The sequence below is a fragment of the Trachypithecus francoisi genome, unplaced genomic scaffold (genome assembly GCF_009764315.1).
Source record: "Trachypithecus francoisi isolate TF-2019V2 unplaced genomic scaffold, Tfra_2.0 Lachesis_group19, whole genome shotgun sequence".
NCBI lineage: Eukaryota > Metazoa > Chordata > Mammalia > Primates > Cercopithecidae > Trachypithecus > Trachypithecus francoisi.
In genome coordinates, this window is record NW_022681464.1 from 746588 (window position 1) to 890766 (window position 144179).

The 144179-nt window shown below is 37.3% G+C and overlaps 3 protein-coding genes and 1 pseudogene across 14 annotated transcripts; 1 reads left to right on the forward strand and 3 right to left on the reverse strand.

The window, feature by feature from the left end:
* Positions 1-13872, reverse strand: part of LOC117064228 — a 17338-nt pseudogene extending 3466 nt beyond the window's left edge.
* An 18798-nt stretch (positions 13873-32670) lies between these two features.
* On the reverse strand, positions 32671-57742 carry CUNH18orf54 (chromosome unknown C18orf54 homolog). 3 transcript variants are annotated; one of them, XM_033177681.1, is made up of 9 exons: positions 56784-56889; positions 55802-55928; positions 54795-55123; positions 53211-53999; positions 52724-52874; positions 49176-49278; positions 42307-42438; positions 40565-40635; positions 32671-36520 (listed from the first exon to the last, which is right to left on the reverse strand). In XM_033177681.1, exons 3-9 carry the CDS (start codon positions 55075-55077, stop codon positions 36448-36450), a joined length of 1602 nt encoding a protein of 533 aa, XP_033033572.1. In that variant the 5' UTR covers positions 55078-55123; positions 55802-55928; positions 56784-56889; the 3' UTR covers positions 32671-36447. The 3 variants fall into 3 exon arrangements, with proteins under 3 accessions (XP_033033572.1, XP_033033573.1, XP_033033571.1); XM_033177682.1 differs by lacking the exon at positions 55802-55928 and having other exon boundaries at positions 53694-53999; positions 56784-57742; XM_033177680.1 differs by lacking the exon at positions 55802-55928 and having other exon boundaries at positions 56784-57742.
* Positions 56899-101832, forward strand: STARD6 (StAR related lipid transfer domain containing 6). 6 transcript variants are annotated; one of them, XM_033177684.1, is made up of 8 exons: positions 57735-57859; positions 59508-59591; positions 61362-61455; positions 61805-61887; positions 89063-89189; positions 94364-94481; positions 96794-96887; positions 101338-101832. In XM_033177684.1, exons 3-8 carry the CDS (start codon positions 61366-61368, stop codon positions 101519-101521), a joined length of 696 nt encoding a protein of 231 aa, XP_033033575.1. In that variant the 5' UTR covers positions 57735-57859; positions 59508-59591; positions 61362-61365; the 3' UTR covers positions 101522-101832. The 6 variants fall into 6 exon arrangements, 3 of the variants coding, with proteins under 3 accessions (XP_033033574.1, XP_033033575.1, XP_033033576.1); XM_033177685.1 differs by having other exon boundaries at positions 61838-61887; XR_004429142.1 differs by lacking the exons at positions 61362-61455; positions 96794-96887 and adding an exon at positions 58573-58595 and having other exon boundaries at positions 56899-57859.
* A 9054-nt stretch (positions 101833-110886) lies between these two features.
* POLI (DNA polymerase iota) lies at positions 110887-139992 on the reverse strand. 5 transcript variants are annotated; one of them, XM_033177688.1, is made up of 10 exons: positions 138729-138979; positions 136576-136701; positions 133598-133762; positions 129099-129251; positions 126077-126313; positions 123972-124150; positions 122933-123024; positions 119430-119560; positions 114498-114703; positions 110887-112592 (listed from the first exon to the last, which is right to left on the reverse strand). In XM_033177688.1, exons 1-10 carry the CDS (start codon positions 138835-138837, stop codon positions 111774-111776), a joined length of 2217 nt encoding a protein of 738 aa, XP_033033579.1. In that variant the 5' UTR covers positions 138838-138979; the 3' UTR covers positions 110887-111773. The 5 variants fall into 5 exon arrangements, with proteins under 5 accessions (XP_033033579.1, XP_033033582.1, XP_033033580.1 ...); XM_033177691.1 differs by having other exon boundaries at positions 111517-112592; positions 138366-139992; XM_033177689.1 differs by having other exon boundaries at positions 111517-112592; positions 138464-138812.
* Positions 139993-144179: the final 4187 nt, after the last annotated feature.

Sequence of the window (144179 nt, forward strand, 5' to 3'; positions counted from 1 at the left end):
AGAATCCTCCTTCCCTGCCATCTCCTGCCAATAACACCTACAGCCAACTTTCTGCTTTTTCTCATATAGCTCTCCATAAACCTCTCGCCAGGTAGGCCTAGGAAGGTTTTGAGACCAAGGTGCTAGAATTTGCCAGTCTCCCTCAAAGAATGGAGGGAGTCATCCTGGGAAATGAGTTTCACCAGGATCAGGTCCGCCTTTGGACTTAGGCCCTGTAGAGACTGTAGAATTCACCTGTGCTTCTCCCTGGAGGCCTTGTTGGGTCTCCTTGTAGAAAGAACCACAGCGAAGAGAAATGCATGTCTGTTCCCAGACTCACCCCAGGGGTGCCCAATCAGACTGTTTTATTTTCCACCCAGTCTCAAAAAGCAACCTAGTCCTAAGGATTTTTAAAATCTAAATTCCACAATGTATCCCTCTCTCAAACCCATCATTTCATCTAATTAAGGAGCCCAGGAGTGAATTTTTTAAAGCAAATAATTATTTAATGCAGTGAACAATTTATCTTAGTCTGTTTTGTATACACAGGTCATCATAGATTTCCCAAAATAAAGAATGAAAGGGAAGAAATTCTACCTTGGTACTCCTGAAGTTTCTCTTCGTATAGAAGAAACTCTCTCTCCCTCCCCCTCTCCCCACCCTTTCCCCCTCAAGTATACTTGAAAAGTAAGTTGGGCATGCTCACTTCATCTCCTCCCTCTTTTTGCTTGGGAGCTGGCAAACCTTCCAAGAACATGCACTTTTACTTTATGCCATAAGGTATACAAAGACCTGCCTCAACATGGGGAGGCCTATCCAATTCTGGGGACCACTATTAGGAAACCCACCTGCCCACAATATTAGTACATTCTCTAATACATGATTTATTACTAATAAAAGTGATTTGGATCTCTATATGTTGACTTTTTGATCTTTATTTCTGGGTTCAAAATTTCAAGCATTAAGAGAGAATGTGATATATTGGATCCCTTTTTAAAAAGATGAGAAGACTATTTGATTCTCCTGTTCACATGTTAATTCATCCAGTTTATTTATTCATTCATTTAATACACATCTACTCAGGGGTCCCTTTGGTCCAGACACATTGCTTACCAGAATATTGTGCAGAACACTGACACTTGGCAATCTCTCTCAAGCTGGCTTATTCTCACCTGGTCTTCAGGGTTATAGGCAAGAATGAAAAGCAAATTCTAATCACATGTGCTCTTAATGTAATGCTGGGTTCCAATAGTGAAAAATACCACATCTTCAATGTGAATGTTGAATTCTATGGTACCCTGAGTGCCAATAATCCCCACCTAAGGAGGAAAATGCTGTCTATTTAACTTTAAGCAAATAAAATGTACACTTGTTGTCTTGGTGAAATTATTGATCACACCCCTTTGACTCTCCAGAGAGCCTAATTAAGATGATCAATTTTATGGATACCATCAGAAAATCTAATTCATTATTCAATCAAATATTCATTAAGAATAAGTATTAATAGTGAAGAACAGATGAATAAAAGCACGTGGTTATACGGGAACTCCTTAGTAAGGGTAAGAGTGGAAGGTAGAGGCCATCCCTAACTCCTTCACATAAAATCTCCTAGCCCCACAAAAATCAAAATATAATAAAGTAAATGTTCCTTAAAATGTATTAGTGAGTACAATACACAGAGCATTATGAAAAAGGGTATCAATCACCATGTTCTAATTAAGGGTTACAAATGATGCTCCCTAACACAACAGGCAGAAGATTTACATTTCAGTGTTTTACCGCCCCCGTGCCTTCCTTTGCACTTGCTTAGCAAAAATCATCCTTCTAGGATAGCAACATCCTAACAATCTTCCTTAAAAGGGGTTAAAAAGTAAATTTGTATACAAATGTTCACACACAAACACAACAAAATGAAGTCTAATCCTTGAAATATAATTTGTGAAAAATCACAATGCCCTTTTCCAATTTATTAAAGCCTTCACTTCTAAAAACATAAAACAAGACTTTTGCTATGATGACATAATGAGTAAATTCCAGTCTGGTTTTAGTTCTTTCTTTCAAGATGGAGAAAGGTACAGACTTTCTTAGAGAAGACCGTTCCATCTGTGTATACTATTGTTGGTTTCCCCAGGGAAATCCATGAAACTCTGGAAGAACCACAGCCAAATCATTATAGAAACACGCTACACAGCTTGGCTTTTCTTATGGTACCCATGTAATTGATCATCCAAATCAGGTTTTCTGGAGAGTTAAAAATGGTGATCAATAATTTCACCAAGACAAGTATACATCAGGGATACCCTGGACAAACTGGAATATGGCCACCCTACTGATGCTCCATGTCTCCCCAGCTACCCACACTCACATTTCACCGAGAGGCAATCTGTTATTTCACACTCTCCCAAGGGCAGCATCTTCCACTATGCATTACCTGAGGATGCAAAACTGAAAAACCTCAGCAAGCGTTCCAGACCTTTCATCATTGTGATAACATCTTTACCACTTCTGAAATATTCTTAGCCTCTTTTCATGCACGTCTTGAATCCTTCTGTCTCATTAAACTCAGAAACTACCTTGCAGGATCTTCATGGTTTCCTCTGTAGCAACTGTGCCCACAAAGCCATTAGGACTGAGTCATTCTATGTTATTAACAACTGAAGCAAAATGAAAAATACCTCCCATTTGCTTCTTTCTGCATTAAAAAGCAAATTCCCCCCCAAAAAATGTTTAGAGATAAATTACCTTTCCACATCCACTTAACACATAGTGCATTTTGTTTGCATTAAAATGAAAATGTGGCTGTCATAATCCATTGTAATTCTGTTACAAATTCTGAGTGTACTCAAAGTGAGGACATTTTGATGCTTACAAAAGAAAAAGGAAAAAGAAACCCCATTAGCCAACATCCTATTTAGCAACTTAGCAATTCATACAATCATAATAATAATTAATATTTATGCAGCCCTCACCAAGAACATGCAATTTTCTATGTCTTTTACATTTATTATGTCACTTCTTCCTCACAACCACCTTATAAGTTCAGTGGCATTATTCTCCCCATCTTACAGATGACGGAATTAAAATCTAACTTGGTTGAGGAATTTACATAGGTCCTCACAGCTAAGAAATGGCAGAACTAGGATTTGAACCCAGGGAATCTGACACCACAATGATACAATATAACCAGTTGAGCATTTAAAAACAAATGAAAAGAGAACTCTCACAGGCATCTAGTCTTTTCATTAATATAATTATCTATAAGCAGAGAAGTTTAGTTCCTAAATCCACATTGAAGCCTCAGTCAACCACTGAAAACATGATTGCATTATCTGCAGCAAATTTCTTCCCATAGAAAGAATGGGTGAGTTTATGACTCTTCAGAGATACAAATTATAGCAAATTTTCTGTTAATTATATCATAATCTTTCTGCCAATACATTATAATTTCCTGTGGAAGACCTTCATTAAGGAAAATAGAAAACAACTCAACTTCAACAAGATTTTGTCATTAGGAAGAATATAAGATGTACTTTTGAGTCCATTATCCAACTTCTATTATATATACCTACTAGTCAATTTTCCCTGGACTTAGCTGACTGCTGCCCTAGAAACACAAATACTCATGCTCTCTTTGTGTCATACCTTCAGGGTGATATGTCTTTTGAGATATGGTACATAATACATAACTTCAGGGTGATATGTGTTTTCAGATATGGTACCTACCTTAACTTGCCTGGAAGCAATGTCTCAGTTGCAGGAAAAAATACATCATCAACATTCAAAGTCTGAAGTTCATCATGTGTGGAAAAGAAGAGTAAGGAAAAACAGTCTTCATTCACCACATTCTTTATCCAGTATAGTATATTTTTAGGGAAGAAGATTACTTGGCCAGCTATAACATTGTATGTGTAACTATTTTACCATCATCGTCAACTACCCCAATCTATGCTGTTCCCTAAAATATAAGCAGAAAAACATAACCAACATCACTTTGGAGCAATGTTTCTCAACATCTTTCCATTACTTTCCCTCTAAGTTATGCTTTTAGACTTTTTTTCTATTACCACCCTTTGCAATTTTAATACCGTACATATACTGTAGATCAGTATACTGTATAAATCTATTGTTTATATACTCTATGCATATCTATTCATTATACATAAAAAGGGTAAGACTTTTGTCTCCCTCAAAAGTTGTTACCCCGTTGGGGGCAATATCAGCTCCTATTAAGACTCCATGTTTTACACTTTGAGAAGCCGAGGCAGGTGGATCACCTAAGGTCAGGAGTTCAAGATCAGCCTGGCTAAAATGGTGAAACCCTGTCTCTACTACAAATACAAAATTAGCCAGGAGTGGTGGCGCGTGCCTGTAATCCCAGCTACTTTGGAGGCCGAGGCAGGAGAATCACTTGAACCCGGGAGGCAGAAGTTGCAGTGAGTGGAGACTGTGCCATTCCACTCCAAACTGGGCAAGAAGAGCGAAACTCCATCTCAGAAAGCAAAACAAAAACAAAGACTGCATATTTTAAAGTTTAAAAAGACTGAAGTCACTTGGATAGGATGTGTGCATGTTCTTAGTTGGTTGTACAAGTAGGAATGTATGTGTTTGTGTGTATGTATACATACAGATATGTGTGTGCTTTCCAGATAAGAAAAAGTCCACATACAATTTTAACAATGACAGCTAACATATAGTGCCTTTAATATATGTCAGGTATTCATGTGATCACTTTACTTGATTCAGCCTGATTATTCCTTACTTCAGTCCTATGAAGCATGGTAATATTATTATCCCTGTTTTACAAAAGAGAAAACTTTGGAGAGAACTTATTTTCCAAGATTACTCAGCTAGTCAATGGAAAAGCTGAGATTTGGACCCAAGCAGTCTGGCTCCAAAGTCTATACTTTTTATTCATACTAAACCATATTTTGATTCTGCTTCTATAAAATTATATACTTTCTCATTCTCTAATCTGTTCCTCAGTATTACCCTGTGAGGTAGGCAGAGAAGATACCATTATTTCTGTTTTACCAGAGACTCATGGTCACAAAATGGAGCAGCCACAGGGGCAGACAAAAAAGAAGTCTTCGTTCTGTCTACACGGACATGTATAACTCAAATTCAGATTGGTATTAAAGATACAGAGGAAAGGTGGCCCTCTAAAGAGCTCTCTCTTCATCCATAAGCAAGGAGCAGCAGCAATGTGTACCTATTCATATCAGGGCACCAATTACTCCAGATACAGAGCAGAGATTGCACAGGAGTCAGTAGGATCTTCGTGGTGAAGCCAGGCACACCAGCAAGCTTGCCCACCCTACTCTCAGGGTCCCTTCCAAAGCTTCCATGAAGACACCCAGAAGCAGAAGCAATCTCCCTGGACGATAGGAGTAGAGGGACTTCTTCACATACTGTTGCTTGGTTTCTTACCCTGATTGTGAGAAACAGTAATCTCACAATTTTCTGGGCATCCAGAGAATATTCAACTCCATATAGCTCACATTATGAACTCTCAGGACTGCCTGAACAACCTCCTCAGGCTGAGCTGGGTCCCGGGGTCTATTTTCTACTAGAGAAGGCTCCAGACCCATTTCCCTAGCTTGGAGTTTCTTTTCAGGGGTCCCCCCTCCCCCAAGGAAAGTCCACTGAGCTGCCTTTTCTTCTACTGTTCTGCTACTGCTCAGTCAAGGCCATGAAAATGAATCTTTTAGAGATTATCCTCTTTTACATATTTTGTCTAGGTGGAAAAAGACAAGAAGTCAGAAAACATGAGCTTTGTCCCTGTGAATCCAATGACTACAGTTTATCTTTAGAAAACCCAACTAATCTCTCTGGTCTCCTGTTCTCTTATAAGAACAAAAGAATAGTTTGGTCTCATGTAAAGGAAACTCTAATCTCTCTCTCTCTCTCTGTTGTAAATTCTAAAATTGAATGCATTGTCCAAGAATAAGAAAGAGGGCTTTCTTAACCACAACAAAAACATCACATAAAATCGGCTACGTGTCTTTAACTAGATCACCGGGGAAAGACCAAACTCTGAAAGTTCTGTGAGGGCTTAGTCACTACTGCTTCCCCAGTGTCTGGAATGCAAAAGGAAATCAATAAATACTTTTGGGAATTAATGAATTATTTGAAATTCAAGTAAGGACACTCATTTTACCTCCAGCTATCTCTATTTCACTAGACTTCAAGAACATTCTGAAAAGTCTGAACCACAAAAGGGCATCCAATTGGCCTGATCTTAGACTCCAGACTGAACACAGCAAACTACTTTGTTATTCCGATTGCTGTTATTTTCCTTAGAGAAAAGCTGCTGTTTCTTTGATCATTAAATCAGAGCTACTGGTTTTAGCTTTGGCTCAGAGGACCAAACAGTGATCTTATTTTAACAATAGTGTGTGAAAAATGATTTCATACTGAAGAAAAGAGTTCAAAGTGATGCCGAATATAATTTAAACAAACAGACTAATGCTTAAAGGCACTTGTAACTAATCTAGTTGAATATATAGCCAAAGCATAAATGTTTGTCTATCTCTTAGTTAAGCAGATTTTGTAACAACTAAATTAATACTCTCAGGACAAACAACTTAGATGCTTAAGAGGAGAGTGTGGGCAAACTAGTTATACCTGAGCAAGACAGTCATGTTCATCGGTGTTGAAGTGCCAGTGAAGGGCCTGGAGGCCATTGCTTTTTATCCTAAGGGTCCCCAGAGTCATTTGTGATCTCTGACTGTTCAAGTTGGTGCCAAAGGCGTATTCTTCATTGCTGAGATAGTCTTTGACATTGTTCCTGTACTGGGCCCACTGAATTGTACCACCAAGGAACTGAAACACCTGGAAAACCATAAACAATCCACCATAAGCATGGAGGCCACCTCCTGAGAGCATGGGGCCATCATGGCCTATAGAATAAGAAGGAAGCAAAAGGGAAAAGGCAATGGTAGTGAGGTGACTTTTGGAGTCCCAGAAAGGAAGAGGAGGAATGGGTCTGTAAGAGTCCAGGAATGGCAATAGTAGCACATGCAGTGCTCTCAGTCTAGACCCTGTTAGACATTTAAAAAGACACCTAGGGTGGCAAGAGAATAGGGGAATTTCCATTTGTCCACGTGCAATTCTCTACACTAGTCAGACATGGAGCTATCTACTGAAGAACATTTCTGTCTTATCCTTTTAATGCACATGAAGGTAATTCTATGGTGTAGTACAGAGGACTCTCGAATCCCACCAATAAAGGGGACACCAGTTTTTCACATAAACCTCAGAAATGCAGTGAGTTCTTTAGACCACTCATAAATGCTTGGCAGGCTGGGAAGAAAATAGGCAGAACTATAAACTGAACCAGATTCTACAATAGGAGCCAAATCACCAATCAAGTGCCAGATGTATAGAAAGAATAGAAAACTGGTGACCCTACTTAGACTTCCTTCTAACATATTCAATCACTCACCTAATAATTACCTTTAAACAAGAGCCATACTACTTATATGTTGTGGCCATGGACAAATGTGGACTAATGCCTCAAAACTGGGAAGAACAATTAACAAATACGTGTCCAATACTCCAGCTTTCACTTCAATATTTCTATTGTGCTTCCAATCATAAACACCAAAAATATTTCCTGAGGTTCACTTATACTTTCAAATGGAATACATGCTCAATTCAAACAAAACTAGGACATACAAATATTTTTACTTAACAGTGCCCAGGCTTATGCCCAAAATATTTAACAACCTAGTTAACAACCTTGTTAAATATAAATTTTTAACAAAATATTTACTTAAATATTTAAGAACCTAAATACTTAAGAACAGAAGCAGTTAGCTGGTATGGCCACACTAGCATGTACTAGATGAATATCCATTCTGCAACCAGGACACAAGTGCATAGTGAAGTGGTGAAGAGTCCAAACTCTGGAGCTGAGCCACCACGGTTCAATTCCTAACCCCACCATTTATTCACTGTGTGGCCTGGGGCAAGTTATTTAGCCTCTCTGGGCCTCAAGTTATTCATCTATATGATGGGGCTAATAACATTGCTCTCATAAAACTCTGAGAGGATTAAACTGGTTAATGGATTCAAAGCTTGGTCCTGCATATAGTAAATGTACAATAAATGTTAGCCTTGTTCCTTTTAAATAAGCACAAGTAGGCTTGCTCCACTTTGATAATACCTGTATTTTAATTGGCATAATAAGGATGCTCCAAATTCATAAAACAGATATTACCCTTCCTAGTAATTCAAAGTAGTACATCCTTACACATTACTTTGGACAATGTATAGAATTACTCTTATTTTACAAATTAGAAAATTAGAGTAAAAACAGCTCCTTACATTTAGCTAATAGAAGAATTGTAACCGAAACTCTGGTTTTCTTACTACCATTCCAGGAAGCTTGCCATTTGGACCACATCTAAGCACTACAGAGCTGTGGCAGTGTCCCTTATCCTTTAACCCTTTTGTCATCTTTAAATGATGACTTGACATCGTTTAAACCATAGTCACTTTAATCTCCAAAATGCGGGGCATGGAGAGGAGGGCAAGGATCCTTAATATCTATGTAACCATCAGATATCCACCAAAACTTTATTTTTTAGTGAAGGAAACAGAAAATTATCATTAGAATATCACAGTAAAAATTGCTGCAGCAAGATCCCTTGACAGGTGCTAAAATTACTGATTGAAAGGTAAACCGTAAACAATATTTGCATATTCTTGAAGTATCTCTCCCAAATATTTGATAATTGCCAAGGGAAAATAGTAATTTTATTCTATTTTTAAAAGTTTTTTGTAGAAACAAGATCTTGCCATATTGCCTGGGCTGGTCTTGAACTCCTGGGCTCAAGTGATCTTCTCACCTTGGCCTCCCAAAGTGCTGGGATTCCAGGCACTTTAGTGTCACCACACTTGGCACTTCTGGTGAGCCAATGCGCCTGTCTGGAAAATAGTGATTTTATAGTGGAGGATTCTGGTAGACACCACCTTAGCCAAATGATCAAGGTTAACCACCTATAATACACATCGACATCACATACCCACGATTTGATGCACTGAGAAGGGCAGATCGCCTCCAGTCTATGGTAGCCTTCCCTGGAAGGCTTAATTCCAATTTAATCATGAGAAAACATCAAACAAACCTAAATTGAGTGACATTTTACCAAACTACTGAACAGTAACTACTGACTCTTCAAAAGTGACAGGATTATATAAAACAGAAAGATAAGAACTATTACAGATTGGAGGAGACTAAGGAAATGTGACAATTACATGAACTGGATCCTGGAACATAAAAATGACATTACAGGAAAAACTAGTGAAATCTGAGTAAGGTTTATAGTTTATAGTATTGTGCCAGGTTTTGAAAATTCTTTTATCGTTATGTGGATGTTAACATAAGGATAAGCTGAAAGAAAGTTATTCAGGGAATATCTTTGCAACTCTAAAGTCTAAAGTCTAAAAGTATTTCAAAACAAAAATTAAAAAGAAAGAAAAGAGGAAGAAGGAAGGAAAAATCATGAAAAATATCCATGACATATTTTCCCTGGGCACATGACTACTCTATGTTTCCCACCATCCCTTACAGTCAGGTTTTGCCATGTGGCTGAGTTTTAATCAACAGACTATGAGCAGAAATGCTGTGTGTCATTTCCAGGCTCAGACTTTAAAAAAAAAAAAAAAAAGGTAATTCCTCCACTGTTTTCCCTCACACTTTCAGCAGGTGAGTGTAATGATGCCCTGGTGGGAAGGGCAGATCCATTAGATGGAAGGAGCCTGGGTCCCCAGGTCACTGTAAAGAAAACCCACCAGACAAGGGAAAAACACCCATCTCAAACTCTTGCATATACAAGCAATAAAGCTCTGTTGTATTCTACCATTATACATTTGGTAGGTCTATTTTTTACCACAAACTAAAATGAAAACATATTTATAACTTTTTGAGCTCTTATTTCTCACTAGGGTATGCTACAAGTTTTATTATTTGAAATGTTTATCTCCATCACAAGGGCTAGACATAACTAATAATAAATTTGGCAAGTACAAAGAGCTGCTGATTGCAGTATCTGTCAAAGGGAGAAAGTGAATATATAAGATATAACTCTTCATTATTTGACTTGAGTTTATTTTCCTGGAATATATCCAATCACAAAAGAATATTGTTTTCCTCAGAAAAACTGAGCCAAGTAGATTCTTCTTTATATCATACTGGTAAAGGAGAAAAAGCAATACTACTAAGTTCCAGTAAGAAATTTTCCCCATCTCTATGTTAATCTACCTTTATAATCATTCAGGTGGAAAAGGCTGATAAGACAATGTTGGGCAATTCTTTCTAATTACTCACTTTGAAATGTCTACTATTAACAGGACTGATCAATATTCTCATTATGCAAATGTTTCTTATCTATTGTTCAACTTTCATATGACCACTGGATTATCAGAGATGTATGAGAATGTACTATATAACAGACACTGTGAAGAGTTAGTAAATTTAGAAGACACAGATCCTTGCCTCAAAGATTTTACAATGTATGATTCATTCCAGCTAACAAATATACAAGGAAAATTAAACAGGAAAAAAATGTGTTTTATGGTACCCTGAGAACAAGATGGGAAAATCACCTTCCTGGTCCCATAGATAAAACTTAAATAAGTACTTTAAATATTTTATCACCTCAAAATCAATGCCATACATTTAAATTCCTTTGTGGGAGAGGCTCAATACAAATCCCCACTGCTCCCACCCCCACCATTACCCATTCCAGAAACACCCTTGTTCTCAGGAGAACCTTAACCCTGCAGGCATTTGGTGGGTATTGGCTTCTAATACAGGCATCAGAGAATGCTGGGAAGGACCCCTAACCTTGTGAAGTTAAAAAAAAATGAAAATGTTGTATTCATTCAGCTCTACTCTACATAGCAATATGACTTTAGTCTAGTTCCTTAACCGTGCTAGGTCAGTTTCCTCATCTGTATACAATTATGACTGGATTAAATGACTGTCTAGCTCTGCCACTTGAGTTGGTGATATAATTATTTTGAGAAATAACATCAAACTGCTAGCTTCCCAACACTCTCACTTTTTAAGATTCCATTGGACATAATAATAAAGATATTCAGGCTTGGCACCATGGCTCATGCCTGTAATCCCAGCACTTTGGGAGGCCGAGGTGGTCAGATCACTTGAGCACAGGAGTTCAAGACCAGCCTGAGCAACAGGGCAAAACCCCGTCTCCACCTAAAGTACAAAAATTAGCCAGGCATGGTGGCGCATGCCTGTAATTCCAGCTACTCAGGAGGCTGAGGCATGAAAATCACTTGAACCTGGGAGGAGGAGGCTGCAGTGAGCCAAGATTGTGCCACTGCCCTCCAACCTAGGTGAAGGAGTGAGACTGTCTCAAATAAAAAAGATATTCAACATTCGAGCAATTCATTTCCCCAAATAAGTACTCCATATATAATTTATAATGCCAATCTAATGGCATAATAGAAGAAAACTCAAACTTCAGGATGGCTACTGAGTGATCATATGGACAAGACCAGACGAGTCCAGCTCCAAAAAACTTCTGTTATAGCTCATGTGCATTCACTCAACAAATATTGACTGAGGACTCACTATGTTCAGGACACTGTTCTAGATGCTTCAGTTTTACTGGTAGACAAAACAGACAAAAATTCCCTGCCCTCACGGTGCTTACATTCTAGTAGGAGAGTCAGAATTAATTAATTAATAAAAAATTAATTAATTAAAAAGTGATAAGTACTATGAGAAAAAAATTAAACAGGGGAAGACCAGAGGGTGGAATGTCAGAAGGAGTCATTTTAATTAATAAGATGATCATATAAGCCTTGTCTGGAGTTTAGCATAGAGTTCTATGCTAGTCTCAGTTATATTGGTGATACACTATGTGCCCTTAGGCAAAGAATATAAAGTCATGTGCCTTATTCACTCTTCAGATAAATGGATAAAGTCATAAGCCCCACTCCTTGCCAACAACCCACTTCAGGAGTAAGAACTCTTGTTTCCTTGGAAGAAGATTGTGTCTACATCTAGGATAGGAAAAAAAAAATCAATAGAATCCAGAACATTCTGTTGTTGACAGAGAGCAATGATACTTTCAAGAATGTCAACACAATACAGGCTTTCAAGAACTCACACAAAGCCAGACTGTGACAATCTGAGCTTCAAATATGTAATAGTTATACTGTGGTTAATTGGAATATATTAAACCTATGAAAGATCCTATGTTCATAGTGATACTCTAAGGTTGAAAGGTAATATAGGGTGTTGAGAAAGGTAGTCATAATATAAAAGGATAAAGTAATAGAATATATGCTATATTTTATTTTATTTACATATTTATTTATCTTATTTTATTTTTATTTATTCATTTATTTATTTTGAGATGGACTCTTGCTCTGTCGCCCAGGTTGGAGTGCAGTGGCGCAATCTCAGCTCACTGCAACCTCCGCCTCCCAGATTGAAGCAATTCTCCTGCCTCAGCCTCCCAAGTAGCTGGGATTACAGGCTCAGGCCACCATGTCCGGCTAATTTTTGTATTTTTAGTAGAGATGAGGGGGGTTCACCGTGTTGGACAGGCTGGTCTCAAACTCCTGACCTCAGGTGATCTGCCTGCCTCAGCCTCCCCAAGTACTGGGATTACAGGTGTGAGCCACTGCACCCAGCCTATGTGCTACATTTTAATAAGTAAAAGAGTATTACTATAAGAACTTTGTTTCTTCTATTAATAATATATATCTTTATAAATTATGAATATATACTTTTTCTGTTTAGGCACAGCAGTAAACATAGAGGAGGGAACCACTTCAGAAGGTTATGATAAAAATCCAAAGAGAGATAGGAGACAGTATTTTAGAAAAATTTTAATTCACCATAAAATGGAAAGGATTAGCAGTTGTCTCTTCTCCCATTCAGGGGAAAATAAATATACATTGAGATTTCTCACACTCCTGGCAATGCTTCCACATCACTCTTCCTTCAACTCTTCACCTGCCATATTTGCTACGGACCCACTGCAGAGAGATGGGATAAGATCTATCCATTAATGAACTCCTTCTAGTTAAAACTTAGAGATTTTGGGTAATTCTTCTAACAGATGATCAATCCACTGGAACCCGGGTTATTTTTCATACTTTATTGACACTTCACTGGGCTTCACAAACCTGGAACAGTCTCTTCCTTTGACATCATCTCCTGAACTTGCATACCACAGAAGAATTTTTAAATATACAATGGGAAAACCTGAGTTTTAAGAATGGAAAAATCAAAGAAACAACAAATATGGTCCTAAGAATGAAGCAACCAATTAAAGGGCACCCTTTGTCAAAGCCATCACAGCACTAACAGATCATTGACATGCATCAAGGGTTTGTTCTGTAGAGACAGCATACTGAGGAGCTGAGAATGCCAAAAAACATAAACTGCAATCTCTACCCTCAAAAAGTAAGCTGCAATTTTCCTTTTCATAGAAGCTACCCTCCAGAAAAAATAAACACACTGCAGAGAAACCTCTGTATCATTCCAGTGCCCAATGGTCATACCAATGACCCAAGTATACAATGTGAGATTGTGGGTAATGACTGCAGGATCACTGAGGCAATCATACAAGTTCAGAGGAACTCATTTTGAATAATGTCCTGTGTGTATTTGCTGACAAACACTGACGTTATGGCTACCACTCGGGGTGGCACAGATTCTCACTTCTTTTGCGTTCCTAGTATGAATGAACACTGTCTGTAAACATGGACCTCTTTTGTAAATTCACAAAGCTTTGGAAGCAAAAGAAATTATTTCTTAAAAAATAACAAACCTTCAATGGTTACAATTTCATTTCTGCGTGGGCCACTTAATGCCTCCAAATACAGCAATTTCCTTCTGACCATGGTTCACTGTTTTTACCACCAACGAGCTAAATGCCATTTCCATTCCTTGCACACATCTATCAAAACTCTCTAATATCCTCGGAACTAGGTTAAGTGCTCCTGTAATACGTTCTCAACACACCCTGAATGTTTCATTCAAAGTGTTCCTTTCAGTTAATAATTGTAGAATTATTAGCTACATGAATGCCTCCACTGCCAGATTATAGATTGTGTATAGCAGAAATACCATCATTAAAGCTTAGCATAAAGCCTGGCACTTAGTAAGCTTAAATGAATAAATAATTGACTCTTAACGTGATACTTATAATTCAGTACAACCACATTTCTTACCCTAAACCACTAACAAGAAGTGATCAATGCATCCAGCCTTCAACATTCTCTCCTCTTTCCCTTCTAAGAGTGCTGTTAGCATAGGAGAAAATTTAAGTGGTCAATGAAACCATATACAGTATGGTTTTAAAACACATAGAAATGGTATAGCAGTACAAGATGCTAAATAAGAAATATGAATATGAATTCACGTTATTTTTTAGCTCTATTACTACCAAAAACAGTCCAACAACAGCTGCAGAAGCTGTACTTTTGCCCTATGTTCACTCTCATATGTTTTGGTAGTATCCAGCCTATGGTACTTTATACTATTCTTTACCATGAGGAGCAAGAACTCTTGTTTCCTTGGAAGGAGGTTGTGTCTATACCTAAGGCAGGAAAAATCAGCAGAGTCTGGAACATTCTGTTGTTGCCAGACAGTAATGATGCTTTCCAGAATGTCAACACAATAGGAAGCTTTCAAGGGCTCACACAAAGCCAGACTGTGACAATCTGAGCTTCAAATATGTAATAGTTATATTGTGGTTAATTGGAATATATTAAACCTGTGAAAGGTTCTATGTTCATAGTGATACTCTAAGCATAAAGGGTAACAGAGGGTATTGATAAAGGTAGTTGTAATATAAAAGGATAAAATAATAGAATATATGCTATATTTTAATGAGTAGAAGGGTATTAATATATAATACCCTTTGTTTCTTCTATTAATGATATATTTCTTTATAAATTATGAATATATTTTCTTCATGTAGGCACAACAGTAAACATAGGGAAGGGGACAGTGAGTGAACTGAGTCATACTGGGAAAAGCAGATACAGTACCCAAAATAGGGAGGACTGAGATCACCAATGACCACATACAGTTGCTGGGAAGAAAGGGTGTTCAACATTTTATCAGCACCTGTGGTCGTGCGCAATTACCAAGTAAAAGAAAGATTTGACTGTGTATCAAAACTGATGGATTTGCTAAATTTCTAAATAGAGAGGATAATTACAGAGCCAATCCTCATCTCCTGGGAGAAAAAAATCTTCTGGATGATCTTACTAATTATAGTAAAATTCTTTAAAGAATGAACATGTTTTCATAATGCCAACATACCCAGGCATTAAAATACAATAACAGGACAATGGTTCAGGTACTGCTGGCTATGGGAAATCTAAAGACTAAATTGTTTTTTTGATAAACACCATTTAAAAGTTAAAATCAGTACGAACAAGAAGTACTTAAGAGTCTCATGATACGGCCGGGCGCGGTGGCTCAAGCCTGTAATCCCAGCACTTTGGGAGGCCGAGACGGGCGGATCACGAGGTCAGGAGATCGAGACCATCCTGGCTAACACAAAAAAAACTACAAAAAACTAGCCGGGCGAGGTGGCGGCGCCTGTAGTCCCAGCTACTCGGGAGGCTGAGGCAGGAGAATGGCGTAAACCCGGAGGCGGAGCTTGCAGTGAGCTGAGATCCGGCCACAGCACTCCAGCCTGGGTGACAGAGCGAGACTCTGTCTCAAAAAAAAAAAAAAAAAAGAGTCTCATGATACAATACATAAAACTTCACTATTAGAAGAAAAGGAACTCCATCTAATGTTCCTATGAGCAGGTCCAATATCTCAACCAATAATTAACTTGATATTCAGTTCCTATAACATCACATGAAATTACAAAATCCCTGGAGAAAAAAAATTAAAATAATAAAACCCTAGGAAGCTATCAAAGTAAGTATAACACTTGGAAAATATAAAATCTAATACACGAGTATGAATTAAAATCATGGTGCTGATGTTTTAGGTTTAAGCATAACTTTAGAAATAGTTTTGAAATGCTTGTGTTTGTGTATAGTTTATCCCCCGTTAAAAGAATCAGAAATACTAGTTTGAGTATAATCTAAACTGCTTCAGGGAATTAATCAACTTGCAATTGTTGTTTAAATGCTTGGAAAGGTTGGATTTTTAAATTTTATGTATTTAATAATTCATCATCAAACCACATAGTGGTTGGTGTTGCTTTCCATGTTCAAAGATCTCTGGGACAAAAGACCTATCAATAAGAATTTAAAATATATAGAAAACTTCAGGCCTTAGGCTGCAATTGAGTCCCCACAAGAATATAAGTATTCATATACATTTCTGCCATGACTTAAAAGGTTACTTCAACCCTATATTCTAAGAACATTCTGCCAGAGGGGGGGTTTAGGCTTTGTAGTCCAAGAACTAAAATCAAAGATACTATGTAGGTACTTACATGCCAAGAGAGAGCATTAATTTCAAAACAACTTTATAGATAAAATTTAAAATATAATAATAATTGAGTATAATTTTTTGTAATAAAAGTCTACTAATGAGAAAAATTGAACTCTTCTTTCTCTTCTTTAGGAGATAACATTTTGCTTAATTCGGATTCAAAGTTAGTGCTCCTTGTCATAAATGTTCATCCGTTAATGATGAACAGTTGCAATTTCATCTTTGAAAATGTTTTTGTACACAGATAGGTACTGCCCAATACTAATGTCAGTCTATAAACATATTATTTTAGTTGAACATATTCATGATTAGAAAGTATTTATGAATTCTATTAGATTCTTCTCTTGATATTTGCTTTTCGGCATGTCATTACATTAATAACCTCTGATTGAAGGTAAGGTGAAAGTTCCTCAATTGCACAATTAAATGAATGCTTAAATATAGAAAGTCCCTTTACATTTGAATTGAGGTCCAAAAGCACTGCTGAAACTATAATTTGATCTTGGAAATTACATCCACTTCAAGTCTATGTAGGAGTGGAGATTTCACTTCTTGTTTTACCATTTGGAAACATGAGAACTGATGACATTACTTGTGATTCAAATGTTAACTGTCATCAAAACAACTTTACCACAGTATAATATTTGCATGTATGTGATGTTTTACTTTGTAATTTTAAGTTGAATTCATTAAGAAACATTATGAAGTCTACCTCTAGTGTTAATTTCAAAGCCATATAGTGTTCCTTAAGAGTTGAAGCTAATTTTTCTCATTCTGAAAAATTTTAATTTTCCCCTAAACACTAAAGTATCACACAAAACTTGACAATTACTAAGTTATCAAACTGCTGTGTAGTAGGGCAAGAGAGAAGATTAAACTCCTATTTCTGACCCCCAAAAAATGCAGAACTGATGATGGTTAAATCTACAAGAGTAAATGAAGTTCACTGTTGATACTATTGGTTCAGTAACATATGGTAGATCTAAATATTTTCTCCAAAGAATGCTAATGAATAATGCCATGAATAGGACTTCAACATCCTACATTTTGATAAGATTTGTAAATTTGTCCAACTAAGCTTTTTGTCTGCTTCACACATATTTTTACCACAGTGAGTTGTGATAAATCTTAGCAAATTCCATTTCAAGTTTCCTGGTTAGTTTTTCTCAACTTCTTTGAATATACTCCCCCTGTACTTGCAACGTGCAGACTATTCATAGAAACTAATTCTTCAGACACTTCAAACTTGGGATTGACTCCTTAAATAAAAAACAACTAAGCAGTATCAGTAACATCACTGACTCATCAAGAAACAAGCAAAACCATTAAAATGAATTTTTCTCTGCTTTTTATTTGACTATTGATGTCGCTTTCAATGTCCTCAACTCTTTGAACAACTATTCTCCCCAAACGGCTAATAGTCTTAAACACGAGTATTTTCTCTGCACACATTCCTTCAGTTGCTGCAGTCAAACTCAGTTTAAATAACCTAGCATTGATAAACAGATTTCCTTACTTGACCCACAAATCAGCCACTCAAAACTTAGTGGCCTCATTTCAATTTTTTATTTTTGTAAAGAAATTCAACAGTGATTCTATTAAATGTTCTAGTTTATCTCACTGTTGCTTTCCCATGAGTTGAAAATACCATGACAGATCGGGCCAGGTGGGGTGGCTCACTCCTGTAATGCCAGCACTTTGGGAGGTTGAGGTAGGCAGATCACGAGGTCAGGAGATCGAGACCATCCTGGTTAACACAGTGAAACCCCATCTCTACTAAAATTACAAAAACTTAGCCAGGCATAGTGGCAGGCGTCTGTAGTCCCAGCTACTCAGGAGGCTGCAGCAGGAGAATGGCACGAACTCGGGAGGCAGAGCTTGCAGTGAGCCGAGATTGTACCACTGCACTCCAGCCTGGGCAATAGAGCGAGACTTCATCTCAAAAAAAAAAAAAAAAAAAAAAATACTGTGATAGATCTTCAGCCTAGTAATGTTAATGTATATTTGTATTCTTTTAGTACAGCTGCAGTGTCAATGCATAACAAACACAATGATTTCCCATCTAATTTAATAACAAAATAATCTATATGCCACCATGCCTAAAAGTATGACATTTGAAGTTCACTTTTCCCATCTTGTTTTGACATGATGGGTATGCACTGGCAATAACACATAAATAAAATGTTATTATGGCAGGCCAATTCTCCCCGACAATCACACAGACAGGTCTGCACAGCACTTCAGTTACACAGACAGATTCCCACTGCACTGCCTTAACATTGAGCAAATAGTTAAATCTAGGGAAACCGGTGCCCAGACATCAAAGCTAGAAATGAAACATATGGTCAGTAGCAGCTTTGCAGGGGCTTCTCCCTAACCTGGAGCAAGTCAAAATAATAGAGGCAATCTTAAATTCTTAGTGCCAGGATCTGTCTGAGAGTCAAGGAAACAGAGGCAGTTGTTTGAATAGATTCATTGGAGAGTGCAAGGCAGCTCTCCAGACCAAGCTATAAAGGAGATAAGATAGAAATAATCACTCCAGTACCGTAGACAGGCCTGAAAGTACTGGGGTCCTTTTAAACAGACTTAGCAAGCATTTTTTGCCTCTGAGCTTGTAGCTGAAACAAAATTAGTTACTAATCGACTTAGGTGAATGCTATACTGCATATAGGCACATAACCTCAACCTATATAAGCACTGAGAAAATTGTAACACTTTGAGTGAGTTGGTCTGATGGAATTATCTCTGACCTTCTCCCTGTATCCAGTTACAACAATAAATTCCCTTCTTTCCTAGTTTGTCTGCTTCTCATTATTGGGCCTCAAGAAAATGCTGCCAGAGCTGGCTTGGTTCTGGGAACACTATGGTACAGTTATATGGGCAGAATTCAAAACACTGTCAAGTGATAACTATGTCACTTTAATTCGTAGTGCATGGAGAAGCAGTGCAGTGATGAAAATACCATATATGGTCTCTGTTGCAACTAGTCTGTACTACTGGTAGTACAAAAGGTGGCCTGTAATCCCAGCACTTTGGGAGGCCGAGGCAGGTGAATCACTTGAGGTCAGGAGTTCAAGACCAGCCTGGCCAACATGGTAAAACTCTGTCTCTACTAAAAATACACAAATTAGCCAGGTGTGATGGTGCACACCTGTACTCTGAACTGTTCGGGAGGCTGAGGGAAGAAAACCGCTTGAACCTGGGAGGCAGAGATTGCAGTGAGCAGACATCGCACCACTGCAGTTCAGCCTGGGTGACAGAGTGAAACTGTGTCAGAAAGAAAGAAAGGAAGGGAGGGAGGAAGGGGTGAAAGAGAGGGAGGGAGGGAGGGAGGGAAGGAGGGAGGAAGGAAGGAAGGAAGGAAGGAAGGAAGGAAGGAAGGAAAGGGAGAGGGGGAGGGAGGGAGGGAGGAAGGAGAAAGGAAAGGAAGGAAGGAAGAAAAAAAGAAAGAAAGAAAGAGAAAGAAAGAAAGAAAGAGAGAGAGAGAGAAAGAAGGAAGGAAGGAAGGAAGGAAAGAAAGAAAAGAAAGAAAGAAAGAAAGAAAGAAAGAAAGAAAGAAAGAAAGAAAGAAAGAAAGAAAGAAAGAAAGGGAAAGACAGAGAAAGAGAAAGAAAAAGGGAAGGAAGGGAAGGAAAGAAAGGAATTGGCCAGACACTCACACCTGTAATCTCATCACTGGGAGCCAAGGAGGGATGATAGCTTGAGCCCAGGAATTCGAGATCATCCTGGCAATACGGAAAAAATCCCATCTCTACAAAAAATAAAAAATTAGCCAAGCATGGTGGCATGTGCCTGCCATCCCTTCTACTCTGGAGGTTAATATGGGAGGATCCTGTGAGCCTCGAGTTCAAGGCTGCGGTGAGCTATGATCGCACCATCACACTCCAGCCTGGGCACAGAGCAAGACCTTGTCTGAAATAAGAGAAAATACATAAATGATTAACTGTGATTATGTTCCAATAAAACTTTATGAACACTAAAGTTGAAATTTATTTTGTCGTAAAATATGACACATCTTTTAATTTTTATCCAACTATTTCAAAATGTAGAAACCATTCTTAGCTGGCAGGCCATACAAAAACTGGTAGAGGCTAGAGTCAGACTGTAGTTTACCTACCCCTGATTTGATCTTACTTCTCCCCACTTCCTGGTTCAGAATCTATGATGATCTAGAAAGGTGCATGATCAGAACCAGTTAATCAGCATTGTTAGGCTCCTCTTCCAGGCAGGGTAGATCCTGCTTTATTAAAATGATGATTATTTCTACTAGATTGCTAATAATCTAGTTCCAGCAGAACCAGTGATTGACCATTTTTAATTACCTTTTGGAAAACCTCTAGTCATGTCTCAATTTTGACCTTTATTACAAATCTGTCAACATCAAAATCATTCCTAACTTGCCCTCTTTTTATTCAAGGTGAGATATGTGGTCCTGAGAAGATGCTGTTCAAATTATTGAACCAGATCCTTGATTTACTTGTGTCTCTCAGATAAGCAGGCCTGTGGAAGGATTTGGCTCATTCTTAACAAGCGAGGACTTCCAATAGCCAAGGAACCCCTAGTACACAGTTGGTGCTATGTTTGCACTTTTTCATTTGAACCTAAGATCACGGGTCATAGAGAATGTGGCTTTCCAGAAACTAGAGCAGGGACTCCATCTCCCAGGTACAATTCAAGATCTGTGATTTATAAATAGTGATGTTCTCAAAGTTTGTATCTCATCCTTTTTCTCCCTGTCTCTGCCTGCCTCTTTCCCCATCCCACATTTTCTGTTTTTTTTCCTGACTTAAAATAGGAGAGATGTTGGGGAGGCTACACCACTGGTTCAGTCCACTAGGTAGACTTGGTTTAATCATGCATATGGGAGGGAGAATGCTCAGGGTAAGAAGTAATAAGGATGTTTCCTTTGAATTCCTACTCCTAGCTCACTATATCAAACCTATGTCTTGCTGAACACCCAAAGCCAATTATTATTACATGTTTTACATGTAATAAAGGACCGCCCTTCAGACTGGCAAAAGCATGTGCCAAGGCTAAAACATCCTTCCATTACGTGAGTGTGGGGAGGATAACCAGGGAGAGACCTGGCACAATGTGAGGTTATTAGTGGTCTAACAGAAATCATGGGGCTGAGGATGCTAAAGGGAAGGGGAGTGAGTTGAGGCCAGAGTCATAATGCTTTATGGCTGCATCAGGTTTACAGAAGGAGAAGGGTGCCCTCTAGTGGAATAAAAAAGCATAACAGCTCTTAGTATTAACACTTCAGTTTCTACAGAGAGTCATTACTGGCTGAAATTCTGACCCCGTGTATTGGCATAATTCTTTTTACCAGTAACAACTAACACAGATCACTTATTATATTCTGGGAACTGTGCTACGTAAGTAAGCACTTTACAAGCATTACCTCACTTAATCTTCACAACTGTATGAGATAGATACCATAGTTCCACTTAAGAAATTGAAGATCAGAGGTTTAATTTGCCTAAGGTACTCTAGCTAATAAGAGAAGGAAAATATTACATTTAAATTTTAAACCCTCCTAAGAAATCTGCCTCGTAAAACTATGCACATGCACACACAGAGAGAGACAAAGAGAGAGAGAGCGAGAGAGACAAAGAGAGAGAGAGAGAGAGAGAGAGAACAAGAACTAAAGTTTTGAAATATCTGCTACTCTGCAAATTTTTTCTTCTCCTATCTTTTAAAAAATCATTTTATTAAGGTATGATTGATGTTGCTTTGCTCACTTTTAATAGAATATCTATTCTGCTTTGGTTTGGAATGAGCAAATCTGTTTCTGAATAAATTCTATGTTTCTCCAGGTTTCTCTTTAAAAAATTATTGAATACTTGTGATTTAAAGCGGCACTGACTTTTTAATTGTTAGGGGCACCATCTTGAGCCAGGTCATGCACGATATTATTCCTCACTGTCACCAGTGCTTCTGGATCACCTGCCAAAAGAAACTTCTTTGTGTTCATTTCTGTTTTCTTTTACTTGTGTCCCCCACCCCCCAAAAAGTAAATTGTTCAATAAATTAAATATTATCTACTACTGCAACCTAAAATAAATCAATAGCCCTCTTAACATCGTTATTAAAATACTATATTCTGGGAACTTATTTTACACTAAAACATCACAGAAACCTCACGAAGAGTAGCTCTATCTCTGAACAAAAACAATAAGCCTTCATTCTACCTTTCATTACTATCTAAAGAAATTAATATAGCATGTTATTGCCATGGCATCAGGTTTTAAGGACTGGCTACTGGAAAGAAAAAAAAATGGTTTTAGTATCTGAAAAAAGTTCCACTTACTGCAAGCACAAATCAATATAGGGACTAACAAAAAATTAATATTCATTTTAGGTTGCATCAAAAATGCTAATCCCCTTCCTTTTGCCCACAGAATAAATCCAAAATTCTTGGCTGAGTATATCAAGTGCCTCAGATGGGCCCCCAAGTCACCTTCTCAGCCTCATTCATTCAGAGAACAAGTATTTTTGGAGCTTTTTATATAACTGCTAAGCGCTCTTCTAATTGTTAGGGATACAGCAGTGAATGAAACAAAGGCCCTAACCTCAATATTAATTAAAGAAAAATAAAGGAGGAAAGGGGCAAAGAGTAATGGTGTGAGCAATGGTGGTGGTCAGGGTCGGCCTCTGGTAAATGACATTTGAGCATACACCTGAAGTGAGGAAGTGAATCACAGAATATTTGAGGAAAGACTATCCAGGTGGAGGAAACAGTGCAAAGGTCTGAAAGCAGACACTCGTGTTCATAGTAATTGAGAACAGCAAGACCAATGTGGCTGAATTATACAGCAAATGGAATGGTAGAAAATGCACTGGTTTTGTTAGGTGAGGGGACTGAGAGATATTGGCAAACCATAGAGCTTTCTAGACTATGGCAGGAATTTCCGTTTTACTCTGAAAGGAAGGCACTGGAAATTTTAAGAAGAGATACAACATCACATGACATGTTTGTAAAAGATTCTTCTTGCTGTAATGTGGAGAACAGAATGGGGAGGGCATTTTATTGCCTTAGAGGCAAAAGCAGCTTTATGTCTTATTCGTAGTGTCTCCCTCAACTAAATGTATTACCCCCTTGGCAATTAGTATTTTCTGAGCTCATATGTGCCAGGCATACATTTTCTCATTTAATGCTCAAAACAAAACTGCAAAGTAGATATGAAAAAAGAGAGGGAAAACAAAAAAGACCCTAGGCAAGGTCAGGACACTAGTCCACAGTAAAGAGCTAATAAAATGGTGGAATCATAAATCTGCTGTTTCTGAAGCCAGATTTCTTTTACAGCACACACTATTCTGATTCAACAAATTCTGTAGCAGGCTTTTCACTACTCAATCTTTGCACACATATTATCTCCTGGCTAGAAAAAACACCCTTCAGGCTGGGTGCGGTGGCTCACGTTTGTAATCTCAGCACTTTGGGAGGCTGAGGCGGGTGGATCACCCGAGATCAGGAGTTCAAGACCAGCCTGGCCAACATGGTGAAACCCTGTCTCTACTGAAAATAGAAAAATTAGCCGGGCATGGTGGCAAGCGCCTGTAATCCCAACTACTCGGGAGGATGAGGCAGGAGAATCTCTTGAACCCGGGAGGTGGAGGTTGCAGTGAGCCGAAATCGCACCATTGCACTCCAGCCTGGGCAACAAGAGTGAAACTGTGTCTCAAAAAACAACAACAAACAAACAAACAAACAAATAAACCACCTTCTACCTAATTTCCTTGATGGCAAACTTCTGTTCATTTTTCTGTATCAACTCAAGTATGCTCTCCTGAGTGAAATCTTTCCCGATTTTCCCCAGGCCAGTTAGCTGATCCATGTTCTGTGCCTTTTTTTTTTTTTTTTTTTTTTTTTGAGACGGAGTCTCGCTCTGTCGCCCAGGCTGGAGTGCAGTGGCCAGATCTCAGCTCACTGCAAGCTCCGCCTCCCGGGTTCACGCCATTCTCCTGCTTCAGCCTCCCGAGTAGCTGGGACTACAGGCGCCTGCCACCTAGCCCGGATAGTTTTTTGTATTTTTTTAGTAGAGACGGGGTTTCACCGTGTTAGCCAGGATGGTCTCGATCTCCTGACCTAGTGATCCGCCCGTCTCGGCCTCCCAAAGTGCTGGGATTACAGGCTTGAGCCACCGCGCCCGGCCACAATTCTTTATCAGTTGTTCTAGCTTCATTTCTCTGAAGCAATACTTACCTGGTTGTAGTATACATTTCTCCATTTATATATTTCCTCCACTGAGTTCCTCATGATAGAGTGATGCCTTATTTGTGATCAACCTCCCCCCACCCCACACACACACCCTAGAACAATGCCAGGAGCCAAATAAATACTAGTCAAATAAAGTACTGTAATAAACTGTTTAACATAGAGTCCCCATATTCTACTCTATGAATTCTAGACATCTGGTGCCACATTAAAAAAAAAAATTAAAAGCTGAAAAGCATCTAGAAAGGTGAAACAATAATAAATAAATAAAACTTTTACCACAGAAATAATTTAGAAACATTGAGCCTAAAGGATGGAACATTACTTCTGTTGATTTCAACAGAAATTGGGAAGACTGAAATATGTATATGAAATTGTCTTAAGAGGCAAAATTAAGAGTAAAATGTGAAGACAGAAACGTAAATCATGACTTAACTGAAGCAAGTATATGCTAAAAAACAAAGCATTCCGACTGCAGAGAATGTTCCAGTTCCAGAATTGCTCATATAAAACTATATGACCATCTTGATGAAAAGTAATGAAAGGAATATTCTACGCTTCTGCTATATTGAGGGTGCCATTCATGTAACTCCAGAATATATATAGTAGTCCCGATTTCTAGTTCATATTATGAAGTTATGAAATTCATTAGATTTTGAAAATATTGGCTCAAGGTTTTTCACGGTTCCTCATTTTTCTAAATGACCTGATATTTTCACTACCTTACCCGTATGCCCACATTTCTTGGACAGGCTATGTAATATGTTGCAAAACAAGGAGGGCAAAGGAGGATGAGTGAGACATTTTATATTTACCTTGTGATGATCTCTCTCATCAAAACCTTCCTACAACCTGATCAACTTCTGCGCTAGTTATCAATGTATGGTCTCCCAGCTCCAAATTCACCCCGAAGGGACTCTCCTGCTGCTTTCTGGCAACTACACCATCAGTAAGAATTGTGGGTGTGAAGACATCTGGGGCAGCTCTGCCCTAACCATGCTTCGGGAATGTATTATTCTTAGTGACTTTACAGACCTCATCCGGGCTGGTGATCACCTTCTGCCACCCTCCCAAAACAGATGCTTCACGCTCCAGATATCCTGCCAGCACCAGTGCCCCTCCCCCAACTCCTTCTGCATTCGCACACACTGAGTCACCAGTGTGGCTTCCTGCTGGCCTGGTAACTAAACGCCAGCACTAGTCTGAGCAAACCATAACTTTCATTGCAATCCAGTGGGCCACAGTTATCCTTTTTTCAACAAGGTCTGAATCCATACTTTGGGTCTGGAATCCCTCTTCCAAGTCTGCCCTTTCTTGAGTACTCTCCCTCAACTAGTTTAAAACTTTTACATTAAACTTCCCTTGTTTAAAATCACGGTTTGGTTTGCTTCTAGATTACACCCAAACTGATAGTGACCAACGAGCCAGGCTTGAAAAAGCAACACAATGCAAAACCAGTGCTGTGGTCTGCATGTGTTCCATAAATTTATGTGTTGGAAACTTAATCCCCAATGCAACAGTATTGGAAGCTGGAGACTTTTGGAAGGTATTTAAGTCATGAGCAGAATCAATGTCATTATAAAAGATCTTGGTGAAGGAAGCTGGTGAGTCCTTTTGCTTTCTGTCCCTTCCACCCAACACAGAGTTCCTCCTCTCCAGAGAATGCAGCATTAAGATACCATTTTAGAAACAGACAGCAGCCATCACCAGACAACCAAACATCTGCCAGCACCTTGGACTTCCCTGCCTCCAGAACTGTGAGAAATATATTTATGTTCTCTATAAATTACCCAGTCTCAGGCATTTTGCTGTAGCAACATAAGTGGACTTGACTCTTTATAACAGACTGAATTTTCCTAGATTTAGTCCTAAAGCTGTAAAATTGAATATATAACTGATGAAATGGAAAACACTTAAAAACTCAAAAATCTCAGTTTTGAGGACTCCAGAGGTCAGAAGGCTACAGCTATGTCATCCAAAATACACAACTGTTGCTCCTATTTAATGAATAGGAGCAGCAACATCAAAAAAAGAAACAGCTCCTCCAAAATAGGTTTAATTTACCTCATTTTAGGTGGATTTTCAGGCAGTTGGAGTTGGGACCAATAGGTGGAGCACAGAGGATTTTCAGGGCAATGAAAATAGTCTATATTGAGACAGCCAAGTGGGAATGGGTCCCCAGAGAAACTCCAACAGGCCTGTGCATGGGGATGAGTGTGCATTGGGGTGGAGCCACAGAAGTTCATGCCATTTGCAGCAGGGAAAAGCCTGGCCCCTCCTCTTCCTGGGTGAAACCTGGAATTCTATCTGCAAAGCAGGAAGCACACTAGTAGGGACTCTGGTTTTTCAGAGAGTCCCTGTTTCTCTTTCTTCCTTTTTGCCCGATAAATCCCATTATTCTCACCCTTCAAAGTGTCTGCGAGCCTAATATTTCATGGCTGTGTCACAAGGACCCAGCTCTTAGCTGAACTAAGGAGTAAGTCCTACAACAGCTTTGGTGCCCACTGTGAGGCTTAAGAAGTGAATGAAATAGGGACTCAAAGCCTCTCACCGTCCTAAGCCTTTTCATCATCGGACTTCTAAGGGTAGGGGAAACTGTACTCCTACCCCTGTCACTCCCAGTGGTCGCGGGCATTTCCATGGCCTTTTCCTTTCTGTTTTGGGATAGACAAGCAAGCAGGGCTTCTCACTCCTCCCACCTCCTGGTATTACCAGGGGGTCCTTGCTCCCAGAGCTCCCAAGATGGTGGTGGGCCGCTTCCAAGATGGTGGCAAGCCTCCTGTTCTCTGACCTGGGGTTCTTGGCCTCAGGGATTCCAAGGAATGGAATCTTGGGCCATGCGGTGAGTGAAATAGCTCTATTAGAAGTTGTGGGTCATGGAAGAGAACATGGAACCCAGTGACTAGTGTTCAGCTTGATTAGGACAAACCTGGGCACTTAGCCGTGCGGGAACAATGGCAAACCTTTAGTCCGATTAGGAGCAGCAATGGGCACCTTGCTAGATCAGGAGCACAGTGGACACCCTGCTGGATCCGGAGGGATGGAAGTCAGCGAGGGGTCTGCGACTGCGGCAAACAGCAGTGGTGGACTGCAAGCAAAAGTTCAGCTGGACCCGTAACAAACACGGACCAGAAGAGAGCGCAGTTGCAAGATTTAATAGGGTGAAAACAGAGCTCCCATACAAAGGGAGGGGACCCAAAGAGGGTAGCCGTTGCCTGGGTTTATATCCCGATCACTGTCCCTCCTGCTGTGCTCTCAGGTGATAGATGCTTGGCTATTTCCTTATCTCCTGTTTTTGCCTAATTAGAATTCTAGTGAGCTCTCTTTATTACCTGATTGGTCAGGTGTGGGCTAAGTTGCAAGCCCTGTGTTTAAAGGTGGTTGAGGTCACCTTCCCAGCTAGGCTTAGGGATTCTTAGTCAGCCTAGGAAATCCAGCTAGTCCTGTCTCTCACTGGCTGGGGCTGGGGAATGCCATGAGATCTTCCCCTTCCCCTGCCAAGGGGTTCAACTCCAACAGATAGTAACTAAGCTTTTCTCCCTGGTGGAGGAACCAGTTGTATAAGAATAAGATGCTCTTCCTCAGGCATTTTTAAACTGTTTCTTTTCTTCCCCTTCTCCACCCCACCAGCAGTTAACTTTTAAGCAAGGTTTTTCCTTTTAGAAGATGTTTTACTAGGCTAGGAATGATAAGGATCACTGTTTATATTGTCTGTAAAGTTTTGTGGAAAAGGATTTGTGAGGCTGGTCTTAAGCTGTAGCCAATCTGGTGTGCTTTGCACGTGTGTATGGTTAGTAGCAAACTTCGCTGGAGGCCTCCATCTTGTTTTACATCCTGGGGGTGTGGCAAGTCTTTGTTTAGCAATCCTGCCTTAGAGAAGAAGTCCTTTCTGGTTTGATATCTGTATGTTTTCCTAGCCCGGTCTCTTACAGGGTTCCACCAGGGGATTCAGTTTTCTCCTGCCTGTCTATGTAGCTATATGTATTGTGTGGATGATGTCTGTAAAAAGAGCTCTAATTTGACGTAAAGAAATACAGCGCTTAGATCAAATATTTTTTAAAGGGAAGATAAAAGCTGTGGTACCTCTCAGTTCACATGACTTTAATCTTTGAGGAAACAATAAAATAGCCTTAAAGATTATTGGTTAAAAGCACATGCCATCAAAACGTAAATAGGTGGACTAAATTATGCAAGTTAGATGTAAGGTGTTTTGAGATTATAAGCTGCTTTTTGGATTTTGAGAACTATCTGACTTGCCTGGTCCACAACTGTTAAGGCCTGGGGACATATGGAACTAACCACACCTTCTATTATGCTGGAAGGAGTCAAATCTTGGTTATACCTGGCATAAAATTAAAACAATTTACCAGATTTTACATTAAAGTTAAAATTGCTAGGAGTTACCATTATAACATGTAACTGAAACTACTAGAAATATATTTACATGCAAGGTGTATAAGAACAGTAAAATGTGTTTTTTAGTAAAAGGTTATAAGAAGGCATGGAAACGTTAAGTTTTTGCCTATGGATAAAGGATTGTTTTAAATTAGATAAGATAAAGCTGAAGGGTCAAAAAGTGGTGAAAGGATTTTAAGAATTAATATTGCAGAAGAGGTTCTCTGAACATATTGACTAAATTTTAAAAAGGTATTATATGTTTTTTCTGTAAATTGAGCATTAAAATAAAAGCACAAGGTATTCTTAAGGTGCTAATCTGCTCTTTAGCAAAATTTGTAAAGGGTTATAAAAGGTTTTTGTTTCTTTAAAATTTTGGAGTCATCATTTTGGCAAAATAAATAACTTATAGTAATCTGAAATTCTATTTCATAATACCAAGTGCTTTGAACTTCTAACATATTTAATAGGCTTCCCAAAAATCAAACTTCAGTTTCAAAATTGTCTTTCCTGATGCCTGGCTTTTTGGATGGATCAGAGGGCTCCTGAAACATGCACAGAATAAGTAAACATGGTTATTTGACATATTTAGTTACATGGGATTGCCAAGATGATGTTTGATCTTCTTTAGGTTATATTTTGGTGAATAATACTATTACATGTTCCAAAATTTTATGGGACTTCTAAAATTCTAATGTCTAAGTATATGTTATCAAACATAATTAAGGTTGTAAACCACAGAGATAAGCTTCTTTGTCAATTGTATTTCTAACCATCCTGGACATTTTGCTATTGACAATTATTATCTTGTTTTAATCCTTTTCAAAAGATGGTTTATTATAAGCCATAGGACTCTGACAGGTGCTCTCAAATACAGGTTTCTGATAGCTTTGGAGATCGTGACATTGGAATTAAGGAAAAATGTACAGGACTCAAAGAGCTGAAGTGTTAATGAATATCAGGCAAAACAAGAGTTCACTAAATGGACTGAACTCAGGAAACTGAAGCAAATCTTTTTGACTTTTGCTTCGAACATTGCTGATCCATGTTTTGTTTTTCAAAGTCAAGGAAATTTATTTTGCACTATTATGGCCTTTAATTAAATTACACTCCTGTGAACAAAAATTTGGAGTATGTTTCTCTCTGCCTGGTTCCTCTAGAATTTGGAAACTGTGAGTATTCTTAACTTATGGCAATATAGTTATTTGGATCAGTGCAATAAGGATCCACTTTTCTTTTGCAACAGGATGCAATTGGAGAAACTGGTTATTTTACTAAGGCATTGACTGGAAGGGTATGCTTCCCTTTAAGGAGTCAATCTTGACTTGCAGAGCTCCTAAAAGCCCCGTAGGAAGAACTAGCCTCATACCCTTGCCTACACAGTCCCTGTACAGGGTTCCTGACCTGTGATCAGTAAACAATGTCACTTTGTAACAGGCCTAGGAGCTCCAAGTTTATCTTAGGACCTTAAAAGGAGAGAATCACCCAACTCACATGTATTTGAGGACACAAACCCATGGCTGGGCTTACCTTTAAAAGGTCTCAACTGAGATTCCTTGTGGAACAGAGTTCCATCAAAGCCTATTCAAAAGGACTATGTAGAAATAATTACTCTTGCTGCACCTTATGCAAATAATCAGGCCAATTATAAGACTAAAGTTCATTTTAGAAGCCACTTAGTCCTATGATGATGTGTTTTTTACAGAAAAATGAGGACTGGTGACAGAGAAATTAGGTTTCAAAAATTATCATACATTTGTTATTAAATTCTCAACTCATTAGTTGTTTTTAAGTTTTCACCTACATTTTAGAATAACCCTACTTGTTCCTGTGAACCAACCAGCAACCTCCAGCTGCAGCTCAGAAAGAACAGAGGAATGGGTAACGTAAAAATCTGGATCAATATTCTAGTTCTGAGCAGTTATCCTGCAAATCCTGCCAGGTGATGGGAATAAATAGGATGCCCATCACTTGGAGGTTTCCTTTATGGGAAAGTAAGACCAAGGGAGCTAACCAAAGCCAAGCACAATGCACTCAAATCTTAGCAGCATAACTATAGCCACCAGTTATCTGGATGTATCACAAGACATCCTTTTCTCTCCCTTGTTGGAGGAGGACTCAACTCCACAGCTTCACCTTAGCATTTGGCTTTTAAGAAGTCCACGCACATCCCCGAGACATATTTCTGTCCCAAACTCAATTCCAAGCTTCAGGTCAAAGCCCTAGGAAGGAAAACTGGATCTGAGGGATCCAGAGGCAAATGATAACAGAAAAGGAACAACACAGGTGAACGTGGCTGATTGCTGTCAATTAAGCCACGCTTCCCATTTCATAGATAAAGGCCATGCTAGTATCCATGGCATGAGGTCTCAGGAATTCAAGGCTATGGACAGCAGGGGAAACAGAACATACGTGGGAAGAGTGGATAATTCCCACCTCCTAGGTACCCTGTTAACATGAGTGAAAGCCGCTTTAACATCCATGGCGGTACCTTCCAAGGTTGCCGGGACTCAGGGATACAAGGACGAAAGAAGAGAATGCTCTTCCTTCTCTCTCACGTACCCTGGGTATCTGCTAAAAAGAGAAGTAGGGATGCCTGCTCCCCTCTTTGTAGATGGATGGTCTTTCTTCTTCAGTTTGTACCCCTTTCAAATGCATCCTGAACTCCTAGGACTCCTTTGAAAAGAGCCTTTTTCTTTTTCCCTCCTTTGTCCTCTCTTCACAGATGGGTAATTGTGTCTCCAAACTACAAGACACTCCCCTCAGATGCACCCTTCACAGTGGGAAAAGTTAATTTCCCAAACCTTAAACTGTTTGGCTTAGGACTGGGCTCAGGGGAAGGGAATCCAGAAGCCCAACATGCTGGTAAAAACCTAAAAGTGTTTATTATGTCAGGCTTTTGACCTCTCTATCCCTGTGCAAACTGGTAAAAGGCCTTGGGATCTTTGAGCTGTCCTTAACTCTCCCTTTGTTTCGTTTTGACACATATTTTTTAATAACCCGGCTTGTCTGTTCTTGCCTTTAGACCATCAAACTCCAAATGGCCATGCAACCAGAGCCTCCGATGATGGCCTCTTCTGCTGGGAACCCTAAGACAGGCCTATGAGGAATCTCTGACTGCCATTTTCCCAAAACAGCACCCCCTGTCAGCAGGAAGCAGTTAAGATGGGTCTTCGTCCTTATCCTTATCCTTCTAACGGCAGTTAGATGTACTTTAGAGGGGAATGAGACAGCCAGGTGGGAAGGGGTCCCCAGAATCCAACTGGCCTGTACACTGAGAGGATTGCACACTGGGGTGGAGACACAGTTTATTATACATCTGTCCAAACTCACAGAATGTACAACATCAAGAGTGAACCCTGACGTGAACTATGGACTCTCGGTGATTATGATGATTCAGTGTGGGTTTACCAATTGTTCAACACTCTGGTTGCAGACAATGAAAAGGGGAGGTCGTGCATATGCAGGAGCAGGAGGTATATGGGAAATCTCTGTGCAGATTATTTTCCTCTTCATTTTGCTGTGAGCCTGAAATTGCTCTTAAAAAGGTTTAAATTTTTAAAAAAGTTATCAAAATGTTTTAAAAAAAGAAATAAAGGATTTCCAGAACCTCAAATAAGTAAAGAATGTAGTCTCTTTATCTTGAACTTATAACTTTATACAGGAAACCAGGTTTAAAATATCAGTCAATACTTAAAACCACTATGTAAAATATACTTTACTTTTTCTTGATTCTGTAAAGCAGTATAAAAGGTTCTATCATCGAGGAGATAAAACAATCAATCATCTAACATATTTTGATATACATTTCCTTGTCTAGGAATACAACACAGTATAAGAGGCGCCATCCAAAATATTAAAATGAAATATAACAGCTAAATAAATGACAGGGGAAGGAAAAAGAAAAGCCAACTTACCACAGTTTGGTGGATAGTTAGAATGTTTAGGGACAAAATAAAATACTTGGCCAGAGCTTTAAAGAAATGTAGAGTAAGCTTTAGATAAAAGAATAAAAACTGAGTATTTCATGCATGAGAAATAATATACACAAAGGCGAGAACACACATATAAAGTTTGGGGGAATCTGAGTAAAGCAATTGAACTACAGCAAATTTGCTGAAACAAATCAGTAAGGTTACAGTGGTGATACACAACAGAGTCTTGCCAAGACCAGTCACTCTGGCTTCTGTGTAAAAGACAAAGGAGAGGTTAAAGGTTGAAATAGCTATTTGAAAATGAATGAACTAGTCCCAGTGAAGGTACTGAAGGGTGGATAAAAGTTGCTACATTGTGAGAAAAACTGTTACACAGAAGGGGCTGATCTAGGGTAAGGACAATGCAGAATACACTGGGAGGATAAAAAGCTAAGTTTTTGTGGTTTTTTTTTTTTTTGGTCCAAAAAAGGAAAACAATCTTAGGGACATATGATTACAAAGAAAAAAAGAAAAAGAAAATGGGAAAATAATAACTTAAAATATCACAGGAAAATATCTAACAATATGCTCTACAATGTGTTCAGGATTAGGCTTCAATTTACTCTAATCGCTGTATGATAGGCACTGCAATCCAACAGAACATTTAATTAGGGATGAAATATCCAATTTATACATCTAATAGGAAGACACACAGTCTTGTACATTTGAAGAAACTTCAAGTGCTCCGAAATTATGCACTGTATTGGCCTTTTGCTTCTTCTGTCTCCTTTCATGCTACTTGCCTTTTGACAAGTTCACTTCTAGATAGCACTTCTACCAAAAATGTTCTGAGATATAGAGAGCGAAGGGTGGAACAGAAAAAAATGAAACAAAAATTCAAATCTACAAGATCAATTCCATGTATCTATAACATAGAAATAAACATGGGACCTTTTCATGACTTATCTTCAGGCAACATTTTGATATAACTACATACAATTTAATAATACATTATACACCATTAAATACTAAAACAATTTAAAAAAACCCACAATTATAAATTTCAACAAGAAATAACATAACTATAATGACATATACCCAAAACAAACCTAAGAAAACAGTGTTTTTTAATTTGGTCAGAAAACTCTATGAAGCTGAAATTAACTGTCTGAGAAAAAACTGAAAGTAGAGTTCTTGATAGTAAAGACAATACATTTCAGTCTTGACCCTTCATATTGGTCGCACCATTGTCCCTTGATCTCAAATAGTCTTTTGAAATTACGCTTTTTTGTTATATTTTTCATACTCAAAGATCTGAAACATCTTATTAAAATTTCTTACTTTTTTCTATTTAACATTTTCTCAATACGTCTAAAAGAGTGAGAGCAAAAGATAAAAATTTTACATTCACAATGCAATTTTAAAAATTTTATGTTCTCATTTCTTTTAAATTCTCAACTTAGCAGTCTCCACACTGTTATCCTGCTCTTTTCTCCTGGAAACCTAAAAAGAACCCCGAGATATTAAAATTGTAATTAAATCTCTTACTTAGAGTATTTCTTGAATGTTTATCACTTAGATTCATTATTTTTCTTAGTTGACTCCTAGATATTTCTTATAAGAAGGTTGGAATGAATCATTTTGCTAAAATTAATTCCTTTGTTAGGTAAAGGATTAAACCTCTCCATATTTAAAACAAAAGAAAACAATGTTCCTTTGGTTAAGTATAATCAAGTTTCTTAAAATACTGGCTATAAGATTTTAGAACAGGCTTATCTCATTTAGTATTGGAGATATATTCTCATGAATAGGAGCACTAACCAAATAGGTGCTTTTCAGTCATTACAATTTCCAGGCATAATATATATTATGTATGATCAACATATAATATTCAATTAGAAGTTACCACCTGATGCCTTTATCTCCTTGCCTTCTCTAGAACTTGTCCAATAGTGGATTTTTCTAGGCCTAGAACATGACCCACCCAGACCTACCTGATGTTTACTCACCTAAACTCTGCATTTTTAATAGTCAGGCATACTTTAATTTTAAAGTAATTCCTTGTTTATGCAGGCTATTTTCTATGAAGCAGACTATAATCAGAAAACAGTGTCAGTGGCAAAAACATCTCCACAGAATAAAGAAAACAAATCTATTGGTGATTGCCTCTCAAACTGGTCAGAGCAGCATGGTAAAAAACTCACTGGCCAAAAAAAAACCAAAAAACAAAAAACAAAAACCCACAGAGCTCACTGTAGTGTTTGACGTGTCACCTCTAACAAAGATGTTAAATGATGCTTTATTAACGTGGAAAAAATGCTTTGACTCAATGTGCTTAGAAATTCCTATTTGACAATAAATCTACTGAGGAAAAACGCTATCATTTGGGTGAAGTGTTAATCTGTGGTAGTTACATATACACATTCTTTAATTTCATCAGGCTGTAATGTGCTGTATTAGTTACGTTTTATGACTTAATTCTCAGTTATGTAATAAAGATGCTTACTACTTATAAGAAGTATCAATAATAAGTGCTTGGTAAAAATTACAGAGCTTTGTTCGGTTCCAGCTAGAGACAAACTTAAGACTAGAGATTGTGTTAAAGAAAATACAACTCTAACAAAATTGCTCTAAAATACACAGTTGCTTTCTGATTTTCCATATTCATTTTAAGTTTTAGTTATCAAATTTCATAAAGCAATTGGCCATTGAGTCATAGTTTTCACCAGTTTGAGCTAAACCCAAAATTAAAATCTGGGAAACAACCTAATATTGAAATATTAAATTCTTAAATATCCCTCCAAAAAAAGGTTTGGAAACTGTCAAGTATTATCAAGATTATCTTACACAGAATCAAAGTACTAATTAAATGAGGTTCTCTTGAATGTCACAATACAACATTCCTTTTAACACTGTATCACTCCACTATTAATGCAATTTTCAAATACAATGTATCTTAAATATTAAATTTATGAAAATTTCAAAGTAACAGACTTCTGCATAGATGAGATACACAATAACAATTTTGATATTCCTTTAAGCTGTTTAAGTGATGCTAACTATATCTAAAAAAAAGTCTATTTCACATAAAAGATTTTGGATAAAAACCAGTAAGTTTCTTAATGATCCTGAACCAGATAATAAAATGTTGAGGATGCTGAAGAAGGTTAAATCCAGGTAGGCTTCAAGAACAGAAGTCATCCATCTTTAAATATTCGACATTTGCTGGTGAGAAGATGAAAGTAAGACTTTAGGATATATTGTGGGTCCTTGCAGTTCACATTCTAGTATGTTGGCACAAAATGAAGACAGGTCCTAAAACCTATGGGTATTTTCAAGTTTAGTGTTTTAGAAATACATAATCCTTGAACCAATCAAAAAATAATATATGGCTTATATTTACTTTGTCAGTTTAAGTAACAGAAAAAATGACTATTTGTTCTGTGGTGATTATTGTGGTGACAGTTTCATTTTCCTCTTCACATTTTCGGTGACTGTTCTCCATTGGTATCATCAACCAGGTCTCTCAGGCGAGATAAATGGTGCAAAGCCCTTCATTAAAAAGTATAAAACACATTACAAACCAATTATTAGGAACTGAATAGCCAATGCAGACAGCAAAAAAATAAAATAAAATAAAATAAAGTTGATTATTAACTTCAAAATTGGTATGAGAAGTAAATTTATATAAACGTTGAGACTTATTCCTTATAAAACCTTGAGATGTGAATAACTGAAGGTTAAAATAATTTAAAGTTCTATAAACATTCACTTTAACAATTATATTTTTTGACATTAACTTTTTTTAAGATAGTCTGCCAAGTGCCCTAACAAGAAACAATAGATATCAGTTGTACCACACTTAACAAATACACTTTTTTCAAGTAATTTTCACTACAGCTCTGTGAAATGACACCTTTGCTTTTGGTATCCTGTGTATTAGTTAAGAAGTAAAATACAGAAATTATTTTTAACATTTATGTTCAAGATAGCTATTTTTTAAATAGCATTTAAGGATTAGTTACAGATCTAAACAAAACTCACTTTTATTGAGTGTAGGAGAAGCTGCTAACTACTCCAGCAAGTCTATATAATATGGTGTTTTACCAACAACCTAGATTTTTCTCTAAAATAATGCCAATACTGTATTGCAGGTCTCAGTGGAGAAAACTCAATCATTCCTCAAACCAAGAAAAGAGGCCCTTAACTTTCCAAGCCTTCTCTAATTATATTTTTTCAGTTTTTCTCTCCCCTATCTTTCAGTTCCTGGAGGACCACTCAGAAAACGTCAGTTAATTAGTCATATTTCAGATCTTTCATAAATACGAAAGATATTAAGGAAAAACAGAGTGACAATATAGTAATTAAGATGTGCAGGAAGGGCCAGAAGCAGTGGCTCACATCTGTAATCCATGCACTTTGGGAGACTGGGATTGACAGATCACCTGAGGTCAGGAGTTCAAGACCAACCTGGCCAACATGGTGAAACCCCATCTCTATTAAAAATACAAAAGACAATTAGCCAGGCGTGGTGGCAGGCATCTGTAATCCCAGCTACTCAGGAGGCTGACGCAGGAGAATCGCTTGAACTCAGGAGGTAGAGACTGCAGTGAGCCAAGATCGTGCCACTGCACTCCAGCTCCAGCCTGGGCAACAAAAGCGAAACTCCATCTAAAAAAAAAAAAACCACAATTAAATGTAAACAAGAAAAAAAACATAAGCTGTGTAATAACCTCCAATGTCAGGAATTTCCACTTATGGTGAGCAGAAAGGTAATGACTACAATACTCTATTCTATAGTCTCTAACACATAGAAGTTATTCAATAAATGTATAATAAACTGCATCTTCCACTTTATCCAGGACAAGGAGATGGAAGGAAACTAGTAGCATTAATTACTGCATGTATATCTATTTCCCTGTACTCTATACTTCTTAGACACTTTTACTCAAATGTAATAAGAAGACTCTTAATTCTCCCACCTTTTTTGGCAACTTCAGTTAATTTCTGAGATTCCCACCTTCATTGACTAAGTGACAATAATTCACCCAAAGCTACTAACCAATCAGAGGCAAAATAACTAAAATTTTAAAACATTCAGCTGGAGGTGGTGGCCAGCACTGTAATCTCAGCACTTTGGGAGGCCGAGGTGGGTGGATCACCCTAGGTCAGGAGTTCAAGACCAGCCTGGCCAACATGGCGAAACCCCGCCTCTACTAAAAATACAAAAATTAGCCGGGCGTGGTGGCATGCACCTGTAATCCCAGCTCCAATGAGTCTTCCTAGAGAGCACATATTTCCACTTGAAGAATATAAGAAAACTGAGTACTTAAGGGACTAAACAAAGGCCAGACTACTAGCTTACAGTTCCCTATGGGTAATGAAAGATATCTTAAAACTGGTTAGCCACCCAAATTATTATTATTATTTTATTATTATTATACTTTAAGTTCTAGGGTACATGTGCACAACGTGCAGGTTTGTTACATATGTATACATGTGCCATGTTGGTGTGCTGCACCCATTAACTCGTCATTTACATTAGGTATATCTCCTAATGCTGTCCCTCCCCCCTCCCCCCTCCCCCCTCCCCACAACAGGCCCCAGTGTGTGATGTTCCCCTTCCTGTGTCCAAGTGATCTCATTGTTCAATTCCCACCTATGAAGCCACCCAAATTATTAAAAACAAAAACAGTTATTCAAGGAATGTAAAGAGCCATAATAGGACTTTTACCTTAGGAAAGGCCAATAAAGCCTACAAAGTATAATCAGTAACTTTTGAAAGATTTTGGAAATATTTTAGAAATTCTGAAATACATTTGAAATATATGAAGTATGAAAAGATGACCATATACCTAACCAGAATATTCTGCAGCCAGAAAAAGGAATTCTGAGAAGGAATTAAATTTAAATTGTCCTTAAAACAGTTAATCTACAGACTGAAAATAACTTTTGTAAATGTAAGCTTACTTCATTACAGTACAAACATCTTACTGACAATACTTCTGAATGTAAAGACAAATTAAGACTGTTCCAATTAATACAACAGAATTAATAACTAAAGGCCATGTAACAAAACATAAAACTTACTCTCTCTAAAAATGAAACTCCATATACAGGTAAGACTTGATTGCTTATAATAGAAAAAAAGTTACTATTAAAAAAATTCTAGCAAATGGTAAAAGCACTTATAGATCAGTATTGATTTTTGTGGTGATTTAATGACTTGCAATCTAGTGTTTGTTTTCACCAGAAAAAACATCTAGGATATGGACATTACCTCAGAAAACACATTTAGGTCTGTGATAAGTTCAGTATCAATGCTTTAAAGAGCAATGGAAAACTTACGGTCATTCACCTCAAATTTTAAAGCAGAATGAAGTCTTCATATTACATGATCAACTGAGGCCCTGTACTTAGTCTCTCAATTAATAATCATCACTATCATTAATAAGAGGAGTGTTAAAAATACAGACTTTCAAATCAGACTACCTGGTCTGAATCACCCTTCTTCCTCTTACTAGCTATGCAACACTGGACAAGTTACTTTACTGCTCCATGCCTATTCTCTGATCTGTATTATGAAAATAATAATAGTACTTATCGCATAAGGTTGTGAAGATCACATGAATTATATTCAATAGCACTTAGAATACTGACGTTTGGTCAACATTCAATGTTAGCTACCACTATCATTATTCACTGAATTCTATTAGGTATGGAACATTATACCCCAGTACTATGGCAAGCTACAAACAAAGGTGCATTATTTATACCCTAAAGATAATAAATTAAGTAGAGATAAAAAATTATCTTACATGATATATTTTAACTATGAAAACTATATACACATTTGTGACAATTAGATTCATAAGTTTACATGTCTAGTGTTTTTATTTTTCCACCATTTCCTTAGATCACAGAAGCCTAAGCAAATTCTCAAAGTATAAAAGGTAGCCACGTGAAATGGTGTGATTAGAGTAGAAACTTTTAATCTCAGTATTTCCTAAGCTCAGTATTCCATCTTCTGAGGACACTTTATAGTCACACACAAACTCCAAAATAAATACCCTTCTCTTCTGTCAATATTATGACTATAAAAACAACTTGTATTTTTCTCCATTTTATTATTTAAGACAATGTAACTAAGAAAATTAGACCTATCTTTATATCCAGGTCATTATATCTACTTTAGATTTCTGTAGTGACGTTCCAAATAATGATCCATTTACTATTAAATTTATTCTAGAGAGAATATATGAAAACACATTTCATACAAGTTCCTGTTATAGGATACTCACAAAAATACTATCATAAATTGTTGCTATTACTACTCAAAAATGAGTCATTCATATCCATTATATTTTAGAGGTCTAAAGCTATCCTCATTAGGTCCTTAGGATATTTTGAATAGGAAAAAGCACAAGTTTAAAAGAAAACAATGTTTTTTAGTGTAATTAAACAGTGTGCTCCAAGAAGCTTAAATATGCCTAGTAGTGCTACTCTTAAAACTACTTATTTCTACCCTGTAACTTTGATTTGAGTCAGAGGAATGGCTAAGATGGATTCGCATCCATATTAGTAAAGAATACTTACTTCTGAAGCGACCTGGTAATAGGAATCATACTTTCCTTCAACTGTAATTTAGAGAAATCATCTTCTGAAACCTAATATTAAAAACACCAAATATTAAAAAATATTAAAAATATTATATAACTATAAAATTAAATGGTATTTACAATGTGATTAAAACATTAAAAAATATTTTCTACATTTCCAAAGAATTCTAATAATTTTCAAAAGAACATTAAATATTTTTATTTTCCATTTATTGTAAAAACACTCCAACTAACAGCCATTTTTCAACTGTCCTAAAGTATACTTCTACACATATGTCCATTAAAAATCAAGTCTTGGCTTAAAATTATGACTTTACTGAACAGGCTTGTATCTCAATGTTTAAAACTAGAGGGGAAAGAAGGATAGATTACATATTAACGTTATGATTATTAGAATGTAAGGACAGAAATTAAGAAATACAACTCAAATGAGCAGACTATGAAGGTTCTCAAAAGCTGATCCACTCATTTGTAATGAAAACTGAATTTCATATATCTACTGAATAACAATAAAACAATGACAATAAAAACAGCCATCATTTATTGAGTATTTACCATGTACCAAGCACTATACTAAGTACTTTATATAGTTTGTCTCAACAAGCTATATATATATATATATATATATATATATCTTCTTAACATCCTCACTGCACAGAAAAGGAAATTGATCAATAAAATAAGGCCAGCACAGAAAGACAGACACTAAATAATAATCTCACTTCTAGGTAGAATCTGGGTGTGGGGACAGGGGAGTTGCAGAGATGTTTGTCAAAGGATACAACATGTCAGTTAGGTGAGAAGAATAAGGTCAAGAGATCTATTCTACAACATGGTGACTAAAATTATAAACAACATATCGTATACTTGAAAATTACTAATGGAGCAGATTTTACCTGTTCTCCACAAAAAGTACGTGAGGTAATTAGCTCCCCTAGCCATTCCATGATGTTTCAAAACATCATGTTGTACACCCAAAATATATATATAGTCAATTAAAAATCAATAATTTTTTAAATAGGAAACTGAAACTAAAGAGGTTAAATGATTTGCACAAATATTGCACTTGCTAGTAAGTGACAGAATTAGAATTCACTATCATATCTGGGAAAACAGAAACTCTATGTTCTTAAACACTATACTTTTGTGGGAAAAAATTCATCATGTAGAATGGCAGTCCAAAACAGAAACAGATTTTCAAATTCCCGGGAAATACACAAATTGAAAAAATAAAATGGCTTTAAAATAAAACTTGATATGACTGTATTCATAACAGCCAATAAACACACAGTAACAAAATTAAATTCCAAATGACAAAGGTGTGTGGAGGAATCTAATGTTGAAAAAGTTTTCTAGGCCTCCCCGAATATAACTACCAGAAGACGGGCCATATAGATTAATTTTGTAGAGTATTACAAAACAACTCTTAAAACCCTTTGATACTATAGTTGTAACATCATCATAACTAAATAAGATGTTGGATTTATAACCATAAGTTAAATAGAACAATCTGTTTAGAGATAAATACCTACAGAAATCAAACAGAATTAAATGTTGAGTACATTACTTCCCAACAAAAAAGACTACTACTGCCACTTACAACATGTGTATGTGGCATGCTTACTACCATGAAACTATAAGTAGGTCTATTAAAAAATGTAGAAAAAAATCTTTATACAAATTCACAAATCTCAATTCATAAATCATGTTTGTGCTTACTTGTTTAATCTCTTCTTTTGGCTCTGTGGTCTTATTTTGATTAAAACGTTCTTGTACTGCTTGAAGGTTAAATAACATTTGTTTCAGGGCTTCAACAGGACCATGATGTTTGCCTCCAGAAAGAGTACAGCTCTAAGGTTAAAACAGATGATAGTATAAGGTTAACCATCCAAACTCAGGGAAAGAAGAGTTTTATTTTGTATTAATTTCCCCTAATAGAAAACTAATGTAAAAATCCAAACAATATACATCGATATTTTAAAAAATCAAAATTGTAACTCACCACTTCCCTATTCCGAGGCCCCAGGTGAAGTTACTTAGAGACAATCATGATTAACAGTTTGGGATATCCTTTCTAGTCACTGCTCTTTTAAAACAAATAGTGCACGTTTATATTTATGACAAATTAATTTAGCACATTCAAAATCACAAATTTTAAATGAAATGAAAGGTCCTCAGAGGACAGGTAAACCAGTATGTTCTTTTCAGCTGATCAAGGATCAAAATTTCAAATACAGTATTTCTGCACACTTTAAAACATGTTTTTATAACAGAATGCTAGCTTTTCACCTCTTCATGGGCCACACATTCCTTCTACCTAAATAACACTCACAGCTCGATTACCACTGACCTTATTTGTGTTCAAAGAATGCAGCAGTGTTTCAGATACATAAGATTGTCAAGATTCTTTTAAGATAATCAGTGAGGGATATTTTAAAATTTCTTTTTAAAAGTCTTATCAGTCTATTAGTTTACATCTTTCAAATGAGTTTCTGTGTCGTAATAGCCATCTACCAAGTAGCAAATAGGACTCTACAGATGTCTGTAATTTAATATATTTTAGCATAGACTGTGCACCGTAAGTACTACTTAAACTTCAATTCTATAGAAAGTTGTTGATTAGCATAAGATACTCAAGGTAAGCAGTATGGCTAAAAAGATTTTAAAGACACTTCCACAGTTATAGAACAGGATATAAGAAACAGGCAGTGAAAAGGTAAAATGCCATAGCCATTGTGGAAAACAGTACAGGAATTCCACAAGAAATTAAACATAGAATTACTGAATGATCTTGCAATTTCCCTCCCAGGTATATATCCAAAAGAAGTGAAAGCAGGGACTTGGGTAGATATTTGTATACCCATCTTCACAGCAAAATTATTCACAATAGCCAAAAGATGGAGGCAACCCAAGAGTCTAACGACGGGTAAATGAATAAACAAAATGTGGCACATACATACAATGGAAAATTGTTCAATCTAAAAAAGAATGGAAATTTTGACAAATGCTACAACATACATGATCCTTAAAGACATTATGCTAATCAAAATAAGCCCGTCACAACAAGATACATATATAATGATTATTCTTATACAAGGTTCCTACAGTAACAAGTCCATAGGGACAGAAAGTAGAAAGCTACTTACCAGGGGTTGGGGAGAGGGGGAAATAGGGAGTTAGAGTTTAATGAGTACAAAGTTTCAGTTTGAGAAGATAAAGTTCTGGTGATGGACAATGGTGATAGCTACACACAATGTGAAGGTACTTAATGCCACAGAACTGTACACTTAAAAATGATTAAAATGGTAAATTCTATGTTATGTATATTTTACCACAACAATATAAAAACATTAAAAAAAAAAAAAAAAAACAGGGTAAAAGTATCCAGTTAGGATATACTCCTACACCTTGGGAGACAGCATCTGAGGCATAATCTCCAAATGATCTGCATCTAGCCACTATCTTATTTTAGAACTTCGGCTGCCTTATGCCAACCATAACAGTTACAAAAGGCTGCCTCTGGAATTTATGCCTGAGCTGAGTGATTTTCATGCAAAGTAGTGGTCACAGTATCAAAAGAAGACAGAAAACTAGAAAACATATGAACTGTTTGTGGCACTGTTAATGAATGTTTTAAAAATATTGTATGGATAATACAATTTGTTCTGAGACTTGTCATTGACACCTGCTAGTAAATGTCTCTGGGTACATCTCTGTATATCTCTGACTCTTAGAACCATAGTGACATTTCATACATTCAAAAAACAAAGTATTTAAACCAAACAGAACAAGAGGAAAACCCAATATACAGTCATTGCTGGTTTTTTGGGAGACTGTTTCCAGGACTCTGTGTGAATATAAAAGTTCAAGGAAGGCCGGGTGTGGTGGCTCACGCCTGTAATCCCAGCACTTTGGGAGGCCAAGGTGGGCAGATCACAAGGTCAGGAGATTGAGACCATCCTGGCTAACATGGTGAAACCCCATCTCTACTGCAAATACAAAAAAAATTAGCCAAGTGTGGTGGTGGATGCCCGTAGTCCCAGCTACTCAGGGGGCTGAGGCAGGAGAATGGCCAGAATCCGGGAGGCAGAGCTTGCAGTGAGCCGAAATCGTGCCACTGCACTCCAGCCTGGGCAGCAGAGTGAGACTCCATCTCAAAAAAAAAAAAAAAAAAAAAGTTCAAGGAAGTTCAAGTCCCTGATTATAAAATGGCACAGTATTTGTATATAACTTACGCATATATTCCTGTAAACTTTAAATCATCTCTAGATTACCTTTAATAAATAATACACAACGTCAACAGTACATAAATACTTGCACATTGTGTTTTAAATTATGTTTTACTGTTGTATTGTTATGTTTATTATTATTCTCCAAATTTTCAATTTGCAGTTGGTTGAATCTACGGATGTGGAACCCACACATACAGAGAACCAACCGTATACAAAGACAAATGAACCAACTAACAGTATTATAAATAAACAGCACAACCACACCAAAGGGAGTTGGGAGGAAAATAATTAACCTAAGTAACTCTGGAAAACAGTATTTTGATATGATGTTATAAGGCTAAAGATGAAAAGAGGAATATTTAGCTGGGCGTGGTGGCTCACGCATGTAATCCCAACACTTTGGGAGGTTGAGGCAGGTGGATCACTTGAGGTCAGGAGTTCAAGACCAGCCTGGCCAATATGGTGAAACCCTGCCTCTACTAAAAATATAAAAATTAGGCGGGTATGGTGGGTGCCTGTAATTCCAGCTACTCGGGAGGCTAAGGCAGGAGAACTGCTCGAACCTGGGAGCAAAGGCTGGAGTGAGCAGAGATTGTGCCACTGTGCTCCAGCCTGGGAGACAGAGTGAGACTCTGTCTCAAAAAAAAGCAATAGACAAATAATGTAATCTAGTTAGTTGGTTAATTACAGGAATATGGGTTAGCAATTCTAAAACTACTTTGCATGTATAATAAGACTGAACAAACAAACTTACTGCAGATAATGAAAGGATTCTCATAGGAGGAGAAAGTTACAAATAGGGAATGGGAAAAGCTAAAACAAACTGTGGTATTAGACTGGAATCAGAGGTATCAATACGAACTCATGATTTTATACATATATGTGTTTATATGTACACACACATATACACATATATGTACACAGATCAACAGATAAAGAAATGTACATATGTGAGTATGTGTGGGTTGGTAAACTTGTTTCCTAGGTCTTCCTGCTGACATAGTTTAGAATGAACAACACCCTAGTAGCACTCAGCACAACTAATGCCTAGATCCTAGTTTCTAAATGCCATTTTCCAATACAAAGAACCATGGCTCCTCAAAGAACTGCTCAAAAAAGAATGGAGACATGTAAAAAGGACACAGGAGCCAACATGAAGGAACTCCTAATGGCCTAACCTGAAACAATTTCAACAGCAGCATAACTAATTATGCTGTACTCTAAACCAAGAATAAAATAAATTAGTGAATCTGTATAATATAATTTACTAAACAAATATAAAGGAAGAGATAGTTTTTCATTATACAAGGTTTTCAGTTAATACAGAAACAAGATAGGATTCACAAATGGATACTAAAATTAGTAGACGGAAGTTTGAGGAGAAACAGGATATCTGCAAAGTCTCAAAGTTCTTTCTAAGATATTTAATAATTACTAGTAGAATCAGTATCTTTACTAAGGATAAAGATCACCTTAACCAAGTGTTCAAAGTTAATACAACCAGTTTTTACATATTATATCTTTATTAAATATTACTATTATTACATTATCAATATATTAATGATATAAATATATAAGGAGCCCTCTGAGATGATGCAGTGAGAACAGCATATCACTTCTTTAGCATTCTTGCCAAAAATGCATAACCTCATTCTAATCATGAGAAAACCTCAGACAAATCCAAACAGAAAACCTTTACAAAATAAGTGACTGATCCTAAAGACCTGCAGATGATCTGGCAAACTAAGAATTCAAAATAGCTATTCTAAGAAAACACAGCAAACATCAACAAAACACACAGAAAATAATTCAGAAAGATGCACAGATACCAACAAACAAATACAAGAAAAACCAAGAAAATATGACACCACCAAAGGAATATAATAACTCTAGTAATAGACTCCAATGAAAAGGAAATCAGCAGATTGGTGGGAAAAGAATTCAAAATCTTTAAAAAAAAAAAAAAAATCAATGATACACAAAAACACAGAGAGATAATTTGACCAAATTAGGAAAATGATTCACAATATGAGCAACAAAGTCAACAAACAGAAATCATAAAAAAGAACCAAACAGAAAATATGCAGTGAAGAATTCAATGAATGAAATTTTAAAATACGATAGCTTAATAGACTTGATCAAATAGATAAAGAATCTCTGAACTTGAGGATAAGTCACTTGAAATTACCCCATCAGAGAAGGAAAAAGAGTAAAGAAAGCCTACAAGACTTGAAGGGTACTATAAAATGAACAAATGTCTTATCATGGGAATTCCACAAGGAGAAGAGAAGTCAAAAGGCACAGAAAACCTAGTTAATGAAATCATAGCTGAAAATTTCCCACATCTAGGAAGAGATATGGACATCCAAATCCAGTAAGCTCAATGGCCCCAGGAGATTTAAGCTAAAAACAGCCTCCCAGAGGCACATTATGGTTACACCGCAAAGGCAATTCTAAAAACAGCAAGAGAAAACCATCAAGTCACATGTAAGGGAGTTCCCATTAGACTGACAGTGGATATCTCTGCAGAAACCTTAAAGGCCAGGAGAGGATGGGATGATATATTAAAAGGGTTGAAAGAAATATCTCAAGCCAAGATACTATGTCCAGCCAAGCTTTCCTTCAGAAATGAAAGAGAAATAAACTCTTTCTTACGTAACCAAAACCAACAGAATTCACCACTACTAGACCTGCCTTACAAGAAATGCTCAGGGGAATCCTACATCTGGAAGCAAAAAGATAATCACCTTCATGAAAACACATGGAAATATAAAACTTACTAGCAGAGGGAAAAGAATAAAACACTACTACAGAAAACTACCAAATCGTAATGATAATATGAGGGGAAAAAAGGAAGAAAGAACATATAAAATGACCAGAGTACAGTAAACAAAATGACAGGAATATGTCCTCACTTATCAATATTAACCTTGAATATGAACAAATTGAATTCCCCAGTTAAAATTTGAAATGGACTTCCTGAATGGATAAAAATAACATTGTTCAACTATATGTTGCCTACAAGAAACTCCACATAGACTTAAATTGAAAGAATGGAAAAAGATATTCCACACAAGTGGTAACCAAAAGCAAGTAGGAGTAGCTTTACTTATATAAGACAAATCGGACTAAGTCAACAATTGTAGAAAGAGACAAAGAAGGTAATTATTATGGTTTAAGATTTCCCATTACAACTTACCTTTAAGAAATAATCACTTGTGGAATATAAATTAGTATTATCCATTACTGCAGCATTATTCACAAGAGTCAAGATATAGACTCAACTTAAGTATCCATCAACAGATAGAAGGGTAAAGAAAATGCGACATATATATACAACAGAATATTGTTCAGCCAGGCCAGGCGCAGCGGCTCAAGCCTGTAAACCCGGCACTTTGGGAGGCCAACGCAGGCGGATCACAAGGTCAGGAGATCAAGACCATCCTGGCTAACACGGTGAAACCCCGTCTCTACTAAAAATACAAAATAAATAAATAAATAAATCAATCAATCAGCCAGGTGTGGTGGTGGGCACCTGTAGTCCCAACTACTCAGGAGGCTGAGGCAGGAGAAAGGCATTAACCCGGGAGGCGGAGCTTGCAGTGAGCCGAGATCGCGCCACTCTTCTCCACCCTGGGTGACAGAGCAAGACTCTGTCTCAAAAAAAAAAAAAAAAAAAAAAAATATATATAATATATATACAGTTCAGTCTTCAAAAAGAAAGCAATCCTGTCATTCGTGACAAAATGTATCACTCTGGAGGACATTACGTTAGGTAAAATGAGCTAGGAGCAGAAAGATAAATATCATAGTTCCCATTTATATGGGAAAGCTTACTAGTGGATCTCATAGAAGTAAAGAGTAGAATAGTGGTTACTGGAGACTGGGAAAGGTAGGAGGGAGGTAAGGAATAGAGAGAGATTGCTTAAAGGATAAAAAAAATTATAGCTAGATAGAAAAAATAAGTCCTAGTGTTCTAAAGCAGTATCAGCTAACTATAATAACAAATTATTACATATTTCCAAATACCTTAAAGAGAGGATTTTTAAATGTTCCCAACACAAAGAAATGATAAATATTTGAGATGATGGTATGCAAATTACCCTGATTTGATCACTATATATTCATGGTGTATCACATCACCATGTATCCCAGATATGTATGATTATTGTGTTAATTTAAAAATTTTAAATATTATAAAAAATAATATAATCAATAATTCTGGAAGGAATTATGTGTATTTGAGAGGAGATTTGAGTCTTTTTTACTTTAAATTATCTAAGTAACTTAAAAATTAGTATCTACATATTATTCATAAATTTTTTAATAAGTTTTAAAACTTTTAATTTCACCTACCTGATTATCATTATTTAGAAAGTCTTCAAGAACCCCTGTAACACTCTTTGCCCTTGAAATTTGTTGAGGACTATCATCAGAGTTAACAGGAATAGGAGATTTGCTAAATAGGATTTAAAGGATGCAAGATAGTAATTACGTTCCCAATTTCTAAAAAGTAAACAGTACATAATTTAAGAATTCTCATTTAAATACAAATAATCACCAAGAAATAATCATCATGGATATGATCCATATTAATGTTGTATGGTAATTCCCTTATCTTCTCCCTAAACTGATAATAGAATCCAACCCCTTCTTATCTCCCTGCTTCTCTTTTCAAGTTTTAAGAAAACACTATGAAGAAACTGAAGATATTAGCATTCAGCTAAACAAGGCCTAAACTACAGACTATGCTCCACAAGTTCACCTTGTTTGAAATAAACGGTACATTTTTCCAATTAAACATTATTACCAGATAATAATCAACAACCCCATGAACTATTAAAAGTTTTTACTAGAATGGCAGTTAAATGTTCTCCTACTTGAAGGCAACAGAACAGACTTCCCCTTTATAACTGGTATTAACATAAAGGACAGATTATTCTGGAAAAAGAATTCTGAAATTAACATTCCTGCATGCAATCTCAGTCCCACTCACTGTATGACTTTAGGTAATTTATATGAATTTCAGTTTCAACATTTGTAGTCCCATCTATCTCACAGATATATTGCATAAACTGAATTAATTTTCTATGTACCTAGTACCTTTAATAAATACCCATTTTTTTCCTGATATTCACGGGGTAGTAGAGGAAAGGGTATCCCCAGCAAAAATAAGAATGTTCCAAGAATCCAATTCTATTAATCACAAAAATGAATTCAACTTATTTCTATCTTATTTTTACATCACTATAAGGTATGTTTGTAACTCAAGAACTCAGATATCTAAGAATCTTTTTTTAACATTTACACAATGCTGATGTTTTTCTTTTTTTTTTTTTTTTTTTTTTTTTTTTGAGGCGGAGTCTCGCTCTGTCTCCCGGACTGGAGTGCAGTGGCCGGATCTCAGCTCACTGCAAGCTCCGCCTCCCGGGTTCCCGCCATTCTCCTGCCTCAGCCTCCCGAGTAGCTGGGACTACAGGCGCCCGCCACCTCGCCCAGCTAGTTTTTGTATTTTTAGTAGAGACGGGGTTTCACCGTGTTAGCCAGGATGGTCTCGATCTCCTGACCTCTTGATCCGCCCGTCTCGGCCTCCCAAAGTGCTGGGATTACAGGCTTGAGCCACCGCGCCCGGCCTGATGTTTTTCTTAATAAGCATGCTTCTTTATTTGATTTCTAATTCACAAGCTCTTTCATCCTATCAGGTAGTCCTTTCCCTGATTCTTTACTAACACTTTGTAGATCTGCCCATCTGTTTTTTTTTTTTTTTTTTTTTTTTTGAGACGGAGTCTCGCTCTGTTGCCCAGGCTGGAGTGCAGTGGCCGGATCTCAGCTCACTGCAAGCTCCGCCTCCCGGGTTCCCGCCATTCTCCTGCCTCAGCCTCCCGAGTAGCTGGGACTACAGGCGCCCGCCACCACGCCCGGCTAGTTTTTTGTATTTTTTTAGTAGAGACGGGGTTTCACTGTATTAGCCAGGATGGTCTCGATCTCCTGACCTCGTGATCCGCCCGTCTCGGCCTCCCAAAGTGCTGGGATTACAGGCTTGAGCCACCGCGCCCGGCCCCATCTGTTATTAAAAAACATTTACCACATTGTTGAAGATGGGTGAAGAGTACATAGAGGTTCATTATGCTATTCTACTTTCATAATTTATTTGAGCTTTTCCATAATAGCTGTTTTAAAAAAGCAATGATCTGATTGTGGTTTTGCTTTACCACTTAAAATACTACCTTGAGTACTCCTATTCCATTTTGTTTTTGATGACAGGTTGATAATAATTTGTCAATCTCAAATTGAGATCTATTCCTTCTCAGCAATTCATCACTAGTTTTATCTACAAACATTCCCATCACAATATAAATTCAGTCTTCCAAATTGAATTGTTACATGCGAGGTACTCAGCCAAACTATTGATAGTATTAACTATACAAGTTAGAAGTTACATTATCAAATTATAAAATACATTAAGTACATTCAAAAATTTTAAGCACCTCTGATACTACTTGCTTGCCCATTTTGGTTCCAATTAAAATCAAAGTATTGCAGCTATACTTTATTAATACACAGAACAAGTGATAAAATAAGCAACTAGGAAACAAGAAGGATAAGAGAAGTTAAGCATTACATGAACTCATTATCAACCCAATATATATATCTATATACATATCAACATATATATGAAATATGATATATGATATATGTGATATATATGAAATATATAAGGAGAAATGAAGCTAAAAGGAGAAAATAAAATATTCTAGATAACCATCATCACTACTAAAATTTATAAGAGAGCTCATCCTAGGTCAGAAACTTTATATTCATTTTCTAGTCAAATTAATCCTCACAATAACCCTGAAGCAGACATTATTTCTCCATCTTTAGAGTTTAGAGAAGTCAAGTAAATTGTACAAGGCCATACAGCAAGAAAATGGCATAGGTAGGCTTCTAAATTGGAATTATAGTCAATGCCTACATTCTAAAAACAGACAATCAACTGAGAATAAAAAAAAGAATCCAGGAACTAACAGACTCTGTCTATAACAGAATGAAAGTTTAGACAACTAAAGACTAATAAATTATCAAAGCCTAAGGCATGATATGGGGTTAGCAATAAGGCATTTCTGCTTATTCTGATAATAAAAAATGTACCATCATTTAAGGAAAACAACAACTAAAAGGGAAAGTAAAATGTAAACGATAAGAAATCTGTAACTCTAAGCCGGGCACAGTGGCTCAAGCCTGTAATCCCAGTACTTCGGGAGGCCGAGGCAGGCGGATCACGAGGTCAGGAGTTTGAGACCAGCCTGGCCAACATGGTGAAACCCTGTCTCTACTAAAAATACAAAAATTAGCTGTGCATGGTGGTGCAGGCCTGTAATCCCAGCTACTGGGGACGCTGAGGCAGAAGGGCAGGAGAATGGCTTGAACCCAGGAAGCGGAGGTTGCACTGAGCCGAGATGGTGCCACTGCATTCCAGCCTGGGTGACAGAGCAAGACTCCATCTCAAAAAAAAAAAAAGAAATTTATAACTCCATTATATGGAAAGAATATAGAGGAACAGAGGAAAAGCTTTAAGTCAGAAGAAAATAACAAGAATTTCATAACCCTACTCTGCAAAATAATTGTTTCTAGTTCTAATCCCTCATATTAAGATGCTTATCAATATTTTATAATGAAACAAAATGAACACGTAACAAAGACAGATGTTATATAAAGTACCTAAGGTTATGAAACATTATACCATCTTGTGGTAATAAAGGGAAAATGAAATTTAAAGCAAGTAACACAAAGCTTTGTTCTATGGAATTACAGTATTACTAATCACCATTTAAATATAAATCAGATATTCACATGACATTTTTCATTTGGAAAACTAAACAGTTTTTCCATTGTCACTCACTTACAAAGTAACAGGAATATTTTCCCATGATCTTTCTGCTTCAAGTTTATCTAATGAGCAAGGACTGTCATCCTTTTTCATGGACTTTGGTAATTCTTCAGTACACTGTTCTAGATTTCTCTTGGCCTTCAAGATAAGCAATTCAATTTTGTCACCTAATTGTAAAAGACGGCTATTAATCCTTAAAGAAAAAAATTAATGTAAAGTATAGCAAGATCTCACAAAGTCAACAAGAGTTCTGATCATTTGGAATGTACATTCATCTATAACAGCAAATTATGTTACAATGTGACATCTCAAGCAAAGAAAAAAATGGGAGAAAAGACATTTTCTAGGTACAAAATGCTGTATGTGAAGATTATAAGCATTTTAAAAAGATGTATTACATGAAAATAAAACATAAAAGCTCCCAGGTATCACATCAACTTTACAGCATTTCTTTTGGTTTAAAAAAAAAGAAAAAGAACTATAAGCTATAAACAAAGTATTACCACTGAATGGCTTTGTGGATTGTCCTGGGAGAAGTGGATTCTCACATTGACATTGACTATGTTCAAAATCACATTTGTATTCATTAACTAATTCTTTATCATCACTCAAGGAATTTGAAAAGTTTGAGGGTTCAAAAGCATATTCAAAACAATCTAATTTATTCATAAGCTGAGAAGTTCCTTGTGCCTGATGACTGTGTCTATGGGAACACTGATCATCTTTAAATATTTGACAAACCCTTTGACTATTTGCATCAGGTAGCAAGTCTTGCTTGTGGAGCCAGACTGGGTATTTGAAATCAGGTATACTAGTTATCCCTGAAACATTAAGGTCAGATTTCTGGCTAGTGAGCCATCTTGGATAATTCTTTTCAAGACTGTGTTCTGAACTGTCCTTGAAAGACGATTTCTTGGGAAAAGACAAAGATGATTCAGAAATGCAATTATTAGTCCTATTCATAAGTTTTGGATTTTTTAGCCTACCACATTGCTTTCCATTTATATTTGTGCATACAACAGGAGTAACAAAGTTATCCTTGCCCACGGGAGTGGAGGGTCCTTGAAAATTTGGATTCTTCTCAACGTCCAATGAACCCAGTCTTCCATGGCATTTCTTGTTTTTCTTGTTCGTTCGGTGACTCAGTCCAACATAAGTATAAGAAAATGATCCATCTGCTGGGAGTCTTAATAGATCATCAGTTGTTAGGCTCATGGAGTCTATGTCATTGATAGCCTGTCTTCTACAGGATATGAAGTTTGAGTGCTTTTTGTGATCAAGGTTTTCAAAAGCTGAAAAACAAAGAACAGTTCTGTTTATTACATACAAATATTTTATAATATCCAACAGTAAATGAGAATTAAGAATTTAAGAGTCATTTTGCTGCTTTCCCCTTATCCTCACTAAAGCTTCGATTAAAAGTATAAAAAGGTATAGGTTGATAAAATACGATGTGCTTTTTTTCTCACATGATTCTTCATTCTGTGTTAATTTCTGCATGTTTCTCTCCAAGCTCCTGAATTTTCCTGTGTTCTCAAATTTACTGTTTCTTCAACATTTTTCATCTAGACATATTTGATACACTAATACAATCACAGTAACATTGGTCACTCAATATTGGCCGCAGCTTAGAAAAAAATATGCTATTAAACTAGGTGGAAAAATAACTTGTTTTCTCACCTACAAACCCTGCAATGGCATGGATTACACATAGAGAACAGCTCTTCTCATTCTTTTCTTCTGGAATATATTGACCACATACCCCTAAGAACTGAACACAAACTTTTTCTATTCTAGGGTCATTCTGTAAGTGTTCAGTAAAGTAGTAAATGACTTATCAACAACTGCATTTTCCAAACTTATCTTCAAGGGAGCTTTATTATGGACAAACTCTTAACATTTTGTGAATATTACTGTTACATAGAGAATTATATAATCATTCTACAAAAATACCCAGATCTCAATATTGTAAGTTATTTTTACTCAAAAAGAACAAAAATAATGTCAAACTTTACAATACTACAGTACATCTCTCAAATGCTTCAAAACATATGAACATAAAGAAAACATAAAAAATAAAAGCATACCATTGTTTGGTTTGTAAATATAGTTGCAGAACTGTGACATATTAGTAAAATCCTCATCAATGTTAATTTTTCCAGTGCTGGCACCAGGATACATTTGGCTTAGATCAAAATCATCAATATAAGCCTGTAGAGCTTGAGAAGCAGATCTGTACAGCTTATCTTTATAGTGATAAGAGCCATCAGAATGAAAGGAATTACTACCACTCAGACTGCAGCTTGCCAGCAGCGAAGATACTGAAGATTCCCGAGAACAAAGTCTATGTTTTGTCTTTGATTTTGCCATGGCTTCTTCAAAGTGGATTATTTCTATTCATTTCCCTTAAAAACAACTGTAATACCAAAACAAAATGTTAAGGTGCCAATTAAAATAGTGACCATATACAAACAAAATTATTAAATATGTAAACCTTTCATAATTTTCTTTAAAGAATAAAATCCATTATCTATAACAGACACTTCTTGTTTGGAATTGTAGATTTTTTGTTATCTTTATTATTGTGAATTGCTTAATCGATGATTTAGAAAACATTTTGTGAGTACCTACTACGTGCCTGGAAGTATGTATACAAAAATTATCTGAGAAAATACACGGAAAAGACCAAGGAAAGAGTACGCACTCCTTAAAAAGTCCTAAAAACTACTTACGAATAGTCTTTTCTCTTATGGTGATATATTCTATGACATCACAATACCTAAAATTCCCCTATACACAATATTTTTCAAATCATAAGCCTACCACCATGTGCTGCAAATAGTGCTCAATAATTTTTTTAAAGCCATCCAATGAAGTATTCAAAAGAAGAAGGAACAATGGAGAATATTCACTTTCAATGTTATAAATGCTAGTACATTTACAACATTTAACTGTAAACAAACTGCAGGTCTTATTCTGGAATGAGCTAGCAATATGCACGTTTCCTAAAATAGTTAATAACCATTTCCTGACCTTCGTTTTTTGCTACCACCCTCCCTATTTTCAATTCTTATGTTAAATGGATTCAGCTCACCTCTTTTAAAGGAAGCTTAAATAATGTGAAAGTCAACCCAACGTGTTCTTCTTACTGTTTTTCCATTATTAAAATTGAGAGAATCCCTGTCCACCTCAGTACAGTAATAGGATGTATATTTGAAAACCTAAGAAATAACAGAACGAACCGGCACTAATTCAGTCCATGATGACATTCTTTTTAAAATTAAATCAATTGATTTGCTATACTAAAAAAGTATTGTTGAGGACTTAACATATGATGTTATAATGTTTAATTTTTGGCTATAATTTTAGAAATATTTAAGTTATAACAACTTGTAATCTTAGTAACTATTAAATTTGGCTTTAAAATATCGAAAGTTTTCTAATTAAATAAGAGACAAAGTAAAACATCATCCTACCACAGCGTTAGAGCATACAACGGCCATTACAAGAGATCTGACCGTGGTCAGTGGAAATGGCAGAATATAAGGTAACAGTTGTTTCGTCTCATTGATTCCTCTGAATGCTGTAATATTGGTATTATCTCCGACGAATGGCTAAACTAAGCCAGCTTCACCTTTTTCGTATCCCTTTTATTTAAAGAAGTTTAAATTCACTCAAATAAATTTGTTTGGATAAGCCTGACCAAACGTTTTCCCTCTTTGAATGCCGAACAACCTACTGATTTTATTTTACAAAACCGTAAAAGAGAAAGCTGTTGTATTGGTATCCGTAAGTGGATGATAACATTTACTAGTTATTTCAACACACAGGACAGACAAAAAGAAAATGCACAATTTAAGTTTTATTATGAAAAGTTTTCCAACTTTTCCCCAAAAGAGTATGCAAAAGTAGAATCATTCAATAAACCCCTATGCACTCATTATCCTGTTTCCAACAATCACTGAACAGACCCCAATTGTGGCCGAAAGTGGGTATGGACCCACCCACTTCTTCCCACTTCAGCCACAGGATTATTTTGAACCCCATATATCTCATGCAAATCCCATATATCTTACCATTTCCTCTGTACAGGCTTCAGTTCAAATCTCCAAAAGAAAATCCATCACGCGGAAAAACAGAATTTTAAACTTATTGACAAGAAATTTCAACTACCTTTGATTCAAAAACAGAACGTTCAGTGTCAAATAGCCAATGGGAATATCGCACAGGAAATTAAGAACAACTCTTGGAAATAGCTCTGTGACTCCTAAGTTAGAAAAGGGAACGTTTGTTTACTCAGCAGCAGAAAGCCAGGAACCCACGATCGGCCAGCGAAGGTCGCCCGCCCCCCGCGCTGCGCATCTTTCCCCTACCGGGCGCTCTGAATTCCAACTTTTCCAGCCCCAATCAGGCGACACCCTCCCTTTGATGTTCCACCGCCCGTCAGTCACAGACACAGACAAGGTCTTCAAAGAGGTGCTTTTCACTCCGAAACCATTTATTCAGCAACCAGGGCGAGCGCCGCAATGGACTGAAAGAGAAGTGTTCCGAAGCGACAGACCCAGAGCGCAAGCCCCTTCCCGTCGCCGCCTCAGGTCCCCAAACGCCTGTGTCAGGCCCCTCCGCCGCGTACCGCGACCCTGCCTCGTCCAAGGGGCACTCCCCCTACAGTGTGACTCCTTCCACAGAGACTCCACAAGCGCCCTCCCTCAGGAGACGTGTCCTCCTCTTTCCTCGCCACTCTCCTTTCGCCTTTTCTCGGCTGTCACAGGATGGGACAACCCTCGAAAAGACACCGTCCTTCCCGGCCTAACTTCACCCCTAAGGCCCCAAAATAAAAATAAAACAAAACCAAAAAAACCGCACACTTCCACAGCTCTCCGCCGAAAGCTCAGGCCTGTTACCCAACGCGAGACGCCGCAAAGCTTCCCGAACCCGGACACCGCCTCGCCTCAGGCTCGGCTTAGCGCAGCTTCCTCAGCAGTCACAGCAGAGCTCAACGCCCGCGCTCGCTTTCAAACCGCCCCAACATGGCGCCGGCCTGCGGTGCGCACGCGCGGCAGTGGGGCGCCGGGCGCTAGGGGAGGCGAGGAAGCCGCCGGAGCAGAGAAAAGGATGCTGTGGGGCGTTAGGGCGCGACCCCTGCTGGGAGGTGCTGTTTCTCCCTCCTTTCTGGGGCTGGGAGGGGGCGGATGTGGGCTGCATCTAAGTCGCTGCCCCCCACGCCCTACCAACGTCGGTCACAGCTAGTCTCGGCCAGTTTGCGCGGGGACTAGCTGATCTCCCTTCGGCCGGCCCCGGGGTCTGCGGGAGGGGACCGGATGGGGAGGGAGACTTAAGGGCGCTGGCGGCCGTCGTTCCGGTTGCTGAGAGTGGGCCCCACAGCTCCAGTTTTTCCAAGTGAGCTCAGCCTCCCCGCTTTCAGAGCATCCCCCGCCAAAAATAAGACATCATCTCAGCTAGTAGGCAGCGCCCCTCACCACTTCTTTCACTCCCTCTTCAGTGCCTTTCCTATCACACCCTGGAGCCTCTCACACACAAAGCAGATGGGAGATGGGAGAGGCGAGTTTAGCCAGGGATGGGATTTAACAAACTCCTAGGGAAGCTTGATTCCCAGGGAAGAATAGCAGTGACCCAGCACGGATTGGGGACCCAGTCAGGCAGCCCAGACAGAGGGACATTATACAAACAGATGTAAAGACCCACTAACATGTGTAAAACTGATTGCAAGTCTGGAAAGAATCCAGTTTCAACCAATTGGTGTATACAAAAAAGAGGCCATCCCAATCTTGGTTTATGTTTATTTTCCACTGACCTTATGAGTGAAGATATCCTTGACCATGACTCCATCTGAATATGTTCCAGCTCATCCGATGTTCTATCACCAGGTAATACAACTGTAGTCTTACTGTTGGTGCTTTCTTCTTTTTATTCTTTGTGGCCTACTAAATTTTACGTTCCCTTTTCTCTTAACAAATGAAAAAGCCCGGAAGCTCTAACTTTCAGTTTACTGGTTAAACACAAGTCTATTGTGGCAGTAATAGTTGGTGATTTGAAAATAAGACATACCCTGCTAGCGGTATGTCCCAATAATCTTCAAAGTGTATGGATCAGTTAATATCAAGTAGGTTTCTAATAGGAAATCAAGAACGGTATTTTATGCTAAGACAAGCCCTGTTCAGGGATTAAACAAGGATTGTTAATGACATGAGCTTAAAAAGTTAGATTTTTGTATCCACATTCTACCTAAATGTCTTTTTAAACTGAGTTTCTTTAAAACGGTTTCTTGGCCGGGCGCGGTGGCTCAGGCCTGTAATCCCAGCACTTTGGGAGGCCGAGGCGGGTGGATCACGAGGTCAGGAGATCGAGACCATCCTGGCTAACACGGTGAAACCCCGTCTCTACTAAAAAAATAGAAAATATTAGCCGGGCGTGGTGGCGGGCGCCTATAGTCCCAGCTGCTGGGGAGGCTGAGGCAGGAGAATGGTGTGAAACCGGGAGGCGGGGCTTGCAGTGAGCCGAGATGGTGCCACTGCACTCCAGCCTGGGCCACAGAGCAAGATTTCGTCTCAAAAAAAAAAAAAAAGAAGAAGAAGAAGAAGTTTCTTAAAGATTCTTTTTATCTTTTAAAGTTTTTTGTACTAACTTTTTCTTTCATCTTGGGGCATATATATAGCAAATGTTTCCTAGTGAAGACAAAGTATAGGCAAAAGACATTGAGAAGATATAAAGGAAATTATCAAATATATTACCTAATTCATGGATCTAAATAATTCTACTTCTGCCTTGTTTCCTCACAGGTTAAGAAATATGGAGATTTCCACAAGGATTTGGAGAGGAGCCCCAGTGGTTACTAAAATTCTGCATTAAATCTGTCAGGAAAGGTAAAGAAACCAGGACTCTGCTAGGAAAGAGGAGGTTATAATAATGGTTTACTAAAACTTTTCAAATATAGAGGCTATCACCTGTTGTGCCTTGCTGGAGAATTAAATAAGAGAAAATAGATTTATGTCCAACCTGAAGAGTTTTAGGTGAGAGCTAAGGAAGAAATGTTATAATAATTAAACTTTAAGAAGGTTTATTTAAGTGCTTAAGGAGGCAGATCTTTGGAGAGTTTTTTAAATGATGGATTTACATGTGTCCATTTTTTAAAGAGAAACCAACCATTTTGATAACCTAGTATAGGGCTCCACACTGTTTCAAGCATTTTTACATATATTAATTCTCATAATGATTCAGTGAGATAGATGTTATTATCCCCATTCTATAGATGTGGAAATTGAAGTTCAAAGATTAATCAATTTACCCAAAATAATATAGCTGGTGCTAAGTGACAAAGTCAGGATTTGAATCCAGTTCTGCTTTCAACTTACCGGCCAGCTTCCCCTAACTGAAAGCTGGATGATGAACCAAACGACCAGTGAGACTGCAGCTTCCTGAACTCATTCACAGCGGAAATAGTATCTAGTATCTTACTCAACTGTTGTTGCTACACCTACCACAGTGCCTGTCTCAGTCCTGTTGGGCTGCCATAAGAAATTACCAAAGACTGAATGACTTGTAAACAATAAATTTAATTCTCAGCTTTCTGGATCCTGGAAGTCTGAAATCTGGGTGCCAGAGTGGTTAGGTTCTAGTGAGGGCCCTCTTCTGGTTGCAGACCGCTTCTGGCAGTGTCCTCACATGGCAGAAGGGGCCAGTGAGCTCCCTGGAGTTTCTTTTGTGAGGGCACTAATCCCATTCATAAGGGCTTTGCCCTCATGACCTAATCATCTCCTAATATCACCCTGAGAGTTAGGATTTCAGCATATGAATTTTAGGGAGACATAAACATTCAGTCCATTGTAGTTTCTAACTTCAAGTAGGGTTTAGTACATTTAAATTCAGTTGATTTAAACTTGATCCTATCTGAGGAGGTGACATTTAAGCAAAGATACCTATGAAACAGTTATATGAACACATTGCAGAAGAAAGTGACAAGCAGAAGGAACAGCAAGTACAAAGAACCTGAAGTTGGAAATTGCTTGATTGTATTTGAGGAACAGCCAGGAGATCAAATGATTGGAGCTAAGTGGACAAGAGGAAGCCCGGTAGGAGGTATATTTGAAGCGGAAGGCAGGGGCAAGATCATGTAGTGCCACTGCTACTCACTTTAAAAAGATTAATCCTCAAGAACACATAACCAACAGCTCATGATGCTTCAGAAGAGAAAGGACGCATGATTAAACTGTTAGAAATTAAAATTATTTATTGAATGACTATAGTATGCCAGGTACTGGATAGAACCTTAAGCATATCATCTTATTTAATCCTCACACTAATTCTACAAGACAGATATTATCCTAATTTTATACCTTGAGAAAAATGGAAAAACAGAAATACTAAGTAATATGCTTCACAGAATTATTAGGTGGCAGAGACAAGATATGACCCAGGTTTCTGTTTCCAAAGTCTAGATTTTTCTACTATACCACAATTTCTTGTTTGAAAGACTATAAGCAGAGAGGGGTTCATGCATACATGCATTTATCAAGTAATTGTGTTCATTTCTATGTGATAGGCACTATAGAAATAATATTAAAATGTAAGATAGCACTTCTTAAGTTTTTATATGATTATATTCTTACTAGTTGTTTGTTTTTAAAACTTTGCAGACAGATGGACTACAAGGCAATTGCCCAAAAAACTGTCCAAGAAATTTTAGGTTATACTCAAGACACATCAGGCTGGAAAGTGGTTAAAATTTCAGTAAGAAAATAAGTTAAAATATGTTTCAAGAGTTTGTTTTTAAGTAAGAAACAATTCATTGTAAAGACTTTTTTAAAAAAAGTATTTTCTGTGCCAGGTGCAGTGGTATGCACCTATAGTACCAACTACTCAGGAGGCTGAGACAGGAGGACTGCTTGAGCACAGGAGTTTGAGGCTGTCATGCACTATGATTGTGCCTGTGAATAGCCACTACACTACAGACTGGGCAACATAGTGAGACCCTGCCTCTGAAATATATATATATATATATTTTTTTTTTTCTTTTACAAACCAGAAAAAAAGTGTTTTTACTTTTGTTTTTCATTTTCATTTTTCCTGCATTTGACAGCTAATTATTTGTGGATTTTTATTCCCCTTTGAGAAAAAGATAACTGTTTCCAGTAAGGCTTCTAGAAAATTCCATGGAAACCTGTGAGTACAGTCTTCTATTTGCAATTACTGTTTTAAATTCAATGTCATTGATGTATCTGGAATTTCAGTGCTGCTTCATTAGCTATAATAAATTATTTTATAGTAATAAATAGAAATTATTGTCACTAGGCTGAAATGTGATATTAATACAGCAATTAGATACCATCTAATCTTCTATTTTCGAATCTGATGACAATCAGATAAAAAATCTCTTATAATTACTAATTCACTAAAATAGGAAATTTTCACTTCAAGAAATAATTACTATAAGAGCAGATTGGCATTTTCTTGCTAACAGTAATATTTTATGGAATTTTAAACCCTTCATATGTCCATTAAATGAGCCATTAACAAGTAAAGTTTATTTTATTTTTTTGAGGCAGGGTCTGGCTGTCACTAGACTGGAGTGCAGTGACATAATCTCGGCTCACTGCTATCTCTGCCTCCTGGGCTCAAGCAGTCCTTCCACCTCGGCCTCCTGAATAGCTGGGACTACAGGTGCACACCACCACGCCCAACTAATTTTTATATGTTTTTGTAGAGATGGGGTTGCCCAGGCTGGTCTCGAACTCCTAAGCTCAAGCGATCTGCCTGTCTTGGCTTCCCAAAGTGCTGGGATTACAGGTGTGAGCCACTGTGCCCGGCCTACTTCCTCATTTTAAATATGCATTTTTTTCTGTATGCTTCTTTTAAATATACTTTTAAGGATCAAATTATTTCAAATACAAGTACCCTAAGGGAAAGTCTATCGACTTTTTTTAGCTTAATCTTTCAGAGTTCATTTATTGCTCATGATAGTACATCAGGGCCATCAGATCATCATAAATTTTATTCAGTTCCTTTCCTTTTGGTGTCCACTCCTTCTTTCAACTACCTCATTTTATGTTTCTTTCTTTTATAAAATTTCACTCAAGTTTACCTATCTTATATTTCAACTCAATTTTTTACCATTGGACAAAGCTGATATGCTTTCTCCCACTCACTTTAACAATTATCAGGAAAATAATCCCTACCTTATCAAAATAATGATTCCAATAGAGGCATTTTCAAAAATAAACTGAGGGAGGAGTGGGTGTGGTCAAGCCTAGGTACACTAGGGGAATTAACTTTTGGATAAATGGCTTTTTGATATCTTACAGATCAGAACAGTGCAGACAGCAACCTTGGCATTTTTTAAAAGCTTGGAAGTTATTCATTTAGTCTACAAGTAATTATTGAGTATTTATATACAGGGTGCTATACAAATGCCTAGAGCCAAAGAATAGGTTCTGTTAAGCTGTTCTAAAGCTTTATTGGAAATTTTCATCAGAGGTATTTTACTCTTATATGCAAAACTAAACAGTTGGTACTTTTTGCACTCACAGTTTGAGTGAAATTTATATGCACTGTGTACTAGGTATTTATTGGTGCACAACAAATTATCCCATAACTTAACTACTTAAACATTTATTATCTTATGGCTTCTCTGGATTAGGAATCCAGGAACAGCTTTGCTAGGTGCCTCTGCCTCAAGGAATCCACAAGGCTGTAATCAAGGTGTCAAATGGGCTTAGGTCTCATCTGAAGACTCAATTGAAGGAGGCTATGCTCCAAACTCACTCACATTGTTGTTGGCAAGATTCAGTCCCTCACGGGCTTGTTGGACTAAGGTCGTCAGTTCCTTGATGGCTCTTGGCTGGAAACTTCCTTAGTTCCTTGATATATAGCCTCTCCATAGGGTTATTGAAAACATAGCAGTTTACTTCCCTCACAATGAGGGGGCTAGGAGACAGCAAGAAAGAGCAAATAAGGCAGAAGCCGATGTCTTTCTGCAACTAATTGCATAAGTGACATCCATCACTTTTGCAATATTCTTTATATTACAAGTGAATCACTAGATCCAGCCCTGACACAGAGGGAGGAGATTACACAGAATGTCAGTACCAGGAGGTGGGGTTTATTAGGGATCACTTTAGAGCCTGCCTACTGCACAGTGGTTTTGGAAAACTGTCTTTTGATTCTGTTTTATAGTTGAGCTATAGTCTATTAAGTATCAAACAGCTTTAAATTTAACATTGATTTAAAAAGTACATGAAGCTCCATTTTACATGCATATTTTCTCCAGCATGACCCACTGCCTATCCTAATTTTGTACATTCTTATGTACGTACGGAGAGTATAATGAAAGTAGTTTATATTTGTCAATATGTATTTTTTTTCAAAATCAGCTATGGCAAGTATTTAGGCTCTTCTAAAATAAATCAAGCAGAATATGTTAGCTCATTTGAAGTTTACCTTCCCCAGCCAGAAGTAAAAAGAAAGTGAGATTTTTATCAAATAGGGAGGAAAGATAGGGAACCTTAAAATTTTTGGTGCTTCAAACAAAGCTTCATGGCTTTATTTTAAAAGTTGGAAATAAAAAGGAAGCAAGAAATATGTGCATATGAATTTAGAATGGGCAACTAAATATAAACACTATACACTTTGGAGATATATGGTAAGTCCAGTGCAGTCTGCCAAACTAGCATCTGAGAGAAATGTAATACCTTAAAATGCCTTTTGGAAAAAAAGTGGGTTGCACTGCTGTCAAATAAATTTCTAAAATACTTCATACTATATTATCTTTTTATTTTTCTATTTTCTTTTTTTGAAATAGGGTCTTGCTCTGTCACCCAAGCTGGAGTACAGTGGTGTCATCGTAGCTCACTGCAGCCTCTATCTCTCACCTCAGCCTCCCAAGCAGCTGGGACTACAGGTGTGCACCACCACACCTGGATTATTATTATTATTATTATTATTATTATTATTATTTTTAGTAGAGATAAAGTCTCATTGTATTGCCTAGGCTGACTTTCAGCTCCTGAGCTCAAGCACTCCTCCCACTCCATCATCCCAAAGTGCTGGGATTACAAGTGTAGGCCACCATACCAGGAAAGATTCACTCTAAGGTTCAGAGAAGTCCTGAAGTAAAATACTTGTGTGACTTCGATTCAAATTTTTCCAATTTTTTTTTTTTTTGTTACCAAGAAGGTGCTTATAAAATGTTGGCCAACAGAAAGAATGATTGACCTCAGATTTGGATTCTGATAGAGGCTTTAAGTGACCAAATATGTACAGAGAAAAGGAGGTTAATTTTCATTATTACTCTGTGGCCATCCTAGTGCGAGCTGCTATCATCTCTCAATGGATTATTTTAGTATCCTCCTAATCTCCTTGTGTCTACTCTTATTCAACTACATCCCACTCTTCACACAATGGCCAAAGTATATTTTTAAAATTATCATTCAGATTGTCACTCTGCTGCCTAAAATATTCTAAAGGTATCCCATTGTATCTAAAAGTCCAGAAGAATTCTGCAAACTGAGATGCAAACTGAGATGGTGGATAGGAGGCAGGGCTAATATGCAGCTCCCACTTGGACATACAGAACAGCCTGTAGAGACACACCATGATCTTGTGCTCCAAGAACTACTGCAGGAATATACCAAGAAAACCAAAGGAATACACAGACCTTTGAAAGAAGCAGCACTTCGCTGCAGATTCCATGAAACAGGTGAAAAACTGTGAGTTCCCAAAGTGTGGAAGGGGGAAACCTGCCTCCAAACACACATCCCCACTGGGGAATCTGAAAATCCAGATCATGGGAGAGGCATATAACCATACCTAGAGATGAAATGGATTTAAGAAGCTGAGTGAAATATAAAAGCAAAAGCAGTGGCAAGAAGTGCTTTGCAGGCACTCTCAGTGTCCAGCTTGAGCCCAGGGAAGCCATCCATGACTATATGTCACAGGGGCCCTCAGAGAAGGCAGCCAGTGGAATTAGGTAGGGGTCACAGGGTGAAAGAAACTCCCAACTGAAATTAGTAATAATTTTGATGAGGCAAAAATTTTCTTGAGCAGAATCGGTGGGATCGGGGCCGTGGGGGGTGCTGCAAATGGGAACTACTGCAGATACAAGTGTGGGAGTCACCACCAACGGAGTGGGCAGGCAGGGAAGGGCAAGTTCCAAAAACTTTGCTTACCTTCTCAGCAGGGAAGCTCATGACCTGGGGCAAAGTCCGAGTAGGGCACTATGGGAGCAAGACCGGCCTCACCAACTGCGTGGGAGCTGGGTGAGACCCTTGCTACCTGCTATCACTTATTTCCCTGGCAAACTATATGACACAGCAGAAGGCAGCCACAGTTGCCTCTAGAACATAACCCCATTGGCTGAAGACCACCCTCCTATTCCCCTCAGTGGCCACAGCAAGCCCTTCCCAAGGAGAGTCTGAGGCCAGATCTGCCTAATCCTGCCCCCACCTTATGGTAGTCCTCCCCCCTGGTAATCGAACACAAAAGACAGAAACTCTTGAGAGCTTTATGGCCCTGCCCATTGCCTGAGAAACCAAAATACATACCCTGGCCAACTTAGGGCAAGCTTAGATCCCCCTACTACTGGTGCTCTCTTGAAAGCACCACCTCCTGGCTGGGGGCCAACTAACTCAGGCCATTACAGCAACTCATGACAGAATAACCCTTATCCTAGGGGAAGACAGCAGCTACAGTGCGTCCACATGACAACTTCACTGCTACCATAACCACCATTTGAGAAAGCCAGCACCCGAAACATATCTACAACCAAGGACTCTCAAAAAGTCTACTTTACTCCCCTGCCACTTCCACTACAGCAGATGTGGTATCTATGGCTGGCAGACCTGAAGACTGATCACATTACAGGCCTCTTAACAGACATTCCCCAGCCACAGCCCAGAGCCTTGTAGCCCTGCTGGGTGGCTAGACCAAGAAAAGCAACAACAATCACTGCAATCTGGCTCTCAGGAAGCCCCATCCCTAGGGTAAGGGGGAGATCACCATATCAAGGGATCACCTCTTGGGACTAGACAATCTGAACAACAGGCTTTTAAGTTCCAGAGCATTCCACTGAAATAGTAGACCCAAACAAGAAGAAACAAAAAGAGTAATTCTTGTAATCTGACAAAACAGAGTTCTATAACACCTCCAAAAGATCATACCAGCTCTCTAGCAATGGATCCAAACCAAGAAGAAATCTGTGGGTTGCCATATAAAGAATTCAGAAGGTTGATTATTAAGCTACTCAAGGAGATACCAGAGAAAGATGAAAAGCAACTTAAAGAAATTTTTTCAAAAATACAGGAAATGGATGAAAAAATCTCCAGAGAAATAGATATCATAAAAAACAATCACAACTTCTGGAAATGAAAGACACAGAGAAATACAAAATGCACTGGAAAGTTTCAACAACAGACTAGAACAAGTAGAAGAAAGAACTTCAGAACTCAAAGACAAGCCTTTCAAATTAACCCAATCAGACAAAGACACAGAAAAAAATAATTTTTAAAAGCTGGGACCAGGCACAGTGGCTCACACCCATAATCCCAGCATTTTGGGAGGCTGAGGTGGGTGAATCACCTAAACTCAGGAGTTTGAGACCAGCCTGAGCAACATGGCAAAACCTGTCTCTAGTAAAAATACAAAATATTAGCTGGGCATGGTAGTGGATGCCTGTGGTCCCAGCTGCTTGAGAAGCTGAGATGGGAGGATCACTTGAGCTTGGAAGGTGGAGGTTGCAGTGAGCCAAGATCACACCACTGCACTCCAGCCTGGGTGACAGAGTGAGACCTTGTCTCAAAGAAACAAAAAACAAAAAAAATGGACAAAGCCTCCAAGATATTTGGAATTATGTTAAATGGCCAAACCTAAGAATAATTGGTGTTCCTGAGGAAGAAGAGAAATCTAAAAGTTTGCAAAACTTATTTGAGGGAATAATTGAGGAAAACTTCCCTGGCCTTGCTAGAGATCTAGACATCCAAATATGAGAAGCTCAAAGAACACCTGGAAAACTCATTGCAAAAAGATCATCACCTAGGGACATAGTTATTAGGTTATCTAAAGTCAAAATGAAGGAAAAAATGTTAAGAGCTGTGAGACAAAAGCATCAGATAACCTATAAAGGAAAACCTATCAGATTAACAGCAGATAATTCAGCAGAAACCTTCCAAGCCAGAGGAATTGTCCCATCTTTAGCCTCCTGAACAAAATAATTGTCAGCCAAGAATTTTGTATCCAGCAAAAGTTAGCTTCATAAATGAAGGAGAGCTGAAGTCTTTTTCAGACAAACAAATGCTGAGAGAATTTGCCACTACCAAGCCAGCACTACAAGAAATGCTACAAGGAGTTCTAAATCTTGAAACAAAACCTTGAAATACACCAAAATAGGACTTCCTTAAAACATAAATCTCACAGGGCCTATAAAACAATAACATACACACACACAAAAAGATATTAAAACAATAACTAGCATGATGAAGAGAACATTACCTCACATCTCAATACTAACATTGAATGTAAATGTCTCAAGTGCTTCACTGAAAAAATACAGAATTCAGAAAGGACAAAAATTTATCAACCAAGCATCTGCTGTCTTCAAGAGACCTAACACATAAGGTCTCACATAAAATTAAGGTAAAGGGGTGGAAAAAGATATTCCATGCAAATGAAAACCAAAAGCAGCAGGAATAGCTATTCTTATATCAGAAAAAAAAAACAGACTTTAAAGCAAAAACAGCTTTAAGATACAAAGAGGGACATTGTATAATAATAAAAAGATTAGTCTAATAGGAAAATATCACAATCCTAAATATATACACACCTAACACTGGAGCTCCCACATTTATAAGACAATTACTACTAGACCTAAGATACAAGATAGACAGCAGCACAGTAATAGTGGGAGATTTCAGTACTCCACTGATAGCACTAGATAGGTCATCAAGACAGAAAGCCAACAAGGAGACAATGGGCTTAAACTAATAGCATATAACAAATGGACTTAACAGATATTTACAGAAAATTCTACCCAACAACTGCAAAATATATGTTCTTTTCATCAGCACATGGAACATTCTCTAAGATAGACCATATGATAGGTCATAAAACAAGTGTCAATAAATTTAAGAAAATCAAAACTACATCAAATATCCTCTCACACCATAGTGGTATAAAACTGGAAATTAATTCCAAAAGGAACCCTAAAACTGTGCAAATACATAGAAATTAAATAATCTGCTCTTGAACAATCTTTGAGTCACCAATGAAATCAAGATGGAAATTTTAAAATTATTTGAACTGAACAATAATAGTGACACAACTTATCAAAACCTCTGGGTGATGCTAAGAGGAAAGTACATAGCATTAAATGCCTACATTAGAAAGCCTGAAAGAGTACAAATAGACACTCTAAGCTCACACCTCAAGGAACTAGAGAAACATGAATAAGCTAAACCCAAACACAGCAGAAGAAAAAAATAACAAAAATCAAAGCAAAAGTCAGTGAAATTGGGACAAAAAAATTACAAAGGATAAATGAAACAAAAAGCTAGTTCTTTGAAAAGAAAAAATTGACAGACCATTGGTAAGATTAACCAAGTAAAGAAGAGAGAAAATCCAAATAAGCTCAATTAGGAATGAAATGGGAGATATTACAGCCGATACTACAGAAATACAAAAAGATCATTCAAGGCTCCTGTGAATGCCTTTACAGGCACAAGCTAGAAAATAGAGGAGATCAATAAATTCTGGGAAAAAATACAACCATCCTAGATTAAATCAGGAAGAAATAGAAAATCTGAAAGAAAAAAAAATAACAAGTAGCAAGACTGAAACAATATTTTTTTAATTGCCAACAAAAAAGTCCAGAACGAGATGGATTCACAGCTGAATTTTATCAGACATTCAAAGAAAATTGGTATGATCTTACTGAAACTATTCCAAAAGATAAAGAAGGAATCCTCCCTTCATTTCGTGAGGCCAGTATCACCCTAATAACAAAACCAGGAAAAGACGTAAAAAAAAAAAAAAAGACCAATATCCCTGATTAACACAAATGCAAAAATCCTCAAGAAAATACTAGCTAACCAAATCCAACAGTATATCAAAAAGATAGTATATACCATGATCGAATGCGTTTCATACCCAGGATGTGGGGATGGTTTAACATACCCAAGTCAATAAATGTGATACATCACATAAGCAAAATTAAAAACAAAAATTTTGATCATCTCAATAGATGCAGAAAAAGCACTGGACAAAATTCAGCATCCCTTTATGATTAAAATCTTCAACAAAATAGTCATAGAAGGAACTTTCCTCAAAGTAATAAAAGCCATCTATAATAAACCCACAGTCAACATTATACTGAACAGGGAAAAGTTGAAAGCATTCCTCCTGTAAACTGGAACAGAAAAGGATGCCCATTTTCACCACTTCTATTCAACATAGTACTGGAAGTCCTAGCCAGAGCAATCATGCAAATGGGTAAAGAGGAAGACAGACTGTCACTGTTGATCAATGATATGATTATACACCTATAAAACCCTAAAGACTCATCCAAAAAGATCCTAGATCTCATAATTGAATAAAGTTGCAGGATACAAAGTCAGTGTACACAAATCAGTAGCACTGCTATACAGCAACAATGACCAAGCTGAGGATGAAATAAAGAATTCAACCCCCTTTTCAGTCACTGCAAAAAAAGAAATACTTAAAAATATATCTAACCAAGGAGGTGGGAGATCTCTACAAGGAAAACTGAGAACACTGCTGAAAGAAATCATTGACTACACAAACAAATGGAAACACATCCCATGCTCATGGATGAGTAGAATCAGTATTGTGAAAATGACCCTACTGCCAAAAGCAGTCTACAGATTCAATGCAATTCCCAACAAAGTCCCATCATCATTCTTCATAGAACTAGAAAAAAAATCCTAAAATTCGTATGGAACCAAAAAGGAATCCACATAGCCAAAGCAAAACTTAGCAAAAAGAATAAATCTGTTTTCCATAATGGTTACCAAACACCGCATGTTCTCACTAATAGGTGGGAACTGAACAATGAGATCACTTGGACTCGGGAAGGGGAACATCACACACTGCGGCCTATCATGGGGAGGGGGGAGGGGGGAGGGATTGCATTGGGAGTTATACATGATATAAATGATGAATTGATGGGTGCTGACTAGTTGATGGGTGCAGCACACCAACATGGCACAAGTATACATATGTAACAAACCTGCACATTATGCACATGTACCCTAGAACTTAAAGTATAATAATAAAAAAAAAAGCATAAATCTGGAGGCACCACATTACCCAACTTCAAACTATTCTACAAGGCTCTAGTTACCAAATACCATGGGACTAGTATAAAAACAGGCACATAGACCAATGGAACAGAATAGAGAACACAGAAAGCCAAATACCCCCAACTGATCCACAACACAGCAAACAAAAACATAAAGAGGGGAAAGAACAGCCTATTCAACAAATGGTGCTGGGATAATTGGCAAGCTACATGTAGAAGAATGAAACTGGATCTTCATCCCTTATCATTTACAAAAATGTACTCAAGATGGATCAAAGACTTAAATTTAAGACCTGAAACCATGAAAACTCTAGAAAATGACACTGGAAAAACTCTTCTAGACATTGGCTTAGGCAAAGAGTTCATCACCAAGAACTCAAAAGCAAATGCAACAAAACCAAAAATAAATAGATGGGACCTAATTAAACTAAAAGCCTTCTGCATAGCAAAAGAAATAATCAGCAGAGTAAACAGATAACCCACAGAATGGGGGAAAATATTCACAAACTATGCATCCAACAAAGGACTAATATCCAGAATCTATAAGAACTCAAACAAATCAGCAAGTAAGAAACAAATAATACCATCAGAAAGTAGGCAAAGGACATGAATAGACAATTCTCAGAAGAAGATATACAAATGGCCAACAAACATATAAAAAAAAAGCTCAACATCACTAATTATCAAGGGAGTGAAAATTAAAACCACAATGAGATACCATCTTGCCCCTGCAAGAATGGCCATAATTTAAAAATCAAAAAATGATACATTTTGGCATGGATGTGAAAAGGGAACACTTTTACACTGCTGGTGGGAATGTAAATTAGTACAACCACTATAGAAAACAGTATGGAGATTCCCCAAAGAACTAAGAGTAGAACTACCATTTGATCCAGCAACTCCACTACTGGGTATGTATGCAGAGGAAAAGAACTCATTATCTGAAAAAGACACATGCACACACATGCTTATAGCAGCACAATTAGCAATTGCAATTATATGGAACCAATGAGTGGATAAAGAAAATGTGGTATATATAAACCATGGAACACTACTCAGTTATAAAAAGTAACAAAATAATGGCATTCACAGCAACCTGAATGGAGTTGGAGACCATTATTCTAAGTGAAGTAACTCAGGAATGAAAAACCAAACATCGTATTTTCCCACCTATAAATGAAAGCTAAGCTATGATAACACAAAGGCATAAGAATGATATAATGGACTTTGGGGACTCCAGGGAAAGGGTGAGAGGAGGATGATGGATAAAAGACTACACATTGGGTACCGTGTACACTGCTCAGGTGATGGGTGCACCAAAATCTCAAGAAATTACCACCAAAGAATTTATCCATGTAGCCAAAAACCACCTGTTTCCCCAAAACCTATTGAAATGAGTCCAAAGATTTTATCGTAACGTACAGGTAACTATCTGGGCCCTGCTTACCTCTCTGACTTCATTTCTGACCACTTCTCTTCATTGTCCCTGTGTTACAGTCACAATGAACTTCTGTTGTTTGAATGCACTGAACTTAAACCCATCTCAGAGCCTTTTTAGTTGCTCTTCTCTTGCCTGGCAAGCTATTCCCCAAAATGTTTCCAAGGCTAATGTCATGTTTATTTTCAAGATTTCGGTTTCATTGTCTCCTCTTCAGAATGACTCTAGCCACGTGGCCAAAGTTTCCAAATAGACACACATTCAACCTCTATTAACTACACTGTTCTGCTATTATCTTCTTCATAGCACTTTTCACTATATGAAATTTATCTTCTTTGTTTTCTTATGTATTATATGTCTCTCTTATTAGAATATAAACTTGATGAAGATACTAACTTTAATAGTCACCAGACTAGAGATAAATCACTTGTGTTCACTGCAGTATCCCTAGCACTAGAACAGTGTCTCTCACTAAGACACTCAATAAATATTTATTGAATGAATTTATGGACTTTAGTTATATTATACTGGCTACCAAATGGAAAGTTATATATTTTATAACTACAGTACAAAAAAAACTCAAGATAATTTTTCAACACTTATGCCTTTTCTTAATAATTTGTCACTCAAAAAGGGCCTTTTGTGGTTAGCTTTAAGCTTTTGCCTGAAAGAGGGGCAGTTCTTTGGTTGGAATTTCATTCCTTTCTACTCTTAAGGGATGAAATATAGACCTACCAGCACACGGGTCTACACATTTCTCTCAGTGTTAGAAGCAGTGAACAGTAATGTCTTACTATATGTCAGGCACTGTGCTAAATACTTTTCTTTCATTTTCTAAATGTATTTCTCATATTTCCCACAATGTAAGCACTGTTTTTTTCCCCATTTTACAAATGAATAAGGGCCTATGTAAGTTACTATCTCCAAGTAACCTAGCTAGTGTTAGTGAGACAAAAACTTAGACACCAAGACTTTACCTCAGATGCTGTACTTTCTTAATCATAATTCTCTCTGACCTCATCAAAACTGACAGATGTATCTGTGGAATAATGAAAGCAGATTTTCCAGAGATGGATTCTAGCAGAATGTACCTTTTCTGCCTATATGCATTTCATCAAGTAGCATACTACTTTCTCCTCCATCGTTACTACTTATTACCACCATCATTACCACCACTACATTTAATCCTTTATTCTACCTTCTGAGGCAGACATGTGAGACAGTTTGTAAGTTTTATAAATTAAAGCATTCAGGTTTAAACAGGTTGTATTCGTTCATTTTCACACTACTGATAAAGACATACCCAAGACTGGGCAGTTTACCAAAGAAAGAGGTTTAATGGACTCACAGTTCCATGTTGTTGGGGAGGTCTCACAATCATGGGAGAAGGTGAAAGTCATGTCTTACATGGCAGCAGACAAGAGAGGATTGAGAGACAAGTGAAAGGGGAAACCCCTTATAAAAAACATCAGCTCTCATGAGACTTATTCACTGACACAAGAACAGTATGGGGGAAACCGCCTCCGTGATTCAATTATCTTCCACTAGGTCTCCCTAAAACACATGGGAATTATGAGAGCTACAATTCAAGATGAGATTTGGGTGGGGGTACAGAACCAAACCATATCACAGGTTAAACATTTTTTAAAGTAACAAATGTAATTAATAAAGTTGCTGTGACTAAAATAAAGAGTTCTAACAGCTCAGGATTCATCCTGTTCTACATAATGTGTAGATATATTTGGAGGAACAATGAAAAACCCCCCAGTTGAATATCTTCTTAAACCTGGTTCAGTATCTTCCCAAACTTAAAATTTTTCTTAACTACAAAAATAATTCAGATATTATTAATATAATAATTTGGAAAGTGTTGTTCAAACTCTGCTGCCATTCCATTTTATGAAAAACTTAAGGAACGAAAAGTTATGTTATTCAATGATGAATATTGTAGTACTATTTTAAAAATAGAATTTGGGGTTTATATTAGGTCATTTCACACAACTCTCTATTTCACAAATAAAAAATCAGTAACATCAGTATCATCAATAACTCCACCACCATTAACATCAGCTGGTTTATAAATAATACTGGGTGTGGGCAGAGCAGGAAATTGGGAAATATATTTATAATGAATAAATACAAATTGATAATTAAGAGATATGATAACAAAATAATTGCTGATGACTAGTTTATAAATTACTGAATCGTCTTATTTTGGTTTGCAGTTTAGAGCAAGTTATTTAGATAAAATATAGGTTCTCTACCTACTCTAGAGACATTAAGAATTTTTGTTGTAATTGTTTTTATGCAATAGATTAGATGAGAAATAAATTTAGTGTCATTCTCTAATTCAGAAAAAAGAACTTGTGGAACTAATTCATTTTTAACAATTTTATTGAGATAATTTATATATGCTAAATTTATGTACACTTTAAGTGTACAATTCTGTGATTGTTAGGATATATACAGAGTTGTACCAGGATCACCATAACTTCATTTAGAACATTCTCCTCACCCAGAAAGAAACTTGTGCCTACTAGCATTTACTTCCCATTATCCAATTCACCCCAGCCCCAGGTGACTAGGTGACAGCTTCTGCCTTTTATGTTTGCCTATTCTGGACATGTTATAAAGGAGATCATATGCTATGTGATCTTTTGTGACTTGCTTCTTTCACAAATTCTTTTATCATGTTTTTGAGGTTCATCCATGGTGCAGCTTGTGTCAGTACGTCATTTCTTTTTATTGCAGAATAATGTTCTATGGTATGGATATGCCACATTTTGTTTATCTATTCATCAGTTAATATACATTTAGCTTCCATCTTTTAGGTATTATAAATAATTCTGTTATGAAATTTGTATACACATTTTTGTGTGGACATATATTTTTATTTCTCTTGGCTATAGATCTAGGACCGGAATTGCTAGATCATATGACAATTCTATGTTTAATATTTTGAAGAAATACCAGACCATTTTAGAGAGTGGTCGCACCGTTTTATATTCCTAACAGCAGTGGTTCCAATTTCTCCACCTCTTCAGCAACATTTTTCATATCTGTCTTCTTGATTATAGCTATCCTAGTTGGGTATGTAATAGTATCTCACTGTGGATTTGATTTGCATGTCCTTAATGACTTGTGCCCATAAGCTTCTTATTACATGCATATTGACCATTCATATATCTTCTTTAGATAAATATTTATCCAAACTCTTTTTTTAAAAACTGGGTTGTCTTTTTATGGTTGAGTTGGAAGAATTATTTATACATTCTGGATATGACTTTAGTATACATATATGATTTGCAACTATTTTCTCCCATTCTGTAGGTCGTCTTCTCACTTTCTTGATGGTGTCCTTTGAAGCACAATTTTTAAAAATTTTGTTGAAGTTCAATTTATCAGTCTTCTGTTATGTTATTTGTTCTGTTGGTGTTGAATCCAAGAACTAATTGTCTGACCCACAGTCACAAAGATTAATCCCTAGGAATCTATGGTTTTATTTCTTACATAAAGGTCTGTTGTGATCAGTTTGAGTTAATTTTCTGTATGGTGTGAGGTAGGAATCCAATTCAATGTCTTTGCATGTAAATATCCAATTGTCCCAGCACTATTTGTTGGAGATTCTTCTTTCCCCATTACATTGTCTAGGCTCCTTTTTCAAAAATCAATTGACAAAGGGGTGGAGCAAGATGGCCGAATAGGAACAGCTCCAGTCTCCAGCTCCCAGCGCAAGCAACACAGAAGACAGGTGATTTCTGCATTTTCAACTGAGGTACTGGGTTCATCTCACTAGGGAGTGCAGGACAATCAGTGCTGGTCAGCTGCTGCAGCCCAACCAGCGAGAGCTGAAGCAGGGCGAGGTATCGCCTCACCTGGGAATCATAAGGGGGAAGGGAATCCCTGTTCCTAGCCAGGAGAACTGACACACACAACACCTGGAAAATCGGGTAACTCCCACCCCAATAGAGTGCTTTACCACGGGTCTTAGCAAACAAGTACACCAGGAGATTACATCCCACAACTGGCCAGGAGGGTCCCACACCGACGGAGCCTCCCTCATTGCTAGCACAGAAGTCTGAGATCTAACAGCAAGGCAGCACCGAGGCTGGGGAAGGGGCACCTGCCATTGCTGAGGCTTAAGTAGGTAAACAAAGCCACTGCGAAGCTCGAACTGGGTGGAGCTCACAGCAGCTCAAGGAGGCCTGTCTGTCTCTGTAGACTCCACCTCTAGGTACAGGGCACAGCTAAACAACAACAACAACAAAAGCAGCAGAAACCTCTGCAGATGCAAACGACTCTGTCTGACAGCTTTGAAGAGAGCAGTGGATCTCCCAACATGGAGGTTGAGATCTGAGAATGGACAGACTGTCTGCTCAAGTGGGTCCCTGACTCCTGAGTAGCCTAACTGGGAGACATCCCCCACTAGGGGCAGACCGACACCCCACACCTCACATGGTGGAGTACACCCCTGAGAGGAAGCTTCCAAAGCAAGAATCAGACAGGTACCCTCGCTGTTCAGCAATATTCTATCTTCTGCAACCTCTGTTGCTGATACCCAGGCAAACAGGGTCTGGAGTGGACCTCAAGCAATCTCCAACAGACCTACAGCTGAGGGTCCTGACTGTTAGAAGGAAAACTAACAAACAGGAAGGATACCCACACCAAAACCCCATCAGTACGTCACCATCATCAAAGACCAGAGGCAGATAAAACCACAAAGATGGGGAAAAAGCAGGGCAGAAAAGCTGGAAATTCAAAAAATAGGAGCGCATCTCCCCTGCAAAGGAGGGCACCTCATCAGCAGCAACGGATCAAAGCTGGACGGAGAATGACTTTGACGAGATGAGAGAAGAAGGCTTCAGTCCATCAAACTTCTCAGAGCTAAAGGAGGATTTACATACCCAGCGCAAAGAAACTAAAAATCTTGAAAAAAGAGTGGAAGAATTGATAACTAGAATAATTAAAGCAGAGAAGGCCATAAACGACCTGACAGAGATGGAAACCATGACACGAGAAATATGTGACAAATGCACAAGCTTCAGTAACTGACTCGATGAACTGGAAGAAAGAGTATCAGCGATTGAGGATCAAATGAATGAAATGAAGTGAGAAGAGAAATTAAAGAAAAAAGAAGAAAAAGAAATGAACAAAGCCTGCAAGAATATGGGATTATGTAAAAAGACCAAATCTACGTCTGATTGGGGTGCCTGAAAGTGAGGGGGAAAATGGAACCAAGTTGGAAAACACTCTTCAGGATATCATCCAGGAGAACTTCCCCAACCTAGTAGGGCAGGCCAACATTCAAATTCAGGAAATACAGGGAATGCCACAAAGATACTCCTCGAGAAGAGCAACTCCAAGACACACTAATTGCCAGATTCACCAAAGTTGAAATGAAGGAAAAAATCTTAAGGGCAGCCAGAGAGAAAGGTTGGGTTACCCACAAAGGGAAGCTCATCAGACTAACAGCAGATCTCTCGGCAGAAACTCTACAAGCCAGAAGAGAGTGGGGGCCAATATTCTACATTCTTAAAGAATTTTAAACCCAGAATTTCATATCCAGCCAAACTAAGTTTCATAAGTGAAGGGGAAACAAAATCCTTTACAGATAAGCAAATGGTTAGAGATTTTGTCACCATCAGGCCTGCCTTACAAGAGACCCTGAAGGAAGCACTAAACATGGAAAGGAACAACCGGTACCAGCCATTGCAACAACATGCCAAAATGTAAAGACCATCGAGGCTAGGAAGAAACTGCATCAACTAACGAGCAAAATAACCAGTTAATATCATAATGGCAGGATCAAGTTTACACATAACAATATTAACCTTAAATGTAAATGGACTAAATAGTCCAATTAAAAGACATAGACTGGCAAACTGGATAAAGAGTCAAGACCCATCAGTTTGCTGTACTCAGGAGACCCATCTCACATGCAGAGACATACATAGGCTCAAAATAAAGGGATGGAGGAAGATCTACCAAGCAAACGGAGAACCAAAATAAGCAGGGGTTGCAATCCTAGTCTCTGATAAAACAGACTTTAAACCATTAAAGATCAAAAGAGACAAAGAAGGCCATCACATAATGGTAAAGGGATCAATTCAACAGGAAGAGCTAACTATCCTAAATATATATGCACTCAATACAGGAGCATCCAGATTCATAAAGCAAGTCCTTAGAGACTTACAAAGAGACTTACACTCCCATACAATAATAATGGGAGACTTCAACACCTCACTGTCAACATTACACAGATCAATGAGACAGAAAGTTAACAAGGATATCCAGGAATTGAACTCATCTCTGCACCAAGCAGACCTAATAGACATCTACAGAATTCTCCACCCCAAATCAACAGAATATACATTCTTCTCAGCACCACATCGCACTTATTCCAAAATTGACCACGTAATTGGAAGTAAAGCACTCCTCAGCAAATGTACAAGAACAGAAATTATAACAAACTGTCTCTCAGACCACAGTGCAATCAAACTAGAACTCAGGACTAAGAAACTCAATCAAAACCACTCAACTACATGGAAACTGAATAACCGGCTCCTGAATGACTACTGGGTAGATAATGAAATGAAGGCAGAAATAAAGATGTTCTTTGAAACCAATGAGAACAAAGATACAACATACCAGAATCTCTGGGACACATTTAAAGCAGTGTGTAGAGGGAAATTTATAGCACTAAATGCCCATAAGAGAAAGCTGGAAAGATCTAAAATTGACACTCTAACATCACAATTAAAAGAACTAGAGAAGCAAGAGCAAACACATTCAAAAGCTAGCAGAAGGCAAGAAATAACTAAGATCAGAGCAGAACTGAAGGAGATAGAGACACAAAAAGCCCTCCAAAAAAATCAATGAATCCAGGAGTTGGTATTTTGAAAAGATCAACAAAATTGATTGACAGTTAGCAAGACTAATAAAGAAGAAAAGGGAGAAGAATCAAATAGACGCAATAAAAAATGGTAAAGGGAATATCACCACTGACCCCACAGAAATACAAACTACCATCAGAGAATACTATAAACACCTCTATGCAAATAAACTAGAAAATCTAGAAGAAATGGATAATTTCCTGGACACTTACATTCTCCCAAGACTAAACCAGGAAGAAGCTGAATCCCTGAATAGACCAAAAACAGACTCTGAAATTGGGGCAATAATTAATAGCCTACCAACCAAAAAAAGTCCAGGACCACATGGATTTACAGCTGAATTCTACCAGAGGTACAAGGAGGAACTGGTACCATTCCTTCTGAAACTATTCCAATTAATAGAAAAAGAGGGAATCCTCCCTAATTCATTTTATGAGGCCAACATCATCCTGATACCAAAGCCTGGCAGAGACACAACAAAAAAAGAGAATTTTAGACCAATATCCCTGATGAACATCATTGCAAAACTCCTCAATAAAATACTGGCAAACCGGATCCAGCAGCACATCAAAAAGCTTATCCACCATGATCAAGTGGGCTTCATCCCTGGGATGCAAGGCTGTTTCAACATACGCAAATCAATAAACGTGATCCAGCATATAAACAGAACCAAAGACAAGAACCACATGATTATCTCAATAGATGCAGAAAAGGCCTTTGACAAAATTCAACAGCCCTTCATGCTAAAAACGCTCAATAAATTTGGTATTGATGGAACGTACCTCAAAATAATAAGAGCTATTTATGACAAACCCACAGCTAATATCATACTGAATGGGCAAAAACTGGAAAAATTCCCTTTGAAAACTGGCACAAGACAGGGATGCCCTCTCTCACCACTCCTAGTCAACATAGTGTTGGAAGTTCTGGCTGGGCAATCAGGCAAGAGAAAGAAATCAAGGGTATTCAGTTAGGAAAAGAAGAAGTCAAATTGTCCCTGTTTGCAGATTACATGATTGTATATTTAGAAAACCCCATTGTCTCAGCCCCAAATCTCCTTAAGCTGATAAGCAACTTCAGCAAAGTCTCAGGATACAAAATTAACGTGCCAAAATCACAAGCATTCTTATACACCAGTAACAGACAAACAGAGAGCCAATCATGAATGAACTTCCATTCACAATTGCTTCAAAGAGAATAAAATACCTAGGAATCCAACTTACAAGGGATGTAAAGGACCTCTTCAAGGAGAACTACAAACCACTGCTCAGTGAAATCAAAGAGGACACAAACAAATGGAAGAGCATACCATGCTCATGGATAGGAAGAATCAATATTGTGAAAATGGCCATACTGTCCAGGGTTATTTATAGATTCAATGCCATCCCCATCAATCTACCAATGACTTTCTTCACAGAATTGGAAAAAACTGCTTTAAAGTTCATATGGAACGAAAAAAGAGCCTGCATTGCCAAGACAATCCTAAGTCAAAAGAACAAAGCTGGAGGCATCACGCTACCTGACTTCAAACTATACTACAAGGCTACAGTAACCAAAACAGCATGGTACTGGTACCAAAACAGAGATATAGACCAATGGAACAGAACAGAGTCCTCAGAAATAATACCACACATCTACAGCCATCTGATCTTTGACAAACCTGACAAAAACAAGAAATGGGGAAAGGATTCCCTATTTAATAAATGGTGCTGGGAAAATTGGCTAGCCATAAGTAGAAAGCTGAAACTGGATCCTTTCCTTACTCCTTATATGAAAATTAATTCAAGATGGATTAGAGACTTAAATGTTAGACCTAATACCATAAGAACCTTAGAAGAAAACCTAGGTAATACCATTCAGGACATAGGCATGGGCAAGGACTTCATGTCTAAAACACCAAAAGCAACAGCAACAAAAGCCACAATTGACAAATGGGATCTAATTAAACTAAAGAGCTTCTGCACAGCAAAAGAAACTACCATCAGAGTGAACAGGCAACCTACAGAATGGGAGAAAATTTTTGCCATCTACTCATCTGACAAAGGGCTAATATCCAGAACCTACAAAGAACTCAAACAAATTTACAAGAAAAAAACAAACAACTCCATCAAAAAGTGGGCAAAGGATATGAACAGACATTTCTCAAAAGAAGACATTCATACAGCCAACAGACACATGAAAAAATGCTCATCATCACTCGCCATCAGAGAAATGCAAATCAAAACCACAATGAGATACCATCTGACACCAGTTAGAATGGCAATCATTAAAAAGTCAGGAAACAACAGGTGTTGGAGAGGATGTGGAGAAATAGGAACACTTTTACACTGTTGGTGGGATTGTAAACTACTACAACCATTATGGAAAACAGTATGGCGATTCCTCAAGGATCTGGAAGTAGAAGTACCATAGGACCCACCCATCCCATTACTGGGTATATACCCAAAGGATTATAAATCATGCTGCTATAAAAACACATGCACATGTATGTTTATTGCGGCACTATTCACAATAGGAAAGAGTTGGAATCAACCCAAATGTCCATCAGTGACAGATTGGATTAAGAAAATGTGTCACATATACACCATGGAATACTATGTAGCCATAAAAAAGGATGAGTTTGTGTCCTTTGTAGGGACATGGATGCAGCTGGAAACCATCATTCTCAGCAAACTATCGCAAGAACAGAAAACCAAACACCGCATGTTCTCACTCACAGGTGGGAACTGAACAATGAGATCACTTGGACTCGGGAAGGGGAACATCACACACCAGGGCCTATCATGGGAAGGGGGGAGTGGGGAGGGATTGCATTGGGAGTTATACCTGATGTAAATGATGAGTTGATGGGTGCTGATGAGTTGATGGGTGCAGCACACCAACATGGCACAAGTGTACATATGTAACAAATCTGCACGTTATGCACATGTACCCTAGAACTTAAAGTATAATAATAATAATAATAAATCAATTGACCATATACGTTAGGAGTTTCCTTTGGATGCTCAATTACATTCAATTGATCTCTATGTCTATCCTTATGTCAATACCACACAACCTTCATTACTATAGCCTTTTAGTAAGTTTTGAAATTAAGAAGTGTGAGTCCTCCAACTTTTCTCTTTTTCAGGACTGTCTTGGCTATACTGGTTCCCTTGCATTTCTATATGAATTTTATACACTCCAGCCTGGGCAACAGAGCAAGACTCCATCTCAAGAAAAAAGTCAGCTGGCATTTTAACAAGGATGCTTTGACTCTGTAGTTCAATTTGGAGAGTTATTGCCATTTTAGAAACATTGAGTCTTCCAATACCTAAACATAGGATGTCTCTCTGTTTATTTTGAGCTTCTCTAACTTCTTTCAAAATGTTTTATAAGTTTCAGTATATATCTTAAACTTCTTTTTTTTTATTTATTTTACTCTAACACCATTCAATGACTTTTGTTGAATATATTCCAAGGCTTTAATCTTTTCGATGTTATTGTAAATGGAATTGTTTTCTGAATTACTTTTAAACAAATTTTCATCCTAGTATATAGAAATAAAATTGATTTTTATATATTGATCTTGTATCCTGAAGCATTACTGGACTTATTAGTTGTATTATTTTAGTGAATTCTGTTGTTTTTTCTGTATATAAAAATCATGTCATGAAGAGTTTGACTTCTTCCTTTCCAATCTGGATAACTTTTATTTCTTTTCCTAACCTAACTGCCTGGGTTAGTACCTCCAGGACAATGTTTAATAGCAGTGACAAGAGTGGACATCCTTGTCTTATTCCTGATCTTAATAGAAAAGTATTTAGTTTTTCACCATTAAGTATGATGTTAGCAGTGGATTTTTCTTTTTTCTTTTTTCTTTGTTTTCTTTCTTTCTTTCTTTCTTTTTTTTTTTTTTTTTTTTTTTTTTTTTTTGTTTGAGACGGAGTCTCGCTCTGTCGCCCAGGCTGGAGTGCAGTGGTGCAATCTCGGCTCACTGAAAGCTCCGCCTCCCAGGTTCACACCTTTCTCCTTCCTCAGCCTCTGGTGTAGCTGGGACTACAGGCACCAGCCACTGCACTCAGCTAATTTTTCATATTTTTAGTAGAGACGGAGTTTCACCGTGTTAGCCAGGATGGTCTTGATCTCTTGACCTCGTGATCTGCCCATCTCGGCCTCCCAAAGTGCTGGGATTACAGGCTTGAGCCACCGCACCCGGCAGCAGTGGATTTTTCATAGATGCCCTTTATCAAGTTGAGGACATTTCCCTATACCCCTCATTTTATGAATGCTTTATCCTGAATGGGTGTTGGATTTTGTCATGTTTTTTCCATATCGATTGAAATGATGTGGTTTTGTTATTTAGCCTATTAAAATTGTGTATTATAATAATTGATAATTCATAGGGTAAACCAACCTTGCGTTCTAGGATAAATCCCATTTAGTCATGGTTTTTAATCCTTTTTATACATTGCTAGATTTGGTAGGCTAGTACTTTCTTGAAGGTTTTTGCATATATATTCATAAGAGATACTGGGGTATAGTTTTTTTTATGATGTCTTTATCTGGTTTTGATATGAAGCTAAAATTTGTTTGGGAAATGTTTCCTCCTCTTTTATTTTCTGGAATATTTGTGAAGAATTTATGTAAAAATTTTTCTTTAAATGTTTGGTCAGATTCACCGGTGAAGCCATCTGAGCATGGACTCTTTTTGTGGGGATTATTTGGATTACTAATTCAATCTCTGTGTTGTTATAGATAATTAAGATGTTCTATCGCTCCTTAAATTAGTTTCAGTAATTTGTGTTTTTCTAGGACGTTGTCCCTTTCATCTAAGCTATCTAATTTGTTGACACATCATTATTCTCTTACAACCCTTTTTATTTGTATAGTGTCAGTAGTCCTCACTTTCAGTCTTTATTTTAGTTGAGTCTATTCTCCTTTTTTGCTTAGTCCATCTAGCTAAACATTTATCAATTCTGTTTATCTTTTTCAGAGACATAACTTGTGTTTTTGTTGATTTTCTTATTTTTCTATTCTCAATTTCAGTACTTCCTACTGTAATCCTTATTATTTTCTGCCTTCTGCTAGCTTTGGGGTTAGGTTGCTCTTCTTTTTCTAGTTTTCTAAAATTAAAGGCTAGGTTATTGATTTCAGAACTTCTTTTTTTAAAAAAGATAGACATTTACAACTATAAATTTTCCCCTAAGTACTGCTTTTGCAGCATCCTGTAAGTTTTGGCATGCTGGGTTTTCATTTTTATTTATCTCAAATTATTCTCTAATTTTTCCTTGACTTAATTTTTCTTCTTTGACTTATTGGTTATTTAAGAATGTTTTGTTTAATTTCTACATATTTGTGAATTTCCCAAATTTCTGTTGTTAAAATTTAATTCCACTGTGATGGAAAAAAATACTGTGTAAAATTTCAATCCTTGAATTTGAGACTTGTTTCATTGCCTGAATGATGGTCTCTCTTGGAGAATGTACCAGATGCACTTGAGAAGAATGTGTATTCCGCTATTTTTAGCAGTATTCCATAGGTGTCTCTTAGATCTAGTGTTGTTCAAGTCTTCGATATTCTTGCTGATTTTCTTCTGAGTGTTTCATTCATTATTGAACATGACCTGGGCCTGGCGCGGTGGCTCACGCCTGTAATCCCAGCACTTTGGGAGGCCGAGGTGGGCGGATCATGAGGTCAGGAGATCGAGACCATCCTGGCTAACACGGTGAAATCCGTCTCTACTAAAAACACAAAAAATTAGCCAGGCATAGTGGTGGGCGCCTGTAGTCCCGGCTACTTGGGAGGCTGAGGCAGGAGAATGGCCTGAACCTGGGAGGCGGAGCTTGCAGTGAGCCGAAATTGCGCCCCTGCATTCCAGCCTGGATGACAGAGGGAGACTCCATCTCAAAAAAGAAAAAAGAAAATGACCTATTGAGGTCTCTAATTATTATTGTGAAATTATCTATTTCTCCCTTGAGATATGTCCATTTTCCCTTTATGTATTTGGGCTCCATCATTAGATGAATATATATGTATAATTATTACATCTTCCAAACCGGTTAACCCTTTTATCATTATAATATATCCCTCTTTATCTCTGCTAATAGTTTTTATCTTAAAGTCTACTTCATCTGATACCAGTAAAGTCACCTCAGCTCACTATGGTTCCATTTGCATGGTGTATCTTTTTAAAACCTTTTACATTCACCTATATGTATCTTTGAATTTAAAGAGTATCTTTTGTAGACATCAAGCATATAGTTGGAACTTGTTTGGGGTTAAAAGAAATACTGTCGACAATCTCTACCTTCTGATTGGATTGTTTAATCCAGTCACACCTAATGTTATTGTTATGTGGTTGTATTTATGTCTGTCATATCCAGTCATACCTAATGTTATTGTTATATGGTTGTATTTATGTCTGTCATTTTTCCTGTATTTTAAAAATTTATTTTGTTTTCTGTATGTCTCATGACTATTTTGTTCCTCTGTTCTTTTACTATCTTCTTTTGTATTAAGTAGGTTTTGTCAAGTGTAACATCTTTAATTCCTTTAATAATTTTTTGAACTACATTTTTTGGTTATTTTCTTAGTAATAACTCTAGGGGCTACAATATATATTTTAACTCATCAGAATCTACTGCAGATGTATACAAACTTAATTCCACTAAGATATAAAAGCTTTACTTCTATATAGTTCCAGTCCCTTCCCCAACATTTTGTGCTGTTTTTTGTTGTTCATATTATGTCTACATATGTTACAAATACCATATTGTTATAATTATTGCTTTATATATTATATTTTAAAGAAGTTAATAGGAGAATACAAACATCCTTAAAGATATTTCTGTCTTACCCATCTAAATACACATATATATCTGTAAGAATACATCTATATAGGAATATAGCTGTAGAAATATGTTCTTTCTTATTTACCATTTCTGGTTCTCTTCATTTGTTTCTATGGATTTGAGTTACTATCTGCTGTTATTTTTTTATTCAAATATAGCTTTTTTCATCCCCCTCTGTTGTGTTTATTGTCAATTATATCTATATGTTATAAGCCCAATAAAATGTTATAGATATTATTTTATGAAATTGTCTTTAATCAGTTAATAGAAGAAAGGGGAAGAAATATTTAATTATACTGTCTTGTAACATTAGCTACATACTATTGTTACTGTAACTCTTTATTTGTAAGGATTTGAATTACTATTTTGTGTCTCTTCCTTTCGCCTGAAGAACTTCCCTTTAGTATTTTTTGTAAGGCAGGACTACTACCAATAAATTCTCTCAGTTTTTCTTTATCTCAGAATGTCTTTTTTTAACCTTTATTTTTGAAAGATAACTTGGCTGGATATATAATTCTTTTTTGGTAGCTTTTTTTCTTCAATTCTTTAAATGTCATTTACTTCCTTCTGACCTCCATTGTTTCTAATGACATGCCAGCTGTCAGTCTTATTATGGTTCCCTTCTATTTAATGCCTTTTTTTTTAACTGCTTTCAAGACTTTATTTTTATTTTCATGTTCAGGTTTTTGACTATGATATATCTGGAGGTGGATGTTTTTCCACCTGTACTACTTAGAATTCAATGAACTTCTTGAATGTAGTATTTTCCTACAAATTTGTAGAAATTTTAGTTATTATTTTTTTCTATTTTTTTTGCATATTTTTCTTTTTCTCTATCCTCTCCTGTTTTTAGAGATGGGTCTCACTCTCTTATCCAGGCTGGAGTGCAGTGTCTGTTCTTTCCTTCTGGTACTCTCAAAATGTGTATGTTGATGTGTTTAATGGCATATCACATTTCTCTGAGGCACTGTTTATTTTTCTCTCTTTTTTTTTTTTTTTTTTTTTTTTTTTTGCCTACTTTCCTTAGTTCTTTGAACATGTTTACAATCATTGCTTTGACTTTTTTTTTTTTTTAGACAGAGTCTCACTCTGTCGCCAGGCTGGAGTGCAGTGGCGTGATCTCAGCCCACTGCAACCTCCGCCTCCCGGGTTCAAGTGATTCTCCTGCCTCAGCCTCTCAAGTAGCTGAGACTGCAAGCACATGACTGCACACCCAGCTAATTTTTGTATTTTTAATAGAGACAGGGTTTCACCATATTGGCCAGGATGGTCTCGATCTCTTGACTTCATGATCCACCTGCCTTGACCTCCCAAAGTGGTGCAATTACAGGAGTGAGCCACCGCACCCATCCAAATTTTGTACATGATAATTCCAACATCTTTATGTGATAAGGCCCCCTAAAATGTAGTTTCTCCTGCTTGCTGTTTTTCCTAAGTATAGGTCACACTTTTCATGTTTCTTTGCATGACTCACAGTTTTTTGTTGAAAACAACGTTTTAGGTAAAATATTGTAGCAACTGTGGATACTGACTCCATCCACCCATCCTGGGTTTGTGGTTATGAGTTTGATCATTTGTTTATCTGTTTGGTGATTTAACTGGACTAATTCTGTGAAGTCTGTTTCCCCCACAGCCTGTAGCCTCTGATATCTCTGCTCTGACTTTTTACTTGCAGTTATCTTTTAGCTTGGCTTCCCATGGATCACTCCTTGGTCAACATAAGCCATTTTGTGGTAATTTTTACCTTCTACTGTCAAATATGTATGTAGATGGAAGACTGCTTTTGTAATTCAGGAAGTTTTGTGGTTTTGCTCTGGATTTAGCTAGAGACTGGTAGCTTGGAAGTTTTGTCACCAGTCTCTCCTCAGAGGGTGCAGCCTTCAGCATACACAGTCTTCTAGACCCAGCTATGAGTATATTTTATTTTACAGTGGATAGAATAGATTATTTTCCCGTCAGGGATGCATCAAAGGTTGTACTATACTTATGTCCCTGAGTCAGTAAGGCATCAGCTCTTTGCTAATCAGTCTGAATGTGGCTTGGGGAATACTTACAAGTCTGCATTACATCTTACCCTGATTGGTACTGAGTAGGCAGAGCCTGTGCATAAACACAGCCATCCAGACCCCAGGGATGAGTGTGCTCTTAGTGGGTCACTTTAGCTGTATGTTCCCTGCTTCTCTCTATTAAACTTCTGGCTGGGCCTCTTTGTTTCTTTGTTACTGTTAGTTTTATGCAGCTATTAACCTTCTAATTGTTCATGAACAAAAAATAATTTCTGCCTTACAGCCATATAATATAACTGTAATTTGTACTTTTCTTGCTTTTACAAAGTGACTGGAAAATGAAAGATTAGCCACTGAGTGGACACCCTAAATCAGGGGTTGGCAAAGTTTTTCAGTAGAGGGACAGAGAGTAAATACTTTAGGCTTTGCAACTCATATGGTCTCTTGCAACTACTCATCTCTGTCATTATAGCACAAGAGCACCCAGAGTTAACACACAAATAAATGAGCGTGGCTGTGTTTCAATAAAGCATTACAGTTGACCCTTGAACAATGTGGGAGTTAGGGGTGCCAACCCACCATGCAAAAATCCCATTGTAACTTTTGACTTCCCAAAAACTTAATAACTAATAGCCTACTTATAGAAAAATGAATTTTGAAATAAGGTATTTATTGCAATGTATATTTAAATAAACCTTGCTACTTCCAATTGAATATTAATGTATTGAATTGCTGATAGTACCTTCAAGTTTTCTTCATTGCTGTTTGCTAAATTAGCCTACCTTTATGCCTTGAAAGTATTATATTTTCAGCTTAGACTAAACTTTGTAAGTTTTGGATTTTCTTGATTTTGTTAACTGTAGATATCGTGTTGAAGGGATAATTCCAGAATCAGCAGCTAAACTATCTGATTTCCTCTACCAAACTGGAGAGAGAATTACATGGGATAAATCATTGCAAGTATACGATATAGTACACAGGATTGATTCGGTAATTTGTTGTTTAATACTGGACTTTTAGAACATTAATATATTTTTAGTTTATACCTTAGTGAGTTGAGTTTATTAAAACTATGTTATGTAGACACAGTATTTTATAGTTTCAAATTGACTTGAAGTCTTTAGAAAAGCTTTAAAACTTCCCTACTTGCCAAGAGTTTAATTCCAATTAGCTTTATTCTGTTTGCAAATGCATTATTACATTTTGAACTGGTAACCTCTCTTGCAATGTGTGCCGTTTGTTATAAGGGAACAGAACTCAGGGATTCACCTCCATTACATGGAAAACAAAGGTTAAGTATGCCTTATTGATGGGAAGTCTGTAGATTTATTTTAGTCATATTACATTAGATATTAGGAAACTTACAATCATGGCAGAAGGTGAAGGGAAAGTAAGCACATTTTACCATGACAGAGCAGGAGACAGAGGGAGCAAAGGGGGAGATGCCACACATTTTTAAACCATCAGACCTCATGAGAACTCACTCACTATCATGAGAAGAGGAACAATGCAGACACATACCATAAGGACTTAAAGAACACACGGCATATAATGTTTAAGAGTAGGTGTATGAGTCCGTTCTCATACTGCTATGAAGAAATACCCAAGACCGGGTAATTTATAAAGGAAATATGTTTAATTGACACACAGTTCCACATTGCTGGGGAGGCCTCAGGAAACTTATAATCATGACAGAAGGCAAAGGAGAAGCAAGCACCTTCTTCACCAAGCAGCAGGAGGGAAACCACCCCTATGATCCAATTATCTCCACCTGGTCCTGCCCTTGACATGTGGGGATTACAATTCAAGGTGGGATTTGGTTGAGGACACAGAACCAAACCACATCAGTAAAGATAAAGTAAGGAAATAACATTATATAGAAGGTTGAAGTTTAGGAACACTTTCAAATACATTATCTCAGTTAAATAGATACAAAGAGAGAGAATAAAAACAAAGAGAAAATAAAGGTAACTGGAGTAGAAAGTTGAGAGAAGAGAGAATGTGAGAGGAAAGTATGGTTTAGAGAGAGACAGAAGAAAGGATCAGTATGAGGTAAGGGCAGAATGAAAGCTCAGGAGGAGAAAAAATGAATGAAATGACAGGAATAATGATACATAGCAAAAAGAGGTTGCATTAGTCTGTTTTCACACTGCTGTAAATAACTACCTGAGACTGGGTAATTTATGAAGAGAAAAGGTTTACTTGATTCAGTTCTTTTTTTTTTTTTTTTTCTGAGACGGAGTCTTGCTCAGTTGCCCAGACTGGAGTGCAGTAGGGTGGTCTCGTCTCACTGCAAGCTCCACCTCCCAGGTTCACGCCATTCTCCTGCCTCAGCCTCCCGAGTAGCTGGGACTACAGGTGCCTGCCACCACACCTGGCTAATTTGTGTGTGTGTGTGTGTGTATTTTTAGTAGAGACGGAGTTTAATCATGCTAGCCAGGATGGTCTTGATCTCCTGACCTCATGATCCACCCGCCTCGGCCTCCCAAAGTGCTGGGAATACAGGCATGAGCCACCGCGCCCGGCTGACCCACAGTTCTATAGGCTTCACAGGAAGCATGACTGGGAGGCCTCAGGAAATTTACAATCATGGCAGAAGGTGAAGGGGAACACCTTGGCATGAGGTAACAGGTAATTCTTCTGTTACCATGGCAGAACAGGAGAGAGAGGGAACTAAGGGGGAGGTACCACACACTTTTAAACCATCAGATCTCATGAGAACTCACTCACTCATGAGAACAGCAATTGGGAAGTCTGCCCCATGATCCAATCACCTCCCACCAGGCTGATCCTCCAACAACAACATGGACACAAATTCAAATCATATCACAATTAGAAACAAGGATGAAGAAGTGGGATAACTGATTCCAAACTTTGGTCCGGCACACTATAGATATCTCATTTATTTATTAAGCCATTGTAAAAATAACCACCTGGGACTGAGTGCAGGGGCTAACACCTGTAATCCCAGAACTTTGGGAGGCAGAGGCGGGTGGGTCACCTGAGGTCAGCAGTTCAAGACCAGCCTAGCTAACATGGTGACCCTGATTCTACTAAAAATACAAAAAATTAGCCAGGCGTGGTGACATGTGCCTGTGACCCCAGCTATTTGGGAGGCTGAGGCAGGATAATCGCTTGAACCCAGGAGGCGGAGATTGCAGTGAGCCAAGATCATACCATCACACTCCAACTTGGGCAACAAGAATGAAACCCCATCTCAAAAACAAATAAATAAATAAATAACCAACTGGAGGGATGGAGGGATGGAGGGATGATTCTCCTCTCTTCCAGTAATATGTCCATTCCAGTTGTTTGTGTTTTCTCCGTCTTAGGAAACCTGTTTCTGGGGGAATCCTGACTTTGTTCCAAACTCTCCCAGACTGATGTTTATGTTCTTTTGAATAATTAATCCACTTCACAAATACTTCACACTTCACAAATACTTTTTGAGCAGCTATTGTGAACTCCATACTGTTTCAGTTCACTAAGGACACATAAGGGAAGAAGACAGAAATTGTCCCTGCTTTCACAAAACTTATATTCTCATCAGAAGAGACATAATAAACAAACAATTTTTTAAAACTTATCGGATAATGAAGGCTAGGATTGGTAAGAATAAGTGTTATGAAGGATAATAGTATAGGCAATAATCAGGAGAAGTTAATTTATAGCTAGAGAATTGGGAAAGGCCTCTCTGAGTGAGAGACATTAGAAACCTGGGTAACAAAATGGAGGTTGGGGAGATAGACATGCAAAGATCTGAGAGAGAGTAGCAGACACAGGGGAAAGCAAATACAGGGGCCTTGAGGTGGAAAGAGTTTGGCAGTGTTTAATCAGGAGATAAACAAGATCTGTGGGGTTTGACCACAAAAAGCAAGGAGAAGAGTTGTTAAGAGGTGAGAGGTTAGGCTGGGATCAGATTCTGCTAAAGTATCAAAGGTCAGGGGGAGAAGTTTTGCTATACATTCAGTGGGAAGCCATTGGTGTGTTTTAAGCAGGGAAGTGACTGATTTGATTTATACTTTTAAGAGACAGCTGCTGAAAGAAGCATGGATTACAAGGGGGTAAGAATGAAATCAGCAAAAACAGTTATGAGGCTATGAGAGTAATCTAAATGAGACATCATGGTGGCTTGTGCTAGGGTTGTAGACATGGAGAGGGAGGTAAGTCAGGAAACCCAAAGATACAGAGATAGAGTCAATAGGGCTTACTGATGCAGGGAGAGAGGAATCAGATAAGTCTTCTAAAACTGGATTGTGGTGAAATTGCACAAATAAATTTCCTTTGGGAAATTAATTGAACTATATATTTAAAATAGGTGAATTCATGTATGTATATTATACTCAAGCTGTTTTAAAAAATGAGTCCTAGATTTTTGGCTAATAGTAGCTCTATTTAAAAGAGATGAGAAATGTGAATGATGGAATAAAACTAACTTTTATGATTTTCACAAATGATTGCATTTGTAAAATTTCAGATCACTAGGCCTTTAGTTCTTTAAGTCTCCAACCTGTATTTCATTTATCAAACAAAAATAAGTAAATAAATAAATAAATGTCCCACATATCTGCCATCAAATTATCATTTATTTAGAACTCGTTAATTTTACCTACTTTTATTAAACTCATCTTAAAATCTAGGAGAGAAGAGTTGTAGAAAAGCCCATGAAGGTAAATCTGTTTCATCTTGCAGAAAGTCCTTGATCTTCATCTTGTAAATCAGTTTTATTTTGTAGAGAGGAAGTGCCTATCCACAAAAAACACATGTCCATGATCTTCTTGGGATTTGAACATTCAATTTGAGAACCACTGGGCATCACAAATGAAAATCCAAAAATTTAACTATTTCATTCATCGTTTTATAATACTAATCTTACAGTTCGATTAGCACTTCAGATATTTCTATTGTTGTTTCAATTCATATGGTATAATAGAAAGAATACTAGATGTGACATTCAAAAACCTGAAAACAAATTCAGAGAGATTTTGTGACTTACTCAAGGATAATGCAGCCAATATGTGGTAGAACCAGGACTTGTACCTGGTCTCCTAATTCTAAATTAGAATTATTTTCCCTTTCTGTAAAGATTTATAGTATTCATCTCCAGGAGTATGTTTTATTTACTTATTTATTTTTATAATTATTATTCTTTTTAGAGATAGGGTCTCACTCTGTTGCTCAGGCTAGTGTGCAGTGTTGTGATCAAAGCTCACTCTAGCCTCAAACTCCTGGGCTCAAGCGATCGTCCTACCTAAGCCTCCCAAGTAGCTGGAATTACAGGCATGTGCCACCATGCCTGTTCAAGGATGTGTCTTAACTGCCTCTTCTTCAACCTATTGGTGAGGGAGAGAGTCCCACTCTAGGGTTATGGGGATGGTCAAACACATAATACCCACCAATGGACAAGTGAGGTAGACTGAAGTTTATTAATCATTGATCACAGACCAAGAAGGGAGAACAAACTATGCAACACAGGGCAATATGGGAACAGAGTGAACACCTAGGGGCTGTGGGAGGCAGCCTTTGTGTCAACAGGGTAGGGTGAGCCCCAGTTCCTGCAGAAGAATGTGATTGTCTTGTTTGAATGATTCCATTGGCCAGCAGGGAACTGAGACCACTAAACAGGGATAAATAGTAACCATGCTGGTCCTATTGAGAAGGAGGATTGTTTGGCTAGGGGATCTTATCTGCAGGAATGAAGAGGGAAAGGAATGTGTAGTTAGGCCATTCAAGACCAACATTGGTCTTTAATTTTAGACCTTACACCACAGGGTGCTACATCAATGTATTTTTCAGAATATATTACTTAACCTATGTGGAGTAGCAGAAACAGTGCTATATGGGGAATCAGGAAACCTGGGTTCTATTTCTTTACTTATCTCTAGTTTGTGAATGTGATTTAATCTGTTAGGCTTCAATTTCTCCATCTAAAAATGGAAACAGTAGATGATCTCAAGATTGCTTCTTGAATTTTCTACACTCCTAGTTTTAATGCTCCTTTAACACTCAAAATCCAAGCTGATTTGGTGATGAGGTCTTAAAATTTCAAAGCCCTGCTTTTTCCAAATGGAGGTCAATCATATGCAATAAAGTTTGGGAGGGAAACAATGTAGAGAATAGATATTAAATAATGATTGTTTTCTTTATGGTTTGATTTGTTGCAGGACACATTCATATGTCATACCATTACACAAAGTTTTGCCATGGGGTCCATTTCCCCTCGAGACTTTATCGACTTAGTGTACATCAAGCGCTATGAAGGAAATATGAACATTATCAGTTGTAAGTTGAAGCATTTTGCCCATATCTTGGAATTACTATGAACCATTAATAAATGTTTTCCCTTTATTCACAGCTTCAAATAAATTATATTTATAATTATTTCCTTTCTAAGTTTACTCAGTGGGATCAACAAGTACACATATCATGTAGATATGCCTAGTGACACTCCGAACGTGCCATTTACATAATGGTCAATGTTTACAACATCTCTTAGACTTTTGTAGCATATATCATGTAGCAGTGAATATAGATAGATACTTGTAGCCTAAAACTTCAAGTATACCTTTTTAAAATACGAAGAAACAAAATTGTTAGATATAATTTTATATTTGAATTGCTTATAATGAGCATATCCAGTAACTGATAAAACTGTTAAAGAAATTTCCACTAGATGGCTCTTTACATAAATGTGCTTTTATTTCTTTTAGAAACTGCAGGTTTTGATATATCCCTATCCCCACTTCCAAATGTGTCACTCTGTAAAATGCAAATGTGTAATTTTCTAACTTGCATTATTGATCAAAACATACCATTCCATACCATGAGGATCTATGGACTCAGATAACTTAAGATAACTCATGGTGAAGGAACTTTGGTAGCACAGTGGCATAGAGCCCGCTTTTCTCTATAATTTGAATTAATTTCACTATTCCTACTTGGGACCAAGGACAATTACATTTTGTTAACTATTATTTCCTAGCAAGATTTCAGTTCCTTCGAGATGTCTTTAGTACTCTACTTTTCAGAGTCCAGACTGCGTCGTAGCACTCATTCAAATCCAGTTAGCTTTCTTCACCATACCACTAAGGGCTGATGTTCATAATGTTCATATATGTTTAGTTGTCTCATTTTTGAAATGAGGGCACATATAATGTATTCATGGCCTACAACATAAAATAATCTGTCTAAACAGATCATACATCTGTTATTTTCCACATTTTGAAAGCAGACCATTTCTATATAATTATTAGTGATCAGAGGGAAGCTAAAAAAGAAGTAGAGATTAAAATCAACAACTAGAGGTAATCAACCACGTGGTGCACAAATCACTATTGAATTTGCTTTAAAAGTTTCCATTGAATGAATTTTCGATCAGTACTCACAGTTTTCTTAACATTTCTTTTTTTTATCCTACCCTGTACCTTGCTATAAGCTAAATATTTTGCTTGCATTATCTCACTAGTGAGGAAACTGAAGTTCATGGAAATTCAGCAGTTAAGAAATTAAGTTACATAGCTAATAAGCAGGTAACCCAGAATTAAAACTCAGTTCTTTCTGATTTTCCAAAATAAGTGCTAACTACCACACCATATGCTTCATGAAAGACCCATACCTGTTTGTAGACTACAACAGAGTTTTTTTTTTTAAAGAAGATAAGCAGAATTTCCATATTTCAAACAGAGGAAAAATTCTTTTATAATAACATCACTTCTGGCAGTACTATTATAGGCTCTGTCAAGATAATGATATAAGTCATAAAAATGGAAAATTTATTCAACAACTCTAGTCTCCCAAGTTAGTGTTTTACATTGTATTTCCCATGGAATTGATTTGCTTATGTTAAAATCATATCAGAAAATCCATCTTCTCTGATAAGAGCAGGATTCAGTTGCACAGAATAAACAAATATATGTTTTAAAATATTTTTAGAAAGAGTATATATATTATCATAAATTAAATAATAAACCAACCCCCTCTGCATTCACATAGAATACAGATACTATGTTGCATAATGCTAAAATAAACTCTACTGATTTTCAGTTAGAGTGTGAAGTTAGTTACAGGGAATTGCAGAGGGGAGCATTTTAAAATATCGTTATTGACAGACCATCTAACCGCTTCAAATATTTTACTTAAAAAAAAAAAAAAAAACATGATTAACACAAAAATCTATGAACCCAGGACCCTAGTAGAATAGTTTTCACCCAAAGCCAGTTAACGGTCTTCACTCAAACCCAGTGAGATTTAAGTTAGTTATAGGCATTAACTATTTTCTGAGATTTGAGCTATCTTTTGCTTCAAATCTCAGAAAATAGTTCAGTGATACTTTTAACCATTTTTCTTGTATACAGAAGTTGACAGCATCTTTAGAAATATTAGCAGGAAAAAATTTATGAAGACAATAGTGCTGATACTGGTATTTTCTCAATTTTGGCTTCATATGTGCAAATAAACATTCACATATATAAAACTAACGTTAATGCTATTAACCAACTTAAATGCTATATTATACATTTTTAAAAATATACTGCTGGAAATAATTTTTCCTCTTTGTGAAATAGGTTTCATTTTAATTTTTTAAAATCTCTTAGCTAAAAGTGTGGATTTTCCAGAATATCCTCCATCTTCAAATTATATCCGTGGTTATAACCATCCTTGTGGCTTTGTATGTTCACCAATGAAAGAGTAAGTGTTATTTGTACTTATTTATTTTAACAGGTTTTTTAGTTCAACTTGTGATTTAGTTCAAGATTCCTAGCTCATCAGTAGAAATATGTACCAGCATATTCTGTTGGGGGAAAAAAAAAAAAACTACCCCTAAATATGATTTTTAAAATAACATCATATAATCATTTTCATTTTAAGTATAATCAGAATGGATATTTCCCTATAAAGTATGATCTGAGGTTTCTGAGAACAATCAAACACACACAAACATTTCCCAGCAGTTAAGCTTCCTTGATGTTTTCTATTTCTCCATTAGAGTCATTTCTGTAAATTATTAAGGAACTTTTATGAATTAAAAATAAACTTTCCTAGAATTATAACACACATTTATCAGTAATGAATGCTTTACTTTGAATGAATTCTTCCTAATGGACTACTTACTAAGAGCAGATACCTGCAAAATGAGATCCAGTAGGTACATTCAGATAAAAGAAAAGCTGAAGAAATCAGAGATGAGTCACTGCCTAAAGGTGGCCTTGGGATAAAATGGCAGCATAAAATATACATATTTTGTAAAAGCATATACTCTAATTCAGTGTATATCATTTCATAAGTTCCTTAAGTTTTAATGTTTGCTAAATTTTTTTATTAAGTAAAAGATATTGGCACATGAAAACAGATGCATTGGTTAGATATAAGTGTTTCAGTACAAGAAAAAAAAATGTATGTGAATGAAGCCCAAATGAAATTAAATTTTGGACCTGTATTCCTTAACATTTCCTCTACTGAATTGGAAAACTAAAAAACCTCAAAATTATTCACGTTAATGTACAGGATTGTTGATATAGATAATAATAACAATGTGTGGTCTTTCTACCCATTTGTCAATTTTGAATCTATGGCCAAGATTTTATTCTCCATAGCAAGAGAAAACAAAACAAATGAAGGGTAATTACACCAACTCAGCAAGGTAATCAACCGCTGGCACGGACTACAGTTGGAAAATTTTACACCTTAAAGCGTGCTTCACTGGCCAAGTCCCCTTCTTGCACCTTGTCAATGCAGAAGTGCACTCCAGTAAATATTAGAAAGGCTTTCTTATGTGTGTAAAACCATTGTAAACACAAAGAAAGATTTAAGACCATACAAACTACTAGTAAGGACAGCAGTTCCCATTTATCCATGGAGATATGTTCCATGACCCCAAGTAAATGTCTAAACCCATGGATAGTACCAAACCCTATGTATACACCATGGTTTTTTGATTTCATAATCAAGGAGGTTACTAAGTGACTAATGGGTGGGTGGCCTATACAGCCTGAATACGCTGGTAAAGGGATGATTTCACATCCTGGGTGGGACAGAGCAGGATGGTGTAAGATTTCGTCACACTACTCAGAACAATGTGCAATTTAAGGCTTATGAATTTTTCTTATTTCTGGAATGGGTTGACCTTAGGTAAATGAAACTGCAGAAAGTGAAACAGAGGATAAGAGGGAACTACTCTGTTCTCAATCTAGCCATTTGAGGCACTGTAAAAATAGTCTAAACCTTGCATGGAGAAAAGTATAAGAAAATGGACACTCACAGTATTTGTTGGAACGGTAGTCTTCCTTGAAAATTTTATACAACTATATTCTCCCTTGCACATTTTTAAGTTGACATTAAAGTTTTTCATAGGGATTACATTGATGAAAAGTAAATTACACTGATGAAAAGTACAATTCCTAGCATGTGCTAAACATTGACTCTTTTAAAAAAATGGTTATATCATCCTTATAAACATATCCAGTAGATTATAAATACCATAACTTGAAACCCACCATTAAATTATCCACTTTAAAATAAATACAACTTTTAACAGTCAGAAAATTTACATCATTCCTTTCCTCCTTGAACTCACATTTTTATTTTTCCCCTCATATAATTTTATTCTAATAGAATATATTTTATGGTTTGAATTATTTCATAGTCATCCTAATTCTTTGCAAAAATGACATGTGTTTAAAGTTTTAAAATTTGTTTTACTTCCCATAACTCTACTGTCTAACAATTACAAATATATATATGCCTTCTGGATTAAGTTATCATTACATATTGATCAAAATTAAAAATGTTTATATATAAATATTAAACATAATGCAAACTGTTATTAGAAACACATATTTTATTATTAGCAAAACTGAAATAGCACTTACTATGTGCTAGGCACTGTTATAAACAATTTGCATATATTGACTCATTTGATCTTCAAAGCAACCCCATAAAGTAGGTAGTATGACTGTGCCCAATGGGCAGGAAAGAAAGTGGAAGCCCAAAGAGATTATCTGAAGGTTATATATAGGTAATAGCAAAGCTCAGTTTCAAACCAAGGCAGACTAGTTCCTGAGTCCACGCTTTTAACCATTACACTCATTTCATTTAACTGTGGGTGTATATTACTGATAAAATAAGACAGCATTCAGTATCAAGTCTACTACTGCTTTCATTTTAAGAAAACTGAAGAACATTTATTAACATAAATGTGTTAAAATGGAGAGTATAATTCCAGCACTGTCAATTAAATAATTTCTGATTTAATAATAATAAATAAAAATAAATTTCAGTTATATAAAAATATTTTTTATTTTTATATAAAAATTTATGAATTATATACCATAAATTATGTAGTGACCTATCATCAAAAAATATTTATCATTAAAAAAAGACCTGGCCAGGCATGGTGGCTCTCACTTATAATCCCAGCACTTTGGGAGGCTGAGGTGTGGAGATCACCTGAGGTCAGGAGTTCAAGATCAGCCTGGTCAGCATGGTGAAATCCCGTCTCTACCAAAAATACAAAAATTAGCCAGGCATGGTGGCGCATGCCGGTAGTCCCAGCTACTCGAGAGGCTGAAGCAGGAGAATCGTTTGAACCCTGGAGATGGAGCTTGCAGTGATCCCAGATCATGCCACGGCACTCCAGCCTGGGTGACAGAGTAAGACTCTGTCTCAAAAGAAAAAAAAAAGACCTGTCAGCTGACAGCTCAATTAGATCCTTCAGTTTTACTGAAAAAAAAAAAAAATGGCATGACTTGGAAAATATTTTTTTCTCAACCTGCTTCTAATCAGATTTTCCCTTTAGCATCTCAAAGATTTTTACATACCAAGGTAAAGCACCATAGTACTATTTAGTGTGGATAACAGGTATGCCTTTGTTGTATAAAGCAAGAGAAGGGCGATTTTGAACAGGCTGATAGGAAAGAAAAAGCCCACATCTCCATCAGAGACATATTTACACATCAGATTAAGGAAAAAATGCATATGGAAGTTAGAGATTTGAAAACTTATTCTCTTAAAAGTATTCATCCTTTCCTACCCCAGTGTGAAGATCATGGGCTAGAATATAAAATACCACTTAGAGTGCAGTTGGAATTAACATGTCAAAAAGCTGAATGCACAAACCTTTGACCTAGAAATTATAAGTATTTATAAAAGTGTAAATGGGGCTGGGTGAGGTGGGTCGCACCAGAAATCCCAGCATTTTGGGAGGCCGAAGTGAGAGGATCGCTTGAGGCCAGGAGCTTGAGACTAGCCTTGGCAACATAATGAGACCCTGTCTCTTTAAAAAATTTTTAAAATCTAGCCAGGCATGATTGGGCATGCTTGTAGTCCCAGCCACTCAGAAAGCTGAGGCTGGAGAATCGCTTAAACTCAGGAGTTCGAGGCTGCAGTGAACTATAATCACGACCCTGCACTCCAGCCTGAGCAACAGAGTAAGACTGTGTCTTAAAAAAAAAAAAAAAACAGCATAAATGGATACATTACAAAGATATTTTATTGCAGCTTTACTTACAGTAGCCAAAAGTGAGAAACAACCTAAATGATAGTCAATAAAAGGACTGTTAAATAGAATAGAAATACCGTCTGTAGCCATGAAAAACAGTTAAGTAGATCTGTATGTACAGACACAGAAGGAAGTTCATAAGATAAAAATAAAACTAGTTGCAGAAAAATGTCTCCATTAAAAAAATAAAACTCTATTTATATATGTGGAGTACATATTCATTGATGTACATATGTATGCTGTCTTTGTATATATATGTGTATATATAGACACACACATATATATATAGACAGTCACCTGAAAAGATAACAATTAAAACTATATACAGTGATTATCTCTGGGAAACAGGATAAGGGAAATAAGGGAGGGAAATTTTTCTTTAATTATGAAAAATTTATATTGTTTAAATTTTCATAATAAGCATACATTACTGTTAGAATTTTTAAAAGTCAGTAAAATAACAAAAAGGAAAGGGTGCCTAAAACTGAAGATTTTAAGAAATATTCTAGCCACTTAATATTTTTAAGTACAATTTTTAAGTATGTCAATGGTGAATAAGAATCCTGCTCTCCAAAAACCTGTAAATTCAGTAGGTAAATCTAAAAATTTCTTGTCTTTTTTTAACTCTTCTTTTGCTTACAGAAACCCAGCATATTCCAAACTAGTGATGTTTGTCCAGACAGAAATGAGAGGAAAATTGTCCCCATCAATAATTGAAAAAACCATGCCTTCCAACTTAGTAAACTTCATCCTCAATGCAAAAGATGGAATAAAGGCACACAAAACTCCATCAGGACGTGGATTTCGTCATAATAGTCATTCATGATACCAAAAGAAGAAATGAGGCCATTCTGCTATAAAATCATGTGTAGTAGTTATTGCAGTTTACTTCTAAGTCAACATGCTTAAATAATACTGTTAAACTATTCTAAACAGTATTCTTGTACACATTGCTGAAGATAGTTCATAAAAATAAGAACTCATAGTTGTACAAGAATATGGCATTAAATACAGTTTTTAATCTCACATAAGAATGATGTTAAATAACAAGTGTTATTAGCATATTTTCATCTTTTGCTTTTGTCCCTGTAAAATCCTCTGTATAAGAACCAATAAGAAAGCAGATGCAGTCAGAAGTCAGCATTAACTAAAGGTTAAAATATATTTTAAATTGTTTTTCTTTCACTTACTGCTTAAATTGAGAATTGTAGGGAAAATGAACATAAAAATCGAAAAGAATTCCACTAAAATGTATGACCAATGACATTTAGAATTTTAAATGGAATGAGTCATCAAACAATTTCTGGTGTGGCCAAGATGCAATAGCCCATTCCTCCCAAGTCTTTCCTCTTAAAACTTAAAGACCCTGCACATAACACAACAAATAAGCATAGGAAAACTCAAGCATAGGTGGAAAGAATGCAGCAAGCTATCTATGGACGTTGGGATTTAAGGAATGACATTCAGTGAGTTCTCTGGGTTTCCTTATTGCCTCCCACATATCCCAGGTGGGAAAGACACACACACACACACACACACACACACACACACACACACACAACTGCATGGATGAAAAGCCTTCTCCTCCTAGTCATAGGACCAGGCACCTAACAGAACAAAAACACTTTTTTATAATGCCCACCCTACACCAGCCAAGCATCAACCTACAAGCCACCCCCACGGTTTCAGTGTGGCAGAGCAAGGAGATACTTTTCCATCCTACCCAACCCCATCCCACAGAAGCAGATGGGAATGCCCTGACACACCCCTATCCTATGGTGTCTGCAAAGCTGAGCAGGGAGTTAATCTCCCATCTTCTACCTGGCAGATGTAGGCAGCACTGATTGCCCTTTCAGGTGATGTAGACTGATCAAGCAGGGAGCTGATTTTCTGTCTTCCACTCAGCAGAAGCAGGAGGTAATATAGGTAGTATAAGTGAAGTCCACTGACAAAGACAGCTTCCACCCCCAGCTGGCAGCAACGAGACTTAACCAATGTCTTAGTCCATGTTCTGTGGCTACAACAGAATACCACAGGTTGAATAATTATAAAGAAAATAAGTTTATTTAGTTCACAATTCTGGAGACTGAGAAGTCCAAGAGCCTGGTACCGACATCTGGTGAGGGCCTTCTTGCTACATCATAACATGGTGGAGGGCATCACATGGCATGAGGGTAAGAACAAGAGAGAGCTCACTTTTATAACAAAACCACTCCTGTGATAGTAACATTAATCCATTCATAAAACCAGAGGGACATTCAACCCATAGCAACTAGGTAGTGCAAAGAAAGACTAGTGACCAGGGAGCTTCACTACCCTCTCCCACCCCTACTCCCACCCCTGGAGTCACCAAGGCCCAGCAGGATGCTAAGCCTCCATCCCCACCCTCCATCAGGGTGTAGTGGGAACAGTGACCCACCAAAAAAAAATGTCCATGTCACATCCCTGGAACTTGTGAATGTGAACTAATTTGGAAAAACGGTCTTTGCAAAGATAATTAAAGACCTCAAGATGAGATCACCCTGGATTATCCTGGTGGCCCTAAATCCAAAAACAAATGTCCTTATAAGAGATACACAGAGGATAGAGACATGGAGAACAGGAGAAAGCCATGTGAAGACAGAGGTAGACACTGGAGTTTTACAGCCACAGCCCAGGAACACTTGGAGCCACCAGAAACTGAAAGAAGTGAAAAAGGATTCTCCCCTAGAGCTTTCAGAAGGAGTGTGGCCCTGCTTTCAGACTTCTGGCCTCCAGAGTTATGAGACAAAATATTTGTTTTTTTAAGCCACTAAATTTGTGGAAACTTGTTACAGTTTCCATTGGAAACAATATACCCTCTCTGGTGTTAGCAGGGTTCAGCAGGGACCTGAGCCTCCATTCCCACCTGGGTATCAACAAGGTGAAACAAAGAGGTAGGCCACGGGCCTAGGCAGCACTCCACTTCCTTGTCACCTCCCCTGTGTCATCAGGTTCCATCGGGGAGGTAAGTTTCCAGTCCCACTGGGAAGCAAAAAGGATGTGCAAATCAGTGCCTCCCTTTGCCAGGAGGATGTCAGCAGGGCCAGAAGCGGAGCTGAACTGCCACCTCACCCATCTGCAATGAGAGGTAGTCTGTGCTCTACTTTTGCCAGAGTGGTGATGGCAGGGCTCAAGGCTGAACCAACACATCCACCCAGTTCTCATACTACACCTGAACAGCAGGACTGCCTGCTAAAAATGAAGATTAAATAGGATCCAGAGGTCTTCAGAAAGAAAAGAGCATTGGAATGGGTAAAAATAAACTGTTCTCGTGAGTATATTAAATCACCTTTGCTGGGTGACAAAGGTTTAAAAACAATTCAGTGGAACAGCCTTTCAGCAAATGGTGTTGGAGCAGCTGGACATTCATAGGCCTTGATCTAACCTTACGCTAAGTACAAAAATTTACTTAAAATGGAATATGGAGTTATATGCACAATATAAAACTATAAAATATTTAGAAGAAAAACACAGGATAAAATTTTCAGAACCTACAACTAGGCAGAGATATTACACTTGACACCAAATCATGATTCTTAACAGAAAAAAATGACAAATTGACCTTAATCAAAGTTTAAAAAAAAAAAGGTATACTACGTGAAAGACCTGAGAGGAAGATGGAAAGATAAGTGATAGACTGGAAAAAAACTATTTGCAAGACATTTCCAACAAAGTACTTGTAACTAAAATATATAAAGAGCTTTCAAAACTCAACTGTATAAGAAATAATCTAATTAGGGACAAAGACATGGACATTTCACTAAGATATCCATATCAAAAGATGTTCAGCATCATTGGCCATTAGGTAAAGTCACATATCAGTACAAGCTTACCAGAATAGCTAAGTTTTTTTTAATAGTGATAACATCAGGTGGTGGCAAGGATTTGGAGAAAATGGATCACTCATACATTACACCTGGAAATGTGAAATGGTAACTGCTTCTCTGGAAAAGTGCGGCAGTGTCTTGCAAATCAAACAAATACTTACTGTACAACCCAGCAATTGTACTCTTCATCCCATAGAAATGAAAGCATTTACACAAAAACATGTACACAAATGTTGATAGTAGCTTTATTCCAAATAGCCAAAAACTTGAAACAACCCACATGGGTGAAGAGTTAAACTGTGGAAATCCATACACAGAATACTACTAAGTAATAAAAAGGAACAAACTATCGATGCACACAACAACTGGAATCATCTCAGGGGAATAATAATGAAAAAGCCAATCTCATAAGGTTAAATAGTGCATTCTTCCATTTATTTAACATTTTTGAAATGACAAAATGATAGAGATGAACAACAAAGATGCTTACATCTCATTAGCCAGAAATGGAACACTGTTCACATCTGGCTGCAAAGGCATCTGGAAAGGTATTCCAGTATCAAACAAAAAAAGCTTTTAAATATACCTACATTTCGGGTGCTCCTCATTTCTGTATATAGATCTGTATTTCCATCTGGTGTGCTCTTCCTGCCTGTTGGACTTCCTCTAATTTTATAGGTACTGTAGGTCTACTGGGCATGAGTTCTTTCATATGTATGCCTTATGTTCTTATTTTACTTTTTTTAAAAAAGATATTTTTGCTGGGTTTGGAATTCTAAGTTAACAGACTTTTCCCCTATTTCTTTACTTCATTTGAGGATGTTAGACCACTGTCTTCTGGCTTCCAATGTTTTCAAAATTGTTGGTTTTGTTTGTTTTTCTCTAATAGTATGTCTTTTTGAAGGGATGGTGTTTATCATTGGTTTTAAGAGTTCTGATTAGGATATTCCTTGGTATAGTTTTCTTCATGTTTATTGTACTTGGGATTTGCCAAGCTCTTTGGACCTGTGGGTTAATAGTTATCCTCAAATTTGGAAAAATTTCTCCATTGTTTCTTCAAATATTTTTTACATCTCCCACACTCTTCTCTTCTTTGGGGACTTGAATAAGACATACATTGACCAGGCGCGGTGGCTCACATCTGTAATCCCAGCACTTTGGGAGGCCGAGGTGGACGGATCACCTGAGGTCAGGAGTTCGAGACCAGCCTGACTAACAAGGAGAAACCTCATCTCTACTAAAAATACAAAAAATTAGCCGGGCCTGGTGGTGCATGCCTGTAATTCCAGCTACTTGGGAAGCTGAGGCAGGAGTATCACTTGCACCCGGGAGGTGGAGGTTGTGGTGAGCCGAGATCGTGCCATTGCACTCCAGCCTGGGCAACAAGAGCAAAACTGTCAAAAAAAAAAAAAAGAAAAAAAAGAAGAGACATATATTAGCCTGCTTGAAGCTGTCTCATAGCTCACAGATGCTGTTTATTTTTTTTCTGTTTCCTTCTGAATAATTTATTGCTGTGTCTTCAAGTGTACTAATTTTTTCTCCAGTACTATCTGCTGTTAATTCTATTCAGTGACTGAAATTGCAGCACAATACATGAGATATTCAACATTTTATTATAAAACAGGCTTTATTTTTGTTTTGTTTTATTTGAGATGGAGTCTTGCTCTGTCACTCGGGCTGGAGTGCAATGGCGTGATCTTGGTTCACTGCAACCTCTGCCTCCCAGGTTCAGGCGATTCTCTTGTCTCAGCCTCCTGAGTAGGTGAGATTACAGGCACGTGCCACCATGCCAACTTTTTGTATTTTAGTAGACATGGGGTTTCACCATGTTGCCCAGGTTGGTCTCGAACTCCTGAGCTCAGGCAATCCACCCACCTCGGCCTTCCAAAGTGCTAGGATTACAAGCATGAACCACCCCACCTGGTCCAGGCTCTGTAAACAGGCTTCGTGCTAGATGATTTTGCCCAACTGTAGGCCAGTGAGTTGTTCTGAGCATGTCTGAGGTAGGCCTAGCTAAGCTATGATGTTTCATAGATGTATTAAATGTATTTAACTCATGATATTTTCTTCTTTTTTTTTTTTTTTTTTTTTTTTTTTTTTTGAGACGGAGTCTCGCTCTAGCCCAGGCTGGAGTGCAGTGGCCGGATCTCAGCTCACTGCAAGCTCCGCCTCCCGGGTTTACGCCATTCTCCTGCCTCAGCCTCCGGAGTAGCTGGGACTACAGGCGCCCGCCACCTCGCCCGGCTAGTTTTTTGTATTTTTTAGTAGAGACGGGGTTTCACCGTGTTAGCCAGGATGGTCTCGATCTCCTGACCTCGTGATCCGCCCGTCTCGGCCTCCCAAAGTGCTGGGATTACAGGCTTGAGCCACCGCGCCCGGCCACTCATGATATTTTCAATTTAGAATGGCCTTAGCATAACCACATTGTCAGTCAAGTCATACGTATATTTACTAAAGTAGATCACTTTGGGGACCATAAGACATCTCAAAACTTATTTTAAAAGATTCTATAGTAGGGCCGGGGCAGTGACTCACGCCTGTAAACTCAGCACTTTGGGAGGCTGAGGTGGGCAGATCACGAGGTCAGGAGTTCAATATCAGCCTGACCAACATGATGAAATGCCATCTCTACTAAAACTACAAAAATTACCTAGGCGTGGTGGTAGCTGCCTGTAATCCCAGCTACTCAGGGGGCTGAGGCAGGAGAATCACTTGAACCCGGGAGATGGAGGTCGTGGTGAGTCAAGACCACACCACTGCACTCCAGCCTGGGCAACAGAGTGAGACTCCATCTCAAAAAAAAAAGATACTGTAGTACAATCGGTCTGGTCTTCGTTCAGCGTTCCTAGACACCGAGCTCCTAAAACCCATGGAATTTCCTAAACAACAGGAGTGCCTTCATTATTCATGGTAAGCCCTGAAAGTGTATGCTAATGATGTGACCCACAGTGGGCCCTAGACAGCTAATGCTAACAAGATGATTTAGGATGGAGGTAGCTCATGTCAAAAAAATAACCATGATTAGGGTGTTGAGACTTTGAGCCAGCCTGATGTCCAGGTAGAGGAGGGAAGCTGGAGATTAAGTTCAATCACACAGTAAAGATAAATCATGCCTACGTAATGAAACCCCAAAGAAAACTCTGGACTTCCTGATTACTTGATATGTTTTATTTCTTGACTTGTATAGTTACACAGTTGTTACTATTACTCATTAACATGTCCATTTATGTTTATGTACCTTTCTATATACAGATTTTAAAATAGAAGTTTTTTAATATTGAAAACAATCCAGATTTGATGGAAGACACAAATCTACAGATTCAGAATAAACCTAAATGCATGATAAATCTACAGCTAGACATATAATAAAAACTGCACATCTCCAAAGGAAAGATATTATCTTAGAACAGCTCAAGAGATGTCAGTTCTAAATCTAAAGCTCTAAGGACATAATTTCAGAAAGTATAAAGAATTTTACCTAGAAGGAACATCTGACACACAAGAAAAAAGGTAAGCTCCCACCATGTCCCATCAAAAAAGATAAACGTTTGGGCAAATCTAAACAAACATTGACTATATAAAATACTAATAATATCCAATGTGGAGATTCAATAAAGAACTTGTGGAATTTAATTAGAATTAATGTTTTTTCAATACCTTTGTGTTGTTTGGAAAGAAGGTAGCATTTTTAGATGTTTAAGGATAATCAAAAGTACTTACTTGTAACATTCACATTCCAAATCAGTAAAGGGAAAAATATATGATTAAATAGAAAACCCAGCTGATACCAAAAGACAAGAGGAGAGATAAAGGTGGGAAAGAAGCATAACATAGAAAAAGAAATATGGCAAAAAATAAGATGGCAAAAAATAAATCCAAATAAATTTGTACTTTGGCACTACAGTGGAATAGATCCTTTTTAAAAGTGTTCTCCCAGTACAAAACACTAGATATTGGAGAAAACAGACCTCTTAATTCATTGCTGGTTTGTACCATATAAGGAAAATCTCCAGGCCTACGCTCAAGACAGGAACCCCCTCTACACTATACACTCAAGACAGAAAGAGAAAAAAAAAAAAAATACCCTTTACACTCAAGGCAGATACAAAACAAAAACTTGAGCTGAAACAAAAGCAAGAAAGCAGCAGGAAGCATCAAGCAAGAAGACAGCTTGAAAGATGGGGTTTATCCCTGAAGGCAGATAACTTCTGCCTATTAGTTTGCAATTGACCTGCAGAGACAAAACCTTCAGCTAGTAGTAAGGGTTAGGGAGCTTAAACTTAAGACAAGGCATTGGCATTCAATCAGGATCCTCAAAGGTGAACAGAGTATGCCAAGGAGTTTGTACCACCTCACTCAGAGAAGCAACGAACCCAAATCATACTGAAGGAAAACACACAACTTAGGTCCTCTGTCTTCTCACAGATTAACACATACTCAAGGAAATAAGTCACAATATATGCAATAAATAATAACCTTAAATGTAAACTTATAGAGACTTAAAATATTGAAATTATCAAAAATATCAAATATTTGACTTTTAAAAATTAGAACTAGACTTACAAGGGACTGTAATCAGTAAATAGGAAGTTAAAAAGAATTAAATGAAAAATATATTTATTGAAATTAAAACCATCGTTGTTTTCAACAGCAGGTGAGATGCTACTGAAAAATGAACTAGTAAACAGAAAGATACAGCTGATGAAATTACCCAAAATGCAGTAAAATGAAACAAGAGGATGAAAAATTTGAGAAATTAAAAGACATGAGGGATACAGTAAGGAAGTCTATCATTTGTATACAGTCCTAGAACAGGGAAGAAATATTTGAAAAGCTAGTGATTGAGAACATGAATTTAAAAATACAGGAAGAAGCCAGTATATGCTAAGAATAAAAAGAGGCCGGGCGCGGTGGCTCAAGCCTGTAATCCCAGCACTTTGGGAGGCCGAGATGGGCGGATCACGAGGTCAGGAGATCGAGACCATCCTGGCTAACACAGTGAAACCCCGTCTCTACTAAAAAATACAAAAAACTAGCCGGGCGAGGTGGCAGGCGCCTGTAGTCCCAGCTACTCGGGAGGCTGAGGCAGGAGAATGGCGTAAACTCGGGAGGCGGAGCTTGCAGTGAGCTGAGATCCGGCCACTGCACTCCAGCCTGGGCGACAGAGCCAGACTCTGTCTCAAAAAAAAAAAAAAAAAAGAATAAAAAGAAATTGGCACTTCCAAATAATACAGTAAACTTGCAAAACATCAAAAAAAAGAAATAATCTTAAAAACAGAGAAAAAAGATCCCATAAAAAGTTGATTCTGAGACCCAAAGATGTTGAGACTAACTTAAAACCACAAAATAAGTAGCATAACTGTGACAGAGCCCCTACATTCTCAATCTATGAAATGTATTTTTAACTATTTTACCTTCTCTTTCTAAGCTGGCCAAAACCATTCACTTTCTTTTCTTAGCCATTTTTTCTTAAGACCCTTCTAGGAAGTTCCTGAAATCATTACAAGGATTATAAAATGTTTTAATGAATTATTTACAACAGTTATATAACCCTTCCATAAGTTTAATTACCTTACTGGAATACTTCATGTAAAAAATACTATGTTCCTTGATTCAGAGTACTAAGTATTTGCATGGTGAACAATTTCTGATGTTCTTGCTCCAAGTTACTTTTCTTGATAACCTCAAACTACCTATTTAAAATCCTCCGTGTTAGCATATTTTCAAATTCCAAGGAATCCAAAACTAAGTTAAAATTTCAGACCTGGGGCCGGGCACAATGGCTCACACCTGTAATCCCAGCATTTTGGGAGGCCAAGCTGGGGATCACCTGAGATCAAGAGTTCAAGAGCATCCTGGCCAATATGGTGAAATGCGGTCTCTACTAAAAATACAAAATAAAAATACAAAAATGTGCTGGGTGTGGTAGGGCCTGCCTGTAATCCCTGCTGAGGCAGGAGAATTGCTTGAACCTGGGAGATGGAGGTTGCAGTGAGCTGGGATCGCGCCACTGGACTGCACCCTGGGTGACAGAGTGAGACTCTGTCTCCAGAAAAAAAAAAAAGGAAAGAAAATTTCAGATCTAGAAAAAAGTATTTTTAAGCTACTCTTTGGTTCATATTTGTGTACTTTATTTTTAAAGTCTCTTCGTTAGATTATATGTGCAAAAATTATAAACTTGAGAACACAATACTCCCATATTGGTGCTGGGGGATACACTAGTATATTCTATAAACATCCTCTATGTCTTGCAAATTATATAACACGTTCTCAATCTTATATCCAATTTTTAGTTTAGCAGGCAAAAGAAGAAGACAGTAACAATGAGAGAAAGAAGACATCTACCAGTTTAGTAATGGTCTATATTTGTGGTTGTTATGACAACCTAATATCATCTCCAAATGTAGGCAAGATACAAAAACATGTAACTCAGTGCTTTTAGGCCCTTCAAACTAGCTGGAAAGAAATGGACTTCTTCCATTATCCAGTATGCTTATAGGCCCATCACCTTGCATTTCTGGTGTCCATCTTTCCCTTAATTTACTTGCACGGAGAGTTCCTTCTACCACTGTTCTCTACAACATATACTGTTCTCTCACTTCAACTCCCCACCCTGGCCCTAGCCAAACCATTCATTCATTCATTCAATGTTTATTGAATGGCCCTTATGTGCTATGTATTGTGGTAGATTATTGGTGTATGAAGAAGCATTAATTGAATATAAATTGCTTTGGTATTTTAAAAGTCAACATACTAAATGTAATGTACTTTAGTCAAAACTGTCTATATTTTTAATAGGTTAGTTGGCAGTAGGATTTGCTATTTGGTTATATCCTAACAGGCTGAATTTGAGATATTCTACATATCACAGGAAAAAAAAAATGTGTCCTTTACCATAGCATTGCAACGATTTGGCTATTTTTTATATACAAGCATATACATCTCCTCACCAATTCATGAAAAATATTCTATGTTGATCATGATATTCTTTTTATTGAAAAGCAATATAAAACGGCTTTAGACATAAAAGATAGTATTTTACATTATTTCTTCTGTTATATTTTTATGCTTTGTGCCAGAATTTACTTCCTGCAACTATTCTTGCTTTATCTCGAACAGTTTACTCCATTATTGAATATCTATTAGTGTTTAATATAGGAGAGCTTAATAAACCACTAATCTGAAAATAATGGTATTCCCTAGATTTTCAGACGTTTTTGCTGAATATGCTTATTTATGTCCAATGTGGAAATCTGATCCTGTTCCCTTCCACTCTGCCAGCAGTTCCTTTTGTACTACTTCTGGTAGTTCATAGAAAACTTGAGGATCAATGTCAGAAGGGAAAGTAATTTTCTCATCAACAGAATCTGGCTCTCTATTTTCTGTAAGTCCTTCATGAGAGTCTGTTGCTACTGTTTGCTTATGGCTATGTGTAGTGTGGTTTTTGGAGAAAAGTTGCTCACTCTGCAAATTTGGAAATGAATGAAAAGCAGACACAGCAGGGTTTGAATTTGTAAAGTGGAATCCTTGAGGTTCTTTAGGTCCTTGACTCATTCGTTCATCTTTTAATCTATTATCTAAATAATATGAATAATCCTTTTGGCTAGACATATAAGAGGAACTACCGCTATTTAAGCCTGATGTTCCCGGTTCACAAGGAGATACAGAGGATACCTGTTTGAGACTGGATAAACGATCTCTAGGATTTATGGGAATATCTTGCATTTGTTTTTTAGAAAAGAAAGATAATACTCCTCTAGAGGCATGTAATGCACAACTCACACTTCCTTTCCCTTGAAATTTTTCCCTAGATTTTCCAGAAAGGATTTCTTCTTGAATATCTGTTGGAAGCTGCTTAAAGACTTCTTGATCAACACCTTCAGGAAGTGAACAGAGTGGGAATTCATTAATATCTTTTCCTTTAGAAAAATTTGTGGTATCTAGTGGAGACTCCCTAGTTCTTGTACTTTCAATTCTTCCACTTGGTAGGAAATCCCAGTTTGTTTCTTTGTCTTTGGGAAAATCTTCCATATGAGTGTCTTTCATTTTCTAGAACACAAGAATAACAGACTAATTTAGATATCTGATATGTTTTAAATATCCCTGCTGCTGCTATGTGCCTGTAGCTATTATCTGACATGTTTCTAACCTACTCAGCAAATTTAACTCTTTGTGGTCTGTTCCAAATAACTAGAGATCTACTACCACAATTAGTCACATTATTGTGTGAATCTTTACCCACTATTCCAGGAAGAGGTTTCCTTCCTACATAGCACTGAGATAGAGGTAAACATGCATTTGGAGACCTGGGAAGAGTGTAACAATCATGCAACCAAACTTTCAATTCTATAAATACAAGAATGATGGCCTAGAGAACGCAAGTTCACCTAAGGGTATTTTTCAGAAAAACATACACCTACAGCATCAATGGCTAGTTTTCCAAAAATTACTAATCTAAAGGGTAACTTTTAACAAAAAGATAAAAAAGCCTATAACAAAAACCCAACATCATCAAGATATAGTACTAGTTTATATTTATATAAAAATTTAAAGACACTTTCAACTCTAACTTGTGTAATTTTCCTATAGTTTTTCATTTAAATGTCTCCTCTAGTTTTAAGCAGCATAAAAATATAAACATAGTCAAATATAACTCAGTAAACATCAACACAATATGAACTCCAAAAAAGTAAAAGGAGTAGAAAAGATTCAGGCCCTTATATTTATTGAATATCTACTGTGTGACAAATATATACAAGGTACTTTCACTTATATTTACTTCTCTAATGCCACTATAAGTGAGCACTTTTAATTCCAATTTCACCGAATAAAATGTAAACAGAAAACACTTTTTCAAACAGACGGAATAAAAAGGGTCACAGAAAAAAGTAATTTGAAGAGACCATTAATTCACTATTTCCATACACTATACTGTTCTCACTTTAAACTTAAATGAAAATGAAAAAGTTACTAAAATTATACTGACTAAACAAACAAAAAAGTATTTTAAATTGAGTTAATTATAGGCATGAACAATTTAGTAAAAAATAATTATTTTTAAGGTAACCCACATTTACTAAATAGTGATCTATTAGTAAAGGGGTTTTGTTTTAGTCGTCTGAAAAATGTGACTGGCCTCTGCCTTTCTATTGCCACACTGTTAACTTTACAACTATAAAATCAGTAGTCAATTCTATCAATATCGCTATCAAAATTCACTACTATTTCAAAACCAAGAAAATGTAAATACTTTAACAAAAGAAGGCCGGGCGCGGTGGCTCAAGCCTGTAATCCCAGCACTTTGGGAGGCCGAGACGGGCGGATCACGAGCTCAGGAGATCGAGACCATCCTGGCTAACACGGTGAAACCCCGTCTCTACTAAAATATACAAAAAATTAGCCGGGCGAGATGGCGGGCGCCTGTAGTCCCAGCTACTCGGGAGGCTGAGGCGAGAGAATGGCGTAAAACCCGGGAGGCGGAGCTTGCAGTGAGCTGAGATCCGGCCACTGCACTCCAGCCTGGGCGACAGAGCGAGACTCCATCTCAAAAAAAAAAAAAAAAAAAAGAATCGTGGGAAAGGTACTGGTAACTCATGTGTCAGCTAAAAGACAAAAAGATGTGACTTCTAATACCTGAAAATATTTTAATACTTATGAGCTAATCCATCATATTTTTATAGACTACTATAAAATGTGTTAACAATTCCAAAATAGAGAACCTCCATAATGGTTCTCTCTTTTATCCAGTGATGCTTATGTTTTCTTCTTAGATCACAATATATTTAAGGCCAGCAACCATAAGACAGGTATTATAAACAAGTTAATTACCTAAACAATATCACCCAAAAGAATCTCTAAACTCTATCAAAAAGACAAGCACTTAGATTTGTAATTTAACCACACAAATCCCATAAGGGTATACTTAGAAAACTGAACAAAAAAGAGTGTACTTACCAAACTGTGCTTGCCAGAGCATGAAGTTGTTGATAATGATGGCGTTAAATAATAATCAATAAGCCCTCTCTTAGCAGTATTTACTGCTTTAAGGTTGCAGAAGCACACACTTAGAAGGGTAAGGTGAAATGGCATCTTCACATTCACCATATTTCGAAAAAGTTTCATTAGTATATCAACCATTGGGGTCATCACATCATAATTTCCTAAATAAAATGTTAAGAAGATAATAAACATAATTAATATTGAGCATAATATATTTTATATTGCTGAGATTAAGCAATTAAAATCCTAAATAAGTATCACTGGGCATCTTGACATTATATAACAAATTAAGACATTTCAACATTAATACTAAATGGTTAAAAATTTTCAAAAGATTTGAAATCTGGGATTTCTGGTTATAGTACAGTGATATGGTCAGAAAACCCGCTCTCAAAAAGCTACTATAAAACTGAATATTGTCAAAAACAATCATTTTGGTGGAAATCTGGAAATGAACCAAAGGCAAACAAAGTAAGAAGTACTGATTTATGAACAGCTGCTATATGTTAGCTAACAAAGTAGGAGACTTTGTCTGGGACTTCATTGTCTGGGAACATTCGAATGCCCGTTTACATACCTCAGTTGGTACAGGGTGAAGGCTGCAAAAGTCAGCAGTTTCACTTCTAGAGGAGACAGACCTGATGTGAGGCAGAGGGCAAAAGCCCACACTTAGCAACGTTGCCAGTAAAATGAGCAAACTTGATAGAAAATGAATGGGAAGATCCCACATCTCTGCTAGTCTGAGGCTTTAGTTGTGGTTGGGGTGAATGACAGATCAGTGGACCAGCCAGAAATGTCACCAGGAGATTTGGAAATGAGAGAACCAAAGAGGGACTACATAGGCTCCCCTCACAACCCTAGCTGACTAGGAGGCTACATGCAAATAAACGGAAGGCCATAGAGGGCCTAAGCTCTCCATACACTCATTGAAAGGGCTACACGCACATCACAGGGAGATAAAGAGGGCCTAGCAGAAATTAAAATTCAAGAAAAACTTGAAAATGGCCTAATTTTTTTTTTCTTTTATACTTGAAGTTCTGGGGTACATGTGCACAATGTGCAGGTTTGTTACATAGGTATACATGTGCCCTGTTGGTTTGCTGCACCTATCAACTCATCATTTACATTAGGTATTTCTCCTAATGCTATCCCTCCCTCAGCTCCCCACCACCCCCAATAGGCCCCGGAGTGTGATGTTCCCCTCCCTGTGTCCATGTGTCCTCATTGTTCAACTCCCACTTATGAGTGAGAACATGCGGTGTTTGGTTTTCTATCCTTGTGATAGTTTGCTGAGAATAATGGTTTCCAGCTTCATCCATGTCCCTGCAAAGAACATGAATTCATCCTTTTTTACAGCTGCATAGTATTCCATAGTGTGTATGTGCCACATTTTCTTTATCCAGTCTATTACTGATGGACATTTGGGTTGGTTCCAAGCCTCTGCTATTGCAAATAGTGCCACAATAAACATATATGTGCATGTGTCTTTATAGCAGCATGATTTATAATCCTTTGGGTATATACCCAGTAATGGGATGGCTGGGTCAAATGGAATTTCTAGTTCTAGATCCTTGAGGAATCGCCACACTGTCCTCCACAATTGTTGAACTAATTTACACTCCCACTGACAGTGTAAAAGCATTCCTATTTCTCCAGCATCTGTTATTTCCTGACTTTTTAATGATCGGCATTCTAACTGGCATGAGGTGGTATCTCATTGTGGTTTTGATTTGCATTTCTCTGATGACCAGTGATGATGAGCATTTTTTCATGTGTCTGTTGGCTGTATGAATGTCTTCTTTTGAGAAATGTCTGTTCATATCCTTTGCCCACTTTTTGATGGGGTTGTTTGTTTTTTTCTTGTAAATATGTTTGAGTTCTTTGTAGGTTCTGGATATTAGCCCTTTGTCAGATGAGTAGATTGCAAAAATTTTCTCCCATTCTGTAGGTTGCCTGTTCACTCTGATGGTAGTTTCTTTTGCTGTGCAGAAGCTCTTTAGTTTAATTAGATTCCATTTGTCAATTTTGGTTTTTGTTGCCGTTGCTTTTGGTGTTTTAGACATGAAGTCCTTGCCCATGCCTAGGTCCTGAATGGTATTACCTAGGTTTTCTTCTAGGGTTCTTATGGTATTAGGTCTAACATTTAAGTCTCTAACCCATCTTGAATTAATTTTCATATAAGGAGTAAGGAAAGGATCCAGTTTCAGCTTTCTACTTATGGCTAGCCAATTTTCCCAGCACCATTTATTAAATAGGGAATCCTTTCCCCATTTCTTGTTTTTGTCAGGTTTGTCAAAGATCATCAGATAGTTGTAGATGTGTGGTTATTTCTGAGGCCTCTGTTCTGTTCCATTGGTCTATACATCTGTTTTGGTACCAGCACCATGCTGTTTTGGTTACTGTAGCCTTGCAGTATAATTTGAAGTCAGGTAGAGTAATGCCTCCAGCTTTGTTCTTTTTGCTTAGGATTGTGTTGGCTATGTGGGCTCTTTTTTGGTTCCATATGAAATTTAAAGTATTTTTTTCCAACTCTGTGAAGAAAGTCAGTGGTAGCTTGATGGGGATAACACTGAATCTATAAATTACTTTGGGCAGTATGGGAAAATGGCCTAAATACTTTAAGTCCTCTCCAACCCATACACTTATCCACTGGCAGAGGGAGATAGCTTCCAGACTGTAGTGTTTGAGCAGAACCTTTGCCAAACATTGGGTAACCATGAAACTATACAGACATGGGCAACTTCCCAGAAGCCAATATTAAAATAAAAATTTGAATTAAAAAAAAAAAGAAAGAACCTGAGCAGAGAAATCAGTGGCTACAGAATCCAGGGGAGGTAGATTCTGCAGATTACATTCAGACAAGTTACCTAAAAAAAAGTACAAGAAAGAAAAAAGAAAAAATTCTACAAGAAAAAATTTTAAATCTACAGTTGCTATAATACATTATCTATGAGGTCTAGTTTTCAATAAAATAGTTCAAAACACGCAAAGAAACAGGAAAGTGTGATACATACTTGGGGGAAAAAGCAGTTAACATAAATTGACTTTGAGGTGGACTTAGCAAAGACTTCAAATTCATTATTATAGATATGTCCAAAGAATTAAAGACAACCATGTTTAAAGAATTAAAGTAAAATATAATGAGTACAAAAAAAGGAGAATCTCAATAAAGAAACAAAATCAAACATAAAAACAAAAGACAAACAGAAATTCTAGAGTTAAAAAGTACAGTAACCAAAACCAACAAATCACTACAGGGGCAACGGCAGTTATGAGATGACAGATGAATCAGAGACCTTAAAGGCAGCTCAATACAGATTATCTACTTTGTAAGAAAGAACAGAAAAAAAAGATTGCAGAAAAATAAACAGAGCAGCAGAGACCATCATAGGGTGGAATCGGTGTAAGGATAAACATATAGACCAATGAAACAAGAAAGTCAGGAAATAAACTCTTATATTTATGGTCAATTAATTTTTGACAAAGATGCCATGGTAATTCAGTGGGTGAAGAATAATCTTCGACAAATGATGTAGGAACAACTGGATACCCACATGCAAAGCAAAGAATTAAGACCCTTACCATATACCACACATAAAAAATTAACTCAAAATGGACATAAACATAAAGCTTAAAAACTATAAAACTTCTAACAGAAAACAGAATATCTGTGACCTCTGAGTTAGGCAAAGAATTTTTACATATAACACCAAAAACACTATCCATAAAAGAAAAACCACACTACTATATACCGCTAGAACAACTATAATCAAAGAGACTGACAATACAAATATTGGCGGAAATATGAAAAACCGGAACCTTCATATATTGTTGATGAAAATGTAAATTATTACATGAACTTTGGAAAAAGTTGGCAGTTTCTTAAACAGTTCATGTTACCATATGATCCAGCAATTCCACTCCTTAAAATCTACCCAAGATAAAGGAAAACATACGCATATGCCCATCCAATGATTTGCACTTAAATGTTCTTTCAAAATGGAAACAATCTAAATGCCCATAAAGATTCATGCTATCAGTTATCACAGTTTTGTTCTCTTTGAACTTGGAAAACATTCTTAAATGACTCTTTACTTATCTATTTAAAAACCAGGCCAGGCCGGGCGCGGTGGCTCAAGCCTGTAATCCGAGCACTTTGGGAGGCCGAGACGGGCGGATCACGAGGTCAGGAGATCGAGACCATCCTGGCTAATATGGTGAAACCCCGTCTCTACTAAAAAATACAAAAAAAACTAGCCGGGCGACGAGGCGGGCGCCTGTAGTCCCAGCTACTCGGGAGGCTGAGACAGGAGAATGGCGTGAACCCGGGAGGCGGAGCTTGCAGTGAGCTGAGAGCCGGCCACTGCACTCCAGCCTTGGCGGCAGAGCAAGACTCCGTCTCAAAAAAAAAAAAAAAAAAAAAAAACCAGGCCAGGTGCAGTGGTTCATGCCCATAATCCCAGCACTGTGGGAGGCTGAGGCAGAAGGACTGCTTGAGCTCAGGAGTTTGAGACCTTGTCTATCCTAAATGTCAAAAAAGTTAGCCAGGCCTGGTAGCGTGCACCTACTGTCCCAGCTACCCGGGAGGCTGGGGTAGAAGAATTGTTTGAGCCTGGGAGACGAAGGCTGCAGTGAGCTATCACAGCACCACTGCACTTCAGCCTTGGTGCAGGGCAAGACCTTGTCTCAAAAAATAAATAAATAAATAAATAAATAAATAAACAAACAACAAAGTTTTCTGGTGAAAATTCCTGATAGAATAAAAGCATTTAATTGCTTGCTAATTCCCTGTGAAGACCCTCCATTTTTGGAGCGTATTTCTAGTTCAAAGTTGGCTTATTTAAGAGTTCAACCTGCTAATGAAACTGTTGGAAAACCAGTTCATACCTGTCCCTAACTTCTGAATTACATGTGATGGAATAGGGCACTGACGACTCTCACGACCATAGTGCTTCTCAGAGGAATACCGACGGATTATTAATCTTACTGTATGAGGCTTCCTTCCATCTTGGCATACTCTAAAAATAAAGAGAAAGTAGAAATAAGGAATTAGAAAAGTATTACCTTTGTAAATTATGTAACACCTCATTTATCTAAAGGTGCCATATTTTGTTAAATATAACAATTATACATATAGTAGATAACAAAATAGTAAGCAATAAAGGTCCCTGAGTATCCAAATAATCATCGCAAAGTCTATGCACTAAAACTCTGAATGTTTAGATGTCAAGCTCTCAGGCCTCACTCAGAATTGAGTGCTGTCAGAAATAGAAGAGATATAAGATATAATCATAACAAGCTGTTTTATAATACAAATCCAAAACAAAACTAAAAGCAATGAATTTTTTTTTTCAAGATGGAGTCTCGCTCTGTTGCCCAGGCTGGAGTGTGGTGGCACAATCTCAGCTCACTGCAACCTCCACTTCCCAGGTTCAAGCAGTTTTCTTGTCTCAACCTCCTGAGTAGCTGGGACTACAGGCATGTGTGACCACGCCTGGCTAATTTTTGTATTTTTAGTAGAGCGGTGGTTTTGTCATGGTGGCCAGGCTGCTCTCGAACTCCTGACCTCAGGTGATCCCCCACCTCAGCCTCCCAAAATGCTGGGATTACAGAGGTAAGTCACCACACCTAGCCAAAAGGCAGCAAATTAAAATCAGCAGGAAATTTAAGAAACTGAATCATTCACTAACAAAAGCAAGTAAGTGAAAAATAACAAAATAAGTTTTTTCAAACTTTTTTCTTATGAGATTACCAAAAAAAAGATTTTTTTTTTTACAAAATGAGATTACTTTTGTTAAATAGTAATCACTATTACCATTATATGATAGCTTATTAGAGCAATATCTTCAAAGATCATATACTATATTTAGTATATAATTAATATACAATATGTGTACATGCATTTTTAAAAAGAATTTCATCCAATTGTCTCGGTTTTGGTGTTGAAACAAAGGTTTTAATTATATGACAAATTCACTTAAGAAGTACAAAACCTAATTACCGGAAAAAATGTCATTAAAGTATAACATTTCCCCTTTTATACACATGGCAATGCATATAAAACCAAATCTCAGACATAAAATGCAAATATTGCATATTGTTAAACACACTCAACTTGAACATTCTGATCTGAAAAAAACAGTTTTGGGCCAGGCACGGTGGTTCATACCTGTAATCTCAACACTTTGGGAAGTTCAGGTGGGATTAATAATAGCATGGACTAGGAATCAAAGACAGGCGCTGCGGGATTGATTGTGGCGAGACCAGCATTCTGCAATGGGGTCGCGTGCAGACCAGAGATAAAAGATACCAAATGCATGGAGAGCTCCCGTGACTGGTTCAAGACCAGCCTGGGCAACATAGCGAGACCTCATCTACAAAAATTTAAAAATTAGCTAGGCTTTATGGCAGGTGCTTTCCCAGCTACTCTGGAGGCTGAGGTGGGAGGACTGCTTGAGCCCAGGAGGCTGAGGCTGCAGTGAGCTGTGACTGCACTACTGCATTCCAGCCTGGGTGACAGAGCAAGACCCTATCGCAAAAAAATAAAAAATAAAATAGTTCTGTATTAAATAATTTTTTTCTATCTCTTATTGCTTTGTGACAAAACTTCTCAATGGCTGCTTAACTAGAATAATAAAATACCTTAAATGGCTACTAGTTTAAATATCTTCCAGTTAAACGTGTTCTATTAATTATGCAATTCAAAGAGTATGATATGCTAACTAAGACACATTAGAAAAAGGCTGAATCATAAGCAATATTAAACTAGTGCCTAGAGGATGGATTAAAAATAAAATGATTTTTACATTTCTTACATACCTATAGTATTAATCGTAACATACTCTAGAGAAAACAAAAGTAATTATACACAAATATACACACACACTCCTGTAATTTTTTTTTTTTTTGCAAGTCACTTAGATGGTGTTATAATTCAGTCACTGAAATAAGGGCCTGTGGTGTGGGAGAAAAGGAGCTGGCAAACAAAGATACAGATAAACGGTTAATTTCACAGGTTTTGTATTTCACAGGTTTAGAGCACCTGGTCTCACTTCTGGGTTGACTCTTCAAATAAGAGAACCTGTAAAACTTATACTTCTTGTGGTTTTTCTATGTGAAGAACTGTCTCCAAATGTTAGACATTTCAGAGTAGTCTTCTATTTAGCTGAAGCAAATGACCCAGTTTCACTAGCATATGTGCAGGCCCAGCCTGAGTCATATCACTGGAGCCCAGTCATACAGCCAGCCCCAGCTGCATGCAGCCAACAATGAGCTGCATGGCTCTGCTCAAGACATTTGAGCGCCACGTTGCATGCAACAGCAAAGTTGGAGGAAATTTCACTTCATCAGTTTTCTCAGACTTAGAATCATCCAAAAACCATTTTCTCTAAATACAGTTAGTCCTCCTAGAATCATTAGAGAAGCACACCTACTCTAAACTGTTAGAGCCCTGAAACCACAGTTTGTGAAATTTCTAACAAGAAAAGCAGAAACAAAGAATGGGAAGAAAACAGATAATACTTGTCTGTGGAATATGGAATATTGAGAAATACATGTATAATGACAAGGAGCACCACAAAATTAAATTTCCTTTTCAGTTTATCTTGTGCTACTCATATATTTATAACCCCAGGTGATACTCTTCACATACAGATCAGAAACCCTGCACACACCTGCAGTCACTCACCCTGCTCACACATAGCCCTAGCTAGCCATTCTTTCCTTCAACTCCATTTTATTTAACAGTCTGAGGCAAAAGAGATACAAGGGTTCTTCTGCTTCTTCCTTCACTGTTACTTTAATAATTTCCTATCCGCAACAATCACAAATTTATATAGCTGTTTCTGTATCAGGAGTTTTAGAATTATGACAGTATTATTCCTCTTTGCATTTTTTCCTTCTTAATGAAATGCAAGTAACTATTAGCAGAGATAAATGGTTAATTTCACACGTTTTGTATTTCGCATGTATTTGTATTTAGCATGGTACTAACTTAATGAAATTCAAGTAACTATTAGGTTGAAGGCAAAGGCTTTGCAATTGCCACAGGGAAAAATTAAAACAACTTCTTCTCACCTGAAGACTAGAATAAGTCTAAGAATGTTAGAAACATCCATAAAACCCCTTTAGGTAACCATCTGCAACTTTAGATCCATAGGACAACTACACTGTTACTAGAATTAAGACCAATGAATTAAATTTAGGTAAGAGCCCCTATTACCATCTTTACAATAGTTTATAATGCAGAGAAATCACATGATAAATTATTTTTACATTGTTTAGTCTCCAGATAATCTGTCAGTTCCAAGATGGAACATCAAATATTCTTTCTATATACCGTATACAGAATTAATACATAGGATGACTTGGCAAAATGGATTGAAAATCACCTGTTTAAAAGACTAGCAAGTAGTTCTTCAATCTTATTTTTAGCTTCAACTTCGGATGAACATTTTTTAAATGAATCTTCTTCACTAAACGACTATCAAAGAAGCATAAATAAGGATTAGTGCAAACTCTAAGAATTATATCTAATTATTATCAGTGTATAGTCAAATAAGTATTCAATACATTCTTTACTAACTTACCTCTTGTGCTTAGTTTCGGCCATTTAGTTCACTTTTATATTAACTGTTTTTTATCTGCAAGCTACTGTACTCACTAGAAAGTTAATATCAAATATTACTAAATTAACAGTTAATATAAAACAGTTAATAAAAAATCATTCAAAGTTAAGAAAACTCTAAAGCTCTAGTACCAACTCCAAGCTTTATTGTACGATTATGGCAAGACTTCTTAATCACCTAGGACTTGAATCTAAGTTTATCCTTGGACAAACTTAGACTTATATCCTTGGACTATATCCTTGCACCCGTATATGGTCCTCAAGTTATTTAACCTTTCTAAAGTACAGTATCCTCATCTTGAGAGAGAGAGAATGGAAGGAAGGAAGGAAAGAAGAAAGGTAAGAAAGAATGGACAAACAACAGTACTACCTACCTTGATGCTTCGTTGTGAAGATTAAATGGACTAATGTATTTCAAGCACTCAGTAAAGTGCTTGACCCATAGCAAAAAAATCAGTCAATGTTAACTGGGTGATTATACCTTTCCCATTTGCTAAATCACTGGACTACTCTGAAAACAAGATTTTTAAAAGATTAAAATATTTTGCCTCATATATGCATTATAGGCTATTAAGTTGCACTGTCTTCAATCATAGTAGCTAACTGAATATATCAAAATATCAATACTTAAGATTCAAGAATATTTATTAATCCAATCTATTAATAATAAATCAGCCTTCTAATAGGAAAGAGATCACATACTAAGCAAACTAGAATAGTAAGAACAAGGTACTGTAACTAGAAATCTTTATCTCAAATAATGTGATAACCAGTACTTAATTAAAATAAATATCATCATGTACCTGAGGTGGTCCTGAGGGTATCACAGGGGAGTTATCCTCTCCAAAACTGAGCTTCTGGATACGCTGAGCAAGTGAAATTCCTAATTCTTTTTCTAAAATTTTGGATGAAAAGGTTTGGAGATCATGCACACTATTGATACCCAGTGCTTCAAGACATTTGGCAGTTTTATAGCCAATACCTAAATAAAAAGAAGTGCATACAAAGTTAAAAATAGCTTTTCTCCTTAAAACAAAGCTAATTAAAATATTATAAATATATCAATCATATCTTTAAATTCTATAATTTACACAGTAGTCCCCCCTTATCCACAGGGGATACATTCTAAGACTTTCAGTGGATACCTGAAACCATGGACAGTATCAAACCCTATATATATACAGTACTGTTTTTTCCATTACATATATACCTATGATAAAGTTTAATTTATAAATTAGGCACAGTAAGAGGTTAACAATAATAATAAAATAGAACTACAACAATATACTATATACAAGTTATGTGAATGTGGTCTCTGCCTCTCTCTCTCAAAATATCTTAGTATTTTCAAACCACAGTTGACGGCAGGTAACAGAAATTGTGAAAAGTGAAACTGCAGATAATGGGGGACTACTGTATTTTGCAAAGATCAAACTCCATTGCAAACTAGGTTGCTGTTCTTCCACTCAGGGCTCCTGAATTATATGCATCTCTTTGAAGTCCTCACAAAATGCAGTAAAATAAAATGAATTCAGAGACAGTCAATAAATGCTGTCTTACTAAAATAAAAATTTTACTACCTGTTATGTAAAATTCCAGAAATATTCAGAAATCATGATTATTATTAATGTACAAAAAGGCTGCCACTAGAGCAATTAAAATGAATTAAGTGTACATATTAGGTAAACTAACTGGTTCCTATATGCACCACCACACATTTATCCATAAGTCATATCTAACATTTACCATCCAGAATACAGCTATGAGCCAGAAAGCAAACAAACAAAAACTCTTGCTAGCAAAACTGTCACAAAGTTCTTGCACTAAAATTCAGTCATACTTTATCCACAAGAGAAAACACTCAGGCCATTTAGTGTCTCCCTATTCTTTTCATTTAAAAATAATCCGCAGTTATCTGGTTTTCTTGCACAGGAAAGCCTAAGTTGGAGGAGACGGCTGTGTAGGGGGAATTATGAGAGTGACAGATTTTTCACACAAAAATAAAAGAAGGTTGGCAATTTGGCAATAAGTGAGAAAGCAGAAAGCCTGTTAAAAAAAAAAAAAAAAAGATACAAGAACTCAAAAGTAAAGCCAAGTAATAATGTTTTGCACCAGTATATAGTCCTCAATTTATTACAACCTGACATTGTTCTTCAGAAGGCAGAACCAAAGTCATCCACAAAATTTCAAATTATAGTTATACTATACTAAGGAAGGCAAGGCAGTATATAATACATTTTGGAATCACACAAGTATCAGTTAAAAATGTGAAGTTTGACATCTAAGTTTCAGAGGTATTAGAAATTCACTTCCACAGAACTCTTTTATAACATCTTATTCCCCAGCAATACCACAGAAATGTAGTTCAACATATCCATTATCAATGGTCTATAAAAACTTGGGTATTTGATCTGCAAAGAAACAAACTTGCACCATGACCTAAATAGGTCACCAAACTCCTCATGGAAATCAGTTTCCTCATCTTTAAACTGAGGAACTTGGCCTAGATGTTTTGGAAAGTCCATTGTAGCCTTAATATTTTATATATAATCCCAAAAGAGACTTAGTAAAAGACAAACGCCCCTCTCTAGAGGCAATGTACAGTATAAGAGTATGACCCAGGGACTGGAAATAAAGACCATGTATTTCTAGGCTATAACTTTTATGACCATATTCTAACCATCCAAAGTAAATAAAATAAGAAAAGTACTTTCACATATTTCTTAATCCAAATTTGCTTCAGAAAACATTATGGTTTTTGTTAGTTTTTTCCAGGAACCAAGTATACACATACATGCACACACTCACATACACCTCTACCTAAGAATTAATTACACTGTACCTATAATTTTAAAATTAAAGAAATATAATAAGACATATATGTACTTTTCAAAGATATTTGTCTTACCAGGTATTTCCTTTATGTGATCCAAACTATGAATAAGACGTTGACAACTTTCCGGTAATAAGACTGTTTGTTGATTTGGTTTAAAGACACCAGAAACTAATTTTGCCAACAGTTTATTAGAAGCCACTCCAGCACAGCCAGTGAGCCCCAAGTGGTTATACATGGCTTCCCGCATCTCTGCTGCAATCTGAGATCCAATAAGTAGTCTGATGTGCAAGATGTCATGCAGGTTTATAGCTTTAAAAACAACAAATGTCATTCAAAGTCACAAGAAAAAAACTTTAAGTTTCTTTTTTACAAAATAATTTTTAAAAGGTAGAGGGCTTAGTCTATATCCAATGACCACCACCACCACCACCATCACCACCACCTGTTATGGTTGCGATGTTTGTCCCCTCCAAACCTCATGTTGTAATTTGATCCCTAATGTTGGAGGTGGGGTCAAATGAGAGGTGTTGGGATCACAGGGGTGGATCCCTCATGAACAGATTAATGCCCTCCCTCAGAGATGAGTAAGTTTCTCACTGTATTAGCTCCAGAGACAGCTGGTTGTTAAAAGAGCCTGGCACCTCCCCCAGCCCTTGCTTCCTCTCTCACCATGTGATCTCTGTACACACTGGCTCCCCTTTGCCTTCCACCATGAGGGGAAACAGCCTGAGACCCTCACCAGATGCAGAGGTCTAATCTTGACTTTTCCAGTCACAAGAATCATGAACCAAATGAACCTTTTTTTCTTTGTAAATTACTGAGTCTCAGGTATTCTGTTAAAGCAACACTAAATGGACTAAGAGACCACTGCCACTCTGTTATCCACTTGACTAATCTCTTTCATGCTTCACAGGAATACTGTAAACAAATTCAATAAGCAAATTCCAACGGCCTGTGATAGTGACTGTATACTGGGAGTGCTTAATAATTAACACATTATGAAAACTGATCTCATAAAAACATTCCTACTGACATTAACAAAATTTTTACTCATATTTACCTGTAAGTAAGCATAAAAGTACTATTATACAACAAGAAAGCTAACATTATGCTTTAAAGATCTAAATCTTAACCATGCACTAACTATATATGCTGCTGAAAACAATCTCTGACCTATACATAGTTTTAGAGCTCTTTTATAAAAACTATAAGAAAATTATATAAAAATAAATTTGCTTTAGGTGTTAAACAGTGTTGGAATTACATGAAACCATCCTAACCTCAAAGAGATTCACACTAAAAGTATTTAGAGATGAAATGTCAGGATGTCTGCCATTTGCTTCCAAATAGCTCATCAACCAACCAAGCGATCCATAGAGAGGACAAGAGAAAGCAAATGTGGCAAAATAACTAGTTTATCTATAAGAAAGGACATAATGAGCTTGGCGCAGTGGCTCACACCTGTAATCCTGGCACTTTGTTTGGGAGGCCAAGGCAAGCAGATCACCTGAGGTTAGGAGTTCAAGATCAGCCTGGCCAACATGGCGAAATCCCATCTCTACTACAAATTAAAAAATTAGCCGGTGTGGTGGCACGTGCCTGTAGTCCCAGCTAGTTGTGAGGCTGAGGCAGGAGAACCGCTTGAACCCAGGAGGTGGAGGTTGCAGTGAGCCAAGACTGTACCACTGCACTCTGGCCTGGGCGACGGAGTGAGACTCTGTCTCAAAAAAAAAAAAAAAAGAAAAGGACATAATGGGTATTTGTTGTATTATTCTGTCAACTTTCCTGTAGGTTTGAAAAAAATTTTAATAAAATCTGTGTGAAAGATGAAGAATTATTCAATAATTCCACATTTCCTTTTTGGGATATAAAACCTAGCTCTCTATAATTTACTCTAACCAATAAAATCCAAGTTTGCTTTAAAAATTATATAGAAATATATCTGAAATACTCTTGCTACTTAGCCCTTGTAAGTTACAAATGAGCACAAGTACAAAAGATACATGAAAAGCTCCATGTACTATAGAAACTGTAGTTTTACCACTTTTCTTCTGTGGAGAACTATTCTGTAGACTGATGTCTAGTTCTCAAAAAAGAGGATAAGAGGAAATGCATGGGGAGGCTTAAGAGCAAAAGGGTCAGACAAGTGTTACACAACAGCAGAGTAACTTGTCTTGTATGTGGTATGATAAGGGAGTCACCAGCAGAGTCATAAGATGTCTGAAAGCCTAATTAGATATTCACTGGTGCTTACTATAGCTTATTTTCAAATGTAAATATCCCTGGAAACACTATCAGTCATTCATATCTTAATACAAGAAGGAGACAAACCATTCTGCTTTCTTACTAAGTTTGACAAAGATTATTTATAAATAAACAGATTAAATAGGAGCTTAGAGAAGATTCTGGCACATGGCAGATAAGCCTGGACAACATTCCAAAAGTGCTAACTTGGGAAGTCAGAGAGCAACATGAGGGTCTCAGGGGAATCGAAGGGAACATGTAAAAGACACATCAAAGGCAAATCTAGCCTACCTGAAAATTCTGCTAGAGACTGTCTTAGAATAATCAAAAATTATTCCAAAAAGCATATTAAGAAGCCAACTCTTGCAACTTAAGAATGACCTAAAGAGGTATGGCTTTTTGTTTCTTTAAGAGATGGGATCGTGCTCTGCTGCCCAGGCTGGACTCAAACTCCTGGGTTCAAGCAATCCTCTCAGCTCAATCTCCCAAACAGCTGGGACTACAGGGGCGCTCCACTGTGCCCAGCTGGGTAAGCTTTCTAAAACGGGAACAGATGCACTGTGTCAGACGAAAACTCTGCGCAGATGAATGCTCTGTGCAGATGAACAGGAACAAAGGTCTGTGCAAATGAAAAGTGCACAGAGCATTGAGCTACATGTCATCAAAATCTTAATACTTATTATGGAATAGCAATACCTAATTTTAGCTGTTCTAGACAGAGTACTGACTAAGTATAACTATACCTCCAACAAAAGTCATGAATCTTTCAAAATCACACAGCAAATTCACTGAACATTAAGAAATGTATGTACTTTTAGTTAGTAGGTAGAATCAATAAGAACCCACTCACACTGATTATTGTACACATGACCCGACACAGTCACTGCAGAAAGTTCGTCACTTTGCAGCTGCTGTAGTCTCTTCTCAACCATTTCTGTTAGATCCACAAAATTTTCATCAAATCCAAGTCTCTCAACAACTGGACTAAATTCTTCCAGTAATTCTAAATTGAAATAATATTGGAGCACAGATGTAAATGAAGTTATAACTAGGATAAATTTAACTATATAATGCTTAAAAATATATCAAATTTATTGTTAAAGGTTTTATATACATCCATAGTTCCATAATATCTTTAATAAAGCCCTCAGTTAACTGACTTTTTTTTCTGTACCACATCTTGAGTAGAGGCAATATTTTCCAAAAAGTCTAAAAATGGCATTCCTAGGGCAGTTATTCATGGCAATATATTTAGCTCAATCTTCTACACCTATAATTTTTGTATCTGTAGTACATTAAATATCAATGCTTACAGTAAATTGGTGACCTTGAAGAAGGGTGTCAAAGAATAAACTATAGGCTGCTCAGGAAAGTTAAAAACAAGTAATGGTACATTTTAGCTATATTTTCCCCAAGAGTTTAAAAGAGGCAAAACAAAATAACATTAAAAATTTCCAGTTATTACTGAAGAAAACAGAAAGTCAGTCAACTTTCAAAATATACTATAACACGGTATTTTTATTAGCCCAAGCATATTCCTTAGGACAGAGAGGCAGAGATGAACCACAACTTACAGGTATTCAAATGCCCAGCATCTAGCACAATTATCTAGTCCTTAAGTCAAATGTTTACTAGACTGAGCTGAACCAAAATTCAAATTAAATTCAAAAAAACTATAAATTTTCATATATTTAACATTGAGACTAACAACTTAAAAATTATTGAGAAAGTTTTTCACTTCCCTCTGAATCACGTTCTACTGACACCAGCTGGATAAGAGAAAACAAATGCAAGTCTCTTAGTATACAAAAATGCATAGATTCTTAAGGTCATATAATCTCAAGCTCAGAAATAAAAGGACTATGTCATTCCACATAGATCACGTTTTTTCACAAATACCAAAAGTGCTTTTTTGTTTTGTTGATGTCAACACTGACAATGTAAGGGGAAACCAATAAAGATAACAATGTGACATGGTAAACACCAAAAATCACTCCTGAGAAAACTATTACCTAAAGAAAACTATTACCTCCTTTCAGGACAGACTGACAATATGTCTAATCATAGAAAATCATTGTTTTGCATTTCCTTCATCAATTTCTGCAATTTATTTTCTAAAGTATACACCTGATATGCAAAGTAACATGTAGAAAACAAAAGAGTATCAAAAGAATGCTACATAAGAAAAATAAAGGATAAGTTTTTAAGTACTAAATAGAAAAACAAGTTAAATACAGAATCATGCACGAAGCTGGTGGATCACTAAATACTGACTGATTTTAGGTCACAGGACAAATCCCTAATTATTCCATTCCTGAAGGTTTTTGTTGTTGCTGTAGTTTTAATGAGACAGGGTCTCACTCTGTTGCCCAGGCTGGAGTGGAGTAGCACACCACAGCTCACTACAGCCTTTACTTCCTGGGCCCAAGCAATCCTCCTACCTCAGCCTCTGGGACTACAGGCATATGCTAACCACCCAGCTAACTTTTTTTTTTGTTTTTTTACTTTTGTAGAGGCAGGGTCTTGCTATGTTATGCTGCCCATGCTGGCCTCACATGATCCCCCCACCACAGTCTCTCAAAGTGTTGGGATTACAGGCATAAGCCACCATGCCCAGCCTCCATTGTAACCTCTTTCTTGGTATCTAAGAAAAAAGATACATTTATTACACATATAGGGCCCAAAAGAGGAGTCTGTAATTAGAGGAAAAAAACTATCTTGAAGAAAGGCATATATGCAGTAGCATAAAAATATGAAATAAATAATAAGGTTATATATTATAAACAGGTCAGAGATAAATACAGTAAGGGCCTACATTGGCTATGTTCCTACTTCAACTCAGAAAAATACTGTGAGAAAAACTGAAAATAACTTTTTAAAAAAAAAATTTTTCAAAAGAAAATGACATAAAAAGTACCAAGTACTTAGAAAAAGATGAACAACCCAAATAAAAAACAGGTGCAAGTGAATAGGTTAACAGAAAAGATACATAAATGATCAAAAATATATGAAAAAATGCTCAACCTTACTCATGGAAAACTGCAAATCGAAACAATGATTTACTCTTCTTCGACTATCAGGCAAAGATTTTTAAATGTAACACTCTCGTATATACTAGCAATATGTTGCGGCAATCTCATATGCAACATATCCAAACATTTAAATGCAAATCATGTTTGATCCAACAATTCACTTCTAGGAACTTACCTTATGGAAATCCCCTTAAAAGTATGCCAACATTTCTATACGAAAATGTCTAAGAGCAAAAATCTGGTAACAGCCTAATAATCCATCACTATGCAGGGAAACCATATAACTTACCATCCAAAACAAGACTTTTTTTTAGTGAAAGAAGGTGCAATTACTAATTATGTAGCAACAACAGGCATAAAGTTGGACATACTGTCTTCGTATCACTGAAGAACTGGTTAAATAAATATGGACTAAATACAATGAAATACTGTGCAGGCATTAAAGAGAGTGAGGAAGATCTCTGTGAATGACATGGAAGATCATTAAGCTCAAAGGCAAGCTACAGAATTGTATGTATTATATAATCACTTCTGTGTACATTAAAACTCAAGTTTTTATTTTTTCTCCACAGGGAAAGTTCTAAAAACTAAAGTTTTAATATTTAGACACAATTTTGCATAATAAAAGAAGTGATATCCAGGAGTATAATCTTGTCTTTTCTGCTTCACTATCCCTTCTTCTTTCCTCCCATTTCAGCACTACGCCTTTCCCACCACAAGTTAACCAATGTTAAAAACCTGTAATATACCCTCTAATGTTTCTCTTCTTGTTCATATGTAGACATACACATATATATGAGAGGAGGCATTTAGGCCATCATTTTACACTTTTGGAAAAACATGATATATCATTTTGTACCTTGCCTTTTATTCACTCAACAAGGCCTATCTCCATCAGTCAAATAGTATTGCACCAATGCATTCTTTTTAATGGCTATATAATATCCATCATACAGATGTCTTAGTTTATTTGGCTATTCCTCTTGATGGACATTTTTCCTTCCATATATTTGACAATCATAAACCATGCTACGATAAACATTGTTGTACATATGTCTTTATGTACTTGTGGTTCTCCTTTTTTTAGAGACAAGAGTCTCACTCTGTCAGGCACACGCAGGCTGGAATGCAGTGACACAATCATGGCTCACTGCAGCCTCCAGCTCCTGGGCTGAAGCAATCCTCCTACCTCAGCATCCAAAAGTGCTGGGATTACAGGTATGAGTCACAATGCCCAGTCTCATGATTTTATTTCTATCTGATAAACTCCCAGCAATGATCTCACTGGATGGAAGAACATTTATCTTTAAACTCAGTAAGTGTTCCTGATACTTTTTCTCACATTCCTTTTAATTTTGGGCAAGTATGATGGATATAAAATATCTTACTAATTCAAATTTCCTTGGCCACTAATGAATTTGAGCATTTTTTCCTTATAATTGTTAGACACTGGGTTAGGTTCTTCTTGTCAACTGCCTATTCATATTCTTTGTCCTTTTTTATTAGGTTTCCTTTTTCTGTTAATTTCTAAGAGCTCTTTATATATTATAGACATTTAATCCAGTCATCTGAAAATTGCTATGATAAAAGAAAGACAAAAAAAAGTAAAAAAGACAAATAATTGCAAAGCTGATCATTATACATTTTTACACTAAATATTAATTGAGGTTTTTGCAATTAAAAGTAATTGTGAAAGCCATAATTACTTTTGCACCAATCTACTATATTTGCAATGTGCCAGTGCACACTCATTTTCATTTTTCCTGTAATTTACTATAACACTAAGATTTAAATCCAAACCTTAGCATGGGAAAGTTTAGCTACATTGTAATATTTAGTATATATAAAAAACCTAAGGAAATATTAATATAGCCAATATTTTTATTAATATTTCATAAATCAATTTTTAATTATGCTGATCAAAAGTTACAGAAGCCTCTTTCAATTATCATGAATGCATTAGAAAACAACATTATTTCTTCATAAGTCATTTAAACTTAACATTTTAAAGACCTGGCATCTTTTACAGTATAGTTTCCCATTTTCTCATTTTTAAACTTTGTTTTCCATTTTTCCCTATTATATAAACATCAATCATAACAGAGTTAAAATTACTTCCAACTATACATCTTCTTAAAAATACTATTCACAGCATAGTTATCCTTTTACATAATTTTTAAAGTTTACAAGACCCAAAATAAGAAGTTATTAGGAAAAAGCATCTTATGTTATTTTTACATTTATTAAAAAATTCATGTAATGAACAGGCATCCTACATAAAAATTAATGCTAAAAGTACATTGCTTATCATTTGTACCTGTAACCTTATAAGACATTTCTCTGTAGCGGGTCAGGTCTTCTCCATTAACTAATACCAGCTGTGGACACTTTTCTTTTGCATCTCTGACATTCATAAGTTTCTTAACTCCAAGTTTCCTAGCTTCATAGTTGCAAGTAACCACCAAATATTTCTGTTGAACCCCTATAAAAAATATTTTAGGAGAAATCCAAGCACAATTGAAGAAACATTTAAAGACATTATTAATTCCATATTACATTTGTCTAAGTTGTAAGACAATCAGTTTTGATAAGAAGCAAAAGCCCTGTAGCGCCGGGCGCGGTGGCTCAAGCTTGTAATCCTAGCACTTTGGGAGGCCGAGACGGGCGGATCACGAGGTCAGGAGATCGAGACCATCCTGGCTAACACGGTGAAACCCCGTCTCTACTAAAAATACAAAAAACTAGCCGGGCGAGGTGGCGGGCGCCTGTAGTCCCAGCTACTCCGGAGGCTGAGGCAGGAGAATGGCGTAAAACCCGGGAGGCGGAGCTTGCAGTGAGCTGAGATCCGGCCACTGCACTCCAGCCCGGGCGAAAAAGCAAGACTCCGTCTCAAAAAAAAAAAAAAAAAAAAAAAAAAAAAAAAAAAAAAGCCCTGTCGCAAAAAACACAGCCTCCATAAATCAAATTTCTATAATGCTGAAACATTAGGTTTTCAAGCTATCTCCTAATTATGAATTATAATATACCAATGTATTATTTTTCCATACCCCACTTTTAATCTCTGGTTGTTTTGTCTCCTTGAAGAAGGAAAGTTATTATTAAATAACAAAACACTGAATAACACAGAATTACAAGTTAGACGACAGATCAATTATTCATATACAAAAGGCAATCTGTGTATTACATTTCTCAAATTTAGTAAAAATGAACCTAAATCGATATATTCTGTGGAATCTTCAGTGATAAGATACAAACCAAATCTCTCTAGGATTTTTTTCCCAGACAATATAAAAGCACATTAATTTATATTGCCATATAATAGGGCATGTTCTACCAAAAAAAAAAACCCAGATGAAAATAATTGAGTACAACTAAATCCTGGTTGCTGCTAGAAAAACTCAATTTCTCTTCTGAGTAATTTGCTAATATAAAGCAATATAAAATATAATATGTACATAAAATATATAAAACAAGTGCCGGGCTACAGCAATTTTTAGGGATCTAATAGTTACCTATTACTTATTAAACTGTTCTATCAAAAATGATTAAATTATGATCATTTATTTACAGACTGCATAAAAAGTTCTAGTTTATTGGTGACTCAAGAGTGCTACAAATTATTTGCTCTTCTCTTTTTATACAAGTTTACTACTTGCTTACCACTGTAAGAGTAATGTTCACCTAAAATATGTAAAATACAAACATGTAGAAAAAAAGGTTATGTCCATTTCTCTATTAGACATTGTTTCTAAAATTTTGATGTCATAAACAAGGCAAAGAAATGTTATTTTTATATAAAGTTTTTTTCATATATCAGGTAATGCCCAAAATATAATTATGGAACCAAAGGTAGAAGTAATTTTAGACTCCTCAGTGAACTATTTAAAAAAATCATATTGGTAGATTTCTTAACTAAAAAAGGAGTTTTTAAATACAGCATTACATTATATGGCCTCATCACTGCAGGTCACCAGCCTGAGTTTGTCATATATTTGTTGAGTATAAATGAAAGACTACTGGTCGGGAACGGTGACTCTCGCCTGTAGTCCCAGGACTTTGGGAGGCCAAGGCAGGTGGATTGCCTGAGTTCAGGAGTACGAGACCACCCAGGGCAACATGGTGAAACCCCGTCTCGACTAAAAACACGAAAAAATGAACCGAGTGTGGTGGTGCACACCTCTAGTCCCAGCTACTTGGAAGACTGAGACAGGACAATCACCTGAGACCCAGAGGCAAAGGTTGCAGTGAGCCAAGATCGCACCATTGCATTCCAGCTTGGGCTGGAGAGAGAACCCATCTCAACAACAACAACAAAAAAATGAAAGACTACTGTAGTTTTCCCCAAAAAACGTGGAGCATTCACATCCCTCACTTCCCAATAACCATTCATTCGTACTTAATTACACTTTTTTTTATTAAGCATTATCCACAGAACATCTTATATCACAGTGCTACTACTTAGAAATGTCTTCAGGAGAAAAAACTTAAGTCCCATGATTCTAACTTCTTGGCACCCTTTAGGAAAGTTTTAAGATCCCAGACTCACCTTGGCATAGCAAAAACTAGTCACCCCTTTGTTCTTCAGTAAAGCAGCTAGGCTGGATTGGGATTTATTAAGCCAAAGTGGGCACAAAAGGGTAGCAGCAAGTGAAGCAAAACTCTTCTTTATGCTTATACTAAAGGAAGAATCTTTCCTGCATGCATGAAAATCTCTTTATCTTTCTCAATTTAAAATATGAATAATAAAAATAATAAAACAAGCCAGCATATCAACAATATCCAATATAAAATTTATTTTGGCTTTTATTTAAAAAGCTGCTTATGTTTTTATGGAAAGTTTGCTGTCTTAGTAAAATTTAGGTTTATGTTCAAAATCCAACTAGTTTGTTAGACGTTACACAATTTAAGAGTTAATTTCAGAAAGGGGAGGACAGATGAACACTTCCACCAAAATGTAATAAGAGGTTGTTTTTGGAGAGGAAAGCCTGTAAAATTTCAAATACTGAGAAAAAGAAATCTGCCCAGCAAACTAAGCTACTAACCAGCAGAGAAAAGTAAAATTTATTCTGCTTTCTCTTCATTTGTTCTGCCAACTACACTATTCTCAGATTCACCACTTATTAAATGAGGCTTGTAAAATTTACACTTGGTAGTGAAGCAAAAATGACCAGCTATAAAGCACTGTAAGAACTGCTTCCAAAATCTTTCTTAATAAGGTTAATAAATCAGTATATAATGAGCATGAGTTGCTAATCTAATCACTATGCAATAAAAATATTATAAATGTACAATTACCTAAAGGTTTGTCTTTTAGCTCTGGATTTGAGATCATTTCTACTTGTGCATAAAAGCAATCCAGATCCACATGTACTATGACTCTGGATGAAGAATTTCGTGTGGGCAACACTTGATCACGAACTCCTGCACAATATGCAAAGAAATAAAAAGAAATTCAGGATGCTTATTATCTCTGACCAACTCACAGTTCCTTAAAATATGGTACCTGTGAAGGAAGAATGCAGAGCGATGTTAGCTTTTTCCTTGATTATGTGTGAAAGCATCCAAATTACAAAGACACGAAACTCTACTTAGAGTAGGGTTTTCAGTCCTCTTAATTACTGTTTCTTTTTTTTTTTTTTTTTTTTTTTTTTTGAGACGGAATCTCGCTCTGTCGCCCAGGCTGGAGTACAGTGGCCGGACCTTAGCTCACTGCAAGCTCCGCCTCCTGGGTTTACGCCATTCTCCTGCCTCAGCCTCCCGAGTAGCTGGGACTACAGGCGCCCGCCACCTCACCCGGCTAGTTTTTATTTTTTATTTTTTTGTATTTTTTAGTAGAGACGGGGTTTCACCATGTTAGCCAGGATGGTCTCGATCTCCTGACCTCGTGATCCGCCCGTCTCGGCCTCCCAAAGTGCTGGGATTACAAGCTTGAGCCACCGCGCCCGGCCAATTACTGTTTCTTTGTGCACTGCATTTTTCTCAGGAGAGTTAAAAAGTTTGAGGGGAAAAAATGTGATAAATAATGGATGATGCAAGAGCTGATACTATCACCTGGAAGTTTATAGTAGCTTTTAGTGTAAACCAGAAGGGGCAGAAAATTTGAAATGACATTGGTTTTCACACAACTTGAAAATTATTCTAAGCAGCATGCCCTTACATTTAAAACGACAACAACAAAAACTGAAATACAAAATAGCAAAAGACAACCAGTGGGTACCAGTGTGGGCTATTTTCAGCTCCCATGACAGCAGGATTACCTGGTTTAATGCTAAATCGCCAGTGCCTAAAACAGTGTCTAGGACACAACAGACCATCAATAAATATTCACTAAATTGAAAGACTGAATAGTTCTTTGATTTTAAAAAGTTGTTAGGTCATGAGCAGGAGAGGGAATGACAGAGGCGACTCCTTCTCTGAACACTGGCTAAAAACAAGACAGGCAAAATATAATACAATATTCTTGTTGGGATCCTGGAACAGAAAATGAACATTAGCAGAAAAACTGGTAAAATCTGAATAAAGCGTGTAGTTCGGTTAACAGTATTATACCAATGTTAATTTCCTAGTTTTGACAAATGTACTGAGTTTATGTTAACACTAGGGGGATCTAGCTCCGCAACTTTCAGGTAAACCTAAAGCTGTTCCAAAACTTAAAAGGCCAGGCACGATGGTTAACTCCTGTAATCCCAACATTTTCGAAGCTGAGGTGGAAGGATCGCTTGTGGCTGGAGTTTGAAACCAGCCTGGACAACACAGCTACACCTGATCTAAAAAAAATTTGAAAATTAGCCAGGTGTGGTGGCACGTGCCTGTTGTCCCAGCTACTCGGGAGGGAGAGGCTAAGGCAGAGGATCACTTGAGCCCAGGGGTTTGAGGCTGCTAGGAGACCTTGTCTCTAAATTAATGAATGAAAGAAAACCAACAGGAAATGAGAACCGGTGCCTTTGCATCCAGGCCCTGAGGTGGGCGGTACAGGGTAAAGACCAGAGTGGGAAGTGGGTCACCAGAGACGTGACCACAGCGGACCTGACTCCGCCTAGGTTCTAAGCCATCCCTTCCTGCCAGGACTGAGAATCGGGTCCCACCTTCTGCCAAATGAGCGACAAGGTCCTCAACTTCTCCAAACTTAAAAGGCCCAGAAGCCTCTACAGTTGTCTGGCTGGCTGAGGGATTCCCGCCCCACCTGGTCGCTCACAGAGGACGATGCAGATGCACCCTCGACACGCATTTGTAGTGTGGACACGCCCCACCCTACTCCTACTGGGTGAAGCCATTCCTCTGGAGGTACCCGCCGCGTAACACGAGGCAGGAGGAAGCAGCCCTCTCTTAGACGGGCAGAGCGGGGCGGTGACTGTCGCGCCCCAGTGGCCGCCGCCCGGAGCGTCCGCCAGCCCCACCCTTCTTATTTACACCCAAGGAGGCCGCTGGCTCCTCTGGCTGCGGCGCACCCTGCGAGCTGGCTGCCGCCCCCACGTCCGCCAGTTCCATGGCCCAGGCCTCGGTGTCGCCCTCGTCGCCGCCGCCTTCCTCCTCCGGCTCCACCCCCAGCTTCTCCATCCGGCCGCTGCCAACCGCAGCGCTACTTCCGGCCGCTTCCGTCTGGTCTCCAGGGAAACCGGGGGCGACAGTCTCCTGCCGCTCCGTACGTCGCGCCTGCGCAGTCGTGGCCTACCAGCCTGTTTCCCAGAGTGACGCGCATGCTAGGGAATGGCAGAGGTCCAAGTGCAGGAGTTTTTTCCCGCCTGGTGGAGGCCGGAAGCGGAGAGATTGAAAGCACAAGTGACTATTCTTTTTATTTTTATTTTTTTGAGACGGAGTTTCGCTCTTGTTGTCCAGGCTGGAGTGCAATGACGCAATACCTGTTCACTGCAACCTCTGCCCCCCGGATTCAAGCGATTCTCCAGCCTCAGCCTCCCAAGTAGCTGGGATTAACAGACATGCGCCATCACGCCCAGCTAATTTTTTGTATTTAATAGAGACGAGGTTTGGCCATGTTGATCGGGCTGATCCACCCACCTAGGCCTCCCAAAGTGCTGGGATCACAGGCGTGAGCCACTGCCCCTGGCCTAACTTTTTTTTATTTCTTGAAGGCTTTGGAGTGAGGCCCACATCACAAATTTTAACTTTTTATCTTTGTTCTGTTCGGCTGCTAGCAAAATTGCAAATCCCTAGACCTGAGTGATTAATGTGATGGGGTGGGAAAGTATAAATGATAGTAAGAGAGAGGTGGCCTTATAAACTCATATGATTAGCAACTATGTTAAGGTTTGCTGTGTTTTGTTTGTTTTTGTTTTATTTAAATACACTGTGACGAATTCAACCGCAGAATTTTTAACATCAAAACTGAATAGGATTTGATACGTGAGTGTTGCAGTCAGACAAAATCTCCAATCCAGACTCTCCATCATGCTATGTGACTTTGGGCAGGTTATATAACTGCTGTGAGCCTCAGTTGCTCTACTGTTAAAAAAAAAAAAAAAAGTATTGAGATTGAATGAATGGATAAAAGCTACCATATACTGTAATATTCTAATATATATAAAACATGTGGCACATAGGAAGTGCTCAGTAAATGTCAATTCTCCTTGCCTTCTATTAGGATGCCATGTGTGCACATGTGTTGGTGTGGTGTGTGTATATTTTACAGTAGATGAAATTTGGAAATTCCTCCCTGCCTGTATGTAAGTATATATACTATATCTGTATAAATACCCATATTCACAAATATATTTTGTTTTTTGTATGATTCTACTTCTTGTCAAATAAAATTTTAGAACCTTGAGAAACCCTTTAAAGCAGCCATTCCCAACCTTTGTGGCACCAGGGACTGGTTTCATAGAAGACAATTTTTCCACAGATGGAAGGCAGGGGGATGGTTTTGGATGATTCAAGTGCATTACATTTATTGTGCACTTTATTTCTATTATTATTGCATTGTAATAGATAATGAAGTAGAATCAGTGGGAGCCCTGAGCGTGTTTTCCTGCAACTAGACTGCCCCATCCCGGGTGATGGGAGACTGATAGATCATCAGGCATTAGATTCTCATAAGAATCATGCAACCTAGATCCCTCGCGTGCGAGTTCACAATAGTGTTTGGTCTCCTGTGAGAATCTAATGCCGCTGCTGATCTAACAAGAAGCCGCACTCAGGCAGTCATGCCGGCAATGGAGAGTGGCTGTAAATACAGATGATGCTGCACTCCCGGGCCCGCTACTCACCTCCTGCTGTGCGGCATGGTTATTAACAGGTGAGGGACTGGTTCTGGTCCGTGGCCTGGGGATTGGGGACCCCCGCTTTAAAGGATATGTTGATGCATCCATAAAGAAAAAGGAATAACAAACAGAGCTGGGTCTCAGTGGTTTGGAAACGAAATGTTCCTCTTTGCATATTTAATTCTTAAACATATAGACCAGTTCTTTCAGTCTCATATCTAGGTTATAAATGAGCCATTCAGAGAGCTATGCTGCTATCTTTGTGAATGCTGTTTGGTAAATCTAGATAGTTGTTTGGTGGTTTTTCATTTTATTTATTTATTTATTTATTTATTTAGAGACAGAGTCTCAGTGTGTCTCCCAGGCTGGAGCGCAGTGGTGCGATCTGGGCTCACTGCACCCTCTGCCTCCTGCGTTCAAACGATTCTCCTGCCTCAGCCACCTGAGTAGCTGGGATTACAGGTGTGTGTCACCATACCCAGCTAATGTTTGTATTTTCAGTAGAGACAAGGTTTAGCCATGTTGGCCAGGCTAGTTTCGAACTCCTGACCTCAAGTGATCTACCCACCTCGGCCTCCGAAAAGTGTTAGGACTACAGACATGAGCCACCGCAGCCCAGCCTAGATAGAGAGATTTTGAATTGAGTGTCTCTTTTTCCACTAAGTGCTTCTTGGACAACATTCAAGGGTCTGATTACTAATAGACAACCGAAGTGTGTTTTTCTTTTCATTCTTCTAGATAGAAAATGATATAAATACTAAAATACTATGGCAGATGAAAACAGTCTCTCTAGAAGAGCCCTAGATTCACTAGCGTTCAACATGTTGCTTAAGTGAGACAGTGTTAAAAAAAAAAATGCACATAATCAAGCCCTCTTTAGTTATTGCATGTATTTCCCTGTCCGTTGTTTAATTTGAAGAGTGGCTTTTAATTTCGTGGAAAGATAGAAAAGTAGACCCTTGGAAATCCTAGGGGAGCAAGCAGGGCTGGCTTTATGAGTGTGTAACGTAGGCAGTCACACAGGGCTCAACACTTGATTTCATATTCTGCTGTTGTCTTGAAATTCTTAATTTTTGAACAAGGAAGCCCCACATTTTCATTTTGCCCTGGACCCTAGAAATTATTTAGCAAGTGCTGGAAACAAGGAAGAGAAGCAGCACTAAAAAGGACACTCATAAAACACCTGTATGTCAAACACAGGGCTAAAAGCTTGAAACAGGTCATTTCATTCAATACAATAGCCCTAGAGGGTAGGTGTCAGCATCCTCATTTTATCAAAGATGAAACAGCCTAGGAGAGATTTACATGCTTGCTCAAGGCTATGAATCTGGCAATGGCAGATTCACTTTTCAGAATTTTCCACAGCAAATAATTCATTAACAATGTTTTCTCCATAGAGGAAATCAGGTAGGTCTGACCATTTTCCTCACTGCTTCAAACACCAGACAACTTGCAGTGGGGAGAATAAACATCCCTCAAATGTATTAAGAGGCACAAAAATAAAATTTATATAAGCTAACGTGTCTCTCTGTTGTGGAATGTTTTAGGAAAAAAGGATTTTGGGGTTTAATTCTATAAATCGCTACTCCCAGTTTTAATTAAGAGGATCTAAGTTAGAATAACTTCAGGAAATAGATATCTTGAGCTTGGGTCATAACTGTATATTTAAGTGCCAAATGAGGAAAACAATTTCAAGGCAGAATAGACATAATTAATTAAATAATATTATGGTCAAACAAAATTCATGGAGGAGCATGGGTTTGCAGAGCATGGCTAGTGGATAAAGAAGCTGGAGGCATTTTAGAGCTTCAGAAGTCAAGACATGCCAGCACAGTGGCTCACATCTGTAATCCCAGCTACTCAGGAGGTTGAGGAAGGAGGATTGCTTGAAGCCAGGAGTTTCAAGCTTCATTCATGTATGATTATGCAACTGCACTCTAGCCTGGGCAACAGAGTGAGACTCCATCTTCAAAAAGAAACCGAGAAAGAAAGTCAGCACATTGTGAACTTAAGTATATTTAAAAGGATAAGCATGAACTCCCATGTCAGTGGAGGGTAAGAAATAGGCATTGGTGGTTACTTCTCTCCTGTTAGCCAAATTGGCCACATATGGCTCAGAGGAAGAACTCTAGACAATATTCAAGGTCTTTCATATGAAGAATGTGAGGGTGTTTGTGAGTGTCTGTATTTTATGTTGGTGAGTGGCTAAGTGGGTAGAGGTTGACCATGGAGTCAAAGGAGCAATTTGAATTGGCAAAGGCACAAAGGACTTGATTTTGTGAGGTCTTTGGCCTAATGCAAGCGTTCTCAAGCAAGATGATTTTGTTCCCTAATGGATATTTGGCAGTGTCTGGAGATATTTTTGGTGGTCACATCTCTGGTGTTGGAGCTCTGTGCTACTGGCATCTAATGGGTAGAGGCCAGAGATATTGCTGAACATCCTAAAGAGCAAAGACAACCCTTTATGACAAAGAATTATTCATCCCAAAGTGTCAATTCATCCGTGGTTGGGATACCAGTGGTGTCTACCCCATCTTGCTCCCAACTAGCCTCTTCAGATTAGGGTCTCCAGTTGTAATGAAGAACTGGTCTTCAGTTATGTGCTTTTAATTATAAATAGGACCAGGTTTGGCAGCTCATGCCTGTAATCCCAGCACTTTGTGAGGCCAAGGCAGGAGGATGGCTTGAGCCCGGAAGTTTGAGACGAGCATAGTGAAACTTCGTCTCTAAAAAAAAAGAAAAAAAAAAGTCACCAGGCCTGGTGGGACATGGCTGTAATCTCAGCTACTAGGGAGGCTGAGGTGGGAGGAATTCTTGAGCCTGGGAGGTTGAGGCTTCAATGAGCTGTGATTGTACCACTGCACTCAAGCCTGGGCAATAGAGTGAGACTCTGTCTCAAAAAAAAAAAAAAAAAAAAAGAAAAGAAAAACAAACACACACACACACACACACACAAAAGAAAAGGAAAGAAAAGAGTGTATAAAAGAAGAAAATTATTATTATTTAGTTGCTTTCACTGTGGGAATTTACATTCTGATACTAAAAAACAAATGGAACGCATTTGCTACAAAAGAAATTTAAGAAAAATATCCACGGCTTGGCGTGGTGGCTCACACCTATAATCCCAGCACTTTGGGAGGCCAAGGTGGGGTGATCACTTGAGGTCAGGAGTTCAAGACCAACCTGGCCAACACAATGAAACCCTGTCTCTACTACAAATCCAAAAATTAGCTGAGCATGGCCCTTAATCCCAGCTACTCAGGAGGCTGAGGCAGGAGAATCACTTGAACCTGGGAGATGGAAGTTGGCAATGAGCAGAGATCCGGCCACTATACTCCAGCCTGAGTGACAGAGACTCTGTCTAAAAAAAAAAAAAGAAAAGAAAAAGAAAAAACTATCCACACTTTTATGGAGCTTATGAATTGCCCCTAGGGTGAAAGGCTAATGAGTCAGAAATAATTTGAAAGGTGAAGAGACTAAAACCAGAAAACACAGGCTTCAAAAGGTTAAAAGCAAACTGTAATTATGCTATGCTGGCTGTAGTATAATGTACATGTCCTGCGGTATTTACTTACCTTTCATCCACGGGTCTCAAACCTTTAGCATAAACATTTCAATTGTCACAAAGAAACCTTTTTTTTCCACCATCACATTGCACACCATAACTGCAGTTTGCAGTTTCAG

Excerpts from the sequence above, each read along its gene's own strand:
- CUNH18orf54 (XM_033177680.1), bottom strand. The coding sequence starts at position 55,077 with ATGGCAAAATCAAAGACAAAACATAGACTTTGTTCTCGGGAATCTTCA. Across the intron at positions 54,000-54,794 it reads TATTTACAAACCAAACAATG|CTTTTGAAAACCTTGATCAC; the intron begins GTATGCTTTTAT and ends TTTGTTTTTCAG. Across the intron at positions 42,439-49,175 it reads TTCTAAATAATGATAATCAG|AGCTGTACTCTTTCTGGAGG; the intron begins GTAGGTGAAATT and ends TTTTAACCTTAG.
- STARD6 (XM_033177683.1), top strand. The coding sequence starts at position 56,920 with ATGGGAATATCGCACAGGAAATTAAGAACAACTCTTGGAAATAGCTCT. Across the intron at positions 57,860-58,572 it reads GGCGCGACCCCTGCTGGGAG|CTCATCCGATGTTCTATCAC; the intron begins GTGCTGTTTCTC and ends AATATGTTCCAG. Across the intron at positions 58,596-59,507 it reads ATCCGATGTTCTATCACCAG|GTTAAGAAATATGGAGATTT; the intron begins GTAATACAACTG and ends GTTTCCTCACAG.
- POLI (XM_033177688.1), bottom strand. The coding sequence starts at position 138,837 with ATGGAGAAGCTGGGGGTGGAGCCGGAGGAGGAAGGCGGCGGCGACGAG. Across the intron at positions 133,763-136,575 it reads GCTAAAAGACAAACCTTTAG|GGGTTCAACAGAAATATTTG; the intron begins GTAATTGTACAT and ends TATTTTTTATAG. Across the intron at positions 126,314-129,098 it reads TCATGTGTACAATAATCAGT|CTATAAACCTGCATGACATC; the intron begins GTGAGTGGGTTC and ends TTGTTTTTAAAG.